Source organism: Delphinapterus leucas, chromosome 2 (assembly GCF_059928025.1).
Source record: "Delphinapterus leucas isolate spDelLeu-1000000601 "Yukka" chromosome 2, BTC_Dleu_Yukka2, whole genome shotgun sequence".
NCBI lineage: Eukaryota > Metazoa > Chordata > Mammalia > Artiodactyla > Monodontidae > Delphinapterus > Delphinapterus leucas.
The window spans coordinates 7,409,110-7,553,288 of record NC_143130.1 but is presented as its reverse complement, the minus strand read 5'-3'; the positions used below and the strand labels follow the sequence as shown (position 1 = coordinate 7,553,288).

At 44.4% G+C, this 144,179-nt stretch overlaps 1 protein-coding gene across 3 annotated transcripts; it reads right to left on the bottom strand.

Annotated features, from left to right (window-relative positions):
• Positions 1-45,567: 45,567 nt before the first annotated feature.
• Positions 45,568-129,613, bottom strand: FAM107B (family with sequence similarity 107 member B). 3 transcript variants are annotated; one of them, XM_022580554.2, is made up of 4 exons: positions 129,471-129,613; positions 57,977-58,160; positions 49,528-49,678; positions 45,568-48,561 (listed from the first exon to the last, which is right to left on the bottom strand). In XM_022580554.2, the coding sequence occupies exons 2-4, from the start codon at positions 58,102-58,104 to the stop codon at positions 48,445-48,447; spliced, it is 396 nt and encodes a 131-aa protein (XP_022436262.1). In that variant the 5' UTR covers positions 58,105-58,160; positions 129,471-129,613; the 3' UTR covers positions 45,568-48,444. The 3 variants fall into 3 exon arrangements, with proteins under 3 accessions (XP_022436262.1, XP_022436263.1, XP_089762510.1); XM_022580555.2 differs by lacking the exon at positions 129,471-129,613 and adding an exon at positions 82,525-83,028; XM_089906384.1 differs by lacking the exon at positions 129,471-129,613 and adding an exon at positions 71,343-71,521.
• Between the last annotated feature and the right edge of the window lie 14,566 nt (positions 129,614-144,179).

The following is a 144,179-nucleotide window of genomic DNA, read 5'->3' as shown; positions in this document are numbered from 1 at the left end:
GGGCACATATTAGTAAAACTAATACTTAAAAAAAAAGAAAGACAAATTTAAATCTTAAAATCTGCTCCAAAACAGACAACTTATCTTTAAAGGAGCAATTGTTTTTAGACTGACTGATAGAAGAAAATGGAAGACAGGAAACAAGGGAATGAAATAACTGCCAACTATATCCAGTGACAGTATCCATCAAGAATTAAGCTGAGGGCTTCCCTGGTGGCGCAGTGGTTGGGAGTCCGCCTGCCAATTCAGGGGACACGGGTTCGTGCCCCGGTCTGGGAAGATCCCATGTGCCGTGGAGCGGCTGGGCCCGTGAGCCATGGCCGCTGAGCCTGTGCGTCCGGAGCCTGTGCTCCGCAACGGGAGAGGCCACAACGGTGAGAGGCCCGCGTACCGCAAAAAAAAAAAAAAAAGAATTAAGCTGAGATAAAGATATTTTCAAGCAAACAAAAGCAGAGAATTTATCACCAGCAGACTTACCCTGCAAGAAATACTTAAGGCGGTTCTTCAGACAGCAGAAAAATTATCCCACATAAAGTCATAGTCGTAGGAAGAATCATTGTGCACTGAAAAGGGTAAATATGTGAGTAAATATGAATGCTTTGACAATTTAAAAGGAAAAAAATATGTTTTGTATACAACAAGGATGGCATATGAATTTAGGAAAGTGTTATAAAGACCTTGTTTTATTCAAAAAGAGCTAAAAGTACCAATTATTAACTAGGCTTTGAAAAGTCAAGGATTATGTGGTAAAACTTAAGATAACCACCAAAATGACAATAAAAAGAATTGTAAAAGTTTAAAAAACACAAAGAATGTCAGCTTTCAAGCTCACAGCAGGATGTCTTCTAAGCATCTTCCCTAAGGAATTTATCTGAAACTCAAGCAAAGATCAATGTACAAACTTGTTCATTGCAGTGACATTGGTGCTAAACACTGGAATCAAATGTTCAGCTATAAGAGAATCTTTATCTGTGATGAACTGTTCTACAGCCATCTAAAATGAAGCCCTCTGTAACAAAAAAGAAACAAACTCACGGAGATAGAGAACAGACTAGTGGTTACCAGTGGGGAGAGGGAAGGGGGGAGGGAGGAGGGGCAAGAGAAGGGTAGCAGATTAAGAGGTACAAACTACTATGTATACAATAAATAAGCCACAAGGATATATTGTACAACACAGGGAAATATAGCCAATGTTTTATAATAACTATAAATGTTTAAAACTTTAAACACAATTTAAAAATTGTGACTCACTATGCTGTACACTTGAAACTTACATAATGTTGTACATCAATTAAACCTCAATAAAAACACAATAATGATAAAAATAATAATAAAATGATGCCCTCAAATAATATTTAATGGCACTGAGGAAATGCTATGGAAGTAATATCAAGTGAAGAGAGCAGAAATAAATATTGTCAGTAGAGCATGACCAAATTTAGTTTTTAGAGTACACAGGCACAGAGAAGACACTATAAAAAGATAAAAAGAAACCAACAAGGACCTACTGTAGAGCACAGGGAACTATACTCAATATTTTTTAATAACCTGTAATGGAAAAGGATCTGCAAAAGAATATATGTATATCTATAACTGAATCACTGTGCTGTACACCTGAAACTAACACGACATTGTAAATCAACTACACTTCAATAAAAAAAAGCAAAAAATAAAAAAATTTAAAAATAAACAAACAGAAAATAACTTTCATCCCTGGGGGTGGAATTGCAAGTGATTCTTACTTTCTTATTTTTGCGGATTTTCTACTGTAAGTGTATATTGCTTTTTTTTTTTTTTTGAGTTCTTAAGCAATAAACTGATTGTTTTTCTTTAAAAATAAAAGGAGTTAAGATACCTCTTCCTCTTAGGCAAAAGGGAACTAAGGGTATGTGAAAATAATATAGACTTCTCTCATTCCTTTTTTAAAATTATTTTGAATAAATAGGGGTATCCAATATCAACTATAGCTTTTCAACCAAAGTAGCTCTAGTTACTGTTTAACTAGTCAATTTAGTGCATTCATTCACTCAAAGTCTCAAACACCCTTTTCCTTATACTATTTTACCTCTTGTACTATAAGTGAACCCAGAAAAAAATATGATAGTTACTTATTGGCATATTGGGATTCTGGGTACTTCTTTTCTGAAATCCCTGTTATTGCTATTATAACATGGTTCATGTGATTTTTTTTTTATCTAGGCTTGGTTTAGCCAGTTCCATGGTAACCTCTGGAAAAGTGAAGCACAGACTTCCCTGAGCACCCATCAATCATCCTCACGGAGCAAGATCTTGGAAGTGGAAGCATGACTCGCTGGGACCAGCCATCTGTGACCTGGACTCGTGTCCTTCATGGCTCGTGAAAACCAATGGTATGACATGACGTCATCCTGGATGGAGACAGTTAGTGCGTGCTGACACCCCGGAACGCTGCCCAGACCTGAGAAGGAAACAGGCATCGGTCTGCCCAGGTGCTAATGTCTTCTGCATTTTCAATCTCTGCTTCAAGTTCGTTTCCAGGAAGGATCACTGAAGATTGTAAGAAAGATACTTTGGCATGGCTCGGAGTCTTTTAATTTCCTGTACTTTTTTTTCTCAACTTCCCTACCATATATTTTTTAGAAAGACTACTTCCTGAAGTTAGATATGTTAAAAATATTGATTAAAAAGCAATGTATTGCAGCAACATGGATGCAACTAGAGATTATCATACTAAGTGAAGTAAGTCAGAAAGAGAAAGACAAACACCAAATATCACTTATTTGTAGAATCTAAACATGACACAAATGAAACTATCTATGAAACTGAAACAGAATCATGGACATAGAGAACAGACTTGTGGTTGCCAAGGGGGAGGAGGGTGGGGGAGGGATGGAGTGGGAGTTTGGGGTTAGCAGATGTAAACTATTACATTTGTAATGGATAAACAACAAGGTCCTACTGTATAGCACAGGGAACTATATAAAATATCCTATGATAAACCATAATGGGAAAGAATATTAAAAAAAAGAATGTATGTATATGTAGGTATAACTGAATTGCTTTGCTGTACAGCAGTAATTAACACAACATTGTAAATCAATTGTACTTCAGTTAAAAAGCAATATAAATCAGAATATGTCAAGGAGGCATTCCGTCCTCACATTTCCCCAGAACTGCCTGCAGGGACATTATATCTGTGGTCTCTCCCAGTGGCTTTCCTAGGACACAGACAGCACTTGTAACACAGCCAGCTGGAGATAGAACAGCATTGGTGGGTTCAGCTGACTATTGGACAGATCAAGCAACACAGCCAAGGTCAAGGTCTCACACAAATCATTAACACGGCCTGGGAGCCAGCCAGGAGAAGTGCCCCAGTGCCCCAGTTTCCAGACAGCCAATATCATTTCTCCACCTTCCAAGAAGGGGGCTCATGGGTAACCATGAAAACTTTTGCAAAAGGACTACAAATATTTCACTCAAAGAAAATGTAACTCAGGTCCCAGCTGGAGCTTCAGCTGGGACGTACGTTTGTTGAACTTGTCTGGATAACTGGTGGGACAGACTCACTATTTGCACGGGGAGCTGGGCATCTCCTGGGAGAGAATTCATTCTGGCGGGGAGAAGGAACCAGGCATGGAGAGCAGGGATGGGAGGAAGGACACACGGTTCTTAGGTGGGTCTTGGGGAGAGAGAAGGCTGCCAGTAAAATTAGATAGGCTGTTCCATCAAAATATTTGTAAAGCTCCCTGGTGTAAGCATTACAGATTGCACACACACATGCACAACACATGCAACAGAGTAACAAAGTAAGAGCTCTTGGTTTCTCCCTCTCTTGCATAGACCATCACAGAGCTTTGGCACCCAGAAACTTTGGCCCCTGTGAACTAGGGGTGGTGTTCAGAGAAATAGGTGATGGTATCAGTGAAAAAAGTCCATAAAGTCCAGCAAAAACAGTGGGACATCAAATGTGCCCAGGAGGGTGCTGCATGCCCACATCAGAAACAGTACCCCAAGGAGCAGACTTATTTAAGGGCAAGTGAGGCGTCCCCCAGGGAGCTCCTGAGACGCATGGCAAGAACTTCACACTGAGATGGAGGTTGGTGGGGAGCAGAGGGCCAAGGGGACATCGGTAGGAGACAATAAAATGTGAGTTATAACTCATAATGTGACCCCATTAGACACACCGCCTGGCAAGGCCCAGGGAAGTGCAAGCGATGAGAATGTATCTGGGGCTGTAATTATCAGCCCATTTATTTTCACGGGTGACAGGGACAGAAGCACAGTAATTGGGAGAGAGTTGTGCAGAGACTCAGACAAATTGTGTTCCACTCTATTCCATATTTTATCAAGAACGCTTACAACCAGATGAACTCTGGAACAGACTATGGCTCGTTACTTTTGACACGTTGTGCCAGAAAGCACGTATCGCCAAGTGATTCATCACCATTTATACCCAGATAATAAATCTTTATTTTCCAAAAGCTATTCTTTGGATTCAGGGAAGACCCTAGTGTTTATTCTTGTTCGTTGGCAGGACAAAGAAAAGCCTCTTGACACCCTTCCCTATGGATTTTATTGCTTCTCCGGGAAACATTTTACACACTTTCTCCTGACTTGTTCTCCATCGAACTAAAAAAATACTGTAATCATGTTAAGGATTTTTCATAAGTCAGTTTTCAAATACCTTTGGGGTGACTGTGTCGGCTTGACCCCCTGCTAAACCGTAGTTCATTGATTCATCTTTTATATAGAGTTACATACTGTGCCTAAACCTAAAATAAACCCTCTGAACTTGCTAGGGAAGCGGAATGACTGCTTTAAATTTTTTATTTTTTAAAGAAATTATTTTAAAACCATAAATTATCATAAGCCCATAAAGGGAACTTTTGTTTATCACTTACCAGCTACCAAGCCCTTTACAGAAATGTAATAAGCTTCACTTAATCCCCCTGAAAAGCTTGCCAAATGGTCATTGTTAAAGCATCAGGACTCTTATCTCTATAGCTGGAGACTTTTGGGGACCTGAGGTAATTTAAAGATTGAAACCAATCTGGCCTCAAATGTTCCAGGGAAAATTGTTGATGTAATGACAGCTGGACATCATGGAAACCACACTGTGGATATTTATGTTCATAGGGACATTCCGACCAAGACTTGTCCATGTAAAGCAAACCCCACTCTCATTTCATAATGCCCTCATGGTTTAAGACTGACCCCAACACAGTCCCATAACCTATGTACAAGACCAGGGAGAACACAACCAGGGAAAATCGGAGATACATGAGCTTCTTCTAGAACCTTAACTCTTAACTCGAAAACACTGGTCGTAGAAGATTCTATTTCCTCTTTGAGGGCTCCTGCATCTTAACACATTCAGACAGACAGGTTTGGGGGACTCTTCTTTACATACAGATCAGATGAAGAACCAAAACCATAGAGATCCCTCATGTCATTCAGAGGAAACGTGAAGGCAAAATATTTAAAGACAAAAATGCTTTGCATGTTATTATAAGAGGTGTCTGTTTTCAAAACAAGAAAATGCAGGTCTCCAGACAGCAACAGGGAACAAATATTAAGGAAAGCAGCTCTGCCCCAGACTTGTTCCCCCGACTGAAGGGATAAAGAACAAAAATATTCCAATTTAGATAGCGATTCCCCCAATTCAGATGTGATACCCCAATTCACATGGCCTCAGGAGCTGCACTAATTCTACTTTAAAGGGAAGAATGACCAGAGAGGTTAAGTAATTTGTTCTAGATCACACAGCAACTAATAGGGAAGCCAGGTCTGATCACCAAGCTCATAATCTGTGTTTATCTCCCATGGAGTTCATGGCTACACATGACCCAGTGCTTGGCTATGAAAAACTGGAGCTCAACAGATGCTGTAATTGCCCTCAATCTCCTTAGTACCTAAGACTTTAGGAGTGAAACTTCTTTTTTTTTTTTTAACATCTTTATTGGAGTATAATTGCTTTCCAATGTTGTGTTAGTTTCTGCTATATAACAAAGTGAATCAGCTATATGTATACATATATCCCCACATCCCCTCCCTCTTGCGTCTCCCTCCCACCTTCCTTATCCCACCCCTCCACGTGGTCACAAAGCACCGAGCTGATCTCCCTGTGCTATGCAGCTGCTTCCCACTAGCTATCTATTTTACATTTGGTGGCGTATATATGTCCATTCCACTCTCTCACTTCGCCCCAGCTTACCCTTCCCCTCCATCCACCTCACTACAAATAACTCAGTTTCGTTTCTTCTTATGGCTGAGTAATATTCCATTGTATATACGTGCCACATCTTTATCCATTCATCTGTCATTGGACACTTAGGTTGCTTCCATGTCCTGGCTATTGTAAATAGTGCTGCGATGAACATTGTGGTACAAGATTCTTTTTGAATCATGGTTTTCTCAGGGTGTATGCCCAGTAGTGGGATAGCTGGGTCGTATGGTAATTCTGTTTTTAGTTTTTTGAGAAACCTCCATACTGTTCTCCATAGTGGCTGTATCAATTTACATTCCCACCAACAGTGCAAGAGGGTTCCCTTTTCTCCACACCCTCTCCAGCATTTATTGTTTGTAGGTTTTTTGATGATGGCCATTCTGATTGGTGTGAGGCGATACCTCATTGTAGTTTTGATTTGCATTTCTCTAATGATTAGTGATGTTGAGCATCCTTTCAATAAGTTGTGCTGGGAAAACTGGACAGCAACATGTAAAAGAATGAAATTAGAACACTCCCTAACATCATACACAAAAATAAACTCAAAATGGATTAAAGACCTAAATGTAAGGCCAGACACGATCAAACTCTTAGAGGAAAACACAGGCAGAACACTCTATGACATACATCACAGCAAGATCCTTTTTGACCCACCTCCTAGAGAAATGGAAATAAAACCAAAAATAAACAAATGAGACCTAATGGAGCTTAAAAGCTTTTGCACAGCAAAGGAAACCATAAACAAGACGAAAAGACAACCCTCAGAATGGGAGAAAATATTCTGAAGCAACAGACAGAGGATTAATCTCTAAAACATACAAGCAGCTCATGCAGCTCAATATCAAAAAAACAAACAACCCAATCCAAAAATGGGCAGAAGATCTAAACAGACATTTCTCCAAAGAAGATGTACAGATTGCCAACAAACACATGAAAGGATGTTCAACATCACTAATCATTAGAGAAATGCAAATAAAAACTACAATGTGGGGACTTCCCTGGTGGCACAGTGGTTAAGAATCTGCCTGCCAATGCAGGGAACACGGTTCGATCCCTGGTCCAGTAAGATCCCACATGCTGCGGAGCAACTAAGCCCGTGCGCCACAACTACTGAGCCTGTGCTCTACAGTCTGCGAGCCACAACTACTGAGCCCGCGCACCTAGAGCCCGTGCTCCACAAGAGGAACCACCACAATGAGAAGCCCGTGCACCGCAACGAAGAGTAGCCCCCGCTCGCTGCAACTAGAGAAAGCCCGTGTGCAGCAACGAAGACCCAACACAGCCAAAAATAAATAAATTTATATAAAAAAAAAACTACAATGAGGTATCACCTCACACTAGTCAGAATGGCCATCATCAAAAAATCTACAAATAATAAATGCTGGAGAGTGTGTGGAGAAAAGGGAACCCTCTTGCACTGTTGGTAGGACTGTAAATTGATACAGCCATTATGGAGCACAGTATGGAGGTTCCTTAAAAAACAAAAATTAGAACTACTATATGACCCAGCAATCCCACTACTGGGCATACACCCTGAGAAAACCATAATTAAAAGAGTCATGTACCACAATGTTCACTGCAGAACTATTTACAATAGCCAGGACATGGAAGCAACCTAAGTGTCCATCGACAGATGTGGCACGTATATACAAAGGAATATTACTCAGCCATAAAAAGAAATGAAATTGAGTTATTTGTAGTGAGGTGGATGGACCTAGAGTTTGTCATACAGAGTGAAGTAAGTCAAAAAGAGAAAAACAAATACCGCATGCTAACACGTATATATGGAATTTAAAAGAAAAACAGAAAAGAAAAAATGGTTCTGAAGAACCTAGGGGTACGACAGGAATAAAGACACAAGACGTAGAGAATGGACTTGAGGACATGGGGAGGGGGAAGGGTGGGCTGGGAGGAAGTGAGAGAGTGGCATGGACATATATACACTACCAAATGTAATATAGATAGCTATATTTCTAACTGCTGCCCATTGCAGGCTGATGCGACAAGGCAATAAAATAAATTACTGAAAAATGAAATAAACCAAATTCATATAAAAACAAACCCACATTTTAAAATATTAGATTCAGTAGACTTAAATGACTCTGTACAATTGCAGTAAAAGTTTTTGAACTCAATTTCTTAGCTCATCCAGGACTAGTAACAAATACTGGCAGGATCCCACACTCTGGTACCACTGCTCTAAATTCTCTATTCCCCTGTCCTGGTCACCTTGGTGTCGATGTTGCTTTAAGGACACTGGTGCATGTGTTAGTCTGTTCCAGATGCTATAACAGAATACTACAGACTGAGTGGTTTATAAACAACAGAAAGTTATTTCTCATAGTTCTGGAGACTGGATGTGCAAGATCAAGGTGCCAGCAGATTCAGTGTTTGGTGAGGGCCCTCTTCCAGGTTCATAGCTATCTTCTCACTGTCCTCACATAAGGGCACTAATCCCATTCATGGGGGCTCCACCCTCATGACCTAATCACCTCCCAAAGGCCCCACCTCCCAACACCATCACCTTGGGGGTTAGGTTTCTACATACGAACTGGGGAGGGACACAAACATTCAGTCTGTAGCAGTGCATGCTCCTCATTGTGACCCTTCTCTCAGAGCCAGGAAATCCTGATGGTGAGGAGAGCATTCCCGGAGGAAGAGAGATGGAGGAGGAGACACACGAGAGAGGAACCACCATGACCTTACGATTCTGTATCGCAGAACGTCTTGTAATTAGAAAGCACCACATATAAATGCATCCTCCTTCCAGCTCTGTGTGTCAGGCCCATGTTCTCACCTGCAGTACCCAGCCTCCAAGGTGGGGCCCCAATGCTACTAACCTCCCGATACTCACACATTGGTTCAACTATTCCCATGTTGAATTGGGGGTGGCCTTGGGGGGCCCACTGAGTGAAGAAGGATTGACAGCGATGACTTCTGAGGATGGGCTGTAAAAGGCCTTGTGGCTTCTTCTGCCTAAGTTTCTGAGATCTCTGACTCAGCAGGTATGTAAGAAGTCAGGCTACTCTGAAGCAGCCAATGCTCGAGAGGACACATGGGGAGAGAGACAATGGAGAGAGAGGGAGAGATGTCGGAGGAGGGGGCAGGGGACCAGTTTCTCCAGCTCCCAGCCACTTTATCATCCCTGCTGAGGTCCCAGATGTGGAGCAGAGATGAGTCATCTCTGCTGACCTCTGTACAAATTGTAGATTCGTGACTGTTATAGGCTGAATTGTGTCCCCTCAAATTCATATGTTAAAATCCAAAGCCTCACTTCCTCAGAATATGACTGTATTTAGAGAAGAGGCTTCTAAAGGGGTAATTAAGTTAAAATGAGGTCATTAGGATGGGCCCTAATCCAATCTGGCTGGTATCCTTATAAGAAGAGGAAATGAGGACAGAGACACACACAGAGGGAAGACCATGTGAAGACACAGGGAGAAGACAGCATCTATCAATACATGCCAAGGAGAGGCCTCAGAAAAAAACCAACCCTGCTCACACCTTGACCTTGAACTTCCAGCCTCCAGAACTGGGAGACAATAAATTTCTGTTGATTAAGCCTCCAGTCTGTGGTACTTTGTTACAGCAGCCCTAGCAAACCAATAAAATGACGATAAATGGACATCATTGTTTAAAGCCACTAAATTTTGGGGTAATTTACTACATGGCAATTGATAACCAGAATACCCCCAATCTGCCAGAAATACGTATTTTTAAATTACTGGCACAATAGAGGCTCTACACCTTCCAAAGAAATGCATCTCATATAGAAAAGTGATGGCACTGTTTTGCAACCTTCTTCTTACTGAAGCTTAATTATTGGGTGGCTGTGATCCCACTGAGGGGAGAATTGGGGGGATTTTCCGGGCACCTGCAGAACAAACACACAATGCAGCTCAGAAGCAAGGGAAGCTGTGAGGGAGAAACCTGCCTTGAGATTCCAGCCTTCCAGGCTGCAGGAAAACGGAGACGTTAACTGCCAGCCTATAAAAACACAATGAAGACGAGGTCCTCAATGTGCTACCATCTAGTAGCATCATGACAACTGTAGAATTAGGTGAAACAAATGTGCTTTCCAGCCTCCCAGCTGGAAAGGGGAAGGCTAAAGGTTAACTGGATTCCACTTTGGAATCTGTGCACCCCACAGGAGACTGTACGTGTTCATAACCAAACAAGGGACAAGAAGCTGGGAAAATTCAGCTCATCCTGGGTCCAAGGTGGCCTCTCCCTAAATTAACCAGAATGCCACTGTCAGGTTTTGAGCTTTTCTCCCCCAACATTTCAAGCCATTAGCAAGTCACAGGTGTTCTGCTCATTGATTTGGAAATCTCAGAGGCCTCTGAGTTGTGTCTCTTTGTGGGAAAAATAAAAGCAGTCAGGAGTCAGCAAAGGCATCTCCTGAGTTATTTCACTACTGTAGGTGGGCCCGGAGTTGCCGATAACATGTGAAATCCATTAACTTCGTCCCCATTTGTGGCCGGGTCACAGCCAGCTAAGAGGCTCTGCCAAAACCCCAAGCAGAGTTCCAGGGTGGCAAACGAACATGTCTATAATCTGATGTGGGCTTTTGAAACTGAGGCATCAGAAATATCCATAGCATCCCACCCCAACTCTTTGTTCTTTGGCTCTTCACACTCCCAGCAAATGGAGTTTGGCGTTATGGTTCCAAAGCCCACTTGGAGACTCTCAGCACAGGCCCCAGATGTGCTGATCTCATCTCTTGGTGTAATCCATTTAGAAACTAGGCAAAAATCACTTTGCAGCAAGTCACGGCACCAGTGATGTATGCAGAATTGCGCTGATAACTTGTATAACTTTTTTTACAGCTTCCAAACAGGTCCCAACACTATCAGAAGAAAGCCTGCCTTGACCAAACATTTGCTGGTTCAAATTTCCTTTGCTGCACACATTTTTTGGCCAAGTCCAAAGCCACTGGATTTGGCAAAAATCCTCAAGGACTGAGCCACTGGATGTAGGAAAAGCACTTTTTGGTTACATTACTCATGGGATACTCCCTGATCCTGAGGTGGAAAGGCTCTAGATCAGGGAGGACCGAACACGGAACCAGAAGACCAAGGAACCAAGGACGGAGACCTTGGATCACCCAGTACCACTCATATCTGGGCAACCAGCGTCCCCGCCCTGGGCCCTGAGCTGAGCCCCTGACACGGACTGAGGCGTTCACAGAGCCAAGGGGTTCTCCTCCCTCAATAACCAGGGCTCATGGCCCCACTTCTGGACCCCAGAATGCCACCGTCAAGTTGCCCAGAGCCCCCTTCTAGGCCCATCACCAGCCTCTTCCCCATTTTGTGGACCAGATAGAGAAGGGGTCAGCCTTTCCTGCAACCTGCAATGTTCTGTTGGGAGTTCGTAACAGATAAGCTCTGAAAAAGTTACATTTGCTTTAGCAACAAGGAGGCCAGGCTTCTTCACTACTCCTTCAGCACCATGGCCCAGAGCTGAAACTTTATTATCTTATTTCCTTGAAAGTCATCTTTCTAGTGTGTATTTTCTAACATAAGCTAAAATGTGTTTCTCATCTCAAAAGCATGCTCCTCAGTTGATTTCTTTTCTTATGAGTAATTGACCCTTGGGGGAAAGAGCATACCTACTGAGGTTCTCCTCTCTGGCACCTGCTGGCTGCATGTGAATTATGAAGGCGCTTCACGGCTGAAAGGAGCCCTGACCCAGGTAAGGCACAGCCAGAGCTACAAGACCCTGGTAACCCTTGAGTTTATTCCCACACCCACCATGCCTGAGAAAGTTAATTCCTATCCGGGGACCCACAAACTGGAGGCCACCCCAGTGGGCCGGCCCACATCACAAATCTAAACCCAAGTCAGCCTGCACTTATGGAAACACCTGTTGAGGAAACGTTAACGCACACCAGTCACAATGCTCCAGCTCAGCTTTAGCGAGCTCCCCTTACTGTAGGAAACAGGACCTACAACAGGCTATCCAAGCACCCCCTGTTTCCATGTTGCCCCTTCTAACACACTATAAAAGTGATTTCTGCCCAAAATCCCTCGGGAGGAGGGCTCCACTGCTCCAAAGGCCCTGTACTCCCCAATCCAGGGATTGTTTTCCCTTGAATAAAGGACATCAAACTCATTACTAAACTGTTTTGGTTTTGTCATTTGACAGTTTGGGTGACAAGATGTGTCCCAAAGACAGCTGCTGAAGATCCTGGGGTGGTTCCTAGATGAAGGGGAAGTACCCACCGAGCCTTCCTGCTTCTCCAGTTCGTAGGCTGCTTGCTGCGATCTCAGCTAAGTCTCTCTCGGAGGGAGCTCTGTTTATTTTGCATTCTGAGCTCTTCGAGTTGGGAAAATTGAGGTGTGAGAGACTGTAGTCTTTTCCAGGTGAGACTTAGTGGGCTACAGCATCTGGGTGTATGACCAACCTCACCTACAATGTAAGTACCTCTAGGAGGTCCTGACAGGTCCCAGGAACTGTGCACAGACAGCCAGGACCAGTGAGTCTGGTTGAATTAGGGAGGATTATATCAACAAGGGAAAAAAATGGATACTCCTCAAGCTGAGAAAGCAAGATGCAGCCACTGGGGAACTCACAAAGCCTCAAGGCACAGCATAAACCGCTGGGGGACTTGGGGAATAAATTAAGCCGAGAAATTCGAACTTTTTTGACCAACAGCATATCGAAATCTAAGTAGGCACAAGTCAGGCTATTAAAGGCCATTAGGGCATCAGCCAAAATACAGACATCTTCTCATGAAAGGAATTATAGCTCTATTGCTAATGGGAGTCTTGGAAGCCAAATCCAAAAAATCAGTGGGTGCGAGTTGAGCACGTAAAAGCTCTAAAAGCCCTGGCCGTGTTCGGACAAGTTGATCATAGAACAGGGGAGACTGACACTAGATCACCTGCCAATCTCAAGGAAACTTCCCTGCAACAAGGTACACTTTAAAACACCATAAAATCCCGACCTGGCAGCACATCCCTCCTGGGTATTAATTTGGCTCCAAGAGACCCAAGGCTTAGCTAGAGAAACAAGATCCTCAAGTTTCAAAGAAGTGAGCACATCACCTGTCTGCAGAGCTGCTCACTGAGTGTCTAAGAACTGTGGTCCCGGAAGCATTTTCGTAGATATCCACAAAAATGGCAAAATCTTACTAATATAACCTAGAATTACAATGGCCATTATGGGGGACATTGCAATTAGACAAAATTGTTCATTCAAGAAGTGCATATGAAAGTAAGGGTTCCCAACCTGCTGGATGAGAGAAAATATTTGCAAGTCATAGATCTGATAAGGGGTTAATATCCAAAATATATAAAGAACTCATACAATGCAATAGCAAACAATCTGATTTAAAAATAGGCAGAGGATCTGAATAGACATTTTTCAAAGAAGGCATACAAATGGCCAACAGGTACATGAACAGGTGCTCAACACCATTAACCATCAGGGAAATTCAAATCAAAACCACAATGAGTAATCACTTCACACCTGTTAGAATGGCTATTATCCAAAAGACAAGAAATAACAAGCGCTGCAGGGATGTGGAGAAAAAGGAACTTTTGTGCTATATTGGTGGGAATGTAAATTAGTGCAACCACTTCGGAAAACAGGATAGAAGTTACTCAAACAATAAGACTACCATATGATCCAGTAATTCCACTTCTGAGTGCTTATCTGAAGAAAATGAAAACACTAGTTTGAAAAGAGTTTCACAATATATACAGATCTTGAATCATTATGCTGTACACATGAAAGTAATATAACGTTATACGTCGATTATACCTCAATAACAAAGTTGTTTAAAGGGTTTGTATACTCAGGTACTGGCTGTCTTGTAGCAGCAACAAAGGCTTTCTGGCCCTGCTGGTCTGAGTGGGTTGCAGTCAAAATACTGCTTATTTTTTGTTTGTTTCCTACTTTGTAGGTTAACCCATTTCATTATAGCTCCTTAAAATTTCCTTCCTTCCATTTTTCAAACAAAGATGAGAGATAAAATATTCCGTGAGACTTCTGCTTTTTATCCCCTTTTTTCTCTCTATGTTTGCTTGGGTGAATTTGTGTATTTCTCTTCTATTGTGGCATTGAAGAAAACAGCCAACTAAGGAACCAAGACCTCCACACCCTAACCTATGAGCCCAGCTAGAGACCCAACTGATTCCAACATCAACAAGAAGCAGAGACTTGGAGTGGTGCTGAAACCTTAAGTTTTTTTATTGAAGTAGACTTGATTTACAACTTTGTGTTCGTTTCTGCTGTACAGTAAACTGACTCCATTATACATATATATTCCTTTTTTCATATTCTTTTCCCTTATGGTTTATCATAGGATACTGAATACAGTTCCCTGTGCTCTACAGTAGGACCTCGTTGTTTATCCATCCAATATATACTAGCTTACATCTGCTCACCCCAAACTCCCACTCCATCCCTCCCCCAGACCCCTCCCCCTGGGCAACCACCAGTCTGTTCGCTATGTTGATGAGTCTGTTTCTGTTTCGCTAATACCTTAAATTTTATTTATTTATTTGTGTGTGTGTGTGGTACGCGGGCCTCTCACTGTTGTGGCCTCTCCCGTTGCGGAACACAGGCTCCAGATGCGCAGGCTCAGCGGCCATGGCTCACGGGCTCAGCCACTCCGCGACATGTGGGATCTTCCCGGACCGGGGCACAAACCCGTGTCCCCTGCCTCGGCAGACGGACTCTCAACCACTGCACCACCAGGGAAGCCCAATACCTTAAATTTTGATCGATACTCTCAGTTGTACAAAAGGGGGTAACTGACAAGGCTAATTCGTATATTGGGACTCACTAAATGGAGGCCACCCCAGCGGTCTGGCCCACATCACAAATCTAAACCCAAGTCAGCCTGCACTTACAGAAGCACCTGTTGAGTAAACCTAACACACACCAATCACAATCATCCCAACTCAGCTGTAGCGAGCTCCCCTTACCCTAGAAAACAGGACCTGCTGGCCTTAAAAGGAACTCCTTGGCCTCCTAGCAAGCATGCCCTGTTTCCATTTGCCTCTTCTAACCCTCTATAAAACCCCTTGGGAAGAGGGCTCCACAGCTTGGGAGGCACTGTACTCCCCCAATCCATGGACTGTTTCCCTCAAATAAAGGCCATCAAACTGCTTACTACACCTTTTAAGTTTTGTTATTGGACACACCCCTATGAGGGACAGCGGGACCCCGGTCCTTGCTTATATTTCACAGTGCTATTTCAGTGAAAAACTAGCAACCGAACCCAGATTGCTTCCCAGATGGGGTTGAGATAGAAAGATTTGAATAAAGGCACATGGCTAATTCAAGAGCCAGATATAAATAGAATAAAATTAAACTGGGGCTAGGATTTGGGGGGAGGAAATAGCATTTTTCTTGTGGCTCTCCCAGCACCTCAGCAATGCAGGACTGATATATAAGATCTAATTCGTGATGCCACAAAGAATTCACTGGTTCAAATTGCCTTTGCTTCTCACTTTTCGTTCCAAGTAAGAAGCCACTGAGGCTGGCAAGGATACTGGGCAGAGCCAGTAGCGCCTACGGAGAGAGGGACCTCTAGTGTTGGGCTACTTTTCTACCACACAGCAATGATCGATTCACCTATGTATTTATCTATGGTTATTACAATACTGTTTCTGCGAAAACCTCGATTTGAATGTTTAAAGTATTTGTCTTTCACCTCGAGGATAACTTTAAGAGAATGGCAAAATATAAGCTGTAACATACAATATTAAGGAAAGCCCTAAGTAACCGAAAAATATTTATTAGGGGCCCATTAAATCTTCAGGCCTGGGATAGGTACTAAAAGTAATTTCAAGAATTCTAGATTAAAAACATTACCAGCTCCCCCTTCCTCCATCTCCGCCACGGGTGGTGTCCCAGGCAGCGTCTCCAGCATCATGCAGCCTCCTAGAATCAGATGCTTTTACATTCTCCTCACTGTGCCGTGTGGATGAAAGGCTCTTGGTGCTGCAGCCAGGAGTTAGTGCTGTGCCTCTGAGGTGGGACAGCCAACTTCAGGACACTGGTCCACAAGAGACCTCCCAGCTGCACATAATATTCTACGGCAAAAATCTCCCAGAGATCTCCATCTCAACACCAGCACCCCGCTTCACTCAACGACCAGCAAGCTACAGTGCTGGACATCCTATGCCAAACAACTAGCAAGACAGGAACACAACCCCATCCATTAGCAGAGAGGCTGCCTAAAATCACAATAAGTCAACAGACACCCCAAAACACACCACCAGACGTAGACCTGCCCACCAGAAAGACAAGATCCAGCCTGATCCACCAGAACACAGCCACTAGTCCCCTCCACCAGGAAGCCTACACAACCCACTGAACCAACCTTAGCTACTGGGGACAGACACCAAAAACAACAGGAACTACGAACCTGCAGCCTGCAAAAAGGAGACCCCAAACACAGTAAGATAAGCAAAATGAGAAGACAGAAAAACACACAGCAGATGAAGGAGCAAGATAAAAACCCCCCAGACCTAACAAATGAAGAGGAAATAGGTAGTCTACCTGAAAAAGAATTCAGAATAATGATAGTAAAGATGATCCAAAATCTTGGAAATAGAATAGACAAAATGCAAGAAACATTTAACAAGGACCTAGAAGAACTAAAGATGAAACAAACAATGATGAACAACACAATAAATGAAATTAAAAATACTCTAGATGGGATCAATAGCAGAATAACTGAGGCAGAAGAACGGATAAGTGACCTGGAAGATAAAATAGTGGAAATAACTAATGCAGAGCAGAATAAAGAAAAAAGAATGAAAAGAACTGAGGACAGTCTCAGAGACCTCTGGGACAACATTAAACGCACCAACATTCGAATTATAGGGGTTCCAGAAGAAGAAGAGAAAAAGAAAGGGACTGAGAAAATATTTGAAGAGATTAGAGTTGAAAACTTCCCTAATATGGGAAAGGAAATAGTTAATCAAGTCCAGGAAGCACAGAGAGTCCCATAGAGGATAAATCCAAGGAGAAATACGCCAAGACACATATTAATCAACTGTCAAAAATTAAATACAAAGAAAACATATTAAAAGCAGCAAGGGAAAAACAACAAATAGCACACAAGGGAATCCCCATAAGGTTAACAGCTGATCTTTCAGCAGAAACTCTGCAAGCCAGAAGGGAGTGGCAGGACATATTGAAAGTGATGAAGGAGAAAAACCTGCAACCAAGATTACTCTACCCAGCAAGGATCTCATTCAGATTTGATGGAGAAATTAAAACCTTTACAGACAAGCAAAAGCTGAGAGAGTTCAGCACCACCAAACCAGCTCTACAACAACTGCTAAAGGAACTTCTCTAGGCAAGAAACACAAGAGAAGGAAAAGACCTATAATAACAAACCCAAAACAATTAAGAAAATGGGAATAGGAACATACATATCGATAATTACCTTAAATGTAAATGGACTAAATGTTCCCACCAAAAGACACAGATTGGCTGAATGGATACAAAAACTAGACCCATATATTTGCTCTCTACAAGAGACCCACTTCAGACCTAGAGACACATACAGACTGAAAGTAAGGGGATGGAAAAAGATATTTCATGCAAATGGAAACCAAAAGAAAGCTGGAGTAGCAATTCTCATATCAGACAAAATAGACTTTAAAATAAAGACTATTAGAAGAGACAAAGAAGGACACTACATAATGATCAAGGGATCAATCCAAGAAGAAGATATAACAATTGTAAATATTTATGCACCCAACATAGGAGCACCTCAATACATAAGGCAAATAGCAACAGCCATAAAAGGGGAAATCGACAGTAACACATTCATAGTAGGGGACTTTAACACCCCACTTTCACCAATGGACAGATCATCCAAAATGAAAATACATAAGGAAACCCAAGCTTTAAATGATACATTAAACAAGATGGACTTAACTGATATTTATAGGACATTCCATCCAAAAACAACAGAATACACATTTTTCTCTAGTGCTCATGGAACATTCTCCAGGATAGATCATATCTTGGGTCACAAATCAAGCCTTTGTAAATTTAAGAAAACTGAAATTGTATCAAGTATCTTTTCCGACCACAATGCTATGAAACTAGATATCAATTACAGGAAAAGATCTGTAAAACATACAAAACACATGGAGGCTAAACAATACACTACTTAATAACGAAGTGATCACTGAAGAAATCCAAGAGGAAATCAAAAAATACCTAGAAACAAATGACAATGGAGACACGATGACCCAAAATCTATGGGATGCAGCAAAATCAGTTCTAAGAGGGAAGTTTATAGCAATATAATCCTACCTTAAGAAACAGGAAACATCTCGAATAAACCACCTAAACTTGCACCTAAAGCAATTAGAGAAAGAAGAACAAAAAACCCCTAAAGTTAGCAGAAGGAAAGAAATAATAAAAATCAGATCAGAAATAAATGAAAAAGAAATGAAGGAAATGATAGCAAAGATCAATAAAACTAAAAGTTGGTTCTTTGAGAAGATAAACAAAATTGATAAACCATTAGCCAGACTCAGCAAGAAAAAAAGGGAGAAGACTCAAATCAACAGAATTAGAAATGAAAAAGGAGAAGTAACAACTGACACTGCAAAAATACAAAAGATCATGAGAGATTACTACAAGCAACTCTATGCCAATAAAATGGACAACCTGGAAGAAATGGACAAATTCTTAGAAAGGCACAACCTGCCAAGACTGAATCAGGAAGAAATAGAAAATGTGAACAGACCAATCACAAGCACTGAAATTGAAACTGTGATTTAAAATCTTCCAACAAACAAAAGCCCAGGACCAGATGGCTTCACAGGTGAATTCCATCAAACATTTAGAGAAGAGCTAACACCTATCCTTCTCAAACTCTTCCAAAATATAGCAGAGGGAGGAACACTCCCAAACTCATTCTACGAGGCCACCATCACCCTGATACCAAAACCAGACAAGGATGTCACAAAGAAAGAAAACTACAGGCCAATATCACTGATGAACATAGATGCAAAAATCCTCAACAAAATACTAGCAAACAGAATCCAACAGCACATTAAACGGATCATACACCATGATCAAGTGGGGTTTATTCCAGGAATGCAAGGATTCTTCAATATACACAAATCAATCAACGTGATACATCATATTAACAAATTGAAGGAGAAAAACCATATGATCATCTCAATAGATGCAGAGAAAGCTTTTGACAAAATTCAACACCCATTTATGATAAAAACCCTGCAGAAAGTAGGCATAGAGGGAACTTTCCTCAACATAATAAAGGCCATATATGACAAACCCACAGCCAACATCGTCTTCAATGGTGAAAAGCTGAAAGCATTTCCACTAAGATCAGGAACAAGACAAGGTTGCCCACTCTCACCACTCTTATTCAACACAGTTTTGGAAGTTTTAGCCACAGCAATCAGAGAAGAAAAGGAAATAAAAGGAATCCAAATCAGAAAAGAAGAAGTAAAGCTGTCACTATTTGCAGATGACATGATACTATACATAGAGAATCCTAAAGATGCTACCAGAAAACTACTAGAGGTCATCAATGAATTTGGTAAAGTAGCAGGATACAAAATTAATGCACAGAAATCTCTGGCATTCCTATACACTAAGGATGAAAAATCTGAAAGTGAAATCAAGAAAACACTCCCATTTACCACTGCAACAAAAAGAATAAAATATCTAGGAATAAACCTACCTAAGGAGACAAAAGACCTGTATGCAGAAAATTAGAAGACACTGATGAAAGAAATTAAAGATGATACAAATAGATGGAGAGATATGCCATGTTCTTGGATTGGAAGAATCAACATTGTGAAAATGACTCTACTACCCAAAGCAATCTACAGATTCAATGCAATCCCTATCAAACTACCACTGGCATTTTTCACAGAACTAGAACAAAAAATTTCACAATTTGTATGGAAACACAAAAGACCCTGAATAGCCAAAGCAATCTTGAGAACGAAAAATGGAGCTGGAGGAACCAGGCTTCCTGACTTCAGACTATACTACAAAGCTACCGTAATCAAGACAGTATGGTACTGGCACAAAAACAGAAATACAGATCAATGGAACAGGATAGAAAGCCCAGAGATAAACCCACACACATATGGTCACCTTATCTTTGATAAAGGAGGCAGGAATGTACAGTGGAGAAAGGACAGCCTCTTCAATAAGTGGCGCTGGGAAAACTGGACAGCTACATGTAAAAGTATGAGATTAGATCACTCCCTAACACCATACACAAAAATAAGCTCAAAATGGATTAAAGACCTAAATGTAAGGCCAGACACTATCAAACTCTTGGAGGAAAACATAGGCAGAACACTCTATGACATAAATCACAGCAAGATCCTTTCTGACCCACCTCCTAGAGAAATGGAAATAAAAACAAAAATAAACAAATGGGACCTAATGAAACTTCAAAGCTTTTGCACAGCAAAGGAAACCATAAACAAGACCAAAAGACAACACTCAAATGGGAGAAAATATCTGCAAATGAAGCAACTAACAAAGGATTAATCTCCAAAATTTATAAGCAGCTCATGCAGCTTAATAACAAAAAAACAAACAACCCAATCCAAAAATGGGCAGAAGACCTAAATAGACATTTCTCCAAAGAAGATATACAGACTGCCAACAAACACATGAAAGAATGCTCAACATCACTAATCATTAGAGAAATGCAAATCAAAACTACAATGAGATATCATCTCACACCAGTCTGAATGGCCATCATCAAAAAATCTAGAAACAATAAATGCTGGAGAGGGTGTGGAGAAAAGGGAACCCTCTTACACTGTTGGTGGGAATGTGAATTGATACAGCCACCGTGGAGAACAGTATGGAGGTTCCTTAAAAAACTACAAATAGAACTACCATATGACCCAGGAATCCCACTACTGGGCATATACCCTGAGAAAACCATAATTCAAAAAGAATCATGTACCAAAATGTTCATTGCAGCTCTATTTACAATAGCCCGGAGATGGAAACAACCTAACTGTACATCATCGGAAGAATGGATAAAGAAGATGTGGCACATATATACAATGGAATATTACTCAGCCATAAAAAGACATGAAATTGAGCTATTTGTAATGAGGTGGATAGACCTAGAGTCTGTCATACAGAGTGAAGTAAGTCAGAAAGAGAGAGACAAATACCATATGCTAACACATATATATGGAATTTAAGAAAAAAAAATGTCATGAAGAATCTAGGGGTAAAACAGGAATAAAGACACAGACTTACTAGAGAATGGACTTGAGGATATGGGGAGGGGGAAGGGTAAACTGTGACAAAGCGCGAGAGAGGCATGGACACATATACACTACCAACGTAACGTAGATAGCTAGTGGGAAGCAGCCGCATAGCACAGGGAGATCAGCTCGGTGCTTTGTGACTGCCTGGAGGGGTGGGATAGGGAGGGTGGGAGGGAGGGAGATGCAAACAGGAAGAGATATGGGAACATATGTATATATATAACTGATTCATTTTGTTGTGAAGCTGAAACTAACACACCATTGGAAAGCAATTATATTCCAATTTTTAAAAAAAAGAATTCTATAATATGAAAAGGTGACTAAAATACCAGTAGTAAATAAGTCCCGAGTGACAGTGAGGATATTAAGTGTATATCTTCCATTTATATACTCAACATTTATGGAATAAATCCCATGTTCCAGGCACATGACTAGGCACCAAACTACAAAGATGAAAGATACAGTCCCTGTCCTCAGGGACTTAAAGATAATCAAGGCAAGCAGACACACTATAACTGGGACTGAACAATATTTGAAAATGGAGAACTTCTAGGTAGGACTTCAAAGAAGGATAGGAGTTCGACAGGGAGGGGACATACTCCAGACCTAGGGATATGATAGGCCCAAGGATCTGGGGCTGGAAAGCAGGGGGCATGCCCAGGTCTTGCTGAAGTTAGGTTTCCTACAGGGCATGATGGGAAGGATTGTATCCTATGACAATCAGTGAGATCGACTATCATTCATCGATTCATTTAACTAATTGGCTGAGCACCTTCCACTATCAGGCCCTGGGTCCTGCACAGAGGCCACCAAGACAAGGTCTGAACCCCTCAGAAACTCACAGTCCAGTGGGGGAAGGAGGCAGGTAAACAACCACCCACTACCCCATGGCATACACGCAACCAGAGAGCTATCTATGCCCAGGGTCCAGCACAATGGAGGGGGTGACCAGCTGGATTTATGCCCAGGATTCACAGAGGAGACCGATTCGGGTTGAGTCTTAAGGATGAGTAGCGGCGCCCAAATTGACAAGAGGAGGAAAAGAGGAAGAGGTGGACACTGTGGGGAAGCCTAGCATCTGCAAGTACTACTACAAATGGTTCCATGTGATCAGAATCCAGGGAGAGTCCGATACATAATCATAATTCATAATCCCTCCCATGGAATTTTGGGGGGACCAAGGCAGGCTGCCCTCAGGGGCCTCAATGAGGAGATTATAGAGGCCTTTTCTCAGGATTCTGGAGGAGGGGGCAGGAAGTAACACGTTAAGATTTTCACTTTTTAAATAGTAACTGGAGGGTACACAAAAGATGGATTGGAGGGGCACCACAGTCCGGTTGGTATTGATGGCAATTACACACTCTTGAGGGATTCTTTTTTTTTAATAGATCTTTATTGGAGTATAATTGCTTCACAATACCGTGTTAGTTTCTGTTGTACAACAGAGTGAATCAGCCATATGCATACATGTGTCCCCATATCCCCTCCCTCTTGAGCCTCCCTCCCACCCTCCCTAACCCAGCCCTCTAGGTGGTCATACAACACTGAGCTGACCTCCCTGTGCTATGCGGCTGCTTCCCACCAGCCGACTATTTTACATTCTGTAGTGTGTATATGTCGATGCTACTCTCACTTCGCCCCAGCTTCGCCCTCCCACCCCATGTCATGAAGTCCATTCTCTATGTCTACCTCTTTATTCCTGTCCTGCAACTAGGTTCATCAGGACCTTTTTTTTTTTTTTTTTTAGATTCCATATATATGTGTTAGCATACGGTATTTGTTTTTCTCTTTCTGACTTACTTCACTCTGTATGACAGACTCTAGGTCCATCCACCTCACTACAAATAACTGTTTCATTTCTTTTTATGGCTGAGTAATATTCCATTGTATATATGTGCCACGTCTTCTTTATCCATTCATCTGTCCATGGACATGCAGGTTGCTTCCACATCCTGGAATTGATTTTGGGGAATTCGATTGGCCAGAGAAGATCTGGAGTTAGTTTTGCCTTGGCTGAAATTTCTTCCCGTTTTTCTCTAGAATTAATGATAACAGTAGTAATTGTGCAACGGCAACTGTTTACTGTGCATTTAGAATATGCGTGGCCAGGTACTAAGAAGCCATATGAGAGAGGCTCCCCATCTCACAGATGGAGAAACTGAGGCTCCCAGAAGCTAGGTAATTAGCCAAAGTTCATTCAATACCAATTCGGGGATCTTGGATTTTTCAGATTCCCAAGCCCATATTTTTAACGCTATGCCTTCTTCATGTTTTTACCATGAATCAAGCCCCCTTGTTGATGACCTACTCTCGTTAGAATTTATGCAGTTGTGTTATTTGCCTGAGATATTGCCCCTGGACCCGGGGGGTAGGATTCAAGGGATATCTCTTTTGCCAACACGTTAAGTGAAGTCTGAAAAGTGTCCTGGGATAATGGCAGAATGTACCTGTCTGAATATGATGAGCATGAACCAGAACATAAGGCACCTTTAAGGCTGAACTGGAGGCAAAACTTGTATTGGGGATTCTTCCCATCCTCCCTGATATATCCCATCACTTAACATCACATCTGGGTTTGGTGCCACAGGGGGCAGTAAACCAAGAGGGAATTATGGAATGTTCCAAAGAGAGAAGGGATCTTCCTGTAACAGGGCTTTCACCAAAACGTACCCTTTGAGCCAGTCTGAATCCACATCCACATTCTGCTCCCTTGGGTGTCATGAGGTCAGTCAAACACCCTGAGAGTCGTTCTGGGGGCAAGGGCAGACTCTGGCTTCCTGACAGTAACTCAAGGCCCTGAATTACTAATTTAAAAAGGAGGAATTCTGGGAGCAGCAATCAGGATGTTCATTCCATCTGTCCATTGGTACCAGCTTCACTTTACAACTGGGTTACATCCGTGCCCTGAAATGCTGCTTCCAGAGCTTATGGCGTCCAAAGCAATTTTGGCAACATCAAAGCGCTTCCGTTGACTTCTGTATTATGATCTCCAGAATTCAGTGGAAAAGTGAGAACCGATGTCTTGCCCTATTAATAACTGTTTCAGATAGAAGACCTTAAACCGACATCAGAGAGCAAATTCTACCACCATGATATTCTATTGCTTCCCAACAAAAACAATTTCGTTTTTCCCCCTCGTCTCTGCCTCCTCTGTTCCCTCCTTCCTTCCTGGTAACTTTTATTTTTCCTGGCTCGTGTGTCTCTCCTGGAGGACGTTTAGTACCAGTAGCACCTGAACTTTGCTAACGAGATGACTAACCCTTGCCTTTGCCCAAACGTTGTTTCGGAAGGTCAGCCCTCAGTGTGAAGTAAACTCAGTCCTCCTCTGAACCTTCTGTTCCACTCTAACCCCTCTTGGTACTTAAATTCTACATCTAGCAATGACTTTCCACCTTGAACAGTCAGTCTCTACTTGAATAGGCAACTGGAGGTGATCAAAGCATGACTTAAATCATTGTTTACTGTTGTAAAGCTCCTTTCAACCAGCTTCCCGTTAATCACACTACAAAATAATAGAAAGGTGGGGAGTGATTGCTGGTATCAATAAAACAATGTCAGCTGAGGACAGAAGCAACCAGACACAGCCCCTGGGAACTGTTGAACTGCCTTATTATTTCTGAAGGATTGTCCAGCCTGGCAGTTCCGAGTTACGTGCTCTCAAGCCAAAGGCTATACTCAGAGGGACACCCCAGCCGCCAAGACGACAGGCAGCAGGTTTAGACCTCTGGCATGGTTACATCTCCAGGCTCTGTACCTCAATAACACAGGGGCGGATTTGTTAACCAGAATGTCAATATATTACCATGCAATTAAATGCAAGATATATATATATGTATATATTTTTTATCTAGGAGCAAAAAAACCTCTGAAACTATAAAGTTAGTTGTATTGAGAATCTGACATTACAGAAAAACCGCGAGGACTGTGGTTCAGCTACGCCAGCTGGACTAGCCACCCTTCTCCACTGTCACACATCCTCACGTTCACAAATATGGACAGATGTTCCTGTGTGCCACTGTTCTATAAATACATAATACAATGTCAAGGAGTGATACGTGCTAAAAAAAAAAAAAAGCAAGGAAAGAACAGAGGGTGGGGAGGGTGGGAGGGACGGAGATGCAGGAGGGAGGAGATATGGGGATATATGTATATGTATAACTGATTCACTTTGTTATAAAGCATAAACTAACACACCATTGTAAAGCAATTATACTCCAATAAAGATGTAAAAAAAAAAAAATTTTTTTAAAAGAAGAGAGGGTAGGGCTTCCCTGGTGGCGCAGTGGTTGGGAGTCCGCCTGCCGATGCAGGGGACGCGGGTTCGTGCCCTGGTCCGGGGGGATCCCACATGCCGCGGAGCAGCTGATCCCGTGGGCCATGGCCACCGAGCCTGCGTGTCCGGAGCCTGTGCTCCGCGACGGGAGAGGCCACAGCCGTGAGAGGCCCGCGTACCCCAAAAAAAAAAAAAAAAAAAAAAGAGGAGAGGGCGAAGGTACCTTGAGGAGGGGACATCGGAGCAGAAAACTGAGTGAAGATGGATAAACTACATGAACATCTGGGGGAAGGGCCAGCACAGCAGTGGGGAGAATACAAAGGCCCTGAGGAAATGTGCTTGCTGTGCTCATAAGGATGGGCTTTGTTTCTTAGCAAACATATTGTAACTGACTCGGTACACCCACATGAGTGTCTCACCCTCAAAGTAAGCAGAGCTAAGCTTATTATAACAAGGTATCCTTTTGGAATTGCAACTTGCATCTTCAGATTGTCATTTACATCCCCTGCCTCTCAAACCTCCACGGAACTAACCAAAGCACACAAAAATTAGCCAAGAAAAGAGTGCTGGGAAATAGCAAAGTGAAAAGCTGGAAACTTTGTGGACAGTGTGATGCAGACGGGGCGGGATGGACGACTAAATGGATCAGGGCTGATTGGCCTGTGACTCAGCACCTGCAAAGGGAGACATGGCTGCACTTCCCCCGCAGTGTCTGGCAAAAATTCTCAGAGCTCAGAGCTGCCTTAGACAAGAATGTCCCAAAGGCATGCATAACAAGGGATAAAGACAAAAACCACCGTAACTGCATGGGGGCTGGTCCGCTCCCTCAGCCTCACACAGCGGGGACTACCCACCAGGTCACAGAAGGATGTGCCTGACTGTCTCCTCATGTCGATGGGGGGGACCAGAAAGCAAGAGAATGTGGATCAGGGTAACCTGCGTGTGCCCCAGCTTCAAGAAGAGAGAGAGGTCACTGATAATGGCTTTGCTTTCTGGGTTAACTCCTGCCCGATTCCCACCAGTAGAAACACCCAGAAGATCTCACAAGCAGATGCGTGGTTGGGATGGGATGAACCAGGATTTGCAAACTCCCTTCTCTACTGCCCCCAAGCTCCCTTAGGAGAAGGAGGCTTGCCACCAGAGCATCCCCTGCCAGCACCCACCTCGCTGGAGGGAGCCCTAAGGGAAGTCCCCTGTCTTCCCCTTCTCCCCGCTGCCCACACCGAGCATCAGCCTGTCCCTTAACAGGGGGGTTTGTGTTTCACCTGGTAGGTGAAGATATTATGCTTGCCCATTCCATTTACATTTTCTATTTACATTATCTCAATGTTTTTTCTTTTCCTTTCCTATCAGATACTAGGTTCATTAAATTTTCTTTGTCCTTTTCTACACTCTTTGAAGCTCTACATTCTATTTCTAGTCTACTAGAGTTTTGCTTCCATTTTTAGCTAACTCAATTGAACCACATTTTCTAGCAACATCAATAATTAAATAGTGTTTTAACCTCCCTCTCCTCCAAGTCAAACAAGATGATATGTTGACAACTTCCTGTATGCCCTCTTCTTAATGACCCCTTGCCCTTAAGCTTTGTTGAAATAACGTTGAATTTTAGTTCCAAGATTGTAATTATTATCATGAGGGCTTTTTTTTTTTTTTTACTTCTAATAGACTTTATTTTTTTAGAGCACTTTTAGGTTCACTTTCCGTACTTTTGAGCAGAAAGTAGAGTTCCCATATATCCTTTGCTCCCACCTCCATGCACACACAGCCTCTCCCACTATAAAACCACGCACCAGAGCAGTACATTTGATACAATCAATGAACCTGACACATCATTATCATCCCAAATCATAGTTTACATTAAGGTTCACTCTTGGTGCTGGTGTTGTATTGTACATTCTGTGGGTTTTCACAGACATATAATGACATGTATCACCATTGTAACGTCACACAGGGTAGTTTCACTGCCTTAAAAATCCTCTGGGCTCCCGCTATTCATCCCTCTCTTCCCCAATCCCTGCAGCCACTGATCCTTTCCTGTCTCCATAGTTTTGTCTTTTCCAGGATGTCACACAGTTAGAATTATACAGTATGTAGCTTTTTTCATATTGGCTTCCTTCACTTAGTAATATGCATCTAAGCTTCCTCCATGGCATTCTTTTTTTTTAGTGCTAAATAATATTCCATTGTCTGGATGTACCACAGTTTATTCTCCATTCACCTACTGAAGGGCATCTTGGTTACCTCCAAGTTTTGGCAATTATAAATAAAGCTGCCATAAACATCCATGTGCAGGTTTTCCTGAGGATGTGTGGACATAAAATTTCAATTCATCTGGATAAATACCAAGGAGTGCAACTGCTAGACTGCATGGTAAGATCATGTTTAGTTTTGTAAGAAACTGCCCAACTTCCAAAGCGGCCGCACCGTTTTGCATTCCAACCAGCGACGGACGAGAGTTTCTTCTGCTCCACATGATCATCAGCAAGTGGGATCCTCAGTATCTGGCATTTTTGCCATTCTAATGGTGTATAATGGTATCTAGCTGTTGTTTTAATTTGCAGTTCTCTAGGGACATACACTGTTTAGTTTTTTAAATCCTTTAAAAATGTGTTTGTCTTAGTCTGTTGGGTCTGCTGGAACAAGATGCCACAGACTGGGTGGCAAGAGAGATAAACAACAGAAATTTATTTCTCACAGTTCTGGAAGCTGAAAGTCCAAGATCAGGGAGCCAGCATGAGCAGATGAAGGCCCTCTTCTGGGTCACGGTCTTCTTTTATCCTCACATGGCGGAAGAAGCTAGGGAGCTCTGTGGGGTCTCTTTTATAAGCACACTAATCCCATTCATGAGGGCTCCACCCTCATGACCTAATCACCCCCAAAGACCCCACCTCCTAATACCATCACCTTGGGGGTTAGGATTCCAACATATGAATTTGGGGGGAACACAAACATTCAGACCATAACAGTATTAAACCTCATGACTACATTAACAGCAATTATTTAAATGTAACTTTAAGTGCTAATGTTTCATCACTCACTATAGCGTTCCTTTCCCTTTTCTGAGTTCATTCACTTAATCCACAAATATTGACCTGCAGGGAGATCGAACAGCCACAAGCTCACAGTCTCTTGTCTTCCTGGAACGTACATCCCCCAGCGAGAGCTTTAAGTTATTTTGTATTTGGCTGGAGTATGCCCTTAAGTCTTTATTTTTTTAGTCATTCTTCTCCAAACACTCTTCCCCTGAAAGGAAGCATGGCTTTTCCTTGACCTCCTCTAGGTCTTGGCTCCAATGTCACCTTCTCAGCGAGCACTTCCGAATCCATGCCATTTACAATGGCACCTTCCTGTGTTATTCTCCTGCACAACACTTCTTACACTCAAAGCATCACATTTCATCGAAGGCAGCAAGAATTTTAAGACACACCATTAGGTAGCGTGTCACTAAATGAGAAGACTTGCCAGCCAAGTCAAGGCCTTAATTTTAGGCCACACTGCTCAGGTTTCTTTGTGTAATTCAGAAGTTTTAAGCGATGTCTTCAGCCTCTGGTCAAAATCCTTGGCATGTGATAGGCAATCCATTTGCAAGTACAGCTCGCTAATAAAACATGATATGGCTACATCTACTTCAAGGTATCTTCCTTTCTTAAGGTGTCAAAACACTGCTGGTTGTTTATAAGAAAATACGGAATTGCGGTCATTCTTCCAAGAATGAATATTTGCTTCTTGGTTCCCGTGACTTTTTGTGTACATAACTTTTTGTTTCAATGCCGAATCACCATAGAATCTCTCTAAAGACATTTTAAGTAGCAAATAAAATCCTATGCATAGAGTACCAACAATGTGCATGACCAGATTGAAGTAGCAACAATATTACTAACAGCTGTTATCAAACACAAGTCCATATGCCCCACGCACGGGGAGGCCAAACAATACCAAACTGTCAGAGTTTGGAGCAGAGAAAGGTTTAATGCAGGGCCATGCAAGGCGACAAGTGGCTCATGCGTTAAAAACCCCCAACTCCCCAAAAGCTTTCAGCAAAGCCCTTTTATAGGAAAGGTGAGGGAAGGGTGTGGTAAGTTGTTGCTAACTTCTTGGTTTCAGAGCCTTTGTTCTTGAGGTCGGGTCACGGTCAGGTCACGATGTTCCTGTAAACCTCCACCAAAACAAATGTTATTCTCCGTTCTGACAAGAAAGGGCAAGGTCCCACGGCTCAACTTTCCCCCTCCGAGGTCCAGGTCCTGGCTAAGAGGAGAGGGTCTCAGGTCGGGCCGGGGACCCTGCCCCGGAGCGCTCGTCCAGCACCCAGTCTGGGTCTTCCCTCCAGTGCCCAGGCCGGCTGAAGAGGCAGCTCTCAGCTGGTGGCACCCTCAGGGCCAGGTCCCCAGACCCTGCTCAGCCATCATTGCTGAGGGAGCCAGGCACCCAGGGCCCGGCTGGCCCTCAAGCTTTTCATTTAAACTGGAGAGAATCGTTTGTATAGGATCCATAGAAATACGTGTTGTAGCAAATACCAATCAGGTTAATCCCCAGCTCACGACAACTGTCCTTCTTTGAGAAGAGCCCCAAACACAGAGGTGAACCTGAGGTCATGACGTGTAACGTCCTTGCAACTTAACACTGACGCCTGGCCACCCCCTAGGGGTAGACAACTGATCTAAGCTGGACCAATTTCTGAAACGTGAATGGAGAGACTGAAGCTGGTTGAAGCTGTTACCTTACTGGCAGTGTCCATATACTCCAGCTGCTGAGGCCTCCGTGGACCGCGACCCGTGGAGACCGCCGCCGCCGCCGCCAGCAGGTCGCATAGGTGGGGCTGGGGGAGAGGCTCGCTGCTGCTTCAAGGCCTGCGGGCGGCCGTGGCGAGGGCTCTGGAGCTCTGCGGAACAGTCCCCAGCCTGTACCCGGGTGCCCCAGCTCACCCGCTGGCCCGAGGCGGGAGGGCCTGGAGGGCCCCGGGGAGAAGGCTGCGGACCCGCCTCTCCCCGTGCTCTCCGCCGCAAGCACCACGGCTGCCAGGCGGGCCTTTGGCGGGACGGGACCTCCGACCGCCGCACTCTGGGGTCTCGCGAGAGCAGCTGCGCCCCGGCCCCACCCCTATTACACAGCTGTGGTCAGGTTTGCCCATTCACGGGGCGAGGAGAAATGCTTAGAGGCGGCTTCCTGGCCAACAGCAACTGTAAGGTGCCCGTGATTGTAGAAGGAAGGCCTCCCAACTTCAGAGCAGCTCATGTGCAGCTCTGTACTTCCCCAAGTCAACAAAATACGGTAATTTAGCTGCATTGTCTGTTTACATGCACCCTCTGCGAGTCTGCAAGCTGTGTGAAAATGGGGAAATTGTCTGTCTACTGATATACCGTGGATGCCTAGAAGAGAACCTGGCCAACAGGACGCATTCAAATATTTGCTGAGGAAATGCGTAAATGAAGCAGGATTTGAGGCTATGTCTGCTTACCTAGAAAACCATGAATTCCCCCAGCCGACACTCCGGAGCCCTTCACTCGAGCTTGGAACGCACTTTCATGGTCGTGTTCACTCTGTGTGTTCCTGCCCCTCTGGGGGCTAGAAGCCTCTTTTCTGGTAAAAAGGGGAACAGTTGACTGGCACATGTCATCCAGAAGATGAGTGTTGATGTTCTAGACTGCGGTGGGGTTTTTATCAAATGCTTGTAGAATCAAGTGTTAAAAATCAAAAGAAGAGCATGAGAAGGAAAGAAAGAAAGAAAGGAGAGAAAGAAAGGAAGGAAAGAAAGAGAAAGAAAGAAAGGAAGGAAGGAAAGAAAGGGAAGGAAGGACCAAAGAAAGGGAAAGAAAGGAAGGAAGGAAAGAAAGAAAGAAAAGGAAGGAAGGAAGAAAAGGGAAGGAAGGAAGAAAGAAGGGAGGGAAGAAAGAAAGAAGGGAAGGAAGGGAGGGAGGGAGGAAGCAGAGACCATCTCCTATACACTCTAGGAAGTTTACTCACTAATGCTCTTGGCTCCTGGTCTGATGGGAGGGGGAGCACAGGTATTGATTCCTGGGCACTTTGATGTTTGAGGGGCCAGGGAGCTTCTCGGGCAACCCAAGAAGAGCGACAACCCTGAGCAGGCCCTTGTTCTGTGCTTCTAAGGAGGGCATCTGTGCTTGACCTCCAGACCTGTGTGCCTGTGTGCCAGTGCAGGCAGACCAGTTTCAGAATCCCTCAGCTTCATATACAGCCTAACAAAAAGAAAAACTATTTCTCAGTAACTACACATTGGCTTAAATTCCTACTCTTATGGTTCTGTATCACAGAAACTTATGGCTGGGAAACATGATGAGTGACCTCTGTGGACAGATGCTTCTTTTCTTTCATTCTCAGGACATAGGAATTGGCTTTGACAACCATCAAGGAAGGGATCCAAGGCTTTGGAGCCCAATAGTACAGGATATCTCTTTAAATTACCTTGATAGGCCGTCTAAGCTCCTCCGTTATGTTTACATTTCGTTTGATAATCTCATTTTACGGGAAAGATATGTGATGTGCTATTCTACACGAATTAGCACAACTTAACTTTTCATTTCAGATATGAAATGAAATACAAACAGAGTCTTGAGTCTTTAAGATCTTAATACCACAAACTCAGCCTCAGGTTACTGATGACTTTAGTGATTGGTGCAGTAGAAAACTGTGACTGCTTTTCCATTCAAAATTCAGAGAATAACAAGCTGGGGGGAAAGTCTCTTGATACAGGGATCCTGAAAGTGTGGTCAGGGAAGAGTACTAATCAAAGCCTGGATGCTGGACCCAACGTTCACCTCATTCATTCATTCATTCACTGTGATTCAGTGAGTGCCCACCAGCAGCTCCAGGCACCACACCAGGCACTGGGGCTACAGAGTAACATGGGGCATGGCCAGTGTCTGGAGGGAAAGAGCTGATAAAGTCTGTTGTTAGAATGAATTTAAATTTTACTTACTCAGTATTTATTCCTTCCCTTACATGGTGCTCTTTTCAAAGAAACACATCCATCCTGTTCAAATAATGGTAAAACCCTTTATATCAATAGAAGAGACTGCTTGAATTAAGACACTGCTGCGTGGATTTTACCTCCCCAAAATGTACACTGAAGGCCCTCCTTCCAAATTTCTAGTAGGAGCATCCCAAAGTGCCTCTTCCTCCAAGAACAGGGGAGAGTCCAGCTTTTTCAAGGGCCTCGCGCTCCAGTGCCCCCATAGCCCTCATCGGCAGACAAATCTCTGCATCATTTAAAGCAGACATGAAAATAGAGCTTAGGGCCAAAAGAAATTACAAAGCAAAAGTGAAGGATAATTTATTATGCATGAGCTCTCCTCCCCTTAAAACCTCCCTTTGTTCCGTTTTTATAGGGATCTGGTTTTTTAAGAGAATTCCAAATGAAATTTCCTACAAACAGATGCTTGTACTCACTCAGCTTCCCAATAAGGGGCCAGGAAAAGGAGATGAAGATGAGGCCTCAGGGTCTGGGGTTTGCACTGACAAACGTGGTAAGGCCAATACACATTCGACAGATTTATTGCAATGGTGGCCAGTGCTATTGATTTAAACAACTAACAGGTAAAGCAAATCTAATCTAAGTTCCTTTGCTGCAATGTGAATGCACCCTAATTATCTCACCTTTGTCCCTCGGAACAGGTCAAGTTGTATTCACTCCAATGCATATTGGCAGTTGCTAGAACCCCCGGGAAGGGCTGGTTGATAGGCAAGATATTATTGCAGCGCAGCGGGAGGCTGCTCGGAGATGAAATTAGAGATCCTTTCTTTCAAGACCTTCATATTGTGAAAGCCCCTGGTTTCCTGCTTCTTCCCAGACACGCTGGTGTCCAATTCCTAGATGACCAGGGCTTTTTTACAACACCAATCATTAGGTTTAATTAAAATGTTGCCATTGAAAAAATGGATTGTGAGATATTTCATACTATATAAGAGTATATAAAACATGTCTGTGTTGTAAATATTTATAAAGCAAATACTCATGCAACCGTGATCCAGGTTAATTCGAAGAGATACAGGCACCCCAATGTACATAGCAGCACTATTTACGATAGCCAAGACATGGAAGCAACCTAAATGTCCATTACAAGATGAATGGGTAAAGAAGACATGGTATATATACACACAGTGGAATATTATTGAGCTATAAAAAAGAATGAAATCATGCCATTTGCAGCAACATAGATGGACCTAGAGATGATCACACTAAGTGAAGTAAACCAAAGATAAGTATCATATGATATCACTTATACATGGAATCTAAAACAATGATACAAATGAACTTATTTACAAAACAGAAATAGACCCACAGACATAGAAAACAAACTTATGGTTACCAAAGGGTAAAGTGGGAGGGGGGAGGGATAAATGAGGAGTATGGGATTAACCTATACACACTAGCGTATATAAAATGGATACCCAACAAGGACCTACCGCATAGCACAGGTGACTGTACTCAATACTTTGTAATAACCTGTAAAGGGAAAAGAATCTGGAAAAGAATATACATATTCTGACACCTTGACTTTGGCCTTGTGAGAGTTAAGCAGGGAACCCAGTCAAGCCCATCTGACTTCTGGCCTAATACAGCTGTGTACTAATAAGTGTGTGATATTTTAAGCTGCTATATTTGTAGTGATTTTTGTTACACAGCGTTAGAAAACTAATGCAATGTCCATACAGGTGTTTTCCGAAGTGCGGCAGCAATATTTATTCCCACCCCCAGTAGTTCTAATTGTTCCACGTTCTTTCCAACACATGAAATTGTCAGTTGTTTAAAAATTTTAAATCTGGTGTGAATGTACTGGTATTACACTCTAGCTTTAATTTGCATTTCTATAATTACTAATGAGGCTGGCCATCCTTCACACTTTTGTTGGCCATTGAGTTTTCCTTCTTTTGTGCAATATTTGTCGACATCTTATAACCCAATTTTCTATTGGGTTCTTTGTCTTATTAACTGATACCTTTTCTCTATATATTCTGGATGTGAGTCCTTTGTCAATTATTATTTTGCTAATATCTTTCTTACAATTTTTGTCTTAAGAAATGTTTCATTATTCCAAAGTCCTCAAAATATTCTTTTATAAATGCTTTATAACTTTGCTTTCATATTTAGGTTCTTTAATCCACCTGGAATTAATTTTTTTGTATGGTGTGATGTAGAATCCATTTTTTCCCCATCTGGATAAATCATCATTTCAGTAACATTTATTAAAATGTCAGTTCTTCCCTCACAGATTTGCAATGTCACCTGTGTTGTATACCCAATGATAATATCTGTGTAGATCTGGGTTTTGGACCACATTCTGTTCCATTGTTTAATTTTTTCTTTCTACATCTATACCACACAATCTTAACTATTAGAGTATTATACTATGCCTTGATGTCTGGTAGGGCTAAGCTTCCTAGACTGATCCCTTTTCCTTGGCTATGATTTTTCTCCCTTTATATGATAATTTAGAAAATTACTTTAATTAATGTTTGTAGTCAAACTAGCCTTGCATTCCTGGAATAAACAAAATTGGTTATGACATATTATCCTTTTAATATGTTGCTGGATTTAGTTTGCCAATATATTGTATAGAATTTTTGCATCGATGATCATAAGTGTTATTGGCCAGTAATTTTCCTGTCTCCTACTTGTCCTTTTTTTTTTATCAAGATTTTGGAAACCTCATAAATTGAGTTGGAGAGTGTTTGCTTTTTTGCTGTGCTCAGGAATCGTTTGTGTAAAATTGATTTAGTTAAAAATTTAACTATCTGATAGAACTTGCCTTTGAGGCTATCTATGCCTGGACTTTTAAGATTTTTTTTGATCACTATTTAATTTCTTTAAAGCATATTATATTATTTAAGAAAATTTTGGTTTTTTTAATGTTATATCTTTCTCCCTGATTCCAAATTATTTCATATAAAGCAATTTTCAGTAGCAGCCACAAAAGGTGTTAAGCTTGCTAGTTTTTGAGTCTGGAACTATTATTCAGGAAGATCAGACAGATCCGCCCAGAAATGAGAGAACGTGACAACCAGAGAAAGGGGAAGACAATCTTACTTACAGAACAGGGACGTAGTTTCTAATGTCACAGACTATGTAAATCTCAGCTTGTCACTCCAAAGAAAAAGATATTCCAGGTTTCATGTACTTAACTCATCTTCTAAAAAGAGAAAATTGGCCACCACAGGGAGCCGTCCTTTTAAACTTACCTCTGACAACACATTGTGCTCCTTTCTTCTTCCCTCCATTTATTAGATTTTTAATTGCAAGGGCAATTTCCATACATATTTCTCTGCAATGTCCACAATTTTCTGATAATTTAGGCCAGCTCCAATTTATAGGCAAGGAAACTGCTTTTCCAAAATCAATCAAATGACTCCAAGAAATGCGGCTGCAGAGCCAAGATCTGAATCTAAGAACCCTAGGATTGGAAGAGACCTCAGAACTTATTTGGGGAGCTCCCTTTTTCCACTGAGAAGTTTAATAAGGTACAGCCAGTGAGGGGCAGAGGCCCAGACAGAACCAAGTGCCTGATCCTAGGCCAGGGTCCCATCCATTACCTGGTGAGATTTTCCCCTAATTGGAGCCACTGCACTGAAGCTACTTAAAGTTCTGTCAGGAGGGTCAAGCTTGCCTTTGTGCAAGGTCTGCGCAGGGATAATTTCAAGTCTCTTTCTCAGTAACGCAAACACTTTCCGGTGTAGTGACCCCTGGTTCAAATGGCAGAAGCAATCCTGAATTGTAATAGAAAGTGCCCTAAACTCAAAACCAAGACATGCTCAGGCACAAATGAACATTTCATATTCTATATCGGTTTACATTTTATAAAGAAATGTTAAAAGCATCTGCTGACTTCCATTTCTCTGGTGTTTTACAGTGTACAGGGCACTTTCTCCCATGCTGTTCATTTACTGCAATTCAGCAAAACTGTGTTTAGTTCAGGCCACCGCAGACGTTGATGAGATCCTTGTAATGTGTCGAGGCAAACGAGTACAAGCTCCATCGTGCGTGACAGAGCCTGACCCAGGTAGGGACCCTTCTAGGGCTAGGGGGAGCCAAGCAGGGCCATGGATGTGAGGGGCAGCCTGGTGGTCAGGATTTTTCAGCTGAACCACGAGTAATTGGTGAGATTTCACCAGATGGCCAGTACACCCGATGTGGGGAGAGCAGAGTTGCAGAAGCAGGAAGCTAGGTGGCAGCGTGACACAGAGGCTAAGGGCACAGGCTTTGCCATCAAGAGGGAACCTGGGTCTGAGCTCCAGGGACCTCTGTTTACTAGCTGTGTGGCCTCAGGTGAGTTCCTTGGCCTCTCTCTGCCTCAGTTTCCCCACAGATAAGCAGAGGGTGATGATAGGACGTAGCTCTTGGGTTGTGGTGAAGATGAACAGATAAAGCACTTGGCAGAACACCTGACGCCTGGCAAAATTCACCTGCTATGAGTTCAAAACACTGGAAGTAGCCCGATGGAGCGGCCAGGATGGAGAGACTTCCAGGAGAGAGAAACGGGGCTCTATTATATTGACAAGGGAGACAGTTTCTGAGCAAGGCGGTGATGTTCAGAGTTGTGTGTCAGGAAAGAATTTTAGTATTAGGAAAGGAAAAAGATTGGAAGCAAAGAATGGAGGAAGAGAGTCTGCGTGAGAAATGGTTCCATGGTTTGTTCATTTTGTGTGTGAATCTATTTCCTCCCTGGAACACCGGCTCCCGGAGGGCAGCCCTGCACCCTCCTTACTCAAGGGGGGTCCCGGGCTGGTACTCAGCGGACTCCACCCTGGATTGGCCGGATGAATGAATGAACGGGTGAAATTGGGCTTCTCACACTCAGTTGTGGACAGGAAAAGTCCAGTTAGCCCATTTTATGGATAAGAAACACAGCACATCCAGAGGCTCAGGGACTCGTCCACTGCCCCACAGGGAGAGGCAGCTCTGGAACCAGAAGAGAGGACTGTTTACTCTGTGTGCAGGAGGCCAGCATAACAAATGGACATGTTTGATTTACATTAGTTCACCTAAGATCAAGAACAGAAGATGAATATTCTGAAAAAGAATTCTAAGGCCTACAGAGGAAATAATAATAAAAATAATAGTAGATTCATTAATTCCAATTCTAATTAAAAATTTAAAGTTCTCCTCCTGATGCACACTAGATGGCAGCATCTTGCACCACTTTGAGGGCAGCAACAATGGCAACCGGCCCTCCGTGAGGGGTATCTATAGAGGCTGCGCCCTAAGCCTTTGAGGGCAGCAACAATGGCAACCGGCCCCTCCGTGAAGGGTATCTATAGAGGCTGCGCCCTAAGCCTTTGAGGGCAGTAACAATGGCAACCGGCCCCTCCGTGAGGGGTATCTATAGAGGCTGCGCCCTAAGCCTTTGAGGGCAGCAACAATGGCAACCGGCCCCCTCCGTGAAGGGTATCTATAGAGACTGCGCCCTAAGCTAGGGCCTGATTTTTATTATTTTATTTAATCCTCATGACCACTTAATTCTGCAGGTTAAAGCAGCCTAGCAGAAAGGATCAAATCCAGAAACCTGAGGTCACCAACCTTCCTCATGCAAAGAGGTTTCTTGTGGCTGCCTTGCCTTGTCACTGAAGATGCCCCGCAGGGAAGCCTTGCTTCCTAGAAGCCTCTGAATCAGGGTCCTTCCGTGGTGAGAAGGGGTAGCAGGGACAGAGGAGTCCCTGGGCCTTAGAATGGGCCGGCGACCCCTCCCATGCACCTCCCTTCCTGGCCCCCTGATATCTGCTGAGCTGGGCCAGCCCTGGGCACACTGCAGACAGCCCACGCCTGCCAGTGCCCACACTGCCTCTTTCCAGGCCCCATCTTTCAATGGCAAATATTTATTGAGCACCTATTATGCACCAGCAATATGCCCCAAACACAAACCCCCAAGCCCCGTACGCCTTTGCCCCAGCGCCATCCATCACGACCGCCCTCCTTCTCCCAGATCCTCGGGGTTCCTGCTCGGCTTCTGCAAGCCCCCCTGCTCAGGCCCGGCCTGTCTCCTTTCTTCCCCAGCCCACAGGGACCGTCCTGGCTGTTCCCAGTGCTTGAGGTGCATCGAGGTGTCTGTGCCAGGCAGCAGTGGGTAACTGTTCTCTCTCCCCAGGTGACGGCACGTTGGAACTTTCATGGAGGTAAACTGTGGTCAGGATTTTAAAGATTAATGCTATAGGCTTTTGGAAGAGGAATTCGGGAGCAGGTAGGTGTTGTGGCTTTAAGTCACACCACGAGGCAGAGGGTCCCGTACCAGGATTGCCCGGGCACTGGGCGTTGGTTCTGTGAGCAGCACGTTCCTGAAGCCATTCCGGCCCACACAGGCCTCTGCTGACGGAGCCCGCACGGGCTCATAAATACAAGCTGGAGACAACAGACACAAAGAACAGGGCAGCAACCATAACAGCCGCTAATGTTTATTACGGGCTTCATATGCGTCGACTCCTGTAACTCATGCAACAACTCAGTGAGGCAGATATGTTCATTATGCCCATTTTTCAGAGGAGGAAACTGAGGCCAGAGAACTTGTTTTCCCAGGACTGCAAAGCTAGAAAAGTGGTGGGGCTGAGATTTGAACAAGAACCTGGGCTCCTAACCGCACTCTGTTGCCCACTCGAGTTTCCCCAAAATGCCAAAGCGACATCCAATGTGAGTTTCCTCTCTCACATACACATGCGCACACGCTCACACCTTCTACCGGAGGCAGAGATCTCCAAATACCTCCTGGTTCGTACTGTCAGCCAGTGAGAATGAGTCCAACGGTTAGTTTCAAGCTGGGGAAGGGAAGCACGGAGGCCCGGGAATTGGCCAAAGGCTTTGGATCACTGCGTTTTGCTCTTATAGAAACGTGTGTGTGAGCCTACAGGTGTGTCTCTATGGTGACACAGACAAGACCGTGGTACTTTCTTGTGACACCTGGATTTGACCTTCCCTCATGCTCTCTTAGAAAACCATAAATTACTCTTTTGCGGCTCCTACAACATTTTCTGTATCCACGTCTGTCAAGGTCAACATATGGGAGGTTCCTCTCATGTTGGGGACACTTGTTTACTCGAAGGGCCTCGAAGGGGCATAAGCTTCAGAATGGGGACTGTACCCTACCCTACTCACGTTCAGCCTTCATGCCGGCTAGCATACAGCAGGCGCTCAATAAATGACTCCTTGTGAGAGGAGAGGGTGGACTCAGGAAACAAGGGGTCTCCTCTCCATTCCTGGGCTGACCACGCCTCCACCTCACGGCTCCCTCCCTGGGCTCCCCCTGGGTCCCCATGCCCATCCCCCATCACAGAACAGGAAGGTGCAACACTGGATACCCAGAGCCAAAAGCCACCACGGGTCAAATAAGACAAGAGGAAAATGACGCAGCACTGCAGAAAAAGCCAGCACAGCTTGGATCGATACCATGTGGGCCGGATTCCCTGAGATCTTGTGTACGAAGCAGGCCATTCGGGAAAATACGGTAAAGAAAGGCATCACCTCCAACCCCGCAAGGGGATTCATGAGAGCCTCAAAGTTGCAGGTTTGCAGAAAAGAACTCACCTGGCTGGATAATGTTTGATCAGCCTTAAAATGTCTTTTCTGTTTCACTATGTGAGAAGGGGTGGGGGTGTAGTTAATGAGTTGTGTTGAGAATGAGGGAGGAGGGGACTTATCTCTAAGTTGGATAGCTTATCAGTACGAGTAAATAAACAGCCTACATTTGGAATCATCCAAGTCTTGGATTATGGGTTAAATGTCCTTGCCCGAAGAATAAAATGTGGAAGAGAAAGAGCAATTACATGCGTTCAATCTTGTTCTACTCAGACTTGGCGCAATCTTTCTGTCTTTCTAGTAGTTTCTAATTGGCTAGATTTGTCGGTGCAAATGGACCTGTGGATTCACCCTCACTACCTGGTCTCCTGCTTCTTTGGGGGGCCTTCATAGCACACACCACAGTTGTCACATTCTGTTTGTGTGATTCTTTGAATAATATTTGGCACCTTATTAGATTTTAAGTCCCAGAACAACAGGGACTGAACATGATTTTGTAGCCCCGTCACTGAGCACTGTGATAAAAACGGACAAACAGCCTGGAGAGGAATTGTGTGCTTCCCCGGAGTGCCATTCATTCCTGTGTGCCCACTCCAGGCACGTGGGAACAGCTTGCCACTTGCTTGGTATTAATCACGTCACCGCAAACTGCACAGTTCTTCAGGGTTCACGCTAGGAAGCAAAATATACTCACCCACAGCCTAACCTTAAGTACCTCAGGAAGTTCTTTGGAAATAATGTCAGACGTTACCTGGCAACCCTACAAGCTGTTGTGCATGGCGGGCCTGTGAGTTTACTTGCTGTGCTTTCCTCGCCACACTCCACTCTCCTATTACTGATATTCATAAAAACCTGGGTTTTCAAACTGTCCAGTCTTATTCTTGGAAGAGTCTGTGAAGCAAAAAGGAAGATCAAGGATCAGTAAGATGCACATTTCATTTAAAACATCATTTGAACTGTTCCTTTCTACTGCTTCCCTTCAGAGGACATTTATGAGAGCATCTACGTAGCAGTAAAACCACATGATTTAGTGCATTTCTTTTCTTTTCTAAATTTGTTCCTATAGGTCTTATCTTCTCCGCGTTCTTGTGGCGTTTCATTTAATTTAATGCTTGTTATTATTTGTTACATCCTACGCAACGTCTTATCTCTGAACAAGATTATAAACACCCCAAGGGCTGGAACCAGCTTCTAGCAAGATATCTTGTAAACATCTTCGGTTATGTACTTTCAGTTGACTGATCTGGCATCTTTGAGAAACACTGAAATCACTAAGGAAGGAAAGAGAAATGGGGACAACCAGCTCATCAAAGTAAAGCCAATTCACAAGTTTTGACCAGAAAATTGCCTTCGCTCATTTGAGTTTACACAGTGAATTTTCTCCTCATGAAGGCCCTAGGTTGGCTACCAGCCCTAAAGAGGTTATCCATGAACCCGACCCTGGTTCTCAGTTCACTGTGTAAGATTGTGCCACCCTGGTTTGCAGTAGATGTTTTGGTCGTGTTGCCCCCTCTTCGCTGGTACCTGGCTGACACAGGTGTGATGGTTTCCTGAAACCTCTTGAATGAGTAAATAACTGTGGGCAAATGACCAAGGTGGTACCCATGTGATCGCACCTCCCACTTCAACAGTGAAGTCAGGACAATTGACGCTGCACCCTACATTCTCTGACGTAAATTCTATTCTAAGCCAGCCTCCATCCCAGCGCCTATTAGCCCTTTGTAAAAGGCCAGCATTTCTCCAGTTCTTGGCTAGCTCCTCTTTTGGCTAGCCAAAATCTTTTTTTTTTTTTTTTTTTGGCTAGCTTAAATCATTTTTTAAAATTTTACTTATTTATTTTTATTGAAGTATAGTTGATGTACAATATTGTTAGTTTCAGATGCACAGCAAAGTGATTCAGTTACACGTGTATATGTATATATCTATATCTTTTTTCTATACTTTTCCATTATAGTTTATTGCAAGATATTGAATATAGTTCCCTGTGCTAAATAATAGATCCTTGTCATTTATCTATTTTATATATGATACTGTGCATCTGTTACCCCCATGTCTCAAGTTATCCCGCTCCCCCTTCTACTTTTGTAATCAGAAGTTTGTTTTCTACATCTGTGAGACTGTTTCTGTTTTGTATATAGATTCATTTGTACTAATTTTTAGATTCTACGTGTTAAGTGTTATCATATAATATTTGTCTTTCTCTGTCTGACTTACTTCACTTAGTATGAAAATATCTAGGTCCATCCATGTTGCTGTAAATGGCATGATTTCATTCTTTTTTTATGGCTGAGTCTAAGCTTTAATCGTAACCCTCCTTCATCCAGAAGAAACCGAAAGAGAAATAAAATATTCTTAGTAATAGGATGAAGGCTTCACCTGGAAGCAAGGGAGAAGGTAGACAGAAGTTTCACTATCATCCAAGAGAGAATACGTCCCAAGAAGACTGTGATAGGCCAACCTAAAGCTCCCCCAAGGCACTGTGTGCACAGGGTATCAGTAATTCATTACCAAGCTGCATGTCCCCACGTTTCCAGTCCCCTTGACCTCAGCCAACAAAAACAACAGTAGGAAAAACCAATATTGTAGCCACACTACCTTAAATTCCAGTAGCAGAGGAAACATTTAAAGGGCAGAGTTGTTTTCATGGTGAAGCCTACAGCTGGAGCTCTTACAAGGAGCCCCGGCTTAGGTCTCTGGTTCATCACTGGGGGGCCGACAAAGAATTGATACGTTCCTCACTGCCATTCTGGAGTCCTTGCTTCCCTTTATTCCTTCTCTGGCTCCTCTTTTCCTTTGATTCTGCTTCAATTACAGGTCTGTGTGCTTAAAATAACTGGATTCTTGACAGTTTCTTAAAACGGATTCACTTTTACTTTGCTTTTTGGAAATGTTGAAATCATTCTGTTGTAATTTTTCACCATACATGCGCTCAACACATAAATAATTATGACATGGATATCATTTCATTTTTAAGAGATGATTTTGTATGAAGCACACATTTTTTTTTTCCAAGCTTTTTCTTTGCTTCTTATGCCCTTTTAAACACCGGTAGGTCAAGAACACATTTTAATTGTGTAAAATTATTAAAAATATAAAAATACACAAATTAAACTAGGAATCCCCCACTTTATTTCTGACCCCAATTCCTTTCCCTTCCCCAGAAGTGACCACTGTTTACATGATAGGTAAACGTCACATCTTATCCATAAGCATTTATATAGATGTATGGATACACTTTTAATTTTTTCATGTAAGTGGGATTATATTACATGTGTTGTTCTGTAGCTTGCTTTTTTATATAATAGTATAGCTTCAAAGTCTTATTTCTGTAAAATAAAATAATACCTTATTATTTTAGAAGATATGCATTATAGTCCATAATAAGGAATACAGATGTATTATACTCCATCTAGTAAACTACTAAAAATATAGTTGGGTTGAGAAATTATGAGAAAGGCTGCAGTATCTTTGAACAACAATCTTCGTGCAGATAAATACTTCTGAAGGCCAAATTCCTGGAAATCTAATTGTGCATTCAAAGGATATGTACATTTTTAAAAGCTTGACTGAGGTATAACTCACATCCCATAAAAGTTACCCATTTTAAGGTATTAGTAGATTTATGTTTATATGATTACTAGTATATTTAGAGTTGTATGACTATCACCACAATTTTATTTTAAATTATTTCTATCACCCCCAAAAGAAACCTCATGTCCATGTGCAGTCATTCACCATACCCACCCCCAGCCCTAGGCAACCACGATTCCACTTTCTGTCCCTATAGTTCTATCTACTCTGAACATTGCATATGGATGTAACTGTACACTACGTGTCTTTTGTGTCTGCCTCTTTTCATTTAGCATAATGTTTCTGAGGTTTGTTCATACTGGAGCATGTATAAGTACTATGTTCCTTTTCATGGCTGTATAATATTCCACTGCATGGCCATACCATATTTTGCTTATCCATTCACCAGCTGATAGACAATTGGGTTTGTTGGTTCACACTGGAAACTATAGCACAGAAGAGTAATTATCAGCAGTGGTTACACATAATAACCAAGTGGAAAAGGAGGCATGAGCACAGAAATAACAAATTTAGAAGAACACAACAGTATGTTCAAGACAATACAGAACCAAATGTCTCAAAGAATTCACTTGATGATTCTTAGTAGAAAAAATTCCCAGTATGATCCTACTAATTATATATCGATAAGGCATACCAGACTCTGGTTGGCATTACCATCTTGCTGGGAAATCTAAGGGCAAGTGGGAAGATGTTCCACAACATCCCCAATTGATAATCAGACTGCATTTTCTCACCTGGGGAAAAAAAGTAGAAATTATAATTGTGAGACTGTGAGGCTAGCTCATAAAGATTTTATTTACCCTAAAACCTTAGAATAAAACACTTCATTTTTCATTATACTAGTAAATGTAAGCCTGGAAGTAGTATTCTAATACTTCTTTTAGCTGTACTGTAGCATTTTAAGTCTTACCAAACATATTAATTGACCTCTGTCTTCTTTCAAGTCTATGACTACTATTGTAGGGAACATACAGTGGTCCAATGAAGTGGACTGACAGCCTCAAAACTGTCACCTTGGAAAATTGCCTTGTTATTCCAAGGATGTAGCCACTCTTCAAATTATTTTTGGAGCCCACCTTCTTCATTGGTCTTTGGAGTTCATGGTATAAACCCTAGACATAGCAAATCTTCACTGCTCTGAGTAGATTTAATTTTTCAAGAGTCCAAAGACCTTAGGAGTTGGGTGACTAAGCTGAGTAGTAATTTGGGGGTGGAAAATAAGGACAAAGTATAGAAACTTCACTCTCCAAGCTATTTCTACCAACAGTATAATGCAGTCATGTGTACAGCTTCCCAAAGTGACTTCTTTGAGGATGAAATTAATTTAGCTGAATAAGCAAAATAATCTCACGGTCATACTTATGACATGTCATATGTGCTCACAAGCACTAAAAAACAGCCCTTCCCAAAATATATCTCCCACTGTCCTACCAAGCTACCTAAAATTCAGAATACTTTGATCTGTAGAACGGATGGCTGTTGCTAAAATACCATATATTCTAAGCAAGGTGTAGCATAATACCTTAGCATGAATTTGCTTGACAGAATAAATCACCAGCCTTGACTGACACAAGGCAAGAGGACATAACTGATTTGGGGGGAAGGCCATAAGAGGGAAACCCTCGAACCACCTTCTAATCCTTGAATTGAACACAGCACCCACTCCCCTCCAATTCCACACAACCGTCTTAAACACATCAGCCAAACATGGATGCATGGTCCAAGCGTGTGGTGATTTTTATTAAGAATAACTTTGGTTCTAAGAATTCCACCCTCAATTCTGTAATACTTTCCATTAAAAACAATTATACAAGAGCAAATACAAAAAATATTAAATTATGAAAACAAATCCATTAAGGCTCCCTTTATATATATTATATACACTCAAACAAGTCAGAATTTTTCAGAGTAGAAGAATAAAGTCAACTGTGATAGCTTAGAAAGCAACACTACTCGGAGACTAGAAAACACTGAGCTATTTTAAGAAAACCGCAGAGTGGAAAAACGGAGCCATTTTTCTCAAAAATTGGCTCAAAGCACAAAACTGCTTGGATGTTCATGAGTCCTAGGGGTTTGGACTGTACAGTATTAAAGTGTGGAGGGAGAATGACGCCTTTTTAAACTCAGGCTTATAAGCTGAGCTGACCTGGCAATTTCAAAGAGCTTTTCTATCTGTACATTCCACTGTTTAGTGAGGAGACATCACCTGACACTATTTACAAGTCTTCTTTTGGCCAAACCTTGGACTACTAACCACTAATAATTTTGCAGATTTGTGAGTGAGACTGGGAGGGAAACGCTCTTGGAATTTATTTTTTCCCAGTGAAGAATGCATTCTAGGTAAATTCTAGGAACAGAATTGGTCTTTCTAAAGGAGCCTGTTAGGGCCCTTGAGAATTTTATCAAGTGGCAGAATTGCTTCAAGGATACAGAATCTAAAGATCTTACATATCCGGTTGGATTCAAGGCTATGAGCTACTCCTGAATCTTCATTTTACAAATGGCATCACTAGTCCACATGCACAGGGGCAGAACTGTAGTCAACGTACAATCAGAAACGTACTTTCAAGATGATCGGTTAATGCTCTTTCCTCTCTGAAAAGGAAGAAGGATGGAAAAAAACAGTTACCATTCCATCCTTCAAAAGTAAATTATGATAGAGCAACATTGTACCTTAAGCACCTCATATTTTATTCAAATACTACTTGCTGATGAGAGAAATAATCCATTTCAGGTGTAATCAACATGTTCTATGACTAGCAGTATATTATCTATGCATTTACTTTTGTCCTGTCCACATTAGGGGTGAACAGGAGCCTAATCACCAACCATGAAAACTACAGAATTCCCATAGAAAGCTACTTTCTACTTAGGCTTGTTAAGGATTCAAAAGCTCGGGATCCAGCTTTCTGTGACTCTTGAAAGAAATTATAAGAAGAGCCTTCGGGGCTTCCCTGGTGGCGCAGTGGTTGAGAGTCCGCCTGCCAATGCAGGGGATGCGGGTTCGTGCCCCAGTCCGGGAAGATCCCACATGCCGCGGAGCGGCTGGGCCCATGAGCCACGGCCGCTGAGCATGCGTGTCCAGAGCCTGTGCTCCGCAATAGGAGAGGCCACAGCAGTGAGAGGCCCGCGTACCGCAAAAAAAAAAAAAAAAAAAGAGCCTTCAATGTAGGAATTACCGGCTGAACCGTTTCTACAAAGAACATACTGAATCCACACAAATTCTTCTAGACCACCCCAAGCAGAACGTTCCCCTGCCCATCCTGGCAATAGAAAAGGGATTTTGCTTTAAGAATCTGGCTGTAGTTGGTAACGCAGGGTTCACAGGTGGAGTACAGCATGCCAGCTGGGGAGCACCAACTGAGCAGCCTCCCCTTCCCCTCAGCTGTTCCTGAGAGATCAACAGTAGTCACAACATCATCCTTACCAACGCATCACCATCACTAAGGCAGTGGAACTAGCCTTTCTTCACAAGAAACAACGGCAAAGAGCTAGGTGATCATTAATCAGAAAATTTCAAAGGTTGGATTCAAATGATATTAAAAATGTATAAATGCTATATATCTTCCAAATGGGCCTCCCTGAGACCAATCTACATTTGATTCACATGAAAATACCCAGAGAACTCTCCCTTCACAGCTCCACATGGGAGCTTTCCCCATACTGCTCTCAGGAGAAACCAAAAGATTTGGACCCTCTACTTTTGACACTGAGGTTGGGTTATACGGACTAGTTTTTATTCCTCGAAGGAGTGGGAGATTATTTCACATAAAAGGCGTGGCTGAGCAAGAAACTTAACAACAAAACAAAATAAAACCAACCCCCTAACAGTTATCAAAGCAAGACATGGATTTATATGATGGACCTTCCCTGAAGTAGAAGGTCACCGTGAAGCATCAGGGAACCAACAGGAACGGAAATAAGATCAAGACAGACGTTTACGTAGTCTTGTTTATGTATCTCTTTGTTCCCGTATTTTTAAAGTTCCTCACTCTATTTCTGAATCTTAATGCCGACAAAGGTAAGAACTGTGTTCAACATGAATATTAACATTCTCTGGTGTTAAGCCTAACGTGGGTGAAAGTGTAAATAGACAAGAAAACAGAATTTACAAACAGTGGATATAACAGATCAAACGCATTTCTGCGCGATCTAAATTACTGAATGGGTAACTAAAGGAAGAATGAAACACATTTTCTTTACATTTGAAAAGAAAAAAGGCTCTGTGCCCCACTAAACTTGGCTTGAAAGAAAAACCAAGTAGTGCAACTCCCAGGAATTTATGCCAGTGTCCTCTTCCTTTTTTTCTTGTTGCTGTTATTTTTTAAGTCTTTGAACACACAGGTCCATTATCCCAACTTAAGTGCTGGGCAACGTCCTTCATTTGGCGAATAGGAACTGCAACAGTCACAGGTGTAACCGATCCAACCCGGATGGTAGGAAAACCAAAACCAAACTCTTTTCAAAGTAACAGTTCTCTGCTGGCTGGGATTCTCTCCAGGGGCTTTGGCCCTGAGGTTAAGTACTGGGGAGGCCCCTGCACACACTTTTTGTGTGCGCTGGGCTGGTGCGCGGTCTCTGCAGCCTGGACCTACGACTCCTGGGCTTGCGCCACTTCTTGGCCTGTTCTTCTGAGATTGCCTTTAACCTTCACAAACTCTGGGGCATTTTCTTGCTCTTCTCGCAATTTCTGCTTCTCAAGTTCAAGCTAAACAGAATTCAGAAACAGGAAAATTATTTACAAATTATTTACAAACGGAGAGGCTTTCCAAAAACACTGTTCCTCTTTCCAAAGTCCCTAACAACTTCATTTCCCAACGGAAGGACGTTTCTCCTGGTCTCCGCTTTAAATATATTTATATCTTTACATATGTGGCTGGATCTAGGTGCTGGGGTAAGAGTTCTGCACAGGAGCAGCAGCTGACTGGTTGTTGCTGAAATACCGAGGGATGACGAGAGCCTAAAGATTAAGGCTAAGACTTAAAACAGGACCCGAGGGCAACACGCACTTGCTCCACAGTCTTAAGTGAAGCTGAACTTCACTCAAGTGCTTGAGCTCCCAGCACCGGGCTGTGCATTCTGTGATATTCCCTGGTTTTGGCTTTGCCTCCTAATCCCTTCTAGGTCCTCAACAGAATCCTTCCCTTTATCTTGAGTGTATTTTAGTCCATCTGCGGACACCTGTCTCAGCTTTTCCTTTCATGGTATAAAAACATTTACATCCGACGTGTCTGGGAAATTCTGCTTGTTCCAGCACCCTTTATTTCTCAGGACAAGATAAGTCAGAGAAAGACAAGTACTGTATGATCTCTCTCACATGTGTAATCTAACAACAGTGAAATCGTAAAAGCAGAGGGTAAAATGGTGACTAGCTAGGGGAATGTGAAAGATGCTATTTAAGGGTACGTACTCGCAACTAGCAGAGAAGTAAGTCCTGGAGACCTAGTACACAGTACGGGGATTATCGACAACAAAACGATTATAAACGTGAAAGTTGCTAAGAGACTAGAACTTAACTGTCCACACCACTAGAAGAAATGATAATTATATGATGCGACAGAGGTGTGAGTGAGCACTACGATGGCAATCATATTGCGATACAAACGTACCAGATCAATATATTGTGCCCCTTATCGACAACCAAAAAAACACCTTTCACCCCAATCACCCCTACCTGCTCCAACTTCTGCTGTCGTTTGAATAGTTCTATTTCCAAGTCAGATTTCTTCTTTTGTGCCTCCTCTTCCTTCTGCTTTATTACTTGATCCCGTTTTCTCTTTTCCATCACTTTCTGTAGCTCTGGCTTATTCTGAGGGGCAAGTCCCCTGCGAAAAAGCATTAACAAATCACTTTGCTGTACACCTGAAATGCATGCAGCACTGTAAATCAACTACACTTCAAAGAAATGTTTTTTAATTAAAACTAGTAAAAATAAACTTTTTTAATTAAAAAATATGTAAAGCATTAACAACATTTAAAAGTTTTAATCTAGTGGATGCATCTTTCATGAATAGAAATTTTAGGCGTCAACCGCAGAAGAGGGGTCTAGTGACTGTGATGCCTACCACCAGCTAACAGTCGACACTGGGAGCCTCAGAAATCCATGAGCATGAAAGAAAGGGCAAGAGCACCTTCCAACAGTAAGCAAGACCCATCGCTCGATAAAATCGCTCTGAGCGCCTACCGTATGCCAGACGCTAGGTCATGCAAGGGAGGTTAGTGCAGGAGGTTTGGGTGGGGAAGGTGGGAAACAGCATGCTCATTTGGTGGGTGGGACGGTCACCCACCATGGAGAGGAAGATGTTGAAGCTTCCCAGGCTCGAGCCCCTGACCCCAAGTACTAAATGCAGCCTCGAGAGAAGCTAGCACAGAAACTTCAACAACCAAATGGCCCAGAAACCTCTTCCAACTCTTCACGTTTCAGACTTGGGAGAGGATTCTTGCGCATCTAAAAGGCACGTCCAAGGTTCCATCATGGCTGGGGGCATGGCCCTGGAGAACCTGGATCCCGCATCCCAGCCCAGTGCTCTGGAACCATTTCAACTGCTGACAACACACGGAAGTCAGGCTTCAGGGGACCTCGACATTGGGGAGAGATCAATCAGGCTGCCATCTCTTCAAATGGGGCGAAACAAAACCCAAACTCGGGCCATTCCCTAGCAACCCTCATCTGAAATGTCTGAGGCACATCAGGAGAAGGATGACGTTCACTGGCATTTTCGCAGGTGGGATTTCTGTCTATGTTAACGGTCAGCTGGGACTTGCCTGGTCCATGTCCTCGGCCAATTCCTCAGGATTTCTCTAGTCCGGGCTCCCCCTCTTCACCATCCTCTCTCTCACGAGCCAGTCTCCACTAGCCCCTGAGTCATCTCAACTCGTTACTAACTTTGACAATAAAAAAGAAACAAACAAAAAAAATACACAAAGGGCTTCCCTGGTGGCGCAGTGGTTGCGAGTCCGCCTGCCGATGCAGGGGACACGGGTTCGTGCCCCGGTCCGGGAAGATCCCACACGCCGCGGGGCGGCTGGGCCCATGAGCCATGGCCGCTGAGCCTGCGCGTCCGGAGCCTGTGCTCCGCAGCGGGAGAGGCCACAACAGTGAGAGGCCCGCGTACCACAAAAAAAAAAAAAAAAAAAGAAACAAGCCACAGAACAGGAAGAACGCTATCAGTGCCAAGCAGCCCAGGGGGTGAGTGACAATGCCATCACACGCGTCTACACATGCACACGTGGCCCCAACCGGCACGGGTGCTTTTCTGGGCTGCGGGAAACCGGTGCCACCGAGGTGGCCTGTGCGCCTCCCCACACGCCTGCTGACCTTGCTAATGACACCTGGGAGTCTGTAGATCAGGCCCGTCGACCTCCGTGGCTCTTCTCCGCTCTACTTCCATCAGCTAGTGCGACTAATCAACTAGGAGTCACGAGTTGCCGTTAACTGAAAGGATTTCCGAAACGTGCTCTGGCTCTAAGGATCTCAACACCCTTGCCTCAATCTCTTTCAAGTTCACCCTATCACATCTGTAAAATAATCCTCGGTGTCACACTTCCACATCTATCTAGTGGTGATTTTTTAAAATTCTGGCATCTCTCCTCTCTACCTCTTTTTAAGATCATAATAAATGATTTTGCAAAGTTGCTGTTTACAGAGTAACTGTCAGTGGATTCCATCACTGAAGATAAAGGACACAGAGTTAAAATAACATGTCTTCCCTTTCCCAATTTTCATTAGCAGAACTTCCGGTTTTAAAAAAACAGAAAGAGGGATTTTCCTGGTGGCCCAGTGGCTAAGAATCCGCCTGCCAATGCAGGAGACACGGGTTTGAGCCCTGGTCCGGGAATATCCCACATGCCGTGGAGCAACTAAGCCCGTGTGCCACAACTACTGAGCCTGTTCTCTAGAGCCTGCAAGCCACAACTACTGAAGCCCGTGAGCCACAACTATTGAGCCTGCATGCCACAACTACTGAGCCTGCGCTCTAGAGCCCGTGAGCCACAACTACTGAGCCCACGTGCCACAGCTACTGAAGCCCACGTGCCTAGAGCCCATGCTCCGCAACAAGAGAAGCCACTGCGATGAGAAGCCCGTGGACCGCAACGAGAGTGGCCCCCGCTCGCCACAACTAGAGAAAGCCCTTGCGCAGCAATGAAGACCCAACGCAGCCATAAATAAATAAATAAATAGATTAAAAAGAAAAAAAACAGAAAGAAATATTAAGTTCAGCCATATTTCCAGTGAAATAAAAGAGATGAGTTATTTTTGCGATTTACAACTTATTTCACAGTTATTAAGATTGTATGAGGAGGACAGAAGTATAGACAGACTATTCTGGAAATTAAGTCTTACTCAGTGTAATAAGAAAAGTTGCTTATGGTACTTCACTCCAATAGACTTAAGTGTCATTGAGCACTGGAAAATGTTTGTAAATAATCTGAGTAAAGACCCACGCAGTTTCATGACTATTAAAAAGTCTCAGGATGACAGTACAGACAGAGTTAAGGGATTTAAATTTTAGGATTAAGAATTTAGCTACCTGCATAATTTAAATTTCAAACTATAACTCACTGGTGAAATTAACTTCAACCGCTATTAAGTGCTTCTGGCTTACGCAAAAGCTGTTGAACAAACTCTGATGTATGACGCGTTACTGGCATTCTATCACAACACATGAATGGGTTTAACTAATATATGGTATGCGTTTTCTGTTCAAAGATTTTACACAGTGGTGCAGTAAGATAAAATATTTAGTAACACAAAACTCAGGAAAATGGTGCATATATGATAAATGTCCTGCACTTATAACAGTCAAGAAGTCATACAAATTTCGTTAATATTTTATCAAGCAGCTCACTTAACTTTCTATGCTGAATGGAAAAAGTCAAGCACTGCCTATGTGATTCTCTGAGTCTAAAACTAGATCAGGCTGCAGAGATAGCAAGACAGAAATAAGCTCCAAATTTCATAAAAATTACAGTATCAGTCTCTGCATGACAACGTTGATTCTCTTTAATCAATTCAATTAACAAGAACTTTCAATCCCTTTATGATTGACAACTGCTTACGACCTGGGGGCTTGGTACCACCCAAGACCAACAGTTATTCCCGAACTGCTTCTCGTGACTATCACAGCGGACCAAGCCGATTTTTAAAATTAATATGTGCTCTTTGGAAAAACTAAAAAAAGGTTAGGTGTTATATACATACATGCAAGATAAAAAGTGAAAGCAGGGCTTCCCTGGTGGCGCAGTGGTTGAGAGTCCGCCTGCCGATGCAGGGGACACGGGTTCATGCCCCGGTCCGGGAGGATCCCACATGCCGTGGAGCAGCTGGGCCCGTGAGCCATGGCCGCTGAGCCTGCGCGTCCAGAGCCTCTGCTCCGCAATGGGAGAGGCCAGAACAGTGAGAGGCCCGCGTGCCCCCCCCAAAAAAAAAAAAAAGTGAAAGCACACCTAGACTCTCCCTGTTAGACATCTATGGGGTGCACCACTTGTACTGTAATCTAGGTGAATGGTGGCCCGGAAAACTGTACACGGTAGAGGCCCTGCACCCATGGACTGCTCCCCATTCCTGCACCCACAGATCACTCACTGTTTAGAGTGTGCCCCACACTCTCTAGACCCTTATCGGAGTACAGAAGTGCCCAAATTTCGCCATGTCCATAATGCGAGACATTTAGGTTGTTTCCAATTGTTCCCCATTGAACGCAATGAGGCGGGGAGCTTCCTTGTCCGTTTATATCTCTCCTATCCAAGCATTTCTGCTGGCTATATTCATAGAAGCAGAATTGCTGGCTAAGCGTCTGCACATTTTGGATTTGGATGTGGACCGTGAAACTGCTTTCCAAATAGGCCGCAACAATTTGTACTCCCACCACCACTGATGAAAACGTACAGACGACGTTTAAAGGTTCGTTTCACACTTCATATAAACCACTGAACACATTCAGGGCCCGACTGGACCGGTCTATGTTCACGCCACTCCGCCTCCACACCGGCCACATTTGAACCCGTAAACGGGAGAACGCCTCCAGAGCCAGGTCAGCACGGAGGCAGGGGCAGGTCTGGCGCCAACTCTAACATGACACGCTCCCCTGCCCTGCCCACCCAGCCACACACCTCCTGGCCTAATATTTTTCTGTAGCGGGGAGGGGAAGGGTTGCCTTTGACTTTCAGGCCCTTGATCTTGAATCTTGGAATCTCCTGGTTTGGCCTGCCCTGCTCCACGTTTATGACTGAGCCATTTCAACCGGCGTGGATTCAAATGTAAATATTTCGACCTCAACTTCCCATATTTTTTTTCCACGTTGCACGGCAATAGCATTTACTGAGGATCTAACTATTTGTCTAACAAAGCACACCAGCTGAAGAGTGACCAAAAACACAGGGACCTAGAAACTGTCAACTGAAATGTACAAGCCAAAGAGCCACTGGTAGGGATGTAGAGTAGCCGGGTATTCTATGTTTGCCCCAGAAGTACTCTTTTTAGGGAAGACAGATTCTCTCTAAATTATATTGGAAATATTCTCATTTTTTAAGACCTCTTGAACACTGATGTTTCAACTACCAAAAATAATGCCTCTTGCAATCTGCCTTGTTATAGGAACAAAGAATCTGAGAACCTGACACAGGGTCTTAATCGTCAGACTTGGTGGTAAACTGTGACCAGATCACATTTTAAAGACTTTTAACCTGAAACTTAAATGGGTCCGAAAGACAGCAAATAGAGGAGCAGAATGATATACTTGAAAGAGTGCAGGATACGGCGTTAGAATACCTATGAGGATATGCTGTCCTAAGCAAGGCAACTCTTTGGACTGCGACAGGTCTTCGAGTGAAACTGTGGCCACACAGAGCAAAAGCTCCACAGAGCCTGTTTCGTGTTCATCTCGGTTCTCTCTCCCTCTCCTACCCCTACCCCTTCTTCTCATTTATATGGTTATTAAATCTGATTCATCGCTGTCTTTAATTTAAGCTGCCTGTACTTCTATGTTGATTTCTACCCTTTTTTTATTCCAATATAACTATCATGTGAAATTGAAAAGACTCTTCAGCCAATGACTCTTGAGTTTCCTCTCACTCACATGTCGAATGAGAACAACCTCAAGACAACACACGCTGGGTTGCTGGAAAGATCACTGGATAAAATATGGGAAGGCCCTTTACAAACCGCAGACAAGTAAACAGAGGTTCATTATGGTACAAACCAGTAAGCAACTATGACTATCCTTTAACCAAATATATATATATTATTGATGTGATACTTTCTATTATTTGGCCCTAAAACAGAAATAAAAACCCCACAGTCTCTAAAAAGCATGCATGATAGAATATGAATAAAAGAGAAGAAACTGCTTGAGAAGTTTTCACTCTAAAACCAGCTGTATTCCTAATAAGAGGATCCTACCAAACTAAGATTTTACCTTGAAAAAACCGGAAGGCATAGGATAAGATATATTCGTTTGATTTTGAAACCTCCCTTTAATTTTTGTTTTATTTTTTTTTTAAAGGTACTTCTACAACCAGACCAGAACTTTTCAGAGAAAAAAGGGGAAAAAGCAACAAGAAATTTCAGATGATGCTACATACTAAGGGGGAAGATGGATGGGACTAAATGAGCACTTATTATATGCCAGGTGTTTTAACAGGTATTTAAACATGCTCTCATTTACTTTCATTTTTTATAAGAAAGATATTTTTATCCTCTACTTTAGAGATGAAGAAACAGATCTCAGGAAGGAAGACCCTATCCAGGATCATAAAAGGTAGGTCAAGTTCAACAGCAAACCAGGATTCATACCATTTCTCCCTGACCTCAAAGCCCAGGTCCTCTCTATACCACGGTGCTCGAGTGAACACGAGCATTCTCCAAAATTAGCTGAGCTGGGCCTGGCTAAGGAGTCAGCTGTGCAAACAAGGAAAAGAAAGAACAGGCGACAGAAAGGCCAACAGGAATGAGGTCCATTTTCACAGAATGTGCCTACTCCAGGAAATTTGGCAACAGATTCAGTTGCACAAACTGAATGTAATGTTTTACACAGACAGACCCAGGCTACTAACTACATTTCTGCAGAACAGCCTACAGCCTCTAATTCAGAGAACAACTATTCCACCAACTTTGCTTTACCGTTGTCTCTATTCTGACGTGGAGCCTTTTCATAGATAGAATAGAAAAAACAAAAACCCAACAGCAGTTTGAACTAGAATGATCCTTAGACATTAACTAAGTCTCCTACTCTTATCTGACAGGCAAGGAGACTGAGATCCAAGAGGTAAAGACAATCAGAAAATTATTTGGTTTAGGAAACCATTCGGCTACCCTCTTTTAGAGGATATTCAACTTTCCATCTTCCCACCAAAATGCAGACATGGTTTCCCAGGTAGGACGGCCTCCAAATTCTCTGGCCTGTTTAGGAACGTATACAGTCTTGTTTTGCTATGGGCATGATGATACCAAATCCTTGGGGGTTTTGTTGTTTTTATGCGACAAAGACAGGTAGAAGCTAAGGACTTATTCAAAAGGGATCAAACTCACATTCTACTGAATAAGCGTTATTCAGACAGCATGCTAGCGTGCTGGGGACAGAAAGTAAGTCACATTCCCACATCTGGAGGGAGACACGTAGTTACAAAGAGTTCCTGGGACAGAAGATATGAGTTCTGGCAGAGGTACTCTCCGACGGAGAACTGCCATAAAAATGCCCCCTCATTCCTTTTTAAAATGTTTCATTTTTATTCTTAATTAGGCCCTTCTTCCAAAACGTTACCCCAGTGCTGAGCTTGGTCTGCACATCTTTCAGTGCAGTGGGCAGCAGCTACCTTTTCACCAAGGCTTAGCAAAAAGTGAGCAGGTGAGTGATCCACAGTTCCACAACTCAGATCAGCAAACAGTTTTACTATGAAGATCTGAAAACGGTTCTAAATGAAGCTTAACAGATCTTCTAGTAACCTTGCGTACTAATAAATAAAGCAACTTTTCATCCTCAGCTCTCCCAGTCCAGCAGCCCTGCCCATAATCACTTAAAACGCAGAGTTCCAGCCATAAAGAAGAATGAAATAGCGCCATTTGCTGCAAAACGGATGGACCTCGAGATTATCATACTAACCAAAATCAGAAAAAGACAGACAAATACCATATGATATCATTCATACGTGTAATCTAAAATACAACACAAATGAACTTATCTATGAAACAGACTCACAGACATAAAGAGGACTTGCGGTTGCCAAGGGGGGTGGGTAAGGGAAGGATGGATGGGGAGTTTGGGATTAGCAGATTCAAATTATTATATACAGAATGCATGAACAACGAGGTCCTACTGTATAGCACAGAGAACTATATTCAGTATGCTGTGATAAACCATGATGGAAAAGAATATGAAGAAGAATATATATATGTATAACTGAATCGCTTTGCTGTACAGCAGAAATTAACACAACACTGTAAATCAACTAGACTTCAATAAAATAAACTCTCAAAATTAAAAAAAGCAGAGTATACTGAACCCAATGCCCCAAATTACGTATGGCACAGATGGAACTAACAAATGGTTTACAAAGAAGACTGAAGGTAAATGTTTTGCTCCTCTCCAAAAAAAAATTAATAATAATAAAAATGATAGTAATCATTTAAAATGCTACCTAAAAACAAACAAATGAAAACACAAGAAAGGGGGTCCTTATCTACTGTTAAGTCTGATGTGGTTCTAGAGACTTCTCCCTGCCACTCTACGAATGCTGAAGTGGGCGGTATCTGTTCTCACATTTCCCCAGATATATGGGGAAAATTCAGAATTTTTACAAATCTAAGCAATAATGTATTCCTCTTCGACGCAGGACACCCTCTTTTATCCTTAATCCAGCCCCTTCTGTACAAATTCTAAACTACGCATCCGCTTGAGAAGGGGACCCAGGACCACAGAACTCCGAGAGACCCTGGGGCCGGCAGCTGAGCCTGCAGACGGCTTTACATCATGGATGCCCTGACTCAAGGATGCGAAAGGAATAGGAAGGGTTAAATATGGTCAAGAAACAAACAACTCTTCGAAGCCTTCGTAAACGTAACTAAACTTAAATCTAGTTACCTTAAAAGTCCCCTAAGGAAAACTCCGCTCAAGAAAGCATCTTACCTTTTTTGATTCATAAGAAGTTCTCTGTGAAGGTCTTGATGGTTCCGGGATGTTTTGACAGGATTGACTAGTTTCTGAGGCCTAATTAGTTCAGGATTGTCATCGTCTATATAGTCTGGCTCAGCCATGATGTTTCTCGGGATGAGATACGTGTCCTTCAGGTCAGAATCCTCCAGCGGGCTGTCTGAAACAGAAAGATGAAATTCACTGTGGCCTCTGCTCAGACGTCTGCACAGAGGCCGAGGCCCAGGACAGCCGGGCTGGTCCAGCAGCTGACACCGCATCCTCCACGGGGCCCCTTCTCCACTTCATTGAAAACTCTGAAGCTCTGTCAAAGAGATGGGGGCAGGGCTTCCCTGGTGGCGCAGTGGTTGAGAGGCCACCTGCTGATGCGGGGGACACGGGTTCGTGCCCCGGTCCGGGAGGATCCCACATGCCACGGAGCGGCTGGGCCCGTGAGCCGTGGCCGCTGAGCCTGCGCGTCCGGAGCCTGTGCTCCGCAACGGGAGAGGCCGCGACAGTGAGAGGCCCGCGTACCGCAAAAAAAATAAATAAATAACTCGTCCAGGTTAATTTTACCAGTAGTGTAAATCTCAAACTAAACAAAAATAAAAATAAAAATAAAAGGAACACCCTCCGATCTTAAAACCCATGTTCTGTATAACAAATTATGATGCTATTTTTTATTTTATTTTATTTTTTGCGGTACGCAGGCCTCTCACTGTCGCGGCCTCTCCCGTTGCGGAGCACAGGCTCCGGACATGCAGGCTCAGAGGCCATGGCTCACGGGCCCAGCCGCTCCACGGCATGTGGGATCTTCCCGGACCGGGGCACGAACCTGTGTCCCCTGCATCGGCAGGCGGACTCTCAACCACTGCGCCACCAGGGAAGCCCCTATGATGCTATTTTTATAGAAAAATCTTTTGTTCTGTACGTCTGTGTCTCTATTTCCACTTTGGAAATAAGGTCATCTACAGCATTTTTTATAAAATAGACAATTGATGGGAACATACTGCAAAGCACAGGGAATTCTACTTAATGCACTGTGGTAACCCTAAATGGGAGGGAAGTCCAAAAGGGAGGGAATATCTGTATGTGTATGGTTGATTCATTTTGTTGTGCAGTGGAGGCTAATGGAACATTGTAAAGCAACCATATTCCAATAAAATTAGTTAAAAAAAAAAAAAAAAAGAGGGCTTCCCTAGTGGCGCAATGGTTGAGAGTCCGCCTGCCGTTGCAGGGTACGCGGGTTCGTGCCCCGGTCCGGGAGGATCCCACGTGCCACGGAGCAGCTGGGCCCGTGAGCCATGGCCGCGGGGCCTGCGCGTCTGGAGCCTGTGCTCCACAGTGGGAGAGGCCGCAGCAGTGAGAGGCCCACGTACCGCCAAAAAAAAAAAAAAGAAAGAAAAATCTTTTGAAAATCAACGTGAAAATAAAGAGGACAAAAGCCCAAAGAATAAATAAATCAACTAAAACAGAAAACTTGTAGCTGCCTCATTTGTTTATATATTTTAGGTATAAACACATGATTAAGGCTCAAAATTAATGAGCAATAATATATATATCTAACAAATTACACCAAACATTCTTTAAATGCTACCTGCACTGACCTTTTAAAAACAAGCATGCCTGCAGCCCTCCCCCAAATGGAAACTCACAAACCTCGACAGTGATAGGTTAGTGACCCCATCCCAGCAGCCTGACCATGAACTCGCCCCGAGGAGAATGTGCTCCTTGGTGGAGACTGGAGAGGCACCAAACACACTTGTAGGCAGTCTTGATTTTGTTGAAAAGCCAAGAGCAGTTTCATCCTAGTTAATCAGTAGACAAGAAGGCCCATATGCTTCCATAAAAGGACTGATTTCTCTGCCCTAAACCAGGGATAACCTCCGGGACATCAAATGCAAACAGATTCCTGCCCTCCTGAGGTCAAGGTGTCAGCAGGGGTGGGGAGAAGAGTATTCCAGACACCGGAATGAGACAGGAGTCAGGAGCATGCCTGATGGGTCTGAGGGAGGACAGACACCAGCGAGGGTGGGGATGGAGAGGGACCAGTGGGGACGCAGGGGTGGGGTGAAGGCGATACGATGCGGGAACTTGAAGGCCAGTGTCAGGGCTCTGGCCTTTGCCCCGAGTGACAGCCGGGAGCCATGCAGGGCTCTGGGCAGGGAAGTGACGAGCTCTAACTCATGCATCCAGACAATGACTCTAGCTGCTGAGTGTAGGACAGACCAAGGCGGCCAAGGAAAGACGCCGCCGGGAGGTGAGTGTCAGGGGACCCAGGTGGTCTGGACCAGACAGATGCCGTTTCATCCCGGGCCTCAGGACTCCCCTAAAGGGCTGCACACGAGGTATGAGACACAGAAGGGCCGAGGATGTCTCGAAGGGGCCTGGCCTGAGCAACAGGACAGAGCGGTCGTGGTGGAGGCCGTGCGGACAGCAGATGGGGGTGAGGTCAGCAGCTCCCTTTACGACGTGTTGGGTGGGAGATGTCGCTGGACGCCTGAGTGGTGACGCGGTAACTGGGCAGCGGCTGGAGGGGATCTGCTGTTACTGAAGCCCCCAACATCTTCCTTCTTTCTCCCTGGTTTGCCCTTCTTCTAAGTGGAGACGGGAAAGGGAGTCCCGGCCTGAATCAGGCGTGTAGACCTCAAGCGTGACTGCAAACCAGGCTAAGGGAGACCTTGTGGCCCCTGCAGAGTGGACCACACTGGGGTCTGGGAAAGGTCACTTACGAGAAGGAGGGTGAACTGGCTGGGAGCCACACTGTGCGTCCCTGAGCACCCCTGGCAGTGGTGGTGGCCGGAGAACAATCTGGAGTCTGGTTCCTTTTCAGCAACTTTCCACCCTGGAGCCACGACATGGCAATAAGCATCTAACTGACCTCCTTGTTCGACTTTCTCCGCTCCGCCAACTACCTTCCCCATGGCTCCCAAGGCTGGGAAACACAGCTCTGATTGTCAGGGAACCCTCCCAGCTCACAGATCCTGTCCTCGACGAAAGGAAAGTGAACACTCACTGCTCCCTGTGTGTTGAAAAGTCCCTGCTTTCCCCACCAGCATCCTGCACCTGCACCGTGCCCTCTGGCAGGGCCGCTGATCCGCTCCCTACCCAACCCTGGACCACAAAGCCAAATCTCACTCACACCTTCAGGTCCAGACAAATGTCAGATCTTCCACGAAGCCCCCCGCCCAACTCCCCAGGTGCAATTCTCTGACCTCTAGACAACTATGGGGCTCTCTTTGCCCCCTTTTCCTAGTACTCACCAGCCTCCACCTTGTGTTGCAGCAAAATGTACATAAATCGTATCATCTCTTCACTGCAAAGACCGCATCTGGTTTACGTTCATATTCCTCAGACCCCTTGGACTGAGTCAATGAACAGTCAGTCCTTAAATGAAGGAACAGAGCCCACGAATAACTAGCAGGACAGGGAAGCCCTGGGCTGTTTGGAGTCCAGAGCAGCAAGTGAAGCCTGAAAGGACTCCGAGCAGCGAGCATCCACAGCCCGAAGGGGAGGAGGAGACAGAAATATGTCTGGGAGTAAAAGCACTTTGTAACTGGATGTTATTATTGCTACGAAACATTCTTCCAGAAAGTAACATGAAGACACTCTGGTCATATACACGCCCCTGGCCCAGTAACTGATTCATAAAGTAATTTTTTTTAACTGTTAAGTCAATGAAGGAAAATGAAGGTCAGCTCAGTACAGGAGAAGCAAACCTGGCTTGAGACCTTGGACAAAGCTTAAGATGTCTGCCCCTCGGTTCTCCCACCTTCTAAAATGGGTGTTGTTGTAAGAACAGGCTGAAGGGGCTTCCCTGGTGGCGCAGTGGCTAAGAATCCGCCTGCCAATGCAGGGGACACAGGTTCGAGCCCTGGTCCAGGAAGATCCCACATGCTGCGGAGCAACTAAGCCCGTGTGCCACAACTACTGAGCCCATGAGCCACAACTACTGAGCCCATGAGCCACAACTACTGAAGCCCGCACGCCTAGAGCCCGTGCTCCGCAACGAGAGAAGCCACCGCAATGAGAAGCCCTCACACCGCAACGAAGAGTAGCCACCACTCGCCGCAACTAGAGAAAGCCCGCACGCGGCAACAAAGACCTAATGCAGCCAAAAAAATAAATAAATAAAAATAACACTTAAAAAAAAAGAGAACAGGCTATAATGTGGATATAAGTATTCAGTATAATCTCTGGCATGTCTATGATGTCAGATTCAATAAATGGAAACTATTATTAGTCAAACTATGTGACTAAGAACATTCCATATTTTATTCAGAGGTCTGGGAAGCCCTGTATATACAAAGCTCTACCCCTCAAGGCCTTTAAAGCATAAGAGTTCTCTGAAAACATACGAGTTCAACTAGGTGACCCACAGGCACTGAAACGAAGGCACAAACATTTTCCCTCTCCTTTCTCTCCAGTTTGCCCTTCTTCACAACCAGCGTGGGGAAAGGGCCACGAAGCCCCCTTCACGTTCTCGCCGGTAACATTCAGTGGTTCTAAGACCCACTCAGGCTACAAACATTAAGAACCTTCTGCAAAGTGTAAGAAGTCTATCACACACACGTGGAGTTCTGAATGGCTCAGGCTACAGTGCAGGCAGGGTGTGTATCAAGGAAACAAGGCTGCTAGTGAGGATCTCTGATGCTGTTCTGAAGTGGAGGGGATTCACTGGAAGATTTTAAGCCATTGAATAACAACACAGATTTGCACTTTAGACATATACTAATGCTATGCCCTGAAAAATGCAACCTGATGAAAATTCTGCCTTTAATTCCTGAGAATCAAGAAATGGAAATCATCACTAAACTCCACTATCCCAGAGAGTAAGGAAATCCCATTCTTACAGATGCCTTCTGAGTCCTTGCTTTTGCATTTTTTTCCTCTTTCAAAGGTTAACTCTGGGCCCAAGCCTCTGCCTGTCCTGGGTATTTTGTGTTGATTGCTTTCCAGAGGCGAATAACCATCCCCACAGAAAAATTCCACAGCTCGACTAATAAAACAAACATTTCACTGCATCTGAGTTTCCCATCAGTCTATTCCTGACTCCAGTAGTTCATTTACATATTGTTACATCACAAAGATATTTTTTTTTGTATTTTGGCCGCAGGGCTTATGGGATCTTAGTTCCCTGACCAGGGATTGAACCCGGGCCCTCAACAGTGACAGCGCAGAGTCTTAACCACTGGACCACCAGGAATTCCCACAAAGATAAAATTTAAAACCTAATCCTTTGAGATGAAAAATCAGAATTTACAGATTATGCTAAATTCCATGTTTCCCTTAATATTTAAAATCTAATTCTACCTAGAAGCACTAATAAATGAATCCTTTAGAAAACAATACTGGGACTTCCCTGGTGGCACGGTGGCTGAGACTCCAAGCTCCCAATGCAGGGGGCCCGGGTTTGATCCCTCATCAGGGAACTAGATCTCACATGCATGCCACAACTAAGAGTTCGCATGCCACAACTAAGGAGACTGCGTGCTGCAACTAAGACCCGGTGCGACCAAATAAATAAACAAATAAATATTTTTTTAAACAATGAAAAAAGTAAAAAGGAAGAAGACAATACCTGAAACCTGTCGGTGCATGCAGGTTACAGCTGTACTAGAACCAAGCGAAGCTAAACAATTAAACATCTGAACTGCTGCGACTTCTTCTGGAAAGCGCAAAGTAATTCCAAGGCAGTTTTTAAGAGCATTTGTTTCCCAGGCTGTCTCTAAGAGATTCTAGCAACCCTCTCACGATACCCTGAAAAACCCAAGTCATTTAAGATCGCAGGCCAGCCAAGTCCAGGCCTGGGTCAACCTGGAAGGGGAACGGCTGTCTCTGGACCCACGGGAATCTCCTGCAATAGCCACTGTTCCCAGAAGGGAGGCTGGCTGGCTGTGAGGAGAAAGGCCTTGAGAGACCAGAGAGTGAGTTAAAATGGGAATTTCTCCCAAACAGCCCAGGGCTCCACTTACAAACTCCTAAGCCTGGGGTGAACCTAAGGACTCAGTCTCGTTGCCAGGAGACAGTGGCAGCATCTGGTACCCAAAGGCATCAGACAAGTGCCCAGATGACCTCTGTGGCCACAAACCTAATAAACTAAGGCTGACAAATGACGCCAAACCACAGCCATCCACAAGAGCTCATAAATGTGATTTTTCCAGCTCTACCCGGCCCACTGCTGCTAGAACTTCAGACCCGCAATAAACGGGCCACAAAGATGCTGCTGTACATATGCCAAACACTGACGCGCTTGGGAAAATACCAAACTAGTATTCTCATCGGTTTTTTCATCCCCCAAAAATGTATTTTTACAAAAAAAATAAGGCACGTATTTTATATTTAGAAGATGGGAAAGAAGTCAAGAAAAACCTCGGGAAGACAGAACGCGTGCCAAGGTTAAAGATAAGCTGGTCAGGGTGAGGCGGGACCAACCAGTAGGTGGCGATAGCTCCGCAAATCACGAGGTGCCCATTTCCAGGATGACACCCACGCCTCACCCCGAAAAAGCATCAGAGAGATGCCACGAAAGGAATCCATTGTGGATTCACTGTGCATCTTCCCTCGATGTTGTCCACAAGCTTCTCCCCATCATTTCAGCCTCATGACGGCCCAATGAGGCAGGAGGTTTTATTCCCTATGAAGTCCCCAAATTCCCTATAGGCTCAGACAGCTTCAAGGCCACGGGCTCCAGGTCACACCAACTGGGTCTAAATTCCAGTTCTCTCATTTACTGTAAGTGTGACTTTGGGCCAAGTTTTCTCACCAGTTTAAAAAGAAGAAGAAGAGGTAGAAGAAGTGGAAGAGGAAGAAGCAGCAGCAGCAGGGGAAAGATTATCTTATAGGGTTATGAAGAATAAATGAGAAATGCACACCCAATGCAGGGCCTGGAATAGTAAGCGTCCAGTAAATGTCACCTGTGATGAGTGCTGTCATCGGCAACAAATAACAACTAGTAAAAATAACCCTGTTACTGCTGCCCCAGGTTACACAGCTACGAAAGGGCAGGACCAGGATTTGAACTAGAGTCTGTCTGATTCCACGGGTATGCCCTCAAGCATCCCACTCTTCTGGGCCGTGATAATGGTGGGGCAGGGGGAGGCAGGAGAGGAGACAACAGGTTTTGCTTTAACAGGATGACTTTCTCTCTCAGAAAGCTTTTAGAAGCTTTATGACATCATAGCTTTATAACCCCAACCAGAAAACATCTTGCAGAAAGTCACACTAATGTGGGGAAAGGTTGCGAGAGGGACACAGTTTCTTTAAAACATATAAATGTTTTTATAAGGATGCTCAGAGTAGCGATATTCATAACAGCCCCAAACTGGAGGCAACCCAAATGTCCATTAACCGTTGGATGGAGAAGTAGATGGTGGTGTGAGGATATAATGGAAGAATACACAGCAATGAGAACAGCAGCATGACCGAACCTCACAAATATAACGTCAGCAAAAGAAGCCAGACACACAGGAGTCCATCCTGGATCATTCCATGGATCTGATGTTCAAAACAGGCAAACCCAGCCTCTGGTGTCAGATGTCAGGATAACGGTTACCTTGGGAGCAGAGAGGCAGTGGATGGGGAGAAAGGGGGCTTCTGGGGTGCTGGTAAGGTTCTGTTTTCTGATACAGGTTCTGGTTACACAGGCACATTCACTATGAAAATTCACCAATCAGTTCACTTTTGGGGCTCATGCCCTGCTCTGTATGCATATTATCCCTCAATAGATACAGTACATATTAAATAGCTATTAAACTTACAATCTAGGGATCATTCAGTTGCTGCTATATTATTACAGTTTTGTTATTTCATCCATTTTAAACCCTGTTCAGTCCATGAGAAGTAATACCACCAGGTTTGAAGACCACCCATCCTGGATTAGAAGCCTGGTTATGCCACTTACCAGTTATGTGATTTTGTACAAATGACTTAACCTGTATCTTGATTTCCTCACCTGTAAATCAGGGCTCGTACACCCACATTTGCAGAACTGTCCCAAGCATTAAAAAAAACTTAAGGAAAACATTTACCATACGTCGTACCAGCCCATGTGGCAGATGTTCAATAAACTGGACAGTTAAGTAGTTCCAACAAATTAACTCATTCATCTAACTCTCCATGAATCAATGTCCTATCACAGTGAAAAATGGACGACCACGCACTACAAGTATACTATTTTAGACCAAGTTTAATGGTGAACCCCATCTTGGCCTCTGCTCATTTTCCCAATTTGGACTTAGATGGGAGAGAGAGAGAGAGTCAGGGAGGGACGAAGTGGAGGGGAGAAAACAAAATCCCTGACGGCACAGCCAAAGCACAGAGACGAGCCCGCAGCCCAGGGCTGGGATGCCGTGAAAACCCTGACCATTTCCCAGTCTCTGGGCTTCAGTCTTCTTATCTTTACAGCTGAATGGCTATGTCGCCCTGATTTCTCAGTAATCTGTTATAAATGACTACGCTGCGTACAGAGCTATCATACAAATGCGAGGGATCTATAAAAACGTAAGTTAGTCCAATATAAAGAGTCTAACTGTTCAAACATCAAGTCACTCTTATTAGTGGTCACGATTTACTTAACCTCCCATGGCCCGCGTGGAATCTGAACTCACGACCCAATGGCAGACAACTCTACAAAAAAAACAAAACAGAAAACAGGCAAGATCTTTTCAGAGGCATGTTTTGCACAATGTTCAGTCAAACCCTGTGGGAAAGGGGTGGGTAGAGAAGCAATGGGTGGAAGACAGACAGCAAAAGTGTCCCGCCAAAGCACAATACTTTACACTTCTGCACCGCACTGGTCCTATAAGTAAAGCGTATTGCTCCTGCATGTTTCTAATCACATTTCTACACTGTTAACAGTGCATTTTTCAGTATAATCTAACACAAAATTACTCAAACGCCTGGAATGTCAGGACCTCAGAGAACGCTTATACCTAAGTTGGGCACCCAAGACCCTGCCGGTTCCTGATCAGAAGAAAGTGATGCTGACAGTCAGCAGATGCAAGTATCGGTTGCTTTCCATGGAAACCAGCAAATTAACCCTGTGACTGAATTCCTTCTGCCTTCTAGCTCCCCAAAGTCTAATGCTTTGCTGAAAATATTTTAAAAAGAAAGAAAAAAAAAGAGAAAGGAGTTTGCTATGTTGCCTAATGAGGTCATGCTCAAAGCCTAAGTAAAAGTTAAAAGAAAAAGCAAAAGCAGTTCTTGAATAATCTGGTTTTGCTAGAAAGGTGGATATTCAAGCTTCCTTGGAAGACTGGGAAGACAAACTATACAGAGAAAATGAAAACAAAAACAAAAACCACTCTGTGGGTGTGAGAAAAAAAAAAGTCTCTATGGCTTCCCTGGCAGTCCAGCGGTTAAGACTTCGTGCTTCCACTGCAGGGGGCGCGGGTTTGATCGCTGGTCAGGGAAGTAAGGGAAGTCTCTAGGTAGAACAAAACTAATAAAACTAATATAAAACTGATAAAAAAAAATTCCCTGAGCTGCTTGGTGGAGGGAGGAAGGGAAAATGGTGAAAGAGGTGAATAAAATCCTTCAAGGGCTCTCAGCCAACGATGACATCCCTCCGTCCCTGCAGGCGGCTGATCCAGGTGATGTTTCACTCCGATAACTAAACAAGTCCCAGAATTTCAGATGAGACATGGATTCTCTACATTCCCTCCCTCTGCCTCCAGAGAAGATTCTAGAATTCCCTGGTAGACGACAGCACTAACTCTGCAAGCACTGAGCACGCCTGAAGGAAGGAGAAGGGCCAGCCGGCGGGGGCCTCACCGGCGGGGGGACCCCAGCACAGCTGCAGGAGGGCCACCACCTCCGCACGGGGAGCGGCAGGGCCTGCTGTGTCGCTCACGTTCCCACAGGACAACAGCACAGGGTGGCTTCTCATCCAAGCAGATGCACTCGGGCTTCTCCCCAAGGAAACACCTGGGCCTGAGTAAGAATCAACAGGGATTTCAACCTGGAAGGACCTTAGCCAACCTCCTGCTTCCCAACTGCTACCTGGGGGGCAGATGTTCTTTCAGAACCAAGGTCCTGTGCTCTGGCCCCCAGGCCTGTCCACAGGGGCTGTCTGTGACCTGTAAGGCACTAGGGACAAAAAGCCACCACTGGATGCCTAGCAGAAAGAGTGCAGAAAACCTCCCAGTCCACGAATATGGGGTGCTCCTGGCTTCCTGGGGTACATTCTCCCCAGCCTCTCCCTGGAATTCAAAGCTGCTGTCCATCTCCTTCTTGATCTGAAAGTCAGCCCCTTGGACAACCCTCTCTCCTGGGCCTCCCCGCACCGGAGGCCCAGGTGCCCTCTTCCAGCCTGATCTCTTGGTGCCAAGAGTTCTCAGGATCAGGCCCAGCCTAGACCCTCCTCTGGGTCCCCAACGCCCTCGGCCCTCCCTCTCTGTGAGCCATTTCTCGGTGGGATGCTTCCCTCTCCTGAATCTCCCCACGGCCACTCCCCCAGGCCACCTCCCTCTTGTCTGCAGTGCTGAGAACAATTTCACGCGGTACTCCCTTCCCGTGTGAACTTGACACTTACGAGTCAGTTCTTCATGCATCTCCAAGTGGTCCCCCTTGAAGGACCGATGTGCGTCCCTTCAGAAAGGAAAAGACCCCCGACTGACTTAAGTCATCCCCCCACCTGGAGCACAACGCCTCGCACTTATGCCATCCAGAGCGGAATTAGCCCCCCTTTAAGCAGCTGACGAAGAAGAACCAGCAGGAAGCTGGGGCCACCGACGCTCTGTGCCTACGGCTGAGCTCCAGGGGCCAGCGGTACATCTGGCTTTACTCCCTCCTGCGTTCCCAGCACTGAGCTGGGCGCCACCCCGTGGGCACCCGACAGAACTGCACCGAATACAGGGGGCAGATGCTGAAGCGACAGAGAATCCAAACGAAGGAGCTCATCCCGGGAAGCTTTCCCTGATTCCTCCTGCAGTTTCCCTCCTTTCTGTCCCAACAGGACGCCGTTAACACTTCTCTAAGGATGCTCATGGCTGCCTGTATGAAAACTACAAGTTTGCTTATCCCTCACATTAAAGTTGCAAAGGAAAGGCCTGACTCTTCCTCATTTCTTATCCCCAGAAACACCACTATGAGCCTTCCGCGTACTGTTGAACTCAATTTGACCTGTTGACAAGTGAGGTGCAGAGCTCAGGCTTACAGAAGGGGCCAAAAACAGGGGAGGGGGAGAGAGGGCACCTCATGCTTTGAACAGACTCTGTCTTCACTTGATCTTCAAAGAGCACAGAATGAGTGAGAGACAAAAGCTCCTGGTTCTCCTGATACAGATCAGTCCAGGGAACCAAATGCCCGTTTTTCTAGCCCAGTAGATGATGCTCCCTCTTGCACAAGATGACTCCCCGAAACCCTCACTCCAAGTCCATAACGTGAATTGCTGCGTACGAGCTAGGAGTCTTTTGCCCCAGAAAGATAACTCAGATTGTTGTCTGCTGGGAAATAAATCTGAGTGCGCTGGCTTGCATAAATATTCCCGTGAAGTAATTAGCACTTCATTAACATGCGGCCCATCAATCTGCACAAACCTCTAAGCAACTGAAATGCTGTCCAATTAACAGATTTTTTAAATAATTGATCACCTTAAACTCATTAGCCTTAAAATTGCCATAGGCTGATAAATTACACTTATCAAATAACATTTGATAGATGACCATTAAGTGGTTCAGAGTCTCTCTCTCTCTCCTAGGTGAAGCAGCATGATGAGATCTGAAGTTCAGGGATCCTTGAGTCTACCCGTTGAAGAGTGTTCTGTGGTCTAACAGTGTCACCCAGTGGCAGAAGTCTCACGGTTGTGTTCAGAGCAGCTGTTGCTTTTTAAAAGAAGTATTTGTCACATGTGTTTCTTTACTAAAAGGAAAAGGAGAAAACTATTCTGGGGGAATTGCTCTAAGAAAACTAGTGTGTGTAAATTCTAGAAAACACGGCACTGGCATAAGACAGCTCCCCTACGTCCAAGATTACTTTGAAGCCTTGGGGGACCGTACAGACGTGTGCAGACATGACGAGAGACACAAGGGAAGTTCCTGTGACTCAGGGACGGTGCAGGTTTGACATGAAATCAATTCAGTGTCCCAGGGCTGAGCAATAGGGTCACCCCCTGCTGTCTGCTTTCTCGTCCACCATTCGGCCACTTCAATTCTCAAAAGCTTGGCTCTCCCAGAACAAGGAGAAAAAACCCAGCCAATTCTGTTCCAAGGTTGACTATCTGATTTTAGAAGCTTATGAGGTGACGCTTAATTGAAAATAATAAATTATTTAACTTCCTTATCGGTACAAAGAGAAGACTGGACCAGATAACCCTTGAGATCCCTTCCTGGTTCTAACATTCTGATAATACAGAAGAGTTCGGCTGGTCTGTCACTCCCCACAGCACAGGGGCTTCTGACCCAAGGCTGTGGAACTCTGGCCCCACCATCAGGGCCAGACAGACCACGGAGGTGCCCCAGTACGTTCCACGCACACCCCACCTTGGTCTCCACTCCTCTCGTTCCTGTCCCCAGTGCATCACATCTACGATGAGCAGGCTTTCTGCTCGTGATTGCTGCACTTCCCCAGATGCAGCCACCCTCCCTCGAGTCCCTCTAGAAGAGTCTCAGTCACTTGGTCCAGGGCTAGAGCTGCCCACATAGGATGGGGTGCAGACTAGACTTTATTAAACCAAAACTCCCAATCCAGGGGGCTCCCAATACTCTAGTCAAGAATCACACATACACCATATACGATCAATAAAAACAAAGCATTGTTTATTCCTCTTTGCATAAAATCACCTACAGCAATTAGATATTACACTATAATTGAATTAATTCAAGTCTGACTCCTGAAACTACCCTGAAATCAAGCCACAATTCAGCCCTCTTTAGGATTGGTTCAAGACGGCGGAGTAGAAGGACGTGCTCTCACTCCCTCTTGTGACAGCACCGGAATCACAACTAACTGCTGAACAATCATCGACAGGAAGACACTGGAACTCACCAGAAAAGATACCCACATCCAAAGACAAAGGAGAAGCCACGATGAGACGGCAGGAGGGGCGCAATCACAATAAAATCGAATCCCATAACCTCTGGGTGGGTGACTCACAGACTGGAGAACACTCATACCACAGAAGTCCACCCACTGGAGTGAAGGTTCTGAGCCCCATGTCAGGCTTCCCAACCTGGGGGTCCAGCAACCAGAGGAGGAATTCCTAGAGAACCAGACTTTGAAGGCTAGTGGGATTTGACTGCAGGACTTTGACAGGACTGGGGGAAAGAGAAGCTCTACTCTTGGAGGGCACACACAAAGTAGTGTGTGCATGGGGACCCAGGGGAAGGAGCAGTGACCCCAGGGGAGACTGAACCAGACCTACCTGCTAGCGTTGGAGGGTCTCCTGCAGAGGCGGGGGATGGCTGTGGCTCACCTTGGGGACAAGGACACTGGCAGCAGAAGTTCTGGGAAGTACTCCTTGGCGTGAGCCCTCCCAGAGTCTGTCATTGGCCCCACCAAAGAGCCCAGGTAGGCTCCAGCATTGGGCTGCCTCTGGCCAAACAACTAACAGGGAGGGAACCCAGCCCCACCCATCAACAGTGAAGTGGATTAAAGTTTTACTGAGCTCTGCCCATCAGAGCAACAGTCAGCTCTACCCACCACCAGTCCCTCCCATCAAGCCTCTTACATAGCCTCATCCACCAGAGGGCAGAGAGCAGAAGCAAGAAGAACTACAATCCTGCAGCCTGTGGAACAAAAGCCACATTCACAGAAAGATAGACAAGCTGAAAAGGCAGAGGACTATGTAACACATGAAGGAACAAGATAAAACCCCACAAAAACAACTAAATGAAGTGGAGATAGGCAACTTTCCAGAAAAAGAATTCAGAATAATGATAGTGAAGATGATCCAGGACCTTGGAAAAAGAATGGAGGCAAAGACCGAGAAGATGCAAGAAATGTTTAATAAAGACCTAGAATAATTAAAGAACAAACACACAGAGATGAACAATACAATAAATGAAATGAAAAATATACTAGAAGCAATCAATAATGGAATAACTGAGGCAGAAGAATGGATAATTGACCTGGAAGACAGAACGGTGGAATTCACTGCAGCAGAACAGAATAAAGAAAAAGGAATGAAAAGAAATGACAGACCTCTGGGATAACATTACATGCACCAACATTCACATTATAGGGGTCCCAGAAGGAGAAGAGAGAGAGAAAGGACCCAACAAAATATTTGAAGAGATTATAGTCAAAAACTTCCCTGACATGGGAAAGGAAATAGCCACCCAAATACAGGAAGTGCAGAGAGTCCTAGGCAGGATAAACCCAAGGAGAAACATGCTGAGACACAGAGTAATCAAACTGACAAAAATTAAAGGCAAAGAAAAATTATTAAAAGCAAAAAGGAAAAAACAACAAATAACATACAAGGGAACTCCCATAAGGTAAACAGCTGATTTCTCAGCAGAAACTCTACAAGCCAGAAGGGAGTGGCATAATATACTTCAAATGATGAAAGAGAAGAACCTACAACCAAGATTACTCTACCCAGCAAGGATCTCACTCAGATTTGACGGAGAAATCAAAAGCTTTACAGACAAGCAAAAGCTAAGAGAACTCAGCACCACCAAGCCAGCTCTACAACAAATGCTAAAGGAACTTCTCTAAGTGGGAAACACAAGAGAAGGACCTACAAAAACAATTAAGAAAATGGTAATAGGAACATACATATCAATAATTACCTTAAATATGAATGGATTAAATGCTCCAACCAAAAGACACAGGCTCGCTGAACGGATACAAAAACAAGACCCATATATATGCTGTCTACAAGAGACCCACTTCAGACCTAGGGACACATTCAGACTGAAAGTGAGGGGATGGAAAAAGATATTCCATGCAAATGGAAATCAAAAGAAAGCTGGAGTAGCAATACTCGTATCAGATAATATAGACTTTAAAATAAAGAATGTTACAAGAGACAAGGAAGGATGCTACATAATGATCAATGAATCAATCCAAGAAGAAGATATAACAATTATAAATATACATGCACCCAACACAGGAGCACCTCAATACATAAGGCAAATGCCAACAGCTATAAAAGAGGAAATCGGCAGTAACACAATAACAGTGGGGGACTTTAACACCAATGGACACATCATCCAGACAGGACATTAATAAGGAAACACAAGCTTTAAATGACACAATAGACCAGATAGATTTAATTGATATTTATAGGACATTCCATCCAAAAACAGCAAATTACACTTTCTTCTCAAGTGCACATGGAAAATTCTCCAGTATAGATCATATCTTGGGTCACAAATCAAGCCTCAGTAAATTTAAGAAAACTGAAATCATATCAAGCATCTTTTCCGACCACAAGGCTATGAGATTAGAAATCAATTAGAGGGAAAAAAACGGAAAAAACAGAAACACATGGGAGCTAAACAGTACGTTACTAAATATCCAAAAGATCACTGAAGAAATCAAAGAGGAAATCAAAAAATACCCGGAGACAAATGACAATGAAAACATGACGATCCAAAACCTATGGGATGCAGCAAAAGCAGTTCTAAGAGGGAAGTTTACAGCAATAAAATCCTATCTCAAGAAACAAAAAAAATCTCAAATAAACAATCTAACCTTACGCCTAAAGGACCTAGAGAAAGAAGAACAAACAAAACCCAAAGTTAGCAGAAGGAAAGAAATCATAAAGAGCAGAGCAGAAATAAATGAAACAGAAACAAAGAAAACAATAGCAAAGATCAATAAAACTAAAAGCTGGTTCTTTGGGAAGATAAAATTGATAAACCATTAGCCAGCCTCATCACGAAAAAAAGGGAGAAGACTCAAATCAGTAAAATTAGAAATGAAAAAGGAGAAGTTACAACAGACACCGCAGAAATACAAAGCATCATAAGAGACTACTACAAGCAACCCTACGCCAGTAAAATGGACAACCTGGAAGAAATGGACAAATTCTTAGAAAGGTATAATCTTCCAAGACTGAACCAGGATGAAATAGAAAATATGAACAGACCAATCACAGGTAATGAAATTGAAAATGTGATTAAAAATTTTCCAACAAACAAAAGTCCAGGACCAGATGGCTTCACAGGCAAATTCTATCAAACATTTAAAGAAGAGTTAACACCCATCCTTCTCAAACTCTTCCAAAAAATTGCAGAGGAAGGAACACTCCCAAACTCATTCTATGAGGCCACTTTCACCCTGCTACCGAAACCAGACAAAGATACTACAAAAAATAAAATTACAGAACAACATCACTGATGAATATAGATGCAAAAATCCTCAGCAAAATACCAGCACACAGAATCCAACAACACATTAAAAGGATCATACATCAAGATCAAGTGGGATTTATCCCAGGGATGCAAAGATTCTTCAATATACGCAAATCAATCAATGTGATACACCATATTAACAAACTGAAGAATAAAAACCATATGATCATCTCAACAGATGCAGAAAAAGCTTTTGACAAAATTCAACATCCATTTATGATAAAAACTCTCCAGAAGGTGGGGACAGAGGGAACCTACCTCAACATAATAAAGGCCATATACGACAAAACCACAGCAAACATCATTCTCAATGGTGAAAGGTGAAAGAATTTCCTCTAAGATCAGGAAAAGGACAAGGATGTCCACTCTCACCACTCTTATTCAACATAGTTTTGGAAGTCCTAGCCACAACCATCAGAGAAGAAAAAGAAATAAAAGGAATCCAAATTGGAAAAGAAGAAGTAAAACTGTCGCTGTTTGCAGATGACATGATACTATACATGGAGAATCCTAAAGATGCCACCAGAAAACTACTAAAGCTAATCAATGAATTTGGTAAAGTTGCAGGATACAAAATAAAGCACAGAAATCTCTTGCATTCCTATACAATAACGACAAAAGATCAGAAAGAGAAATTAAGGCAACAATCCCATTCACCATTGCAACAAGAAGAATAAAATACCTAGGAGTAAACCTACCTAAGGAGGTAAAAGACCTGTGTGCAGAAAACTATAAGACACTGATGAAAGAAATCAAAGATGACACAAATAGGTGGAGAGATATACCATGTTCTTGGATTGGAAGAATCAATTTTGTGAAAATGACTATAGTACCCAAAGCAATCTACAGATTCAATGCAACCCCTATCAAATTACCAACAGCATTTTTTATGGAACCAGAACAAAAAATCTTAAAATTTGTATAGAGACACAAAAGCCTGAATAACCAAAGCAATCTTGAGGGAAAAAAAACGGAGCTGGAGGGGCTTCCCTGGTGGCACAGTGGTTGAGAGTCCGCCTGCCAATGCAGGGGACATGGTGGCACACGCCGCAGAGCGGCTGGGCCCGTGAGCCATGGCCGCTGAGCCTGCGCGTCCGGAGCCTGTGCTCCGCAACAGTAGAGGCCACAACAGTGAGAGGCCCGCGTACCACAAAAACAAACAAACAAACAAAAAAAACGGAGCTGGAGGAATCAGACTCCCTGACTTCAGAATATACTACAAAGCTACAGTAATCAAGACAATATGGTACTGGCCCAAAAAGAGAAATATAGATCAATGGTACAGGATAGAAAGCCCAGAGATAAACCCACACACCTATGGTCAACTAATCTATGATAAAGGAGGCAAGGATATAAAATGGAGAAAAGACAGTCTCTTCAATAAGTGGTGCTGGGAAAACTGGACAGCTACATTTAAATGAAAGAAATTAGAACACTCCCTAACACCATACACAAAAATAATCTCAAAATGGATTAAAGACCTAAGTGTAAGACCAGACACTATAAAACTCTTAGAGGAAAACACAGGAAGAACACTCTTTGACATAAATCACAACAAGATCTTTTTGACCCACCTCCTAGAGTAATGGAAATAAAAACAAAAATAAAAAATGGGACCTAGTGAAACTTAAAAGCTTTTGCACAGCAGAGGAAACTATAAACAAGATGAAAAGACAACCCTCAGAATGGGAGAAAACATTTGCAAATGAATCAATGGACAAAGGATTAATCTCCAAAATATATAAATAGCTCATGCAGCTCAATATTAAAAAAACAAACAACTCAATCAAAAAATGGGCAAAAGACCTAAACAGACATTTCTCCAAAGAACACATACAGATGGCCAAGAGGCACATGAAAAGCTGCTCAACATCACTGATTATTAGAGAAATGCAAATCAAAACTACAATGAGGTATCACCTCACACTGGTCAGAATGGCCGTCATCAGAAAATCTACAAACAACAAACACTGGAGAGGGTGTGGAGAAAAGGGAACCTTCTTGCACTGTTGGTGGGAATGTAAACTGATACAGCCACTATGGAGGACAGTATGGAGGTTCCTTGAAAAAATAAAAATAGAATTACCATATGACCCAGCAATCCCATTACTGGGCATATACCCAGAGAAAACCACAATTCAAAAAGAGTCATGTACCACAGTGTTCACTGCAGCACTGTTTACAATAGCCAGGTCATGGAATCGACCTAAATGCCCATCAACAGACGAATGGATAAAGGAGATGTGGTACATATGTACAATGGAATATTACTCAGCCATAAAAAGGAACGAAACTGGGTCATTTGTAGAGATGTGGATGCACCTAGAGACTGTCATACAGAGTGAAGTAAGTCAGAAGGAGAAAAACAAATATCGTATATTAATGCATATATGTGGAATCTAGAAAAATGGTACAGATGAACCCGTTTGCAAGGCAGAAACAGAGACACAGACGTGGAGAACAAACATATGGACACCAAGGGGGGAACGTGCTGGTGGTGGTGTGATGAATTGGGAGATTGGGATTGACATATATACACTAATATGTATAAAATAGATAATAAGAATGTGTCATATAAAAAGTAAATTAAATTTAAAAAATTTCAGCCCTCTTGCTTCTCCTCTAGTTTTTCTTGACATGTCTTTGTCTTCTCTATAAATCCATCTTCTTCCTGCCAACTCCCACCAAAGTCCAAATACACAGGAGCTTCAGAGAGTCAATGACAGTTCTTTCTCATTGCCTTACGTTCAGAAAATCACTGTCTACTCTCATAGACTACCCGTAAGAAGATATATTTTTGCCACTTCCTGTCTGAAGAATGTGTGGGCAGTGTGTGACAAAAGGCTTGACCACGTACATACCCGTGAATCTGGTAATTCCCCTTGCAGGAATTACTCCAAGGAGGTAATCAGACAAGGACACAAAACATATAAGAATATGTGTAAGAATATTTTATGTATGATTTATGATAGTGAAAAAGGAAAGAAACCACTTAAATGCGATACAGTGCAGCTTTAATAAAATCATATTGTTAGAATAAATAATGAAAGGGGAAATATTCACGATGTATGAAATGAGAGAAAAATTTCAGGTTCCAAAACAGTATGTCCTTTATTTTCTAGTCTGTGCGTTTGCATGAACAAAAGCTTTTCAGAGTGTCACCCAATGACCAGCAGTATCCACATCGCCAGGGAGCTTGTTCAGTGCAAATGCCCTAGCTGAAAGGCACTGGATCAGAATCGCTGGGGCAGGGCACAGAGATCTGTTTTTTTGTTTACTGTGTGCCACACCACCTCTGAGGTAGATACTAAAATTTGCCCCATCGTGCAGATGGGGAAATTGAGGCCCAGAGAGACTAGGTAACTCACCCAAGGCTGCAAAGCCAGTAAGTGGCAGCTCGCACAGCTAGCTCCAGAGTCCGCACTCCGCACCACTCTGCTCTAGGGCCTCTCTAGGATAAATCTTATATTTGGAAGTGTGCTCTGTGCTTCTTCCCCGAAATCAACAGCATGATGCATCCCACCCATCCTTGTGTCTTCTTCCTAGTGTTTCAGCACTTCTGTTACAAAGTTATTGATGGGGGAAAGAGGCGCTGCCACTATCGCTGGTACCACCATTGACAAACCTCGTGGAGAAGACCTGCCTGAAGTCTTAATAAAAAGATGGTTTGATTTAAGTGCACATTAAATAACAGCCCACATTAGCAGAAACCTTAATGCCCTTGAGTGACAGCATGGAGCGTGACACGGGTTTAACACGGAAGGCCTTCCTATCACCAGCTAGAGTGGGGCTGTCACTGGCGATTCCATAAACACCCTTGACAAACCACCCGGCCTATCACCTTTGAAATTATGCAACTTTTGATCAATTTCTTTTACTTTTTTGGTTTCTGCCTTCAAAATTTGCATGTAACGTAATACTTTGATTTTTATATGATGCTATTTTATATTCACAAAATTCAAGTTTGCAAACAAACACCACCAGCCTTTATTCCCAAACTGCAAATTTCTGAATAAAGGAGGCTACCTTGGCACATTTACTGTATGTGATTTTCTAAGGAGGAAACACCTCAGTCATTCATTTCAGGAGACTACAAAGGGGATGGATGGACTGGGAAGATGGTGGGTTTAGGCCTGGTCCCTCCTGAGAGGAAGGAAACCACACAGACCAGAAAAAAACTTCCTGCTGGACTAGCTTTCAAAGCCCTCAAATATTCCTGTCTTCAAGAGGGGAATAATAATTTCATAAAATGCATGACCTGGTCCAGCTGGGCACCCAAACAAATATTTTCAAAAGCGGAGACTATCTTCAAAAGGACTCAATTTAGAAAGAGCAGAGACCATCTGCTCAACTTCCCCAGCACCACACATGAGGAAACTGAGGCCCAGGGAGACTGAAGCTTGGCTAAGTTCACACAGAAAGTGGCCACGCCTGGACTGAAACCTGTGTCTGCCTCTGGCCCTCACTTGGCTGGAAATACACCGCCTCTCTCACTTCTGACTCCTATACTGAATTTTCTAAATTGATTTTCTACATTTCCTACTCATTTTGGGGTGGGGGGTGTTTTTGACACTAACATCACCATTAACATTACCATCAATAACGGGATGGCATCTTTGAAGATGATAATATGTTTCAGTTGTAAGTAGCCACACTTCCATCTGCTTCTATATCCTGCCAAATTCCAGAAAACTACAAAGTCACTGTGATGATTTAAAAAAAAAAAAAATGCCTCTTAGGGTAGGAGAAAACGACTCGTTTGCCTTTTTTTTTTAACCTGATATTGACACTGAGTAACCATAACATTAAAAACCAGTGACAGCTCAGACACAGTGACTTAAGACACCCTCTTTAGACTCTCCATCTTATCCTTCTCCTATTAAAACCTACCCTTCCTCAAGCATCAATAAACTACTGGATCAAATCAAATAAACTACTGGAAAAGTGAAAATCAGCCCTACTGACAACAGGAGAAGTAAGGACAGGCCTTACTGACAACCGACCCCAATATGCCATCAGGACATAAAGAAAGCTCAGCATAGGACCCAGACGCTGACCTCCACAAAAATGAATGGCCATCCTCCTTTCTCACTAAGCTGTGACTAATTCTTTACTAAGTGACGACTCTAACCCCACTTTAATGTCCGGCCTCCTAGATAAAAATTGTTAAGATACCCAATCACTGAACTGTACCTGCTTCCCGATCACATCCAGCCCAGGTCTGGCCCCTTTCTCTAACCCCACCTTCAAAGCACCCAGCATAAGCAGAGACCCAACTCTGCCTTTCCCAGAGAATCCCAGCACCCTTCCAGGCTACACTCGCCCCGCTGCAGAAGCTAAATGAACCGAACCTCTCTACAGTGACACGTGCATTCCTGGAGGTTGCTGGCTGGTGGGATTCCACACTCGTTTGTCTTACTAAGTTACTAGTAACATGAGAGTAGAAAGAACCTCAAATAAAAGGTCCACAAACCTAAATCCTGACTTATCACTTCTCTAGGTCTGTTTCCTTGCTGGTAAAAGGACAGCCAGTTATCCTATATTTTACAACTTTTCATCTCAAATACGCTGTATTTCAGCCATATTGTGGGTCAAAGAGGTTTACTTCCATTGAAGAAGGTGCTCTGACTTCCAGTCACTCAACTTAACTTTTTCACTTTTGAAATACAGCACAGTTAGAGTTTGTCTGGAAAACTTTTTTCACTCTTAAAGAGATCTTCATGTGAGAAACAATCGTTACAATTATGTGTTTTTCTGAATGGTTCATTAACATGTTTCCTAATTACACGAATATAAGTTGACTCTTTATTTGATTTCTGCTTCCACCGTGAAAAATCAGTGTGAGGATTGGGGCACGTCTCCGTCTGGGTCTTTGGAGGATCAACTGGCGCTAACTAAACCTCAGAGAGCAGCTATGGGCACAGCCCAGGTCCTTTTAATTAAAGTCTGTTTTCCCACCTACCCCTCTTCTGGTTACCCCGTGGGCTTTCTGTGAACAACAAACAGCCAGTCTTGTTATGAGGGCACCAAAACCAAGAAAGGATTATTAAGCCCACCGTTGTCAGCAAGGCCAGAACCATGAGTGTCCCTCCTTTGTATGAGCCTCGGGTCAGGCCCTAAAGATCTAGGGAGGAGTGAGACATGGTCCCTGCCATCCAGGGCTCACAGCTAGCGGAGAAGACAGGCCCACAATCACTAGTGTGATACATACACACGTTGAGGGTGGGAAGCCCGGGGCGGTCTCTGGGAGAAGTTCTTCCTAAGACTGTACCTCCTTCCAGCTCCAAAAGGAGGAAGGTTCTCCCCTTGTGACTCCATCAGTGAGGATGCTCTGGGCCACATGTAACAACGCCTGCCTCTAAGGAGCTGCAACCACAGGGGCTCGCTTTTACCTCTCGTAAGAATGTGGCGTCAGGCTGTGCAAGGCTGCTTCAGAGCTCAGGGGTGTCCTGGGGGCTCTGGGGTCTTCTCCTTGCTCTGCTCAGCAGTCCCAGCACCTCCAGGAGGAAGGGCAGACTGGGAAAGCCCCCCCCCACACTGGGTCTCTTTATCTTGGAGGGAAGCCACTCCCAGAAGCCCCCAGGGGGCCTTCTGACACCTCATTGGCTAGAGCTGCATCGTGTAATCACCATAGCAACAAAGGACGCTGGGAAAATGGGGACGTGGCATTCCAGCAGTGAAGAGGGGACAGCAGTGGCCGTTAGGTAGACAACCGACCCTGCCACACACAGACGGTTATGGGGGGAATGTGTCCCCAATATTCATACGTTGAAGCCCCACCCCCCAATGTGACAGTAAGTGGAGGTGGGGCCTTTGTGAGGTGATTAGGAGTAGAGGAGGGCATGGGGGGGGGCCCGTGATGGGACCAGTGTCCTTACAGGAGGACGAGACACCAGAGCTGGCATCTCCCCCTATCCCTGCCATGTAAGGACATGGTAAGAAGGCTGCTGTCTGTAAGCCAAGAAGAGAGTCCTCACCAGGAATCCAGTCAGCCAGCACCCTGGTCTTGGACGTCCAGCCTCCAGAACTGTGAGATAAATATCTGTTCCTTAGCCCACTCAGCCTATGGTATTTAGTTCTGGCAGCCCGAGCTGACTAGGACACAAATCCAATTCAACTGTCTTCAAAGGCACTCCAGCCTCCGGACAAGGGGCTCATCAGGCCCCTCTGGGTAAGGTCAGCAGCAACTCCGCACCTCAGCTCCAAAGCTGAAAGGGAAACTAGAGCAACGACCATTTCTTAGAAGCGTTCAGTCCTCACAGCATCTGTAATAAAGCTGCAGTAAGCAACAAAGACGGGGGACCTTTTATTGGGAGCCCTTTCAGCCTTTAGCTTTGCCTTCTACACAAAACCTCCCTTTCTAAACTACCGGGATTTTGGCAAAAGTTCAAACGTAAACACATTTGTAGCAGGCGCTGGCCCCGGAACAAGGGAGTAAACTACGCTGACTCTTCACTTTCTCTGCTTGAACTCCACGCATTACTTCAACTCCCTCAGGAGGCCTGTCATTCTAGGACGCCAGGCCTTACCGTTTTCCCACAGGCTTTCCTTCAGCCACAGGAAAACAAGAACAAGGCACCCCCAGCCCCGTGGGGCTGTCTACGCACCCTAAACGGTTATTTCAGTCACCCCCATCTCACAGGCCCACCCAGCCCGGAAACTGGATACAATCTCCCTTGGGCCTCCACTGGAGCCCTTTCTCCACATGCAGTTAATAGGCAGCGGAAAACCTCCAAAATAAGAACTGGGGAAAAACTGACAGCAACCTACTCGGCAAACAAGGAACACAGAAAAACAAAAGCCTAAAAAGAAGGAGCCTGCATTTAAACCAGCAGGCACCAGGGGCCATGATGTCTGAAAAGCATAACAGCCTTTCTTCTTGCTGGAATGGAAGGGGGCTCACTGTTAATTAGAAAATAGTCAAGATTTCAAAAATGTATCTATTCCTAGAATAAACAGAGGCCTTAGATAATCACTTACTTGAGTAATAAGCAACAGATACACCAATCACGTTCCAGATCCTATAGAAGTTGAGTGACATTATTCATCTTCATTCCAACAAGATGTTTTAAGGGTGTTTATGTTCAAACATAAATTGTTTTAAGTACAACTTACGACGATTGCAAGACTCTCCTATTTACTTGGTAGCTTCCATCCTCAAGGAAATTCTCTCTTAAAATAAAGCCTTAACCATCACCCCTTCCTCCCCGCATCCAAGTATGTAGAACTCAAACCACTTACCACTGTGTCTACAGCCCCCAGGTCCTCAGCCAACAGGGATTAGGACGTGTGCCCTGAGTACCAACACATCCTCCACCAGGCTACTCACTCCGGCATCGCAATCAAATCTGCTGCTAACCTGTTATACTAGTTGTTTTACATGTTTTCCCCAAGTCTTGACACAACTGCAGAAACAGTACTGATTAAGTAAAAGAACAGGACAGGCTGGTAACTAGTAAACGCTCTGCCCAAACCCAGTTCCACAGGAAATGGAGAACTCTGCTTCTCTCTCTTTCTGAAGTTACCCAAGTTTGAAATGTTTTCATTTCTTTTGTTGCAACAGGACTCCTTACTCAAGAACTTGGCATCCAGAAACTTCCCATCAGCTTCTGACTACTCTCACAGCTCCTGTCCAACAGTTCAGAACTTTAACTGTGTCTGTTTTAAACTCCACACGTAATAGAAGCTACTGGTTAATTAAATGAAAAGGGCAAGGACAAATGACATATCAACACATCCATAGTGAAAATCTGTCCTCTGCTTACAACCAGTTATAAAGGAAATCATCAGTCACTTCCAGAAGAACAGTTATAAAATAATCTAACAAGAAACTACAGGTGCATCATGACACCTAACTACTTCCCTTATGCCTTTAAAAAACAAAACAAACAAACAAAAAAAGAATCTGAAAAGCTTAAGATAGGGTAGTTTTACCTACTTCACTGAAGTATTCAAAAGTAAAATGCAGCCAAAGGCCATGAAAAATAAGATGCTTCTTTTAAAAAGTTTTCAAGGTAATTCAAGGAACAAAAATCTCTACCCTTCAGTTTGTAATCTTACAAATGTCAAACTGAGTAAGAACCCAAGTGTTTAAGAGTCCAATTTAAGATTTTTAAATTCAGTCTACAGTACAAAATCTACAAACACAACAGTACATGTGACGTGATAATTAGGAAGGACCCTATCAACTTTACTTTCGTAATTTCATCCATGAAGCTTCAGAGCTGAAGTCATAAACATTTTCTTTCTTCTTTTTAACAGGTTTTGTGTGTGTGTGCGTGCACACGCGTGTTTTGGCCACGTTGGGTCTTCGTTGCTGCACGCGGGCTTTCTCTAGTTGCGGCGAGCGGGGGCTACTCTTCGTTGCGATGCGCAGGCTTCTCATCGCGGTGGCTTCTCTTGTTGCGGAGCACAGGCTTCAGTAGTTGTGGCACATGGGCTCAGTAGTTGTGGCTCGCGGGCTCTAGAGCACAGGCTCAGTAGTTGTGGAGCACGGGCTTAGTTGCTCCGTGGCATGTGGGATCTTCCCGGACCAGGGCTCGAACCCGTGTCCCCTGCATTGGCAGGCGGATGCTTAACCACTGCACCACCAGGGAAGTCCCAACCTGATTTTCCATTTATAAAATATATATTAGCTCTGGGGAAAAAAAATCTGAGTTACCACTGAGTGTTCCTAAAATTCATTCTGTGAGCCATGTAGGAAAACCAATGTTAAGGACTCAGTGGAACTTCCCTTCTATGTAACATTTAGACTTGCTCTAAAGCTGATAGACTTTCTAAAATACCTCAGATCGATGGCTTTCAAACTTTTCTGTCTGTAATCCTCTTTATACACAGGGACCCAATAACACACCACACTAAAATTAGCTGAAGTAAAAGTTTCCAGAAGCAATACTAGCCTTATGCTATATACGCTCTGATATTTTTCAGTTTCTTTTTTTTGTAATGCTTCTTGTGACCCACTAATGGATGCAGCTGGGAAAATCCTGTCCTAACTCTTTTACTTAAACTTGCCACCATCACCTGGCAGCACTCCGGGTACCAGGGAAAGCACCTGAAAACTTCCAACAGAAACATAAACTGGACGAGCAGCCAACTGTCATCATCCCTTCCAAATGGGAAGCACTTAAAACCATGACCTTTTAAAAGTTTATCTGAGCTTCTATTACTGATACTAAAAAGTCATCATCTTCTCCTCTGTCTAATCTTTAAAATATTCTTATTCTAATCATTAAAGAATAACCTCAAATCCTCCTAGCTATATGTGAATGAGTAAAGAAATACAAATTAAAGATTACTTAGAGAATGATATTTGTTCACAGTTCAGTAACAAGCCTTTTTCCCTGTGATGATGAACATGGGGAACAGAGATCACCGAGGCAGTATTTTCTCCCCTTCTTAAAGTGTTCTTTTAAAAGCAGTTTCAAAAGTTTCTCTATCCATAAATAAAATGATACCCATAGTACATCAATATCTAAAGCTAACTGTAATGGCATTTGCTTCTGTGTTAAAAACTACAGTGTAGGGCTTCCCTGGTGGCGCAGTGGTTGAGAGTCCGCCTGCCGATGCAGGGGACACGGGTTCGTGCCCCGGTCCGGGAGGATCCCACGTGCCGCGGAGTGGCTGGGCCCGTGAGCCATGGCCGCTAAGCCTGCGCGTCCGGAGCCTGTGCTCCGCAACGGGAGAGGCCACAGCAGTGAGAGGCCCATGTACCGCAAAAAAAACAAAACAAAACCAAAAAAAACACTGCAGTGTAACTCAGATTCTTAATACCAAAATAATTCTAGTTGCATATTTTTTAAGAAGCAGGACAAAATTCCACACACTTAACTGGAGTTAACAATAGGTAAGAGGAAGTTCTCCAGTCCCAGGTACCTGCAACCCAACCGTCAAAAGTCATTTACATCCGCATGTGGGAAACATGCGGAAAATGGTAAGGGAGACAACTAAGAATTGATGTATTTTTCTTCCTGTTGAAAAGAGACATGGCGACATTAATGGTGGTTATGAAACAGTAGAAAGAGCTAAGCTTTCAAGTCTGAGAAAGTCAGAGCCCGCTCTGCCACGTGTTAGCTGGATGACCTTGGTTCAACAAGAAAAATATTAAAATAATTATTCAGTAAATATTAGCTGTGGGCTGGGCACGGTCCTAAATGTCCACATCCATCACCTCATTGAATTTTCACAACACTGGAGGTAGAGGGCCAGAGGGGCTAAGGCACTTATCCAAAGTCGTACAATTAGTCATGGGAAGGCCAGAGTTCAAACATAAGCTGTAACTCATTTCAAAATCTTTGTTGGGCGTTTGCCTTCTGAGCTCCGCGTTCCTTATCTTTCCCTCTCAGGGTTGCAGTCTGGATTAATGACTGACTGTTAATAAGGACTCATCACCCCCTCCCCCCAGCCAGTATCTCAGCGGCCATGAGCACAGTTTACCAAATTTCAGCGGGCTTCACCTGTTCAAAGTCAGAAACTTCTTATCTTTCGTTCAGAGTCAGAAAACTTATCTTTTTTCCTTCTACCCTCTCACTGCTCCACCCTTCAAACACACCTCCCACACAGATACCTATTACTAACCTTCGGAAATATGTCCAATTTCATCAGCACTGCACATAACACCCACCTCCCATGAGTCTATTTACTAAGGGAAGGGAGGTGGGTGTCCCAGGTTTGTAAGGCAGGGCAAAGTTATCCGACTTCATTCAAAGCCAAGACAATGACAGGCAGAGAGCCACAAAGGCTGGGACTCAGATAGGGCAGCAGGAGTGCCCTAGAACAATCACTAGGGTTAAACTGTATTTACCCTACGAGGTCTTGACCAGGGACAGAATAAAGGCAGGAGAGCGACTGAGCCAGTTGTGGCTTGGGGATCCGGCAGGAATCGGAGGGGCAGGGCCTCAAATATGCCAGGAATTCTGCTGAGGGCAATAAACAACCTCACAGTGGAGGGCAGGATTGCATTAAATCGGTTTTCGAAAGAGGAAGTACCAGGACCAAGTAGTTAATAAGTGTCGACAGAATTTTTCAAAATAGGGTTACATTTCTCCCTTGCTTTCCTGTCCACATTAGTTGGCAAATGCTACCCCCTCCACTTCCTTATCCCAAAAAGTGGGTAAACAGAAGCACTGACAGGCTGTTCCATGGAAAGAACCAAAGCACATCGACCAAATTAATTTAACCAAGTTGATGAAAGACATGTCGATAATACACCATCACCTAATCACTGAATCGGGCCTTTTTTATAAAACAGCAAATAGAGATGAGCTGTGTGAGTATGTGCCCTCAAGGTGTAACAAGTCAGCTATATATGTTATACTTAAATTGTTAGTTGTCATAGCAACAGTGGACAGTAACGCCTGCTCAGATTGGTATTTAGCAGTTTAGTTCTTTGTTTTACACTGTACATCTATCACTAATTATATAAACTACTTTCCAAGTATTAAGAAATAACTGGTTTGGCAAACCAAAGGGGAATACAACCCACGAAGCTGACTTGGATAAAAGCACCCGTAAGTCTAAAGGACATACACTGAATTTATGAATGTTCAGAAAACAGGACATTGTTGCTATATAGCTATTTAATAATCTGAAGAGATAACAGCGTCTTTTTACCCTTAGGAAAAAAATAAATTATGAAACTACCAGATTAAATAATATCATCTAACAAAAGGAGATTCACTAATACGTCCATTATTTTAATTAAGTACTGATGACATTATGAATTTAGAATCATTAAATGTCACTCCCACTGACATTCTAATTTTTTTTAAATTTTTATTGGAGTATAGCTGATTTAGAATGTTGTGTTAGCTTCTGCTATACAACATAATGGTTCAGTTATACATATACATATACCCACTCTTTTACAGATTCTTTTCCCATCTAGGTCACTACCGAGTATGGAGTCGAGTTCCCTGTGCTATACAGTATTCATATTAGTTATCTATTTTATATATAGTAGTGTGTATACCCACCGACATTCTAATTTAAAGCCTGATTATAAAACAAAGATACAAAGTATCCTAGACTAACATTTTTATTTGTCTTTAATCTAGTTTTATTTTGCCTCATTCTCATTTTTTAAAATAAGTTCTGCTTCTACCTCACAAGCAAGAAACAAATTTTGTTTTCTCTTAAAATGGTTCACTGCAGATTTAAAAAGATTCAACTCACTGGCTTGGAATAATCAGACATTATTTATTTTCTCATTACATCTGTTACTAACCATTTTCTTTACAATTAATCTAAACAACGTGTTTTGTCAAAAGGCACAGGTCCCAGCACCAAAAATGCCAGGTCCCAGTCCCAGCTCAGCCACCGACAGGCTCTGTGCTTTCAGCAAAAGATCCTGCCCTGTGGGGTCAGTTTCCTCACCTGTGGGCCCCAGACCAGGAGACCAGAGGTTCTCACTAATCAGGGCAGTCTGATCTAAACTTGCAGACTTTCTTGCACACAAACACACACGCACACATGCACGCGCGCACACACACACACACACACACACACACACACACACACACACACACACTGCACCAGGCAACAAAGTCAGGCTCCAACAGAGACAGGCCTTTCGAAGCCACACACACTACCCCATCCCTCCCAAAAAGGGAAACATGAGAAATCTGCTTTTTGCCCATCTGCAACTATAATACAAAATAATAGGGTGACTCCTCGGAAGATCCACGACCAGGAGAAATCCCTATTAAAGCTTGTTTCTGAAATGCAGCCCCTCACTGCCTGTGTGTTGGGACTTTCCATACTTGGAGGCAACCCAGTAAGACAGCATAGCACTCCTCTCTCAGCGCTCCACATAAAAACGAGCACTGTTGGGTTCATAACGACTGCTTTAAAGAGGCCTTCCAAGGGGTCCTTCTCTGTCACCCGAAACAACTGATTTCATCATCCATAATTGGCTGTCAGAAAGTTACATTAAAGCGGCCCATGTGACTCTTCCCAAAAGCACAGAAGATCTACAAGTGCTGATCGCGGAGTTTCTGGATTGTTCCCGGCTTGGCCTGGATGCTGTGACTGAAAACGGAATTACATCGGTCAGCACTCAGCTTGCCAGCCATCGGCCAGGTCACAGCGTTCTCATCGGTCACAGCCCAGACGCACGACAGCTCTGCTCTTGACACCACAAAGCTGTGCCAACCTCTGGCTAGAACAGCCACCTCCTGTGTGCTCTTCTTGCCGGGAACCTGTAGGATGTGATCAGGACCGCCAGCCTGGCCTCACAGTGCAGCTGCAACGTAATTCCAGGTTGAAAACCCAGAAGGTCTCGTTGTCATTACTGCTTCTCAAATATATCCAGATACCAACATTTCCATGGCTAAAAACGCTCTCCTCATGTTTTCTTCATTATCAAACAGAAAAATGTTAAAGCAGGAAGCTTGCACTAAGAATTGATCTTCCGCCCGTGGGATTGTCTTAAAATGTAATTTAGGTCAGGTCACTCCCCAGAAGCTTCTCTAAGCCCCTGACCATGGTCGTCCCTCCCTACCTGACCTGACCCGGGCCTACTTCTCACACCTCGTCCTCTGCATCTCTCCATCTCTCCCCGCAGCCTTGCTCCCCGCCCCTCCAGTCATGCCGGCCTCCCTTCATTTTTTTTTTTTTTTTTTTTTGCGGTATGCGGGCCTCTCACCGTTGTGGTCTCTCCTGTTGCGGAGCACAGGCTCCGGACGCGCAGGCTCAGCGGCCATGGCTCACGGGCCCAGCTGCTCCGCGGCATGTGGGATCTTCCCGGGCCGGGACACGAACCCGCGTCCCCTGCATCGGCAGGCGGACTCCCAACCACTGCGCCACCAGGGAAGCCCTCGCTTCATTTTTTACCTAGTCTGTGCTCACGCCAGTACCTGCTCCAACCCATCCCTTCCCATCCCAAATCTCTCCATACTACTGGCTCACCCTTGAATCTCCACTCAAACATCACCTGCCCAGATCACCCCACCTAACTTGGGTCCTTCCACCATCAGTCTGTCCTAAGCTCACATCTCAACCCTCTCACAGCCTGGGGAACTGTTCATTTTACTGCTGGGAACATGTTTTTTGGTCATCTTCCCTCTAGATATGAAGCTACCTGAGCGTCGGGGCCACTGCTCTCTGTGCACCACTGTATCTCCAGGGCTTACAATTACTAAATGTTTGATGATCACTTGTGAAAGCAATTCAGTGTCTCAGTAAATTTTGCAGGGTTAGAAAGGATGCAGACCATGAACATTTTTCTTTGTCCTAAGTTGGTCACGGACCAATAAGAAAAGTATTCACTTGTCTTGGGCAAAGTTAATCTCTACTCTTTCTATTTCTCCACACTGAATATTCACCCTGTGGGTCTGTGCACTCCTGCAACCTCCTGATTTAAACGGGAGTTTTAAAACACTGAAATCTGTAATAGAAGCTCTGTTATCAATGACAGTTTGGTTCCCAGGTAATCCTTAGAAATACTAGTCCTCCTTCTTGTTAAAATTTATTCAGTGCTTACTATGTTCCAGGCACTGTTTCTGGTTTTTTGGTTTTGGTTTTTGGCCGTGCTGCCCGGCATGCGGGATCCTCGTCCCCCGACCAGGGATCGAACCCGTGCCCCCAGCAGTGGAAGTGCAGAATCCCAACCACTCGACGGCCAGGGAAGTCCCAGGCACCATCTTGAACACTGCATCTTTCACGTCATTTGCCTTCCGAGACAGTCCTATGATGGAGGGATTACTGTCCTTATTGAAAAAGGAGAAGCTGAAGCCCAGGGATGTTAACAACTGGTGCAAGGTCGTGCAGCTGTAAGAGCTTCATCAGCCCAGTGGGTCTGCCACCAGCGTCTGGGCTCTTTACTGCTGTGTGATGGTGTTTTTATCTCCTGCGAGAGAAGTCCTCTACTAGCAGGAAACAGAAATGAGGCAGAGCCACCCCTTCCTGTTTTGGAGTCAGGCAAATCATTTTTCTTTTTTTTAATCTTTAGAGAAAAAGACTAAATTCCTCTTCGGACCCATGCTCCCTCAGTCCAGGTAATTCCCTCTGGGATTCCCCAGTGAATCACGCTTCCCTCACCTCCCCCATCAATGCACCTTTATGCTTTGCAATTCACCACGGGGTCCCCAACTGCTCTCCTCCCCTGCCTGCTTAGCAGAAGCACACGCACGCGCACGCACAAACGACTTTCCAAATTCCTATGTACTTCACCCTGCGGTGTAAAAGGTAAATAACTACTTAACCTTCCTAGCGATGCCAAAATGCATAACATATAAAAGGTTACTGATTCACAAAGCATCGTCTGAATTATTACACAGCCAGAAAATGACCAAACTTGGATGGACATTTCAAGAATTGTCCAGGAAGATAACTAAACAGAGAGGTCAACGGGCAGTGCTCACCTGGTCCCGGTTTTCCCAACCGCTTTCCTTCCTGCGATTCTGAACTCAGACTAAGCTGCGGCTAACTGTGGATCGCAGAGAGGACTGGAAATCCGGGGGGTGGACGGGGAGTTGAGCAGGGAGGTTCTAAATCTAGCGGCTGGAGCTGGAAACCACCTACACTTTGCTGCTAAATTTTAAGAAACACTTCAACACCTTTATAATATGTTCCACCAGGTATAATAAAAAATGTGCCCAAAGAGCTTGAATTCTTATTAGCTGCCAAGAGCCAAATGTGCGGGAAAAAAAGTCCAAAACAGCAGATGAAGGTGTAGGGGGAAGAAAAACAACTAGTGAGTTAGGTGGGTCCATCTCAGCAAAATAACACCCTCCCCCCCACCCCCGGGCAAAAAGGATAAGCTACTTTTGTTTATTTACATGTGGACAAACTGGCTTAAGTTAACTTCCATTTTCCTTCAAACACTACAGCTGTGGTTTCCAATTCTCCCCTGCACATCAAAATCATCTGTGAAACTTCAGAAAAAAAAAAAAGAAAGTGTGTCCAGCTCCAGTAGAGAAGCACTAAAGGAGCACCCATCACGATCAGCCACACCTCCAATGGGATCTGGGCCATAACACAACCAGGGAAAGAGCAAGGCTGGTCAGGACAGCAAGAGCCACTGCTCCATCTCCAAGAGTCTCCTCTCCCTCCGTCTCCAAGACCAAGCAGCTGCACCACCCATCCATCCATCCATCCATCCATCCTTTTATCCATCCATGCATCCATCCATCCATCCATCCTTTTATCCATCCATCCATCCATTCATCCATGCATCCATCCATCCATCCATTTATCCATCCATTTATCCATCCATGCATCCATCCATGCATCATTTTATCCATCCATGCATCCATCCATCCATCCTTTTATCCATCCATGCATCCATCCATCCATCCTTTTATCCATCCATCCATCCATCCATCCATGCATCCATCCATCCATCCATTTATCCATCCATTTATCCATCCATGCATCCATCCATGCATCCTTTTATCCATCCATGCATCCATCCATCCATCCATCCATCCTTTTATCCATCCATCCATCCATCCATCCATCCATCCTTTTATCCATCCATCCATCCATCCATCCTTTTATCCATCCATCCATCCATCCATCCATGCATCCATCCATTTATCCATCCATGCATCCATCCATGCATCCTTTTATCCATCCATGCATCCATCCATCCACCCACCCACCTTCACTGAGCACCTCTTGTGCCAGCACTGAGTACCAGGACACATGGCATATAACACTGGCGGCCCTGCCCTCCAGGAATTCCATTCTAGGGGAAACCACACCAGGGAAATTGAAGTTACCCTTTTCTTCAAAAAAAAAGCAACCAAAAAGGTTCCCACGAGCGATTTCTATCAGTCTCATTGAACTGAAGTCCTTTCAGCCCCAGCTTCTCACTCGGTCATCAGAAAAGTGTTGTGTTGTGTTGTGCTGCAGGAACTGGCAAACGCTTTCTATGAATGTGAAGAAAATTGTGTTAGCTTAAACTCCAACATCCTCCTTCCCAAGCTGAACCATCTAGTTCATTCGATGCTCACACCATCTCCAGGTTTCCAAATCCACAGCCCCAGCCTGCACAGTCTCACTTCAACCAGCAGGGCAGGACTATTTCACACCCGGCTTCACTCAGTGGCTTGACATCCAGACAATCAAACAGTATTAATTAGCTCAGGGCCCCTATGTTCCCCACATCCTCGGAATGGGTAAGCGGAGTGTTCCAAAAATCAAGTCTGTCCCATCAGCATTTCCTATTTTTTCTTTTATTTTTTTTCATTTGGAACAAACGCCCATCACAGGCTTAGGGAATATAAAAGAAGTACAAGAATCCCTTTTAAGAGTATTTAGTCTTTTTGTAAAAACTAAATCAACACAAGTAACATGAGTATCACATGACACTACATCTTGATTCAGAACAAAATTGTGGAGAGTAGGCAAAACAGATTAGTCAGGGTGTGAAACTCCACTGAAGCAACAAGCCTCAAAAGAAGGGTGTGACCAGGCGGAGTCAGCAGTGACCAAGCAGGGGATTTTTAAGGAGTAGGAAGGGCCCACCGATGGGAGAGACAATGGAGACACCAGCCCGACTGAAACACGGGGACTGAGTGACAGGAGATTTGGCCGAACCAGTAAGAGGGGCAGGTAACCCAGGGCTCGGAAACCAGATGTGGTTCCCCTGTGACATGGTCAGTGAGACAGGTGTGGCAGGTCCCCGAGAAGGAGAAGGCATGACAGAAGCTGTTTTAGGTACTTGTATAAAACAGCTGCCATTGGGCTTCCCTGGTGGTGCAGTGGTTAAGAATCCGCCTGCCAATGCAGGGGACACAGGTTCGAGCCCTGGTCTGGGAGGATCCCACATGCCGCGGAGCAACTAAGCCCGCGAGCCACAACTACTGAGCCCGCGTGCCACAACTACTGAGCCCGCGAGCCACAACTACTGAGCCCGTGTGCTCCAACTACTGAAGCCCACGTGCCTAGAGCCCATGCTCCGCAACAAGAGAAGCCACCGCAATGAGAAGCGGGCACACCACAACGAAGAGTAGCCCCCGCTCACCGCAACCAGAGAAAGCCCGGGCGCAGCAACAAAGACCCAACACAGCCCAAAATAAATAAAATAAAATAAATTAATTTAAAAAAAAAAAACAGCTGCCATCAATTCTGATGGAGCCTCTGATAAATGCCTGACACGCCAAGTTATTTTCAACAAGAACTTTAATCCAGGTTGTTCATACCATTTCCATGCCTATCGTCAAAAAAAATCACATTCCAGTATGCCAAAGTCCCAGTATTTACAAATGAGAAATCCAAAACAGCTTCCCATCAACCTCCCTGGGCTCTTCATGCCCCATTTTCTCCACCTACTGGGCCTATGATGATTCTAGAAGCCACTGACAAACATGAACAAAAAGAAGCAACTAGCTGGCCGTCCCACTGGAATTTCGTTCTAAACATCTGACCAGCAACTGTGCGTCAGGCACGGTGCCTGGTGGGGTCTGAGTCAAGCCACACACAACAAGCCTTTCACTTTCAAAAAGCTACTCCTGCCCTTTCGGAGAAGATATGACTCCTGGAAAGCAAATGCCTATTGTTTACAGTAGCCCACAGAGGGAATCCAGGGAGTCCAATCTTCCAATAATTCATCAAGTATTTATTCCACATCTATTAAGTGCCTGGCACTGTTCTAAACAGTATGCAATTAGCAGGAAAGGAATCAAAGCTCCTGCCCTCATGAAGCCTATCTTCTGTATCACGGCAAGTTCTTCAGCTTATATTCTACAGGCTCCCGCAGTTTATGATCATGGTAATGCAATAATAATGACACTTCTCGTGTCTTACTTAGAATCTGTGATACCTTCCAAGCCCAGTCTATTACATAAAAGACGATGACAGACCCAAGAAATAATTAAAGTCAAAGAGTGGTTTCCATTATAAAAGGAAGAAACCACTAGGTAGTATTTGGAGTATATTTCTTAGCCTCCAAAATGCTCAACTCATAAAATCGGACTAAAATTAAATTAGAATATTTCCAAATATAATGATGAATGCTTTAAGGGTGCCCCCAAGTAGAATATTCTCAATTGTTTTAAGCAGAGGATAGAATGGTCTTTTAATGTAAAACAGTATTAGGACGAACAATTAAGTAGTTACCCATCACAGTTTATACTTCAAAGTGAGCTGTGCTTTAGTAAACGGTTTTGGGAGAGACTGCGAACATTAACAGTCACTAACTTATTAACTGAACTGAATGTTCAGCTGAAAATATCAAAGTAACAATGTTCATATCTTTAAAATGATAAGTAGAGGATGCAAAACTGCTAATTTCCTGCTTTGTGGGTGCTTTGTAGCCATCTTAGTAATCACTTAATCGTATCATAAGGAACATGAAGAAAGACCAACAGGATGGAATCCTCCACTTTCAGGAAAACAGACCATCAGCAGATTTGGATTCCTGTCCACAGACAAAGGACAAAGGCCTTAAAGCAGCAACACGTTAGGACAATACCACATCAGCTACATAACAGTGAACAAACATGCTTCCTAAATCCAGGGGTAAAGGCAGGGAGCTCATCCCCAGATGTGAGACGCCCTTTGCATCTCTGGGCAGACACTTCAACTTCCAGCCATAAAACTGTAAAGAGAGGAACTTCCCTGGCGGTCCAGTAGTTAAGACTTCACCTTCCAATGCAGGGGGTGTGGGTTCGATCCCTGGTTGGGATCTAAGATCTCACATGCCTTGCGACCGAAAAACCAAAACATAAAACAGAAGCAATATTGTAACAAATTCAATAAAGACTTTAAAAAAAATTGTCCACATCAAAAAAAATCTTTGAAACAAAAATTATAAAGAGAAATACTCAACACATCACTGACAAAAGGACTCAGAGGCAATAACTGAGAGGTTAATTGCATGTTAATTTCCAGGAATATGTCTCAGCTATGCAAGGAGCTCTACTATCACTGCAGGACGAGATCCTTCTGCATTTTTCTTACGTAAGAATCAGTGCTTGGGCTTCCCTGGTGGCGCAGTGGTTGGGAATCCACCTGCCAATGCAGGGGACACGGGTTCGAGCCCTGGTCCGGGAAGATCCCACATGCCGCTGAGCAACTGGGCCCGTGCATCACAACTACTGAGCCTGCGCTCTAGAGCCCACGAGCCACAACTACTGAGCCCTCGTGTAGAGGCTACTGAGGCCTGTGTGCTTAGAGCCCGTGCTCCACAACAGGAGAGGCCACCGCAATAAGAAGCCCATGCACGGCAACAAAGAGTAGCCCCCGCTCACCGCAACTAGAGAAAGCCCGCTCGCTACAACTAGAGAAAGCCCTCACAGCAACAAAGACCCAACACAGCCAAAAATAAATTAATTAATTTATAAGTTAAAAAGAAAAAAGAATCAGTGCTTGCCTGAGGTGTAGCAGAAATGAGTAAAAGCAAATTGTGCCCCTGCTATAAAGTTCCACAATCAACACTTTGCTTGAATAAGTCTTGAATAAAGTTTTTCTAATAAATCAATTAATTGTTATTCAAATAAAGAGGAAAAGTTCTGAGGTTGAAAACAGGCGTAGAAACGTTACACTAATCTGTTAAATAAACAAAAACTTGAAGGGGGAAAAGGGATCTTTGTTACCACTCCAACTATAAAAACTGGGGTTTTCATGTACAAGGTGACCTGTTGACGAGGGAAAAGGTTTAACAGACATACTTATTTCGCTATTAAAAAAAAAAAAAAAAACTCTCCCCGCCCCTGCCGGTTTTAGAAGCAATGTGATCATAGAAAATTTGGAAATCAGAAAAGTATACAGAAAATAAAATATAATCCACGAATGCATCACTAAACATATCCACATTTTGATATATTTTCCTTTCAGTTAATACAAATACACATCTCTTTTCTTTTTTTTTTTTTAGCAAAATGAGGGTCATATTAAGTAGACAATTTATGACATTTGTAAGCATTTCATCTGTGATAAAATACTTTTAAAATATGGTTGCATAATATGCCATTATACAGGCGTATTATAACTGACTCAGCTACCCTCTTGTCCTATTCAAAATGAAAGATAATTTAATGAATTTTAATGTAACAGACTGAGAAAAGATCACTGTTGCGGTTTCAGAATCCCCACTGTACCATCCATAATTCTCTGAAAAGGTTATTTCAGTACTCCCACCTTTACCAGTTAGGTATCTGTGTAAGATTGGATTTTCTACGTATACTTCACCCAAAACAACCTATCAACACACTGAATGCAGAAGCAGTTATGAGAACCCAGTTATTTTCTATTAAAGCTGGTTATGAAATAGATTTGCAAAAATGTAAAACAATGCCGCCAGTGTCATTAATTTTTTTAATTTTGAAAAATAGTTATTTCCATTTAAAAACTTATTTTAAAAATGTGCACAAATGTAAAATAACGTTCATCTCACTATTTTTTTCTGTTTTGGAAACGTTACCTTCCAATAAGAATGGTCTTCTGCTAATACGTAATGGGCTTACTGTTATTTTTGCCATTTTTAAGCGAATTTTCTAAACTTTCTCTGTTTTAATTCCTAACACAGTAAATAATCAATAGATATTACAATGGACAGAGGTCTTTGAGGGTCTTCAAATACTCTTTAACAGTATAAACAGAGGGTCCTGATATCAAAAAGTTTGAGAGCCACTTGGCTGTAGAATAAAGGGTCTCTTTAACAAACAAGTGTATCTATTATTTTGTTTGCTTGTAACAGACTTCTGCTTAAAGAGACTTCTCCAAGACCTTGGATAGATGAGCAGTGTCTTTGCTGAATGGAATCCGTCCTCTTCTAGCCCATGTTTAGTCTCTAAATGATTAGGCCCCCGAACACTGAAATGTATTTCGACATTCTGTTACCAACACTATTTAAATCAGATATTGCAAGGAAAACAGGATCCCGGACAATCAGAGATGTGGGTCTCTGACAACAACTACCTCTGCACTTGTTGGTTAAAAAAACAAAAATAAAAATATGTCAAAACATCTGGAGTAAGAGCAGAGTGACTCAGATGATGGTACCTGATACCTACTTATCTTCACAGTTACCATGTTTTTACTTCCTGCTACCAAATGACACAAGCAATTCTTTGAATTCTGCAGACCCAATGACACAGGCTCCCTCCCAACCACCAGGCCCAGAACTCCATGGAAATAAGAAAACACCCATACAGTGCCTGTTACAACTTTACTTTCTAATCAACAACAATCCAACCAAAAGGTCCCAAACTATTGTAACATTATAGGTATTCCTAGCATCTCTAGAACAGGAATTCTCCTATACAGTTGTCCTGTTTTTCCAAAACGTATGGTTTCTACAAAGGAACAAAACAGTCATGCTTTTTTAAAACTCAGGTTGAAAATAAAAAACTCTTTCAATAAAATATTACATATTTATTGGGACTTCCCTGGCCGTCCAGTGGTTAAGGCTCCACACTTCCACCGCAGGGAGCACAGGTTCAATCCCTCAATCCCTGGTCGGGGAACTAAGACCCCACATGCCCCGAGGTGTGGCCAATAAATTAATTAATTTAAAAATAACATATTTATTGAGGGTGTAGCAGGTGCCCGGCTTCCCAATACTGAGGATAAAGCGGTGAACAAAACTGCGTCCCTGCTCTCAGGAGGCTCCTATTCTAAGCGGGGAAGCAGACCCTTAACTGAGGAAGAGCAGTGAAGTATGCTGGGTTTGAACAAACAAGCCCAGGAGGCCTGGAGAACAAGAAGATCACCCGGATGAAATAGGGCCCCAGGGCAAGCCCTTCACAGCCATGTGGAGGCACAGACCTTAAATACAAGGAAGATCAATCAGAAGAGAGAGGGGGCTCAAGACAGGAACACAGCAAAACCAGAAATCCAAACTCACCCGGGGAGACAGTGGAGCCATTGGCCAAAATGGATGACTCCGAAGAGAAACGAGCTTGATCAGAGAAAACAGGGAGATCACCTTTAGACACACTGCATTTAGATGCCCATAAAGCATACGAGTGAATAAAGGAAGCTTGGACGTGAGTGCCCGAGCTTGGGAGTCAGATACAGGCTGGTTACGCAGATCTGGGAGCCCAAAATCCACAAGCAACTGAGGCCAAGGAAACTCACAGGGTGACAAAGGTGCCCTCCAAATCCTCAAATATAAAAGGAAGGATAAAGAAGAGGAGCCTGCAAAGGAGACTGAAGGGGAAGATCCAGAAAGAGAAGGGAAGCCAGGAGAGCGCAAGGTCTCAAAAGCTCAGGGACATGAAAATGTTTCAGAAAGCAAGATGCTCTCAGCAGTGGCAAGTGGACAAGCAAAACTGCTGAGAGGGGGCTTCCCTGGTGGCGCAGTGGTTGAGAGTCCGCCTGCCGATGCAGGGGACACGGGTTCGTGCCCCCGTCCAGGAAGATCCCACATGCTGCGGAGCGGATGGGCCCGTGAGCCATGGCCACTGAGCCTGCGCGTCCGGAGCCTGTGCTCCGCAATGGGAGAGGCCACAACAGTGAGAGGCCCACGTACCGCAAAAAAAAAAAAAAAAACTGCTGAGAGGCCAAGTAAGAAAGCACACAGGCAAGTGCCTTCTAGATTTAGCAACAGGGAGGCTGGCCTCACGGGTGTGGACCTTTGCAGCCCTGTGCTCAGATGAGCCCCCCACCTGGTTTACCGCTTTGCTGCTGCCATCTTGAAATTCTTAATAATTTTTGAACAAGGAGCCTCCCACTGTCATTCTGCACGGAGCCCTGCACATCATGTAGCCAATTCTGCCTCTGAGATTAGTGTCAGTAAAGTGGTGGAGATAAAAAAAAAAAAAAAAAAAAGAATACAGGGGTTTAAGGAGTGAATGGAAATAAGCAAATTGAGAGCCAGGACGGACAGACTAAGGTGGTCCCCATGATCCTCATCTCCCATTGTTCCCCCTAGTTTAATCCCCTCCCTCTGAGTGTGGGCAGAACCTGTGACTCAGTTCTAACCAACAGAATTAGACCAAGGTGATGGGATATCACTCCCGTAATTCCATCCTGCTGGATTTGCTCGCTCGCACTCTCCCCCCCTCCCCCTCTCCCTCCCTCGCCATCTGTGAGGACCTAAGGTGCCATGAATTAAGTGAAATCCCTTGTGTCATGGAAGAGCAATGACCTCTAGGAACCAAGGGTGACCTAGGTCCCACAGCTGCAAGGAAAGGCGTCCCGTCAACAACCTCAGTGAGCTCAGAAGAAGGTTCTTCTCCAACTGAGCCTCTGATGAGATCACAGCCCCAGTGCCCACGTGGACTGCAGCCTGGTGAGACCCTGAAGTACAGGCTAGTATAAGCTGCGCCTGGACTCCTGACCCACAGAAACTGTGAGATGAGAACTGTGTGTCGTATATGATGCTCTGTCAGGCAGCAGTAGATCACTCCTACAGGCTGGAAAGTAGGATATCCTCTCAAAACGTTTAATCAAAGAGGAGGAGAGAGAAAGTGACAGCTGAAAGAGGAGGGCACCAGGGAAGGCGTGGGTGTCACAGTGTTTGCTCCGTTTTGTTTTTGCTTTAAGATGGGAGAGACCTGAGCATTCATAAATCCTCACGACAAAGAAACAGCAGGACAGAGATGGAAACAGGGAGGGGATGGCTGCGGAGAAACTGATCTTTAGAAAGTGAGGGAGAGGGACACCTCTTACACTGTCAACAGAAAGATGAGAAAAGGATCCAGGAGCAAGCAGGTCTGCAGAGGGGCAGTGGGAAAAGGAGCAAAGGGCCTTCACACAACTGCTTTACTAGCCGTGGAAAGAACACCTGCTGAGAGTGGGGGACCAGCAGGCGGGACGGGGCTGACGACGAAACTGGAGAGTTAAGAACTGTTGAGAGAATTGAAAATAGTCACGCAGGAGAGTGAGAGGGTTGATGAAGAAATCAGCTGATTTCCGGGCAGTGCTGAAGTTGATGACCGGACTCTATCGCCACATCTGTGTGACTTTCTCTGACAAGAACCTGGCAGTCCAGGGGCAGGTGCAGAGACCACGGGCTGCCCAACCCTCCAGGGTTGGGATGTGCCAGGACGGCAGATAGGAGGGGATTCAGTGGATTGATAAGCATCTTGGTGAGATGCTGGCCAGGGAATTAGAAAAGCAGAGGCAGGGCATGATGGACACGCCGGGTGAAAGCAGGGGCCATGGGCTGCAAACGAACCTAGAAAGACAAAAGTCTGAAGATACTAGGGATAGTCTGTCAGGTGAACTGGAAGGATAGAAGGTTCTGGCCATCAAGGGGGACCTCTGAATTCCAGATAAGGAGCTGTTCCTGGTATTAACAACATCTGGAATAGTGACTCTTTCAGGGTGGCCCACTCATCCCAGTTTGAGCACCCAAGTCTCGTGTCCTGGGAAAGGCCCCAGTCCCAGGCAAACCGGCATGGTTTTAAAACGGAAAGCCCCCCGCATCGAAGAAAGCCCCACCCCCAAGTCCTGGGCAAACCGGGACTGCTGGTCACCCAGCTTTGGCTGCATTGGAATCACCCAGGCAGCTCTCACAACTACTCCAGGTGGAGCAGAAGATCGCCATCCAGGTGCCAAAATGCTCAACAAATGAGGAGACACAAACAGTACGCAACAGCACTGAGGATCAGAGACAGAACATGACTGAAGTCAGCCTCGACAGAGCAGTGCACAGAAGAGGAAGGATCTGAGAGCCAGGAGGAGCGGGGGCCCCATCCCGAGATGTGGGAGAAGCAGCTGGGTTCCATCTGGATTCGAACCAGGAAGTGAAGGAAAGACTTCGGGGGAGAAGCTGGCTGACCACGGAGCAAGAGTCACAGCACCGTGGAAAAGTCTGGAAGGCTAAGGAAGCACAGAACGGTCCTCGGAGGAAAGTTCCAGGAGTTCCGGGGCTGGGGGATCCCACCGAGGTAGCTGCAGGGAGGAAGGCAGTGGGGTGGGTACCACCCACCATGTGGTTCACGGGATGGATGGCTGGTGACACACTAAATGGAACTACAGGGGAGCTGCTGTCCCACAATGTGTGTGCCACAGAAGCACGTGTGTATTTTAACACACTGACATTCCGATATGGTATAAACATAGAGATTTATCCTGAAGAAGAGAGATTAGGGATTGTCAAAGCTCTACAATGAGTTCCTCTGGTCCTTGTCTAAAAAGTCCTTTCCTCTCAGGACTCAATTCCCAGATATCTGTTTCACAAATAATCAAGTTTGTTCTGATATTCAAACCCTCACCCAACCCTGAGAGGCTCCTTAAACCTCTCACATTTCACTAGTTACATGTGTTATCTGAATCCAGAAGATCTTCATGGATTTACTGATATCACTGCCAATAACTAACACAGAAACAGAGTACAGACATACATTTCTGGACAATAAAATGCTAAAGTTTTCATATCACCATAGAAGAAGGGGAGGGTCTACATGTGTTGTGTCGTGGTGAGTTGCGTCTTCTGTCGTGTGTGTATGTGCGCATGTGTGCATGCACGCATGCGTACGTGTTACGATTAGGCTATCTGGAGATTGAAGTCTTATGGAAGATAGAAAAACTGAACCGTCAAACAGCAAAAAGGTTTTAGTATTATTTGGAAAAAAAATATGCAAAAAAAGGTCCTCGACTCAAGAATGACTCAAGTACTTCTGTTCAGTCTAACCTTGCTCTCAAGTTTTGGGGAAGACAGAGTTAAGCCAGGCCTGGGGGTACAGGGTCCCAACCAAACAAAAAAGTAAAGTAAGCTCACAGGTCACCAGGAGATATGATGGCTACTCAACACTTGGTCCCTGGGAGGGACATCAAGGGCCGTTGCCTCCTCTCTCACACGGCCCACAAGCTCCCCACCTTCCCCGTCAATTCCAGGCTGGGCTTCCTGAAAGAAGTAGGGCTGGCCAGCCTCACAGGTGTGCTTTTGCTGTTTCCCGGGATCCAGGGACGTGACAGACAGAGAGCCTTGGCTCCACACCCGACCACGCAGGCTGGGAGAGCCAGAGGCCCAGCAAAAACCCAAACACAGATAGTGGAGCAGAAATCCCCACCAACTAAGCCCATTTTCCTCTAATTTCTAAACCACTTTCCTTAGTTTCAGAAAGAGAATTCTTCTGTAAAGGAAAGCTTTCAAAAGCGAAGCCATTATTCCTTAAGATGGCATGCATCACTGCTTTTGAAAATTTTATTTTTATATAAATATGAATGTGCACAAGGTAGGTAGGAGCCCTACGTTAGCAAGGGTAGCCCATATTTTTTTTTTTCCTCAAACGAAAAGGCACTGCAAATGCACCCAGCAAAAAAAAAAAAAAAAAAAAGGTGTGTGTGTGTGTGTGTGTGTGTGTGTGTGTGTGCGTGTGATCTGTTTGTCTATATCAACATTACCCTGTCACCAAACATTTGTGCACACCTAGGGCAGGCAGGAGCGTGAAGTAGTAGTAGCAATTCAAGTCAAAGCTACTGTGGAAATTATGACACCACAATCAAGGAGAGCATTTAAATCCCTTTGGTCATTAGACAGGTATGAACAGAGACCGAAAATACTGTTTCCATAATGGACACCCGAGAAAGCATCTTTCCTAAACCCCACCAAGGAATAAGCAGCAAATTAAAACCAAGGCCTCTCAGAGTGTTTCGTTGCTGTTTGCACAAGCTTGTGTTTTTTATACCCACAACCACCAGGGAGAAAGTGGAGATGATGAGCAAAATGACTGCAAAGCAAGTGCTATCTTGCTAAAGTGAAGCATTTCAAAATACACATCGGTAATTTTCATTGGAGAGTCACACTGCACCAGAAGTGGAGATCTTCAAAGAAAAAGCACAATTTAATCATCAGGGGCCCAGACACTGAATGGAGCCTGGATAAAAGAAGGGAGACAAAACCTACTCAACATCAAAAGATAGTTTTAAAAGGTGGGCCAAGGGCAACTCATCCAGAGTTTGACAGAGATGGCTGGGCACTGGAAGAAATCGTTGGGGGAAAAAAAGGTAGTTTATGACTGCAAGGCAGACAGCCTCTTACAGAACTCTGTCCCTGGCAAAGACACGACATCCAAAACCATAACAAGATGTGACTTTTTATTTAGTCTTGTTTAGATCTGCTGTTTTGTTAAATCCACAAGTTCAAGTTCACACATTTGAAGGACTAGATTTTTCAGTGGCCCAGGGGAAGATCTCAAGGGTTATGATGACCTCAGATAAACACGTATTTATGCTTTCATCATGAACATCCAACATTTTAAAAATCATCCTTTAGTAAGATAAACTTTGCCCAGAAAATCACCCCACACTTGTCACCTACTCAAGGCATAAGCAACCAAACGTCATGGAGAATGAACACTGATCTCTTTGGATGTGTGCAGGCTCCTTGTTCAAGGCAACAAATAAAAAGATCACAGTAAGAACGCGCCTCCCAACAGCAGGACTTTTATCTAGCAATAAAGAAAAGCACCCAGAACAAGGATTTACCACCACTGCCCCTCGCCCTGCCAAGAAGCTCTCTTACTGGAAATCAAAACAGTTAAAGTTCAAAGGGAGATGTTGTAGCAACTTCGGAAAGCAGGAAAGTTTGCATCAGCTCTGTGTGCAACTGTATGACCTCATCGGGCACAGAAAGGACAGCAAACAATGAAAAACAAACTGTTCCAACCCTGGTACCAGTTACCGACCTTCCAGATGGAACACGCTGTCTCTGCCAGCACGTGTGCAGAAAAGATCAGCAGAGCTTGCTTGCAAGCAAGTACCCTCTATACAAGCTAAGTGAAATCTATCAACGAAAGCAAACATTTCCCCCTAAGAATCAGCTCCCTCATTAAGTGGTGTGACCACACACACACACACACACACACACACACGCACGCCCCAAACACACTGGGATCTCCCCAGGTCTGCATGTGCACCATCCCCAGCCCGACATTCGCACACCTCGATCACTCTCAATTCACCTTTCCAACTACTGACAAATCCCCTCCCCAACGAGCGGAGGTGGAGTTCTAACATTGCCTGTAACCCCACAATGTACATCCCATCCAGGCTTTTGAGACAATGCAAATCTGCGCTCCTAAGGATCGTAGTTCATGACGAGACGGTCCACTCATAAAATATGCTCTGATGCTTCTATTTGGGGGGAAGCGTTTAATACAGTGAGAAAAATGGCATCGGGGAAGAAGGGCCTTGAGCGCTAGTCCCAATTCTGTCCAAATACCTGAGTGACCTCTGGGCTGAAGGGTCTGCCCCTCTAAACCAAGGAGGGTTTAGATTGTTGGTACGAAATTAGTAGGAAATATCAAATCTAGATCTAGGCAAAGAGTGAAAGGACAACCGTGGAGGCGTGAATGAGACGTAATATTCAGTGAACTGACTTCAGCTCTGGTCCACAGTCCATGCCAGCTCCTGCCTCAAGCCCGTCACACGGGAGCTGCAGGCTCTCCCAGTGACGCAGCCCTGCCTCATTCAGTGCCCTGTGGGGTGTAGGGCGGGGGGGGGGGGCCGGAAGCACCCCAGGAAGACAGGAGAAAGAGGTTCCACAGAAAACCCTGAAAACTGTTTACAAACAATGCTGTCTGGCTATTGGGTTCACTTGAATTCCTTCCAAGTGTATCACTGTGGACATGTGACACTTAAAACAAACAACCACGCCCCATGAGTTCACCTATTCTTCCTGCTCGTTCTTTCCTAGTCCACCCCACCCAAAACATGGGAGACACTGCAGACCTCTCTACGTGAGAAGTGGCTTGAGACCCGGGAGATACCAACGTGTTCCACTCTACTCTGCCTGTAAAAAATGTAACAAAGCAGGGCTTCCCTGGTGGCGCAGTGGTTGGGAGCCCGCCTGCTGATGCAGGGGACGCAGGTTCGTGCCCCGGTCCGGGAAGATCCCACATGCCGCGGAGCGGCTGGGCCCGTGAACCATGGCCGCTGAGCCTGCGCGTCCGGAGCCTGTGCTCCGCAACGGGAGAGGCCACAACAGTGAGAGGCCCGCGTACCACACACACACAAAAAAAGTAAAAAATCAATAGGACTTACTACAACACACACATACACACACACACTTCACAAAATAGTACTGATCCCTAATATAGGCAAACATTTCCTACTGTATTTTATGTTGTAAAATGCTGATTGTGACCCACAGTATAAGAAACAGGGTTAGATCCATCAACAGATGAATGTGTAAACAAAATGTATCCGATACATACAATGGAATACTATTTAGCCTTAAAAAGGACTGAAATTCTGACACATGCTACAACATGGATGAACCAGGGATGAAGACCTTATGTTACGTGAAATAAATCAAGCCACAAGAAAACAAGTACTGTGTGATTCCACTTATATGAAAAACCTAGAGTAGTCATTTTCACAGGGATAGAAAGCAGAGCGGTGGGTGCAGGGGCTGGGGGAGGGGAGAATAGGGAGTTAGCGTTTAATGGGTACAGTTTCCATTTGGGAAGATGAAAAAGTTCTGCAGGTGGACGATAGCGCTGGTTGCACAACAACGTGAATGTGCTGAATGCCTAAGATGGTAAATTTTATGTTATATATATTTTATCACAGTTAAAAGCGAAAATTAAAAAAAAAAAAAAAACTGAGTTAGAAAGCAGTCGACAACTGAGAAATTCCCCTAAAAGATGAAGGCTTTCTGTACTATGTAATCCTGGTGAAATCAGCACGACTGGGAAGAAATCTGTAGCATTAGTGTGAGATAATAGAAAATATATATATTGGTCCCTGCCCCCAGTTCTAGGCAGAGAACTCCTAAAAAAGAGCAACTGGGGGCGTCTCTTCTAATATTTGGTCTTTGATCCTGTCCCTTACACAGAGCTCCTGAAGCCCTTGTAAAATTCCTAAATGATAAAAGCACTGAGAGCATCCTTTGTTCAAACGAGGTGACTCTGGACCGGCTCCCGGATGGGGGCTGCTCACCAGGAAGACCACGCCATGATTTGAAGCTTGGAATTTTGAGCCTCACTCCCCACTCCTCTGGTGAAGGGAGGGGGGCTGGAAATAGAGTTAATTATTGATCACGCCTATGTGAGGAAGCCTCCATAAAAATCCCCAGAGGATGGAGTTCAGAGTGCCTCCGGGTTGGTGAACATGTCCATATACTGGGAGGGTGACACACCCCAAATCCATGGGGACAGAGACTCCTGTGCTCGGGGACCTTCCCAGATCTTGTCCTCTGTATCTCTTCATCTGGCTGTTCATCTATATCCTTAACCATACCCTTTAAAAAAAACTGGTAAATGTGTTTCCCTGAGTTCTGTGAGCTATTCTAGCAAATAACTGAATCGGAGGCGGACGAGGTCATGGGGACCTCCAATTTGTAGCCGAGTCAGACAGAAGTTGTGGGTAACCTGGGGACCTACAACTTGAGATAGGCATGTGAAGGGGGGAAGGGGCGGTCTCCTGGGACCAACTTCCAGGTAGATAGTAACAGAATTGAGTAAATTGCAGGACACCCAGCTGGTGTCCCAGACAATTGCTTGGGGGCGGAAACCCCCCAAACATCTGGTGTCAGAAGGTGTTCAGCGTGGCAGCTGCGCCAGAGTCAAGCAGAAACAGAGGAGAGAAGACTGGGCATTTTTTTCCTAAAACAATTAGAATCCTAACAGTGTGTTCAACTTACACTACTGAACCTTGGTTTTTTCCAGCTATAAAACAGAAATAAGGATGTTTATTACAAAATGAAAGAGAGTTGTAATGCTCAAAAAACATACGTGTTGATAAAAAGGTTGAAACACTATGAAAATTTAGTTAAATAGAGGAGAAATGATCAGAACACTGAATAGAGAAAGGGTATTTGATTAAATCTTCCCAAAGTATTTTGGGATCAGTAATGTGTCGCCTCTATCAAAAACAAGGAAACTGAAGAAATTAAAACACCATTTTCAAGCAGTAGGTCAAAAATGAAAATAATCAGGCAAGGCTTTTTTTGACCAAACAATTGTTTCTTTTTAAAAAACCCCTTTCATTTCAAAGGTACGCTGATTAATATCACGGTGTTTGCCCTGGCTTTTTAAGTTGAGATCTGAGGAGTTCAGCCCTCAAGAAGGTAGGAGGGGCCTTATTCCTTCACCCTAATCTCAGATCCAGTTTCCCTAACTGTCCTTTAAACTAAGATCTATAAACCTATACTTATACCGTGACAACACACGTCCACAGTGGGAACTCCGGTTAAGTAGGCCCAAAGTTTTTACCACAAATATGAATAAACGTATCTACTTATAATCCACAGTTTTCTATTCACATACAACTCCAGTATGAAAGTCATTTTTTTCTCCAAATAAACCTTGTCCAGCAATAAACATTTCTGGGGCTGCAGCAGGCTGGGAAATAGAATGAGTTAAACCAAGCTTCAGTAAAGGTTCTATGACTAATACCACCTAAGGATGGTCCTTTTCCCAGTGCTTCCCAACCGAACTCAGTCCTCAAGCTGACACCTATTTTTATGTATAAAAAGCGCATCGTGGGCCCCGAGTCTCAGGCCCAGAGCAAGTGCATGGAAGTACCAAGCTTTCTTCCAATCAGGAAAGTTCAAAAAGCAAAGTGGTACCAACTTTACTTTGAACAGAATGAGCAACTACTTTGACATACTTGTTAACTCAAAGTATGGGCTCAGCCTCCCTAACTAGATGTAAGCTCCTCGAGGGTAAATATCCTGCATCCTTACCTATATGCCCAGGCCGCTGGGTCTTACATTAGGAGTTTACCGAACATCAGGTGGATTAACACATTCCACCAACTCAATCCATTTTTCATCTTTCTTCACTTTGCCAAACCTCTTTGAGTAATTTTCTCAATGCTAGTGAAGGAAAATCTAGAATAAACAAGATCCTTCTCTATCACTGATACAATTTCCTTTGGAGATTCTGAAATAAGACCACCATCTTATAAATATGACCAGTCTTCACTGGGAGAAAAAAAAGTCCATCTCAGACTTGACAAGAGATGGGATCTCGCCAACTGTTCACTTTTCATCCTTGCTATAAATACAGCATCCTTCATTCAGGATCTGTTCCCCACAGAAAGCAACTAGGGACCACTGACAAGCCAAGAAGAGAACACAAACTCCACCTCAGTCACCAGAAAGAAGTATTTACTTAGGAATTCCTGTTGAGTAAAAGAAAAACAAGACTATCTTGGAAGAGACTAAAATGAGGGAGAAAGAGGCAGAAGAGAAATATGTACATCTTGCCCGACAAATCATTGCTGATATCAAACACTGTATACAGGTGGAATCAAATGTAAGAATGCAGTGATTTAATGCATCTGCAATTTAGCACTACCTTAAGCGCCTTTTCCATGCAGACTCCCCACAAAGTACAGAATATTTTCATTTCAATGCACGCTAAAAATGAGAGCGTTGTTCACAAATTTCATTTTAAGACTTTCCCAAAATCATAACACAGCAAAATACCACACTCAGTTTCTATTAATTTCTGTCTCTCAGGAAAACCTCCTGTTCCAAACACCTGGAAAAGACCCACTCATCGTATGACACGTTAAACTCAAGTCAGTAAATGAACTGATCCTCTCAGGGGAAAGATATTTCCTTAATTGCTTATGAAATAGGTACCAATTTGACACACCAATTATGAAAACTAATTTATTAGAATATAAGTTTCTCGAAAGTAGGTTCAGCTATTCAAGCATCGCTTGTAAACATTCACAGCAATTAGGGTAAATCTTTGAACACAGGAAGGTGCCTAAGCTACTGAACGAAAACACTCGAATCCTCCGGAAACAGCAACGCTTAAGAAATTGTATTTTAATATGTAGATGTGAGTTATCTGGTCTCCCTACAACAGTGCGTATTTATTTTAAAGGCTTCTATTGCAAAGTAACCAAAATCTCGCAACTGGAATAAACCAGATAAAACCAGTGAGAAAGTCACCTCAAAATTGTACTCTATTTACAAGTTCCTACTTCCCTATCCAGCTGGGAAGTACCCTAAAATGGCTTCCTTGGGTTCATCAACCAAAGAAATGGAAATTCTACCGAAGCAAATAAAGAAATTGCTGTCAGTTGCATTACCCAAGCAAAAACACACAAGGCAACAGAATTTCAAAGGCAAGTGGGCTATTCAATACCTCTCATTAGGAGATGAGGGGAGATAAAACTGTTGTGTCATTCTCTAGTTCTTTCCAAAGAACATTCAGGATGCCTCAAAACAAAAGTCACACATGCAATTAGATAAACAAAATGTAAACATTGAGGCCACACTACAGAAGAAACAGCCAAAGTGGGATACACCAGGGCTAATATAACTTCCAGATCTGAGTGTTAAAGGTGGTTTTGAGCTTCCTAGTGGCCAGAACCCCCCCCAAAAAAGTTATATACTTCTCATCGGAAAAAAAGTGGCATTTCATCTTCCTTCCCAAGAGAAAAAAAAAATATCATAGCATTAACAACAGTCTCAAAGAAGTTCCCCACTTGGACTTTATATAAAGAACAAGGGGCAACACTGTGGCTAATATCCTATACTCAGTTACCCACAAATAAAAGTGCATTGAACACATGGCTATTTTCTATTAAAAACAAAAAAAATGTTCAAGGCCAAAGGCATAGGATTAGGCCTGGCCTTGAATTCACCAGCCTTACATTCATTTTAATTCACTGAAAGGTAATGCTAACCTGATCCTCACATTTAGCCTCCCAAGATCCTGACGTCATGCCCAGATGGAACCTAAAATAAAGTATTCTGCAGAATGTTCTTCCCAAGTATTTCCCTCTGCCGGCATATTGAGAACACAGAATATTCGGTTACCCTCGGTGATTAAAACCTAACGACCTCTTGGGTGGGCTTCCCTGGTGGCGCAGTGGTTAAGAATCCGCCTGCCAATGCAGGGGACACAGGTTCAATCCCTGGTCCAGGAAGATCCCACATGCCGCGGAGCAACTAAGCCCGCGAGCCACAACTACTGAGCCCGCGAGCCACAACTACTGAAGTCCACACGCCTAGAGCCCGTGCTCCACAACAAGAGAAGCCCACGAGCGGCAATGAAGACCCAACGCAGCCAAAAATAAATTAATTAAATAAATAAATTTAAAAAAAAAACCTAACGGCCTCTTACCCTGTGCTGCTTTGGAGGTAGGAGAGGCCACCCCACCTACCGAAAGGGCACCTGGGGGTCCAGCAAAGGCCCGCCTGTGAGAACAAAGCAGTGTCTCGGTGCTGGAAACCCTGGTTTCGTGGACTTTCTATTCTGGTGATGGGGCGAGGGCAGGGGGAAGACGGGCGAGAAACAGGTGAACAGACAAGGTGTCTGCAAGCACCTGGGGGAGGAGGACACGTGAGCAAGGTAAGAGGGTCAGGGGGCTGATTCTGTAAAGGGTGACAAGGAAAAACAGAAAAGGGGCCAGTGTGGCTGGAGCGCACGGAGGAGGAAAGTGGCTGGAAACTAGGTCTGCGAGGTGACAGGGCGCGGCCAGCTCCTGACACACTCTCTCACTTGTAGCAGTGGCTGATTTAGGCCTCAGAGTTCCACGCCACCAAACGCCGTGGGAATCAACTGGCCTGAAAGATGCTGAAAGAAGTCCCCCGCCCAGCCTGATAAAACCATCGGAGGTCCCAGGGGACGTGTGACTTGGGCTCCTCTGCAGGGGTCCACCCCTGCAGGTTTTGAAATCAAAGCCACTACCGTAAGGAGGCACACTTAAGGGCGTTGAGGAAGATGGTTTTAAAATTGCATGCGATGCTTGCTGAGGTTGACCGTTTCAGCTCGGGCATTCTGTTGACGCAGTCTTGGTGACAGCAGGTAAGACTCCAGGTACATTAAAATAAAACCCGGTCTCCAACCAGAGAGCATATTACCAGCATCCTGTTTGCTGCAAGTCACCCAAGGGATCCGGGTTTTCTGGGCCACTCCCAATTTCAAATATTCTTCCTTGTCAACCCCAGAAATGCATGCACAAGTTCTCAAACAATTCGCTCTGATCATGATTAAAGAATAGACGGTGACCATACCCCTAGGAGATGGATAACAGTTCCAAAAACAGCACCGGAGTACTGAGGTTTATGTTATTATCAATACCCACATTTTTCAACACTGAACTGAGTGCTGACTTATATGCAGGCACTCCGCCGGTGCACTAGCTGCATTCCTGTAAAACTCTACGAAGTGTGTACTATTATTATCCCCATTTTACTGATAAAGCTAGTAAACTGCAGGCCCAGAAGGTGGAACCAAGCAGCGTGATTCAGAGCCCACCAATTCACACTGCTTCTCTATTTAAAGAAACTGCACAGAGAAAAATACACATTAGACAGAAGTTACCCAGGCAGAGTAGGGAGGACATTTCCTTTTCCACTTAGCTAATAAGACAGTCTGGGTCTTATTTAAGATCCAGGACTCTTTGGGGAAATGTATGCAACCCAGAACCAAAAAGACTACAGGAAAAGTACCTGCTATTCATTAACCACAAGTGACATGAAATGCAGAAGCATGGTATGGACCACAGAACTCTGAAAACACGATGCAAACTCACTTTCCTGGGCAAGCAACCGTCCACCCGCCCACTGCCCTTTTCCATCTTAATATCCTTTCATCAAGGGGAGGTCACAAGCTGGTGGCACAGCTCTCTGTTTGTTCTAGTTTTTAAAAAAGGGGTCGCGGGATTCACTTTGTTATAAAGCGGAAACTGACACACCATTGTAAAGCAATTCTACTCTAATAAAGATGTTTAAAAAAAAAAAAAGGCGGGGGTCACGGAAGTCGTGGCCTGACACGGCACCCCACCCAAATTGTAAAGACAGAGTGGGTGGGGTGCAGGAAGAAGACAGGGTCCCACCCAACCAACCTGCACACTTACTTGCCAACATCCTGCCAGCAAGGATGGGGAGAAGTTCACAGTGGAAGTAATTCACCAACAGAAGCAAAGGAAAGGAAAACACACAGACACACAAGACTGTCCACTCGCCAGAAGGGTCTTCTGTATTTCGACACGGCTGGAACCCTCTGCAGTGTATCACAAGGCCAATTCTTCTTGAGCTCCAGGGCCTGGGGATACAGTACAGGACAACACTTTCCCCTAAAAGGATCTGTTGTGTTGGTGGTGGTGGTGGTGGCGTGTGTGTGTCTGTGTGTGTGTTTCAAGGCAAGTCCTTAGGAAGGAGGGTTTTGAGCTCAGGAAATGTGGGACGAAAACGATACAAAAACAGTAGTAAACCATGCTGTTAAAAGGAACTTCGAGGTGCTCCTGCACATCTCAGATGCTGACCCACACTGAGTCTGAAACAAAGCCTGACTGCAGACGCCCGACCCTCCTCAGGTGCTGTACGAACTTTATGAAGCTGGCCCAGCACCATTCAACAGACAGCCACGCTCAGGGTCTGAAGCCAGCATCCATGCCCGACCCTGAACAGCAGCAGTGACTTAGGAAGAAGCCCTGACGCTGGGTAGGACGAGATTAGGATGACAAGGTCCTGCCCTCGGAGTTTCCAATCAGAGATGGAAAAACGCAGTCCACAAGCAAGTGACCACAGAGAAATCCAAAGGTACAGAAGTACCTTCCACAGGGGCGAAGTGCAGCCGAGGCCTGCTCTCTCAGCCCGGGGCACGCAAGCCCTCGGAGTCTTTCCCCCCATTTCATCACAAACAAAGCCATCAAACTATCTGACTGGCCAATCCTGTGCGACGGTGGTATCACAGAGCCCGTCAACTCTCTTTCTGGGGAATGAAGCTCTTACCGGAAGGCACAGAGAATCCAGGCCAAAGAGAACCAGAAATACCTGGGGTGTGTTAGCAACAGCCTCATGATGGCACCCTGAGCCCTGCTTACCCCACCCTACCTACCTCCCCTGTCCCACGCCCCAATACCCAGACCCTCAAACAAGACTTCAAAACCCTTCTCATCAGGATGACCAGTAAAAGAAGGCGGCAAAGCATCCTACTCTTCCTCCTTTCTTCACCAACGCCTGACACCAAGGTGCTACTTAGGTGGGGCTACTGCACCCCAGGGAGACAGCAGGGTCTCCTGAGGAGCTCCCGGCAAACAGGTGCAATTAGAGATGCCTGCCGGTGCGGCTAGATGACTGTTTACAGCGTTAGCGGATCACTGCCAAAACAGACCATCATCGAAGACAAACCAAGAGAGAAGGGAACGTGGAAAAACATAATGCAGAATGTTCTTTAGAGTTCAATTAAGGAGCAAAGAGGTGGTAACCAAGCTCCCTCAGTGAGGCGGGTAATAAGCCTCGGGCTCACCATAGAACCTTATGTCAGGCCAACTTCTGATCGGGGTTTTTTCATGCACACAGCAAATACTTACCTGCACCTGAGGACATGTACGAAGGGTGACTACATGATCCATCAACCAGAGCAGGTCACTCTGGGTGTGGGTGAGGCTCTGCTAATAGTTACACTGGACAAAGAAGACGCGTGCGTACCAAGCTCCTCCGCCAACAAACCAGGAGGGACCAGGTGGCTGCTCTCCTGCCATGCTCCGTTGACCCTGGGTCCCACTTGCCTGGGGGTGTAGGGCCCTCACTCAGCAATCAGTTCCTGCATTTACAGGAGCCCATGAACCGACAAATGAACAGGTGAGAGCCTTTATTCAGCATCCTTGTGGACTCCTGGCTATTGGTGACCTACTGACCTGATTCTCTCCTCTGCGGCTCAGATGCCTGACCCACAGCTTCACTCTCACTTCTGTCACATCGTCCCTACTTCACTTCCATCCTGGGCCACTGAAAACCTTCCTCCTCTACAGAGCTTGTCTTTGTTTCTAAGAACCCTGCCTGCCTATAGGTCCTAAACCTCTGTTCACCCCAGCCCACTGCTATGGGCTGAGTCAAGCACCCAAGCTGACTCACAGCCACATCCACACCCTTGAGCCCAGTGGTCCCTCGTCCACTCTCCAATTAGGCTCCAGAGCTCCAGCTTTGGCCATTCATCCCCAGCTTCCTAACCCATCTCTCTATCTACCTCTGCTTATACAACGGGCTCAGCGCTTCAGGTGTAGAAGGCCCATGAGGACGGTATGGGTGAAGCAGACAGTCACTCCAAACCTGGGGCAACCTCGAATTGAGTCCTAATGGAATTGAATCATTTTGTTCTATCGGGTGGGTGAAAATAATCAGGTATGACATCACACCCAGACACGAGTGTAAGCAGAGCAGACACAGGAAGGACACTAACATTAGTCAACACCTGCGTGCAGACACCGGCCAGGTGACTTACCTGCATTACCTAATACTCACATTGTAGAGATGAGAAAATCTGGGCTCACAGAGGTCTACCAGACATAAGGTTCATGCTCTTTCTAGCGTGCCAATGTCAGAACCAGCCAATGACAACAAACACTTGAAAGAACACTTACAGGGAACGGTGATGTGCGAAGCTCTCCTCCAAAATCGTGGAAAGAACGCATACATTTATTCTTTAATTTAGAGAAATACAGTCTCATGTATTTGTTTACAGAGAAAGACGTCATGAATTTATTCACACACAGGAAGTAGCTTAGCCCTAAAACTCAAAACGGGCACAACAGACAACATCAGCAAAGAGAGTTCTCAGACATTTCAATAAACACCTCGGCTTTTGCTTATGGTATAAATAACTATTTTTAACGTTTAACGTTTTTAAGAGTTTGTATTAGAACGGACAAGAACTAAGAACACACACATCAAGAAAAGAAAGTTTTTTAGGATGACAGAACTACCTGAGGTTTTTCTTTAAAACATTATTTTTTTTCTGCAATAAAATCATCGCCCACATTCCAGGATGCCGGTAACGAGGACGTTTTCTCTTTCGTTTTTGCTTTTCTTCTTTTGTGGCGGCAAGTGCCGGTCCATGGGGGTAGGTGAGGGTAGGCAAGGCAGGTCAGAGCAAAGGAAGCCTCGTGCTGAATTAGCAGTCAAGGGAAGAGAGTTCTGGTCCTAGATCTGCACTAAGGAGACTTGTAAGATGCTGGGGTCCTCAGCTTCCCTGAGCACCAGTTTCCCATACAGAGCTCCAGGTTTTGGAAGGCCTCGTCCCCCTTCCAAGCCTACAGCTTACTGAGAATGCTCCAGCACGGGCTGATTATTAAAGTGACACACTTCAGAGAAACGGCAGGGTGTGTATTTAAAAAGGACTATGAAATGAGTCATCTGTGAGTAAAACATAATTTATCTCCATTTAAAAAGTCATGTTAACCTACATGGCGGTGGTAGAGAGAACATCTACCGTCTTACCATTATTCTGAAGAGGCTATAAATAGGCAGTATTGGAAATGAATCAGCTCTGTGCCACCATCCACCGAGAAGCCCATGCATGCAGCATCTTCCAGACCATACCTGCAGGCAGCTTTGTTTCGAGCGCAAATGGAGAGGGGAAAAAAGCAGTGTTGGTAGCGCCCATCATTACAGATTCAGCTGCATGTCTGACACAGGAAGCTCATGAAGAACTGCAATTTAAAAGGATTTAAAATAAACAAATAAAAAATTCTACCTGGGCACCTATTCGGATAGCTGCCAAGCCAACTGTTTTTGTTTTATCACAAACTGTTTAAAGTCACCCCTGGACCAGGGTACAAACCACATCCAAGTAGAGATTTCCCTGGATGTTACCAGGGTCTCCGCACTTCCCCGCTCCGTTATGTACTCAGGTGACACAGTTCATGCAGTTGAAATGCCCCCTCTCTGGCACCCACACCGGGCTCTGTGTGGGCAGCATGGGCGGAAACAAGGTGAGAGCCATGCAGGCTTCAAAACGAGAGCGTACCGCTCAACACCAACACCCTCTCCCAGTTCCAGAGGCTACTTCTCATCACCTCTGCTCCCCACCCACCACCCTTCACACCCTTGCTCCTAAAAGTAGACCTGTTCCTGCCAAGATCTCTGCCATAGGACTGTCCGTAACGTGATTGAAGGAGGAAGGTTAGAGAGAGGAGGGAGTGAAGAGGCAGCAAGAGATGTGGAGGCTCTCGCGGAAGGAACTTTTGCTCTCCAGACCTGCTGCAAGGAAATATCTTGGTGATGTTTTCAAGTACTTAAAGGATAAGTGGTGATCTTCTTTTTTTAAAGAATGATCAAAGGAATTTTTTTAAGTTCCAAAAGCTCTTTTTTTTTTTTTTTTTTTTGTGGTACGCAGGCCTCTCCCTGTTGTGGCCTCTCCCGCTGCGGAGCACAGGCTCCGGACGCGCAGGCTCAGCGGCCATGGCTCACGGGCCCAGCCGCTCCGCGGCATGTGGAATCTTCCCGGACCGGGGCACGAACCCGTGTCCCCTGCATCGGCAGGTGGACTCTCAACCACTGCGCCACCAGGGAAGCCCCAAAAGCTCTTTTAAATGCTAAGAATTCAAGCAAAGTTACTTACTGTTTCAACCTTTATTACAGCTAGTGCATCACTTTCCGTTGACTATATTTACAATACATTAGAGCTGGTGGGTTTAATATAGATCTTGAGAGTAAATGGAAAGCCATGGAAAGGCAAAGTTTATGGGCCATTAGGAATAATTCCTTTCATAAGAATAATAAAGTTAGGGCTTCCCTGGTGGCGCAGTGGCTGAGAGTCCACCTGCTGATGTAGGGGACACGGGTTCGTGCCCCGGTCCGGGAAGATCCCACATGCCGCAGAGCGGCTGGGTCCGTGAGCCATGGCCGCTGAGCCTGCACGTCCGGAGCCTGTGCTCCACAACGCGAGAGGCCACAACAGTGAGAGGCCAGCATACCACAAAAAAAAAAAAGAATAATAAAGTTAGAAGAATAATAATAATATTGATAATAAGAGGACGAGGAGGAGAAAGAGAGGAAGGAAAGAAGAAATGGCAAACGTAGAAGACAGTACCATAGGGTGGGTAAACTACATTTTCTGTAGTGAATAGAGTCGTCCCTCAGTATTGGCAGGGAACTGGTTCCAGGATCCCTGTGGATACCAAAATCCATGGATGCACAAGTTCCTTACATAAAGTATTTGCATATAACGTAAGCACATCCTCCCATACGCTTTAAATCAACTCTAGATTACTTATAATACCTAATACAATGTAAATACTATGTAAATAGTTGTACATACAATGTAGATGTTATGTAAATAATTACCAGGGCATGGCAAATTCAAGTTTTGCCTTTTGGAACTTTCCAGAAATTTTTTTTTTTTTTAATCAGAAGTTGGTTGAAACCACGGATGCAGAACCCATGGGTATGGAGGGCCAACGTAGCTGAGTTCTGTGTAATCTAGGATAAATTACAGAGAGTCTCTAGGCCTCAGCGTGCTCCTCAGTAAAATACAGTCAATTAAAGTCCTACACCATGGGATAAGGATCACAAAAACGATGCATGTAAAGCATTTAGCACGTGCTTAAGAAACATCCACGTGTCAGTGACTGTTATTCTGGGATGAGTTTTAGTTCCAACTCAACCAATAACGAGCTGTGTGGTCTTGGGCAAGCTAGTTGACACGTCTGAGCGGTGGTTTATTCACCAAAAGAAATAAGGGGTCTAGATTAGATGATCCCTTGCTCTCTAAGGCTTCCCCAAGCTCAAACCCTCTGTGACAATGCAGGGTAGTTTCTAATTTCAAATTCTTTTAGGTTTCTAGTTGTCACACCTTTATGATTTACTGGTCATAGCCACGATTTATTTGATACCAAGGGTCTAGTCAAGGCACAACTCCTAATCATGAGACTGTACCTGTGGGGATCCTAGAACCGCTTTATGAAGACTGTCTGCACACTGTGGTTTCCAGGAACATGTGCTGGCAAAAGGCAGGCTTGCCTGTAACAGGAGGAATCGATATATTTCCATCCCAGGGGCCTTCAAATGTTGCGACTGTCCCCAAATCAGACTGCTACTGTAACATGTCCCAGGGGCCCCTGGCAGCTGATGGAGCACACACAAATTAAATTCATTTACTACGACCCCCCCCACCCTCCAACCCCACCCCCGCCTTTAAAAGAAACTCCCAATTACTTCCTGCTGGACACATTGCAATAATCCATCCTTTCTGATCTTAACAATGAAGTTGAAAGCTGCCAGCAGAGGTCCATTTCTCTTCCATCTAGGCAGAACGGAAACTCAGCTATATCAGATTTATCATCCACCTCCTATATTTTTAAAACTCATCAGTGACTTACTTCTTTTATAAGGAAAGATGAGGCATACGTGTCCTTACGTGTCAGGAAATTTTAAATGATTATTGAAGAACATAATCTATCATGGTCTACACCATCACTTGGCATTCTCACCCATAAACCCATGTCATAATCTCTTAATTTAGGTGATGGCCAAGCACCCAAGTTAGCAAATACGGACAGAATTTAACATTGCTGCTAAACAAGGCTTACAATGAAATCAACCTGGCACAGTAACATTCATAAAAGGTGGTGCAAATAGCAACTAGCTCTAATGAAGTATTGAGTATTGGAAGTATTTGCTATGCTTGGATAAAGCCAAGCCAATCATTGCTTCTCTGTTAATTCTTTAGCTGTCCCTAAGCAGACACCCTGGCCAGTTTAAATCTCATCTCACACTCACTAACAGGCTCATTAAGAGAGGAGAATCAACAACCTCTAATGAAATGATCAATTCAGGCAACAGTCCTCAATGAAAGCTAACAGACCCTGGGAGAAAGGTTGATGAGGAAATTCACAATGAAAGGATCAAACTCCCAGCACGTGGACCCAACGATCAACCTCAATATCACTACAAGGGAGACAACCAGACACCGTCCTGAGACGATGGGACACGAAGTATACGACACGGCCAACAAACTAATCTTGCCCCCCTAAACCTGAACGTGAATCTATGAAAAATAATAAACAGAAACCTCATTTAAAATGGAATCAGGAAGCCAGAAGGGGGAGTTTTCATGCCCTACCACTCTATGTCAACTGCAGACCCCAAGTAAAAGAGATACCCTTGCATCTCCAACAGAAAGAAGGTTATTACTTTACCACTCAGCAGGAGGAAAGAAGGGTTTCTCTGCCTGGCAACAGCCCGGCCAATGAGAGGCTGTCACAAGTCAGCCAATGAAAAGCCACTATACTTTGAATTCCCAGTTTCCTCCAATGGACTCTTTGTTTATAACAGTCCTGGCCAAATCCTTCTCCTCTATAAAAGACTGTTCCTCCTCTCTGTTCTCTGGACTTACCTGTGGGTCGCCATAAGTTTTAGGTCCCAAATTGCGATTCTTTGGTGTTCTCAAATAAACCCATTTTGCTGGGAAAATAACTGGTTGTTTTACATCAACAAATGTAATAAAGCTTTCGTCCTAACTTTCAGGTTACAGAAATACAGAGGTTAGTGGAACACGTTTAAAGAGAAAACTCTCAGCCAAATCCAGAATGCGGGACCGTCTACAAGACAACTGACTTGCTTCTTCCACAAAGCAATAACTTAGGGAGAACAGGATGGGGGAAGAAGCGCCATTCTAGGGTTAAAACGTCAAGAGGCATATCAAATGCAATGTGTGAGCTTTGTTCGGACCCTGGTGTGAGAAACCAACTATCAAAAGACATTTTTAAGCTAATGAGGGGTGAAATCAATGCAGGGAAGATAGGGAGTCCTACATATTCCTGGGCTGCCCCACCCCTTGCCTTCTGATGGTCTGGAACTGCAATTCAGCCACTCTCCAATTGAAAGGGAAGGGCCCGTGAGCAGAAACTGAGCCATGGATGGCTGGGCCACATCCAGCTCTGCACAGGAAGGCGAAACTCTCAGTAAGAAGATGCAGGAGATCCTGGTTGGTAGAAAAAGAGGCAGTACCTGGGGCAATCTAGAGAGGAAATTTACAGGTTCTTGAGCACAATTATAGCCAACAGGATTCTAGCAGCCTTGGGCTTCATAGGAAACCCATTCATGTAAACAGCGTAAAATCCATGCTCTGAACAGAGAAGTTAACATTTGAAGCAAGCAGGGTACCTATGAAATGGGAGAGAAGGAAGCAAGATGAACACCCAAGTGTATAGACAGAAAGATACGAAGTGTTTAAAAATCTTCTCAAAACGTTCAGATATTTGTGATGCACAAAGAACTCCTCTGCAATGGGGAGCACAAAATCCTCCAATACGGACTATACATGAATTGGAAAAAATACTGTTTAAATACAGGATTGTTACATAGAAGGGAAAATTGTATTAGCACCTAATATAATGACATAAAACACTTTGAAAAATACATGATGCCTAATTCCACCCATTAATAACAAGGCAACAGCCTTGGGAAACAATACAAAAAAAATGGCACTTCTGATAAACATAATATTTAAGACCAACTCAAAAACACAAGCTCTGCCTAATGACATAATTCTGTGTTTGGAATTTGGTGCCATGCTCACACCATACCTAAGGAAGCTCCTTCACTAAAGGATCACTTTAAGACAACATCATTTCCATGTGATGATGCCAAAACTAAAATGCAGTATAAATATCCTCCTTAAAGCTACGGTTTTAGATTTACCTGCTAAGTGCCTTATTCCAACTGGGATTGCAAGCCCTTCCTGAGGCTAAGAAGTCAAAAGTTTTATCAAGGGCTTCCCTGGTGGCGCAGTGGTTGAGAGTCCGCCTGCCGATGCAGGGGACACGGGTTTGTGCCCCGGTCCGGGAGGATCCCACATGCTGCGGAGCGGCTGGGCCCGTGAGCCATGGCCGCTGAGCCTGCGCGTCCGGAGCCTGTGCTCCGCAATGGGAGAGGCCACAACAGTGAGAGAGGCCCGCGTACTGCAAAAAAAGTTTTATCAACAGGGTTAAGGGCATGTGGAGTCTTGAGTCTTGGCCGAGGCAAAGTTCTGCAGAGAGGAGGCCCAAATTTGATCCCAGCTCTTAGAACCTGGGGCAAGCTCCTTCATCTCTCTATGCTTACTTTCCTCATTTGTAAAACACTAACACTAATGGTACCTCCCTCACAGAACTTCTTGGAAGACCACGGAAGATAATGAATGAAACCACACCTGGCATCATCGGAAATGCTCAGGAAATGCTAGCCATCGTTATGTTTCATCATCTGAAGGCCCATCTTGCTGGAAATCATTCTCATCAGCACAGAGTACCTCTTTCTGGCCAAGGCAAAAAATGTTCCTTAAGAGCAGACACGGTGTGCCACAATGAATGGACCTCAGAAACACTCTGTTAAATGAACAAAACTGGACACAAAAGGCCACATGTTGTATGATTCCCTGTGTAGGAAATTTCTAGAAAAGGCATAACCTTAGAGACAGAAGATCAGTGTCTGCCTGAAACTGGGGATGGAAAGAGGAATTGACTACAGAGTCTAAAACTGGACTGGGGTGATGGCTGCTCAACAGTACAAATTGACTAAAAATCATGGAACTGTATGCTCGTAATGGGTGAATTGCACGGTATATAACTGATACCTCAATAAAGCTGTACTGAGAAAAAAAAAAAAGATGTGCCTTCAAAGTGCTTGCACAAGGCCTTTCTCACCAACCTATTCTGACAGCAAACTCACATATTCTGCAGAGCACAGCCAAACAGCTGAGGACGCTAAGCTCGGGCCAGGACCAGACCTGGATCCTAATCCTGACCCGGCTTAGTCCTACAGCAAACTTGTTACTTCTCTAATCCTCAGTTTCCACATCTGTGAAATGGCAACCCTAACAGTATTCATGTCAGAGCTGTTTGAGCACATCTATAATCCTCCCCCAAGTTTCCCAGATCAATAAACGGTGCCCCCCTTCACCCAGGGGTTGAGGCTAAACACAGAGGTATCACTCATGACTTCTCTCCTTTCCCATACCTGCCCCAATCCATGACCAAGTCCTGAGGGTTCCATCCTCAGAATACTTCAGGTATCCATCCAACCACTTCTCACCAGCTCCACCCAGTCCTCGGGGACTCACAAAAGCCTCCCACGGGTCCGCCTGCCTCCACTCTGGCCTCTGCAGTTATGGCTGCAGGCGGGTATTTACAAACACAAGGCTGATCTCCACCATCTCCTGCTCAGGACCCTCCCCTGGTCTCCTAGAGCCCGCAGGCCCCACCTGATGAGCACCTCTGGTCCCTGGGCCGTTATCCGCACTTGCCTCTGCACAGACGGACGGGGGTGAGGCTCACCCCTTCCCTCGTTCAGAGCTCAAGTTCTCCTCAGAGGGGCCTCACCCTACTAAAAACCCCACCTCTGCCCCTGCCGGACTCCAACCCCTCCACCTCATTTCCTTCACAGCAGTGGCACTGCCTGTAATCACATCATCTACGTTCTCCTTTACACTCTGTCTTCCCACTAGAAGACAAGCTCCACGCAAGCAGGATTTTGACACTGTCCTACCCACATGCCCCACAGTCTGGCACAGGGTCTGGCATAGAGAAAAACACGTTAAATCCTTGCTGAAGGAATAAAGAACTCTCACGAAGCACTCAGCACAACACCTGCCACATAGGAGGTGCCCAAGAACTGTTAGTTGGTAATAATAAAAATATTATTTATTATAATTACAGTTCACAGATCAGAATATGGAAGCCCTACGAGGTTACCTGCCTAAGCCAGGTTGCACTCTTAGTCTGACAGTCTAGTACACGTCCACGGTGCCACGTTCCACGAGCACAGAATAACTGATGCTCCCTGCCCGCCCCCAGCAGGAACGCGAAGGATACTGCGGCCAGTCCCCCTGACCATCCTGTGCCCTGCCTCCTCTCACCTGGCAAGAGTCACCTGATCCTCGAAGGGGTGGCCGGCACGCTACTGAACCCTGTGGCAGTCCCAGGAACGACAACTGATGGTCCCAAGCATTCCAGGTAAAACGAAGGCAGGCTTCTACCTCACCCTAAGACCACTCTAAGAGGTAGGCAGGGGTGATTATCTGCATTTCATAGATGAGAAAGTAGAGAAAGAGAAATAAATGACCTGCTCGAAAACCACATGCATACTAATTAATGGTGAACCTGGGCCCAGGACTGTGAACATTTTAGAACACTAGGCCTCCCTCTTTCCAACACACTACACTACTGGGCATCCGTGAAAAAAGGAAAGGAAGACAAAGAACCCTGACCACAGCTTTATCTGTTTTATTTTATTAATTTACTTTTTTTTTTTTTTTTTTCGGTACGCGGGCCTCTCACTGCTGTGGCCTCTCCTGTTGCAGAGCACAGGCTCCGGATGCGCAGGCTCAGCAGCCATGGCTCACGGGCCCAGCTGCTCCACGGCACGCGGGGTCCTCCCGGACCGGGGCACGAACCCGTGTCCCCTGCATCGGCAGGCGGACTCCCAACCACTGCGCCACCAGGGAAGCCCCTATTTATTTACTTTTTAAATGTCTTTATTTATTTATTTATTGGCTGCATTGGGTCTTCGTTGCTACATGCGGGCTTTCTCTAGTGGCGGCGAGCAGGGGGCTACTCTTCGCTGCTGTGCGTGGACTTCTCATTGCAGTGGCTTCTCTTGTTGCAGAGCATGGGCTCTAGGCACACGGGCTTCAGTAGTTGCAGCACGTAGGCTCAGTATTTGTGGCTCTCAGGCTCTAGAGGGCAGGCTCAGTAGTTGTGGCTCGTGGGCTCGGTAGTTGTGGCGCACGGGCTTAGTTGCTCCATGGCATGTGGGATCTTCCCGGACCAGGGCTCGAACCCATGTGCCCTGCATTGGCAGGCGGATTCTTAACCACCACACCACCAGGGAAGTCCTGCTTTATCTATTTTAAATGACATTAAGTTGTAAGGGAAAAAACATTCTAAAGAAAGTCCTTCTATATATACATATTCACAATGACACTCTTAACCTCCTCCAGCACAGGGGAATTTTCGTACCTCTCCATTAGACATCCAGAAACAACTTCTGATTATTTATACAGTGGGAGTTTGTAAGAGCACTGCATGGTTTTGTAAACTCATGAGCATGGATCAGGCACAGATGCCTCAAAAACCTGGATAAAACGTGAGTTTTAATCTGAACGCTCACGGAGTGCGCCCTGTGTTACATATATACTAATAACGACACAGAAAAGCTGACACCACAGGATCATGGCCTCTCTCCTAGACACTTGGTTATGTCGCTTTATGAAGGGTGCCAGAACCTGTGTCCAAGAATAGAATAAAACGTGCCATTTCTGATAGCAAAGCCAGGTTCTTTAAAACCCTCCTGAAGGCATGAAGGCATCCTGAAAGGTCAGATAAAGAGAGAAGGGAGAAGTCCCTCACCCTCTGCCACCCCGCACCAGTGTCCCTCATCGGCATCTTGGCATCATCACTGTTATCAAAAATCTGTGGGCGACAAAGCAAAAGCCTAAATGCCTTTGGCCGGCCACGCTCGGGGACCATGTGTTTGGGGCTTCAGGCCCTCGGAGGTAGATCTTACAAAGTTCATCTCACAAACAAGAGCACTAAGGCCCCCGGGGGCTCTGTGACTTGTGGGGGTCACAAAGCCAGGGCCTGGTACTAACTCAGACACATCTGGTTTCAAAGCTCCAAACTGTATGGCACATTCGTTAACACGCCCCGTTCCTCAACCCCACCTCTTCCGCCCAGGGCTGGCACTGAACAGGGCCATAGGGGCTCCACTATCATACACTTGGCATTGACAACAGAAAGGAGAACAGAGAACGAGGCGAGAAAAATCCTCCAGACAACGCGCACCTACCACCCACCAGGATGCAGACAGCTGGTCTACCTGCACTTTTTCTATCTTCTGCCTAGGCTCTGCAATTCCCCATTTAAGATTTCTCCGTGTAACAACTGCTAAGGATTTATAATTCAGTAGCATGACCAGGAACAGCACTGAGGACAGCCCAGAATCACACTGTTTCATGGCTCTAAGGGTGGAGGGAGCTTTTCTTCACACGGCAAAACTCTAAGACTGTGCGGTGGGTAGGGAAAATTACTGTCACCAAAGTACGCGTCCCTCCCACCTCTCCCCAGGCACACACAACACAGACCACAGCTACTGCTTTACAGCCGCTCTGACCAGCTGCTTGACCTTAAATGAGACCCTCGGAAGGATGGAGCTGCTAAAGAGTACTCTTGTGTTAAAGCAGCAGCCCTTCCTTTTTCTACATTGCTCTCCATCTTCCTTCCTACAGTTCGCCTGAGTCTGGAAAACATTCTTAAACAAGTCTTCCCACGGCTTCCCCACAGCCCCCTCTTATCTTTTCATTTGTAACAGAACCTGGGGTGGGCGCGCCAGGTCCCCACCACAGCTGGCTTCCCAGGGCCACCGGCTTGCAGGTTTACCTTCAGCGAGTACACGCAAACAAGACTACAATTTCCCAGTCCCTCCTCAATTCTGCCCTAGAAAGCGTCCGAACCCCTCAGCCAAATTCTAGACACAACCGAACAGTCCTCCAAATCTGTTCCGCCAAGCCCCTACACCTTGCTCTTAAACTGATCAGCCCTGGGCAAATCACACTCGGTCCCCTCCATGCCTCTTGCCCTACCCTTCACGCCTCTCCCCCTACCCTTCACCTTAGAGTCAGAAACCCAATCCCGCAGCCTTAGGTGGGATTTACATCATTCTTGCTGAGATGCCTTAATTCACAAAGTGCTACCTTCCCTTCACAGCTCTTAATATCATGGTCATCAGACAATGTCTGTGTAACTCATGCAATTCTTTAAATATCTTCCTCGCCTGCCCTGCCATGTGGACAGGGACCCCCTGGGACTTGTCAACTGCGGTATGCCCGATGCAAGGGCAGTGCGGGCACACGGGAAGCACTAAGGAAATGTTTGTTCAATGAAGGAATGAATAGAAAACAAAGCTTCCCCCAGCAGCCTCAAAAATAGCCACTCGCCGATTTACCAGGACTAAGTGGCAGCTGGCCAGTCATTTTCTTTCTTTTACTGATGGGGTCTAGGAATCGGCAGCATCAGATGCGGTGGAAAGCATCAACTCCTTTCCAGCGGAGCTCCCTAGGTACTGAGTGTAAGGAAAAGTTTAAAGTTCAGACGGGTGGGGCCCAGCACCTCTTGCACAAGAAGGAAAAGGGGAGAAACTGGTCTGCTTCACAAAGGAAAAGCAAAACAAGGCCAAGCTTAAACAAGGAAATTACACAAAAAAAACGCAGGGAAGTCTCATCATCAGGTCATCCCAGCACTAAGTGGCCCGGGGCTGCGCACACGGACTCCTTAGCTGCACAGAGCTTTCCCTGCGTGACATGAGCCCAACGTGAGATGCAAAAACGGGTCAGTGCTCACAGCTACTCTCTCCAGACTTAAAGAAGGCTGACAAGTCAATATCTCAAGATATCCGGGGACTTCTAAAAATGCCTAAAATCTAGACCTCACCCAACCAAACCTCCTGGCCCCTTTTCTCCAAACATTTGCACAGACAATTCTGGAGGGAAGGGGCAGATGCGACATTAAGAATATGTAGCTATATTACTAACCTACTATGTCCCCTCTTTTTGGAGAAAAGTTTTCCATGCCTTAACCACTCCCCCCCAAAAGTCTTTCAAAGTCTTTTCCACCTTTACATGTGGCATTAAATAGCTAGTGGGAAGCAGCCGCATACTTGGTGCTTTGTGACCACCTAGAGGGGTGGGATAGGGAAGGTGGGAGGGAGACGCAAGAGGGAGGAGATATGGGGATATATGTATATGTATAGCTGATTCACTTTGTTATACAGCAGAAACTAACACACCATTGTAAAGCAATTATACTCAAATAAAGATGTTAAAAAAAAAAAAAGTAATAGGAAGGAAGCAAGAGAGGGAGGGAGGGAGGGAGGGTGGACAGCATCCATCCTACCACTTACAGTTCAGGACCCGGATCTCTCAGAGCACTTCTCTCAAGCACAAACCAAGTCTGCTTCTAAACATCCCATGAATGGAATCTCCAGGCAACAGGGACAGGTGTCTGGCCATCACAAAGAGCCATACAAAGAGCCATACGAGTCTGTAACCCTGGACCACTCCCAAACTTTTCTCTCCACCCTGCAAGGCAGCAGAACTTTTAAGAGCAAAACAGCTCAACTCTAACCTCACGTCCAGCTTGGCTGTGCTGCTCAGACTGTTCAAGGTCATAGCAGGGTTGAAAAATGAGATTGAGAGATTCTGATGGCCCCTATTTTAGTTTCTTTTGACTTATGGTTGGAGAGAGGTGCCATTATTACAGCAGATTACATACTTTACACAGTCACTCACAGGTCACTGCCGTTGACCCTCCATATCCACAGGGTATTGGTTCCAGGACCCCCGAGGATACCTAAATCCGCAGATGCTCAAGTCCCTGATATAAAATGGTGCAGTAAAATGAATACAGTCGGCCCTCTGTGTCCGTGGGTTTGGCACCTGCGGATTCGATCCTTGGTTGTTTGAATGTGGGGATGTGAAACCTGGGGATACGGAGGGCTGACTGTACTGCACCATAACCCGTCCAAGCACACTCACAGATTAAGGAGCCCCACGTTAGAAACAGGAACAAAGATTGCACCTGACAGTACATAACCACAACTTCCTTCTTGTAAATTCTTCTGATTTCAAAAAGTATTGCATCATCCTAATGATCAATCTAGTACTTCTAACAGTTGTCTCCAAAACCTCTTTTTAACTTTGCATATTGGAGAAATTAAATGTCGGAACATTTTACAAGTGGAAAATAAAAGTATGTAATGACAAAAGCATTCAGTGGCTAAATCTGGGGTGGAACAATGTGTTTTTTGTTTTTGTTTTTTCACGGAACACAGGCACGCGGCGCAAGGTCTTTTAGAAGCAAGCAAGTCACCAGCTACAAAACCATGGCTATTCCTTGTTCTACAAAGAGTTCCTTTCCATCGCATATTTCTCACGGATCTCAGAACACAATTTTTTTTTTGAATATGTTAAAAGCCAAAAGGTTTACTTTTATTTAAAAAAAAAAAAGCCAATCTGAAACTACTCCTGAAATCCAAAGAATATAGTACATTAAACACTTCTGTCCGTTCTTCCCTATTAAGTGGAACTTGCATTGTTTTTTCTCTTTCTTCCCTCCCCCTTCTGTATAGGTGGTTATCTGCAAGGCTATGAGGAAATACACTTCAAACGACTTGTTGGCAAAACACTGCTGTAGGCTACGGTTATTAGAGATTGTGTTTTAGACTGATAAGAGTGGTAAAGATTAATAATCAGTAACTCCCTGATTTATTCATTCACACACATGCATTTCCACACCATGGCTGCCAAGCCATAAATGAAGCAAAGATGCCTTTATCCTCAGGGTATGTTTGGGTGGTTTGGTACATGAGTGACTTTTTTTTCCCCTCTACTTCTTTTCAATTTTTTAATAAATATATATAATTTTATACTTAAAAGTTTTAAACTGGAAAAAACTAGCACTAAGAAATCTTCTCTAGAGAGGCCCTCCAGATACTATTTCAACTTAAAGCAACTTGGACAGCTAAAATCTCCAAAGTGATGGAGAGGGCACATGGCCAGAGGAGAAACTAAGTACCTGTTAGCAAGCAACCCTCAAGTTAAAAATATAAAGTCTAACAGGCCGCATTCCGGTTTTCTGTATTTATCTTGAATATCAAACTCATTTTCATTAAATAAATTTGCTCTACTGTCATTAAGTCAAGTCTTTCCAAGGAAGGAAAGGTATGGTATCTTGCTGCAGAGAAAAAGATACCGCATTTATCCTCTGCGGGATTCCGCTTCGCATTTCAGAGGGACTGTTACCATCCCCTACACAGCAAGTCAAAACTTGGCCAGACGCATCCACGCCATCCCCGAGGGACCTGAAGATGCTTGAGGAGAAGTTAAGAGAACCAAAATTTTAGGACTCCTTGGGGGCAGACGCCACCCAACATACTGGGTTCACTGGAGTAGCGGGAGCGGAGAAGAGGCAAAAATAGAAAAGTTACTTGCAGACTGTTTGGAAACGGTGCCCCGGTCACCTTTAAACCAGCGGCGCAAAGCCCCCACGGCCCCTCCTCTGTTTGCCCAGGAGGAGGCGGCTCCGCGGCGGCCGGGGCTGCAGGGGGCGAGCCGGGCGCCCAGGGTTCGGCATCTGGCCGCGCGCGGCGCACCCGGTGGGCAGCGCATCCCCGCTCCAGGCAGGGTCTCTCCATTTTCAGGGCCGAGGAAGCAACAATAAGCCGAGCGGAGCGGCCGCTCAGGCTCGCCTCCCTCGCGGCGCCCACCCCCGCCCCCATCCCCTGCACTCCCGAGCCTCGGGTACCCCCGCGCGCGACCCCTGCCACGCCCCGACCCCGCACCCCGGGCTCGTCCCCGGCACGGCGCGGGGTGGCCCGGGCTCACCGCACGCCCACCGCCCGGCGCGCCGTCCTCCAGCGCACGCAGGGACCCCCGCCCAGCGCCGGCCACGGGGAGGGGAAGCCCGGCGGCCCTTCCCGCCCGGGGTACCCTCGCGTCAGGGGTCGGAGCCGGGAGGCCGACCGGCCGGCCGCGCAGTGGCCCCGGCGGGCACCCCGCCTCCCCCGCGCTCCCGGTCTTTGTGTGCAAAGTAAGTGCGGTAGGCGAACCCACCTCGGCGCGCGCACAAAGGCGCGCGGCTCCCTCCCCGGCGCTCGCTCCGGGCGGCCGCGGCGGCGCCCAGCGGCCCGGCGGCTCAGGGCGGCCGGGAGGCGGCGCGGGCGGCGGCTCCGACTAAGGCTCCGACGGCGGCGGCGGCGGCGGCACGACCAGTCCAGCGCAGAGAAGCTCTTTCACACCCCGCGGCCCCGCGCGTCCGAATTAAGCGGCGAGGCTGGGCGGAGCTAGGCTGCTGAGGCCACGCCCCGGACACGCCCCGTCGCGCTGGCTGCAGCTCGGCGCTCCGGACCGCGGCCCGCGGGGACTGCGCCGGGAAAAAGTCTGTCAATTTGATTCCTGGAGGTTTTCGTTCTGTGGTTTTAGTTTGGTTGGCTTCGGAATCTCTCAAAGCAGAGGGAATATTGGAAGAAAAAAACTGAGTGTCACCGGATGAGAGAGAGAGAAATGGGAAATTAAAGGTGACAGGCGCCCGTTTGCGAGGCCCACAATCAAAGATCTCTCTCTGTCTCTGTCTGTCTGTCTGTCTCTCTCTCTCACACACACACACACGCACACACACACACACATACGACCGCAAGTATTCGGGACCGTTTGGTTGGTGGGTGTCTGGCCTCCATCGCCACTCCACTCCTGTGACATTCAGAGAGACTGTCCCCATTGAAATTCTGCCAACACGTCACCGAAGAAAACTCAGAGGGACACGGAATCAGATGTACTGTCCAGCCAGACCCTGAAACCCAGTGACCTGGGAATTTGCTCAGACTCCTCCCCCTCGCCCTCGCTCTTCAAAGGGTAATTGGAGATTTAAACGTACGCGAAGGGGGCTTTCCTGGTGGCGCAGTGGTTGGGAGTCCGCCTGCCGATGCGGGGAACAAGGATTCGTGCCCCGGTCCGCGAAGATCCCACATGCCGCGGAGCACATGGGCCCGTGAGCCATGGCCGCTCAGCCTGCGCGGTCGGAGCCTGTGCTCCGCGACGGGAGAGGCCGCAACAGTGAGAGGCCCGTGTACCGCGCAAAAATAAAAAAAAAAAAAACTTATGCGAAGGAGAAAAGGGTTTGTTTTTTTCCCTCTCGGATTTTCGTTTTTCTCAGCTCCCTTACAGCAAATCGCTTCTCTGCCCAACCCCGAGACTCTTAGATTACAATCTACGTGAATCACAGCAGGTAAAAAAATGGGAGATATGTTTCAGAGTAACAAACAATAAAGACAGCAGGTAATGGATTTTAGAGCAAAAGCTTTTGAATTTTCTTGGCAACAGATGAATAAGGGCTTATTTACTGGGAAGCTTTTCTGACTGAAACAGCTTGGGTCATGATCACACAGAAAAGTCATATCAATTATGGATTTTGGTAAACCAATTACTTACTCCAAAGATGCTGGAAAGTCACAGTACTTCAAGAGCCTGGTCATCCCTAGGCCTTGAAGCCCACTGAGGGGTGGGGTCACCTGCCAGGGGATTTAGAGAGATGGGCTCCTTCCCAGCCCAAGAAATTGACCTGTGTGAACTTTATCCACGGTGTTTCCCGCAAGTCTTACTTCCCTCCCATTCTTGGGTTATGTTGGTTCTGTTCTTGACAATGGATACACCAGTCACTAAACCAGAACCTGGGATCCAGCCTAGATTTTGCCCTCACTCCCCACAGGGGAGACAATTCCAAGTCCTGCACGTTCTGTGTGACGGCTTGATAGCCCTTCGGGTCCCCATCCCACTGGCTCTGCCCCAGCTGGCCTTTGGGGTCTGTCAACACACTGTGGCGGTAGCCCCCCAGCTGTCCCCAGACCCCCAATCTCACATATGCTTTTCCTCCAAACTGCTTCCCCAGTGAACATTCCACTTGCACATCTGTTCTCAAAGCCCTTTAAGGGATACCCAATCCCTACTACATGACCAAGTTCAAGCTCCTTTGTACGGTACCCCGCAGAGCAGCATACCTCTTGATATCACCTTGACGACTTCCCTAGGCTCTTGCTGTATCCCCCAAACAAACACCCATGGTGCCACTCAGCCAGAGTGTTGTATTTGCTAAACGGCCCTGTTTTGTGACTATGAGGACTGGATGAAAGACTCTGTCACCTGTTAGGCTTTTCTATGCCTCCCCTCTACCCAGCACACCTTCATACCCCCCCTACCCCCAAGAGCTTCTCTCCTGTCTGAGATCCAAGTTGCTCTGAGAAGACTTGCTGACCTGCTCAAACTGAATGGACATTTTCTGCCCTTCCCATACCTAGCATGGCCTTATAACTAGTGCACTGTATTATAAATATGTGCTCTTGGGGCTTCTCTGGTGGCGCAGTGGTTGAGAGTCCGCCTGCCAATGCAAGGGACACGGGTTCGTGCCCCAGTCTGGGAGGATCCCATGGGCCGCGGAGCGGCTGGGCCCGTGAGCCATGGCCACTGAGCCTGCGCGTCTGGAGCCTGTGCTCCGCAACGGGAGAAGCCACAACAGTGAGAGGCCCACGTACCGCCAAAAAAAAAAAAAAAAAAGTGCTCTCCTTGAGCAGAGTTTATACTTGATAGATACACATATCTTTACATTCTTCTGCCTAACCCAGTATCTGGCAAATAAGAAATGTTAGGGACTGAATTGTATCTTCCCCAAATTCATGTGTTGAAACCCTAACCCCCAATGTGACTGTATTTGGAGATGGGGCCTTTAGGGAGGTAATTAAGGTTAAATGAGGTCATGAGGTTGGGGACCTAATCCAGTAGGACTGGTGACCTCATAAGAAGAGGAAGAGATACCAGAGATCTGTCTGCACACACAAGGAGGCCACGTGAGGACACAGCTAGAAGGTAGTCATCTGCAAGCCAGGAAGAGGCCTCACCAGAAACCAACACTGCTGACACCTTGATCTTGGACTTCCAGCCTCCAAAACTGTGAGAAGATAAATGACTGTTGTTTAAGCCACTGTTACGGCAGCTCAGCAGACTAATACAAGAAGCATGCATTAGATTCTAGACTCTTAACACTAGAAAAGCATGGACCCACTAGTGAGCCTATAATGTACCCCCCCTCAAAGCAGCCTAGACAAACTACTATGATGCCAGGGCAGTGGACAGAGTGTCTAGACGTGATAAGTGACCACACAGCATTTTCCCTGCCCTGGTGAGAAACAGCTTATTCCATAGACTGAGGTATTAATGCCCAAGGATCTCAGCCTTGGCCTTACCTTTGTATCAGGAACCATTACTTCTTTTAAACCAAAAACAAAAACGTACGTCAAATATTTACTTTGAACTTCTTGAATCAAAACTTTATTAAAAGACAGGATGCCAACACCCATTCATTAAGTCTACTGTTTGGGGCTTGAATTTCACATTCCTGAGAATCTTAGGGGGATTTTAATCCAGGCAGGATCAAGTATCCAATTTGGCTTGGGGCCCCTGGAGTCGCTGTGGGTGGACTCTGGGAATAAGAACTTAAAGATTATGGACCAGAGTGATATTTATACTTGTATCCACAGCCTCTATCAACAGTGCCTGGACCACAGTAGAGGCATGATAGATGTTTGTCCAATAAATAAGCCTGGATTTTCAGGGCACAGCTAGACTTCCCAGGAGTATGTCAGGTGACATCTAACTCTCAGCCTGAATCTGATGTCCTGTAGATTCCATATTCTGGGTGTGGACAGAATCCCAGGAAGGTCAGGTGAGCCCGTGGCACCTCCTTGGGTTTCTACTATCGGGCTGACACACTTCACCAGGTATATAGAGGCCCTTTGCTCACTTTCTCCACATACAAAACAAAGAAAATGCTCCCCTGAGTGGCTTTTGAGTCCTTTGACCAATCACTGGTGATAGATTCTCTAATCGTACTTTACTGCAAAACATACATAATAATTTTCCACCTTATAACACTCACCCGCAAGACCACCCATACACTCAACTTTAACCTCATCCTCTTGCTTTGACATAGGGGGCCTTTTAAATTCATTCCTAAGGAAAAGTGAGGAAAGCAGAGATGAACATGTGGGGACATAAAGTGTAACAAAGCAAATCAACTTGGAATGAGATATGTCGTCCTTTATCTCCCACTTGGTCATTTTCCTTATACACAATCTTGAAATAGTTGCTTTATGCCCGAACCATCATCCTGCAGAACTCCAAATGGATGAGAAAGGCTTAACATTGCCCTAGAGGAGGGAAATTTATTTTTATATGTATACTGTTCTGTATCTTAAATTTTGCACTGTGTCCGTGACCATTTGAATAATCCATTCAAAAAGACCATTTGAATAATCCATTCAAAAAGAAATAAAATCTTAATTTTCAATTCATATTTTTAAAGTCATGTTCTTTAATATCTGTATCAGCTATCTATTAATGCATAACACATCACATCAAAACATAGCGGCTTAACATAAGAATGAATGATTTGCTCACAGTGCTGTGGGTTGGCAATTTGAATGAGGCTCAGCTGGGATACTTTGTTTTTGCTCTGCTTTCTGTTCTGTTTGGCTCTACCATGCGTTTGGCTGTCACTGGGAGGTTGGCTAGGGAACAGCTTGTCCTGAGTGGCCTCAAAGTCCAGATGTTGACAGGAGCTGTCTGCTTGGGTCCCTCAGGTGCAGGCTCACGGTGACTTCCTCCCGGAGCAGCTGGTCCAAGAGGGTGAAAGAGGAAGCCATCAGGCCTCTCGAGGTCTAACCTCAAGGTCATCCTGCTACATTCTGTCATTCGAAAATATCACAGACCTAGCCCAAATCCAAGGTTTGGGGGCTCCACCCCTTGATGGTAAAGCAGTGGTCATATTTCAAAGGGACCTGAGTACAAGAATGCTATGTACGATTGGAGGAGTTGTTGTAGCCATCTTTGCAAATAATCTTCCCCTGCATCAGAGTTAAGGAACTCCAGCATGGAGGGTAGCTGTGACAGGTGATAGCAGTCGTCTCAAGGGAAATCCTGATTATAAACCAGCCAAAACCCTTTGCAATTAAACATAAAACCCACAACAGATTCAATAAATTGCTACTGGTCTCACGTCCTGAACTGAGAGATTAAAGTATGTTTGTGATTTCTGCTTTTTTGCTTCTGGTTGCATATAAGAATGAGAGGCGGGGAGGAAAGGACAAAGGCTTTAGGACGCTAAAGAAGCTAAGGTTGACCAGGTTCTAAATCAGTGTATTAGTTATCTGTTGCTGCATAACTAATTACCACAGAATTAGCCCACATATATTAGCTCATCACAGCTTTAGTCAGGCACGGCCTGGATGGATTCTCGACCCAAGGTCCCACAAAGCAGAAATCAAGATGTTGGCAGGACTCATGGCTCACTTCATCTGGAGCTCAAGGTCCTGTTGGCAGAATTCAGTTCCTTGTGGTTGTAGGACTGAGGTTCCCATTTTCCTTTGGCTGAACTGAGGGGCACTCTCAGCTCTTAAAAGCTGCCCACATACCTTACTAATGAGGCCTTTTCCATCATCTAGTGAGCAAGCACCCATCAAATCCTTTGGTGCTTCTAATCTCTGCCCCCCTTCATCTCCACCCACATCCATCTCTGCCTCTAGACTCAGATTTAGAGTGCTCATGTGATTAGGTCAGGCCCACCCAGATCATCTCCCAATCTTAAGGTCAACTGATTTGAGACCTTCCTTTGAGTTGCAAGATCCCTTCCCAGCAGTAACTAGATTGGTGTATAAATGAGTAACTGGGAGAAGGTGTGTGTATACCAGGGGACAGAATTCTGCCCATACAATCCAGAATATAAATAGATGGACTGATAGGCAGATGGACAGATGTTCTTTAGTATAAAACTTACAGATGTGAGGGCGGGCAGAAGATGGAGGCCTTGGGGAGGTATCACATACAAGCTCATCAGCTACTTAGGTAAACCAGAAGAAGCCAGGCCTAAGAAGGAATTCCAGTTAGGTTAATAAGCTAGCTCCCACACAGCTCAAGGGGTCGTAAGTCTTCATTAAACTGTGATGACCTGATTACTGAAAAACTAGGAAAAGAAAACAAAGTTAAGAATACGGCACACTAATTTTATCACTTAAACAGCATAATAATATGCATATAAGTGTTTCCTTGATTTTGCTTAACTGCTTTGCACCATCGTTGCATCACACTAATGCAATATTCTATAACCATGAAGATAATGCTTTTCAATGAAGAGACTTATAGAACTCATTTGTGGAAGTGTTTTGTGAAAAGATGTATGGCTTGCCAAGCAAAGACAACGTATATGTACCTTTTAAAATTAGTAGTACTTAGAAAGGATCAAAATGACAGACGCAAATCAAAAAGCATGTGCTATAAGCAAGATCATGAGCTGTTATTTTAAAATAGCCTCTTTGCATGAGCATTTGTGAGCGCAGGAATGGAATCACTTCATTAAATATGCTAATGGTACCACTAAGAAAAATGAACACTCTCCCCTTTAATAGTTAGTTTTCTGCTACAAAGCATTTGGCAAACTCCACAACAGAGCCGTGCTTCATAGTGTAACTGAACACTATGCCATTTCTAGACAGTTTAAAATTCAGGAGACTTGTCATTTCAAAACCTTTAATATATGTGTTGCCTCAAATGTTTGATTTCCTTTTTCACAAAACACTTGCTCTTTGTTATTCATAATTTTAAAATCGAAGGGACTCTATAATATAATGGTGATTAATATCTGCAGCTAAATATCGCCTAAGAATCAAAAGAAACAGCTGTTGGTTACAGAAACAACTAGGGCATGATGCAAAGATCGTTTTACGTCTTCTTCTTTACATAAATCTAAAACCAGAAAAAGAGGATTTCCTGACTGTCTTCCTGTACATTAAAACTAAAATCTCTAAAAGCAAAGGGAGGGGAAAAAACACTCAGACACTCATCCTGTCAAAAATATTAAGATGTCTTAATAGTAAATGTTAATGAGTAAACAATCTCTGCACGTAAGCATAATACAGATAATTCCTATATGCATCCTGATTCGAATAACTAGCACAGAAAACAAGTGGCCAGTTCACTGAGAACACTCCACATTTTGCTTCAACTTCTTTTTCTTCTTGCTCTACATTCCAGATACATTTCTATTAGCAGGAAGTATCCCTTAAAATGCTTGAATTGGTAATAACGAGTTGAATGCCATTTATATATACTTACCTGCCTTTTAAGCAATGCAATAAAGTAAGTCCATGGAATTATAGAAAAAAGACTAGGCTGGGGCAGAAGGGATCTAAATCATGGCTCTGCTACCAACTAGCTTTGTGACTTTGGACAAGATATTTAACTCACTGCAGACTATTTCCTCTGGACTAAGTGGTTAATGATTTTATTGCAACATAAATCTAGATAAATGCACGTTCCATGTAAAAATTACAGCACTATTACGCACACACACACACACACACACATATATATACATGTATATAGAGAGAGGTGTGTGTATACATATATGCTATATCTAAAAATTACAGCATTAATGGTTTTTCTGCTGCTGTCCCATCTTGGCTGCAAAGGGAGGACGGCTCAGTCCACTCTGGGCTTGCACCTAAAGTCCAAAATGCAGTTAATGTTAAATCTTGCCAGAGAAAGCTTGCTTATTAACTCTGCCTAGAGAATTGCCATACGTTTGAAGTGCTAATGATTCCTGTGCTTTAAAAGATGCTCTTCGAGCAATAACATTCTTTTATGTGTTCCACCAAATGCTACCTAATATTAACTGTAGCTGGATAATGTTAAATTAATAAGGAGTTAAACTTGATAAGGAAAGAGAGAAAGAATGACTGACAAAAGGGCAGAGTCCTTCGGGGGTAGCTGAAGGCTCGTTTCTGGAGATGTTTGGTAATCCTCCCCAGGCGTTTCTCAGTCACCGAAACAACCTGCCTTGGTTCTTATTCCAGCTTGACCTGACGACTGCCCTTCTGCAAGTCAACAGCTGAGACACATTGCAAGAAACTGTACTTTGACATGCACCTGCTTTTCCCAGATCGTTCCTCTCAACAACTGCTTAAGCCATCTGCTCTCATCTACATGAGTGCATAAACAACTACTTAAAAGGATAAATGAGAGAAATACAAAGGTAGAATGAAACTTTTTCTTTAAAAGACCAAAAAAATGGACAAAACTTTGTCCAAAATGATGACAGAGAGAGAGACAAAGTCAAAATAATATTAGGAATGAAAATGGAGGCATAACTATTGATACTCCAAGATCCTCAAAAGAGAATACAGAAACACTAGGAACAACTTTATCTGAAAATTTAAGTGAAATGGAAAAATTCCCAGAAAAATTCAACTTGCTACAACCAACTCAGAATGAAATAGGAAACTGGGAGAGTCCCACATGCTACTGATGAATGGGATCAGCAATTAAGATTTTCTCACAGAATAGGAGGAGCCCAGTACTATGGAAATTGATTTTCAGAATGATTAATGATATTCATGGCTTAGAGATATGCTTAATCTTTGAGAGACAGTTTATCAACGTGACCAATTAAAAGCAGAACTTCCCTTTTTACTCACAACTTCCCTACTCACCACCCCCCCTTATCAAGAGGACCCCTGACACTATCAGTGCTACCACTTTAGGTCATCTTCATTTCCTCTCGGGCCCTACGTCCACTTGGGTCACAAAACCAATCCATTGCTTTCACTATATTCCTCTCATGTCCACACGTTCCTCTCCATCTCTAGCAAATTCTGTCTGGACCACAGATACTTAATCCTCATTGAACGGACATCTATGGACTACTCTCCTCCCATATGCCCCACATAGCACCAGCTATCGCCCAAGCCATAGCACCAGCAGGCCCTGTCCAATATAACAAGTTATGTAAGCCTTCCTCCCTCAGACCCAGGCCTCTGGTTTTTCCTTGATTAAAATTCAAAGTTACTTCTTTCTTTAGGAAATTGTTTTCTTAAAAATAGAACTACCGTATGATCCAGCAATCCCTCTTCTGGGTGTACACACAAAGGAAATGAAATCAGTACTTTGAAGAGATACAATATATGCACCCCCGTGTTCACTGCAGAATTGTTCACAGTTGCCAAGATTGTGTATCAAGAAAACAGCCTAAATGTCTGTCCATGAGTAAAGAAATTGTGATGTGTATACATAATGGAATATTACTCAGCCTTAAAAAGAAAAAGAGGGACTTCCCTGGCAGTCCAGTGGTTAAGACTCCACGCTCCCACTGCTGGGGGCACGGGTTACATCTCTGGTCGGGGAACTAAGATCCCACATGCCGCGCAGCGCGGCCAAAAAAACCCCGAATACAAAACAAAACCAAACCTGCCATTTGCAACAACGTGGATGAACCTGGAGGACATTATGAAAATATGGGGCTTCCCTGGTGGCGCAGTGGTTGAGAGTCCGCCTGCCGATGCAGGGGACACGGGTTCGTGCCCCGGTCTGGGAAGATCCCACATGCGGCGGAGCGGCTGGCCCCGTGCGCCATGGCCGCTGAGCCTGCGCGTCCGGAGCCTGTGCTCCGCAACGGGAGAGGCCACAACAGTGAGAGGTCTGCGTACCGCAAAAAAAAAAAAAAAAAAAAAAAAAAAATGAAATAAGACACAGAAAGAACAGAACTGCATGATCGCACTTATATGTGGAATCTAAAAGAGTCAAATACACAGAAGCAGAGAGCAGAATGGCCATTACTAGGGGCAAGAAGGCAGGGGAAATGGAGAAATGCTGGTCAAAGGGTACTAAGTTGCAGTTATGTAGGAAGAATAAGCCTAGAGGTATAATATACAGCATGGTGACTATAGTTAATAATATTGTGTTGTGTACTGGAAATTTCCTAAGAGAATAGATTTCAAGGCTCTCATCACACACACACACAGACAAAACGGTAACTATGTGAGATTATGTTAATTAGCTTGACTGTAGTAATCATTTCACTATGTATGTGTGTATCAAATCAGCATGTTACGTGCTGTAAATATACACAGTTTTTATTTTTCAAATGGCTTTCTTTTCCCTCAAACAGTTGTCATAAGGAGCCAACGTTAATGAATTCAGCTGAGCTGAAAATTAAGAAAATATACAGAGGCAGGGGAAGTTTACTTTTATAGAAGAATGCATTTTCTCATGAATTATAGTTACTGATCAGAGTTCTTACTTTAAAAGAAGAACTGTACACATCTTCAGAAGCAGTATTTAGCTTCTTCTGGTTTTAGAAAGACCTGGGTCTTAAATATTACTGGTTATGGACAGCTCTCAAGACATATGTCTATAGACAACTTTTTGTCTAGTTGTCTGTGCTCTTTGTATGATTAGGATGAAAATAAGTAAGCCAAGTCCTGAACAACTCTGAATATTTCGTCTTTCATGAAATTTTTCTGATCTATTGTACTACTTTGGATAATAAATTTAATTCAATTCCTGACTTTTCTTATCTTCTCAAAATAGAACTGAATTACCAAATAAAACTTTTTTTTTTTGGAATCTACAAAGTGACATGTGGATTTAGCATTCATATGTTCTTTTCTTGTCATTTATTTTTGAGTAAGTTCTAACTCCCAACAATGGGAAAAAAAATCAAATTTTTTCACATTATGGAAGTTATAAAATAATATAATAAAAAAATGCCTGGAGAAGAGTTCCATGCCCTGTGTCAGACAAAGAAGGCTTGCTTTGCCTACCAGAGGACCGAATATTACAGTGATCAGGTCCCCAGACCAAATGATGGGAGTTTGTGTCCTATATCCCCTGCTTAGCAGCTGAGTAACCTTGGCCAAATTATTCATCTTCTCTAAGGCTCAGTTTTCCCCACCAGTAAAATGGGGATTTATTCACTTAACAATATTTCTCAAGTATGTTCTTTGTTCCAGGCTCTGTTCTATTCTAGTTCCTGAGAATACAACAGTGAACACAACAGAGAAAAATCCCTGCCTTTATCCGATGCATACTCTAGACCAAGGAGTCAAATAGGAAAGAGAAGAGAAGAGAAGAGAAGAACAATAGAAAGGCATATAGTATGTTTGATAGCATTCGTTATGGCTATGCTATAGAAAAAAAGTTAAGCTGGATAGGTAACTAATAAGGACCTACAGTATAGCACAGGGAACTCTACTCATTACTCTGTAATGACCTATATGAGAAAAGAATCTAAAAAGGAGTGGATATATGTATATGTATAACAGATTCACTTTGCTATACACCTGAAACTAACAGAACATTGTAAATCCACTATACCCCAATAAAAGTAAAAAATAAATTAAATAAAATAAATTAAGCTGGGAAGGAGATAGAAGGTGGTGGTGGGAATGTGCAATTTTAAATAGGGTGGCAAGAGAAGGTTTCTCCGAGAAAGTGACATTTGAGCAAACACCTGAAGGCTATGAAGGTGTTCCTTGTGCAGGCAAAGTTTTGTAGGTAGCTGGAAGAACAGTGCAGAGGCCATGAGGCTGACACACATGGTAAATTCAAGGAACAGCAGGAAGGTGGCAAAGCCGAAGGGCAGGGTCCATGAGAGATGATGAATAATGAGGTCAGAGCATGGAAGGCCCTGTCAGCTGCTGAAGGGCATCTGGCTTTCACTCCGAATGCGCTGGGAAGCCACGGCAGGGTTTTGAGCAGAGGAGAGACCTGTTTGACGTACGTTTTCAAGGGATCACCCAGTTGCCGGGGTGAAGATAGACTCAGGGGACCAAAGGTGGAAGCAGAAAGAACACTTGGAAGGCTGTGAATTCATCTGGGAGAGAGAATGTGGTGGTTGGAATCAGAGCGATGAGAAACGGTCACATGATAGTATTGTGAAGGTAGAACCAGCTGGATTTGCTGATGGATTATGAGATGGTGAATGGGAGGGAGGAAAGAAAGAGTCAAGGGTGACTCCAAAGTTTGGGGCCTGAGGACTTGGAAGGATGGCATTTCCTTTTTCTGAGAAGGGGGAACCTATGAGAGGAACCGCCCTAGGTGAGAATATCAGAAGTTCAGCTTTGGGTACATTGAGTCTGAGACGCCCTCAGTGATCCAAGTGAAAAGATCAAGTAAGTAGAGCTGACCCTGGAACCACATGGGTTTGGACTGCACAGGCCCACTTATACCGGGATTTTTTCCCTAAATGCACACTACGTAGTCTTGGCTGGCTGAATCCGCCCATGAGGAGCTGCGGGTATGGAGGGCCGACTGCCAATTATACTCGGATTTTCGACTCCAAGAAGGGTCTGTGCCCCTAAAACCCGCGCTGTGCAAGGGTCACCTGTACTTGGATATGGGTTTAGAATTAAGAGGAGAGGTCTAGGCCGTGGCTATACATTTAGGAGTCATCTGTGGGTGTATGACACTGAAAGCCAGAAGACTGCATATATCACCAAGAAAATGACTTAGGTCTGCACCCTGGACCACCTGGCATTTAAAGATCAGGGAGGTAATTGGAAAGTAGTAAAAGAGACTGAGAATGCACAGCCAGTGACAGGGAATGAAAACCAAGAGATTAGCATTCTGGAGGCCAGCTGAGACCAGTGTTTCAAGAAGGCTAGAGTGGTCAGCTATCTCAAACACTGCTGGAGCCCAGCAAGATGGGGGTTGAGAACTGACCATTGGATTTACACACTCCATGTCACTGGTGGAGCAACAGGCGTGGAGACCTGGATGGGGCAGCTCAGGAAAGAATGGGAGGCAATGTTCACTGCAGCACTATTTACAATAGCCAGGACATGGAAGCAACCTAAGTGTCCATCGACAGAGGAATGGATAAAGAAGATGTGGCACATATATGCAATGGAATATGACTCAGCCCTAAAAAAGAAGGAAATTTTGCCATTTGCAGCAACATGGATGGACCTAGAGATTCTCATACTAAGTGAAGTAAGCCAGACAGAGAAAAACAAATATTGGATGACATCACTTATATGTGAAATCTAAAAAATAATACAAATGAATCTATTTACCAAACAGAAACAGACTCACAGACATAGAAAACAAACTTATGGTTACCAAAGGGGAAAGGGGGCAATAAATTAGGAGCTTGGGATTAACAGATACACACTACTAGATATAAAATAGGTAAGCAACAAGGATTTACTGTATAACACAGGGAATATATTCAATATGTTGAAATTACCTAGAATGGAAGATAATATAAAAATATATATATATATATCTGAATCGCTTTGTTCTATACCTGGAACTAACACAATATTATAAATCAACTAAATTTCAATTTTAAAAGAAAAGAAAGAAAGAATGGGAGGGGAGGAACTGGAGGAAGCTGGTATAGGCAGCTTTTTCTAGGGAGGTAGGTGGAGGGAAATATAGAGATTCTATTTATTGTTTGTTTTGTTTTTAAATTGGAAGGAATTGATGGCATGTTGAGGCCTGAGTGTAATTCTTGTTACTTTCTTTGTAAGCTGATGGGAATGATCCCGTATGGAGAGAATTAATGATTATCCTTATTGGTCTTTTGAATATTAAACCCTGACCTCGCTAAAGGGGAGATTCTGCTCAGGCAGCTTCCCTCCCGTTGGCGTGAACACACTTGCCCCCCACCTCTGAACGCTGTTCATGCTGTTCCCTGGGGCAGGAATGCTATTCCTCCCCCTTTTTACAGATCCAAATTCTACCTGTGCATTAAGTTTCAGCTCAAGCCCTACTTTCCCCACAAGGCAGTATCTAACTTTTGTAATCTGGATTCGTTGCTTCTTTTATTTTCCTTATAACACCCAGTATTTTTCAAACACTCATTAAGTGTCCTTGTGTGCAAAGGAATGAGCTAGATTTGGGACAACAACATATTAACTAAAAAGCCGGGGACTTCCCTGGTGGTGCAGTGGTTAAGATCCGCCTGCCAACGCAGGGGACACGGGTTCGAGCCCTGGTCCGGGAAGATCCCACATGCCGCGGAGCAACTAAGCCCTGTGTGCCACAAGCACTGAGCCTGTGCTCTAGAGCCCGCAAGCCACAACTACTGAGCCCACGTGCCACAACTACTGAAGCCCGCGCGCCTAGAGCCCGTGCTCCACAACAAGAGAAGCCATCGCAATGAGAAGCCCGCGCACCGCAATGAAGGGTGGCCCCCGCTTGCCACAACCAGAGAAAGCCCACGTGCAGCAACGAAGACCCAATGCAGCCAAAAATAAATAAATAAATAAGCAAGTTATCTACCCTCTAGAAGGCAACAAACTTGTTATCTGTCACATATTATGATTTTTTTGTACCTATCTTTTTTTCCCCCTAATTACCTTGAAAATCTTGAAGGCAGACAGGAATCGATATTTCATCCTGTTGGTGTTTTTAGCACAGTGAGAGAGCCATGAGAGAAACTAGATAGATATTGGTTGAATTATATTAAAAATCAGTACGATGGAATTATTTAAAGGATCATTATATTACTTCCCAATTATAGAAATAATCACCAAAAACTCAGCTTATCAGTTTATTCCTTCAAGCATTTTTATAGCAATTATTTTAAATCCTTCCAAAAGATGTTAGATATTTCCCTGCTGTGTCATAGAAAGGTTCTTAGAGACGTTATTTCAAAAAATGATTCTGATCTCCTTGTGGCAGGCAGAGCTGAGTCTTTATTGGGAATTTTGATAAAGGCACATTGCCCATTTGCAGGAATGGCTGTTTTTAAGACTCAGTTTTCTGTATAGGAAAAGAATCTGATTAGCAGTTCTATGGAGCAACTGGAAACTTGTGCTTCAAAATAGATGGAAGCAAATGCAAAGACAAGGGACATTGTTTAACTGAGATTTCCACAATTCTCAATGCTCTCCCGATGACACAGAGTCAGCCCAGGGGACTACTAATGAGGTAGAA

Bases quoted from the DNA above. Each gene is read 5' to 3' on its own strand.
- FAM107B (XM_022580554.2), bottom strand. From the start codon at position 58,104: ATGGCTGAGCCAGACTATATAGACGATGACAATCCTGAACTAATTAGG. The intron at 49,679-57,976 runs GTAAGATGCTTT...GCTTTTTCGCAG, and splicing joins CTTCTTATGAATCAAAAAAG to GGGACTTGCCCCTCAGAATA. The intron at 48,562-49,527 runs GTAGGGGTGATT...AATTCTGTTTAG, and splicing joins GACAGCAGAAGTTGGAGCAG to CTTGAACTTGAGAAGCAGAA.